This window comes from Mustela putorius, unplaced genomic scaffold, assembly GCF_011764305.1.
Source record: "Mustela putorius furo isolate JIRA1106 unplaced genomic scaffold, ASM1176430v1.1 tig00537227_pilon_pilon_pilon, whole genome shotgun sequence".
In the NCBI taxonomy this organism is placed as follows: domain Eukaryota; kingdom Metazoa; phylum Chordata; class Mammalia; order Carnivora; family Mustelidae; genus Mustela; species Mustela putorius.
In genome coordinates this window covers 37,708,252-37,852,430 of record NW_025422368.1, presented here as the reverse complement: position 1 = coordinate 37,852,430, position 144,179 = coordinate 37,708,252, and the positions used below count along the sequence as shown (strand labels likewise).

Genomic DNA, 144,179 nt, shown 5'->3' with positions numbered 1-144,179 from the left:
TTAATGAGTGTATTTGAGTTCAATAACAACAAACTCCCCAAAATAATTCCTGTATATGAAAAGGTCAATGGGAAAACTTCATGACATAATATGATTCTTTGCATGAATCACTTCCATAAGTGAAACCTCCATCAAGGTTTCAAAAGTAAATAAATAAAAGCTACAGGAAATCAGGAAGTAGCTTCTTAGCTGCATATTTTAGCTGTGAAATACAGTTATAAATTATTTAAGGAATTTTATGAATCAAAATGTTATTTTATTATAGATTCTTTTGAATATTTAGTAATAAAATAGTTCAATTTAAACTAGTTCAATATGCATTTGTATAGATGTTTTTAATTCAAGTATAATTAACATATAGTATATATTAGTTTGGGTATACAATATAATGATTCAGCAATTTTATACTCTTTTCTAGGCTCATCAAAATAAATGCACTCATATTCCCCCTATTGCCTCACCTACCTCACTTCATTTTTTCACATATGGATAACCAGATGTGCTAGCATCATTTGGTGAAAAGTCAGACCTTCCTCTCCTGATCTGCAAAGCCACTTTTGCTATAACTGTCTGTATATCTGTGCACCAGTTTCTGGGATCTATTTTCTCTTTTATTTGTCTATCATCCTTACACAGATACTGTGCTGCTTTAATATATATATATATTTATCACTTTATATATAAATGATATGTATATCATTTATATATAAAGTGATATATATATTTAATAAATGATATATATAAATGATATATATGATATATATCATGATATATATGATATATATGACATATGTGATAAATGATATATATTATATATATATTATATATATATATAAACTATCCAGTAAACTTTGATATCTGATATAAAAAATAGATTGTTAGAACTCTAACATATTTTATGTAAATCTTAATCTACAACAAAAAATACGTATAGAAGTTATATACGCACACAGAAGAGAAAGAAGTCAAAGCATACTGATGCAAAAGATCAGCAAAACACATAGGCAGATATCAAGAGATAAAGATACATATAAAAAAATAAGACTAAGGGAAAAGAACAAGATGGCAATAGTAAATTCTTCTCTATCAATGATTACTTAAAAAGTAAATAATTCAACTCCCCCATAAGAAAGACATTGAGTGCTTGAATGGGCAAGCAAATGGACAAAGCACAAGACCTAACTGCATGCTTTCTAGAATAAACTCACTTTAGCTACAAAGGATACACACGAGCTGAAACTGAAAAGTCAGAAAAAGATATTTCATGCAAATGATAAAGAGAGCAGAGGTGGCTATATTTATATGATAAAAAAACAGACTTTAAGTTAAAAACTGTCACAAGAGACAAGGAAGGACATTACATAGTGATAAAAGGATCAATTGAGAACATATAACAGTTACAAATATATATGCACTCAACATCAGAGCACCCAAATATATAAAACAAACATTGACAAACAGAAAGGAGAAATAGAAGAGCAACACAACAATAGTAGGAGACTTGACTACCCCACTCCCAACAACAGATGGAACATCCAGATAGATATCAATAAGGACAACAACAGACTTGAGCGTATTTTAGACCAAACGAACCTAACAGACATATAGAAAGTACTCTACTCAATAGCAGAACACACATCTTCTCCAACACACAGAAACATTCTCCAGCATAGATTACATGTTAGGTCCCAACACAAATCTTACAACATTGAAGACTGAAATCACACTAAGAGTCTTTTCTGACTATAGGGGCATGGAATTACAAGCCAGCAACAGAAGGGAAACAGGAAAATTCACAAATATATAGACATTAAACAAGCTCTGTACAAGAGATAAGACAAAATGGATCAGATATTTCTGGGGCTGAGAGCCTTGGGCAACAATTGGCAGTGCAAATTATTAAAAACATGGTTTGCTAAGTCTTAGTAAATAGTCATGGGTATAATATGAATAAGTAGACAAGTCATGCCAGAAAGACCTCATATTCTTGGTAGTTTTACACTAATGTGTCTGAAAAAGACTCATGATAAAGTGTGGTGGTGTTCATTGAGATATTTGATAAAATCTTCCATAATACCAGCCTCCATGGAAGAAGTTTTACTCAGATAAGGTGTCATTAGTTGGAGAGAGATCATTAGCTATATGCCAGATGTATTGTCTTTGCTGCCATCTTGTCCAACATTTTAAGGATGCTTCAATTAACATAATGAATATGCAGATGGCACACAACTTGGATAGCTAATGTACTGAGTGACAGAGTCATACATTCCAGACACTCTCAAATTCAGAGAAAATGAGGAATCTGACTAGATGAATCTTTTAAGTTTGTATTAAAACCTAAACTGAAAAGGTAATGGGGTGGGGAGAATTACCTTAATTTATAGAGGCTCAAAAAAGCACGAGGGGAAGTTCAGTGACCACGTTCTTTACTTCCACAATGATTTGCATATTTATTATAATTACTGGCTTCCCGTTCATGAGGAACTTGATCATGTTCCTTCTTAGAACAGTCTTCTTTTGGGCATTGGAAGCTCTAACCCTGACAAAGACAGATCTTGGGTGAAACAAGTGATGGGGATTAAGGCGTGCACTTGTGATGAGCACGGGGCGATGTTGGAAGTGCTGAGTCACTACATTGTATACTTGTATATTAACTAGCTGGAATTTAAGTAAAAACTTTAAACAATGTAAAACACCCCCACCATATCTTGGGTAAAGGAAGCAATTTTCTTCGTGTGGATTATTAGGTGTAATGATGGGAGGGGAGCACTTTGTAGTTGAATCCTAACTCCATGTGTGGATTCATAGACCTGTACATTCTGTCTATGGCACCAGCTGGGGTCACTAGTGTGCCTTCAGAAAGTCATTTCGGCATCCTGCCCAGCAGGTTGCTTATGGAGGAGTAAATTCTTCAGGTGGGCACTGACTCCCAAACTTTCTATTCCATAAAATGTCAAATGCAAGAGTGTGTGGAAAATCATGATGACAAAGAAGATGTTCTATGACGTTGTGAATGGTGGTGCCAGAAGAAGCATTGCAGGTAGAGAAGTGGAATCGACTCCTAAAATATGTGATTATTCCCATGAACACAGAGCACTATCCGGGGCATGATGGAAGATCCTTATATAATAGGTCGGCCATCGAGGTTGGCTGGCTTCCCTCGGAAATCTTTGGTCTTTGAGTCTAACAGGCTGGGCATTTGGCAAAGGTTTTAGCAAAATCAGCCGTGATGGCAGAGGGCCTTATTGTATGAGCATTTGTAACTTCCATCCTTACTGTCCTGGATCATTTTACAGGTGCTCATTTCATAAGTTCCAGGATATCTGAGGAAAGAGGCTGACTAATATCCACAGGAGAGGTCACTTTGTCCACCCAATTATTGGTAAAAAACAACAAAATTTGAAGACTCTTGGTGAAAAATGCACAGCAGGAATGTAACTGGAATTTTTAGCCAAAATTGTGCTACTATATCTGTGAAAATATCAAATGTAATTATCATTAAGTCACTCCTAAATTTAAAAGGCTGATTTTTGTCCCTCGAGCTCTGTTGTGCACCTTCTACAGTTCATTCTTTGCCCTGGAAGATGGACCCATGGAGACAAACTTGCCCTGGGCCTCCCGCTTACTGATTTAGGGACAGGAAAGCAGAGGAATGAGATGAGAGTTGGGCTAATGGGCCCAGGCCCCCTCTGTGAGAACAGGACTTGCTGTGCTCCAGGCAGGGGTGCCTGATTTACTCAGCAATCTTTCCTCAGTCTTCTGCCTCACCAGTCAAGTCTTTTGGTGCAAAGCTTTCACTTTCTGTTCTCGATTTGCTACAATGACCAAAGAGCTGGGATTTATGTGTCAAACTTTAAATTTCATCTCAACTTATAAAATTAATATTTCCAGAATTATATTACTCCTTTGAGATGGGCCTCGAGGGAATTTTTTAGTAATAAGAAAGTTCCCAAACTGGATTTGAGTGGTGGTTGCACAAATCTGTATGTTTGCTAAAAATCAGCTAATCATGTGCTTACAATGAGGGCATTTTATGGTATATAAAGTATACCTCACTACAGCTGAGGAAAAAAATCTGAAATTTCCGGCCTGTCTTGTGAATAGTGGGCTTTTTTTTTCAAATACCAGAAAAGGTAACTGAAAAATATGGTTTATTTCCCAAGTTCTCCCCACCCCTTAATTTTTTTTTTTTTTGTATTTAAGATGTCTTTAGAATGCTAAAAATTGCCAGTGTTTATTTTCTTCAAATTATATTATTAAATTATTAGCATGATTTGTAAGCAATGTTGTTTTTGGATCAGGAAATTTAACTTTTAGGTAATTGCAAGCTATTATATTGAATCAGATATCACTATATTAGGAAGTATAATTGAAAATTCACATATTTTGGCTCAACCAGGAGACACCTATGTATCCTATAACTCTAAAAGGTGTACAATTTCCATTTGCCTAACTTTATGTGTTAATCAGGGAACATTTTTTAAAGAACCACATACTGGGTTCCTGGGTGGCTCAGTCTTTAAGCAACTGCCTTCAGCTCAGGTCATGATCCCAGGGTCCTGGGATCCAGGCCATCAGATTCCCTACTCAGCGGGAAGTCTGCTTCTCTCTCTCCCACTTTCCCTGCTTGTGTTCCCTCTCTCTCTCTGTCTCTGTCAAATAAATAAATAAAATCTTTAAAAAATAAAGAACCACATATGATGTTAAATTCAATATGTGGTGGACAGTTGAAAAAATCACATGTTAAGTCAAGAGAAATAAACTGAAAAAAAAGAAAACACTTCCTTTGTGGTTTTCACCAATAGATGAAAAACTCTGCGCCCTTGTTTGTACTCTGAGTGGACAATTTGAGGACTAGCTCTGATTAACAGCAGATTTTATTTTTTTATTACATATCATACTTAAAAATAAAACGCACATATATATACACATATATTCACCCACATCGAAGATGGAAGACGAAGACAGATATATGACATTGAATTTACAATTGAAAAAAAGGAGTTCCAGCCAAACATCCCAAGTTAAATCTAAAGGTATGGAATTCATTTTTTTTAATTGGTGTGGGTTAATATGAGTATAGATTTAATATGGGTTAATATTAATATGAATATGAATGTGGACCATAATTTCCAATATTCTATTTTTTACTGTTCTTGGACTATTTTAATTTTTGGTGTTTTTCTCTTTCTGTCTCTGTCTTGACTTTCTGTCTCTCTGTCTCATTTATCAAGGCGAGGACTAACAATTATTTACTTATTTTATTTTATTATTCAATTTAAATTTTTAAAAAGTTTATTTACTTATTTGATGCAGAAAGAGCACAAGCAGGGGGAAAGGCAGAGGGAGAGGGAGAAGCAAGGTCTCCTCGAAGCAGGAAGCCCAAAGTGGGGCTTGATTCCAGGACCCTGATTGTGACCTGGGCCGAAGGCAGACGCTTAACCAACTGAGCCACCCAGGTGCTCCAAGTTATTTTCCTTTTAAAGTAGCACCTTGAAGGGTCCTGGGATCCAGACCCACATCACGTGCCCTGCTTAGTGGAAAACCTGCTTCTCCCTTTCCTGGTTCCCCTGCTTGTGTTCCCTCTCTCACTGTTTCTCTCTCTGTCAAATAAATAAAAAGCTTTAAAAAATAAAGTTAAAACCTTAAATCATATAATTTCCTAAGGATTCTCAGGAAAAATACAAATAAGTTAAAATTAATAAAATTAAAATGAATATTTAGTGCCACTTATCAACTGCTTTATCATTCATAAAAATGGCATCTTTAATACCAGTTTTTAATTCAATGTGTCAAAAACTTTAAAATATGTTTTTCACCATATGGAAAATTTTGTTTTGGAAAATAGAGATGTTAACGTGAAAGACCACAAAATGTAACGACTCTTCTGTGCAAACTTTTTTTTCACACTCAGTTTGTAGATGACACTTTGAAACCAGAATGTGTTTTGGTTGAGGAAAGGAGCTCAGGAGGCTGCCAATGATAAATGTGCAACTCCTAGCTATTTAAGTGGCATATACTGATACTTACCCTTTATCAATGTATCCTTCGCTAAGAGTAAAGTTTGCTAATATTTAGTAAAGCTTGTGGTATGACATACATTTAAATCTAGCTGACAATTTAAGCCTTGTCATTATACACAGAGATTTTATTTAACTTTGTGATATATTTGTATATGTTTTCTCATGTCTTGGTGCTAATGGAAATAAGAAATTACATTTTTTTTGCTACGATCTAAAGCTTCAGAATCACTATAGAAATAGAATTACTAATAATATAGTTACTTAAAGCAGATTGAAATGTTTTTGCAGGGCTTTTTGTCCTTAGAATATATTCTATTAGGCAAGTACAGTCAAATTATGTTAAATTGCTTGAGGGGAACCTGGGTGGTTCTCAGTTAAGGGTCTGCCTTCAGCTCAGTTCACTGTCTCAGGTTCCTGGGATCACGCCTTCCCATGCCCCACAGTCAGGGCTTCCTTCTCACTAGGGGATCTTCTCCATCTCCCTTTGCCTCTCCCCACTTGCTTGTGCATACGTGCGCACTCTCTCTCTCAAATAGCTAAATAAAATTTTTTAAAAAAATAAAAATAAGAAAAATGAAATTGCTTGAAATACTTCCTCTCTACGGGTTAGAGCCCTTTATTTCATATTCCATTTTATTTGGGGGGATCACTTTTTTCATTTTGATGTAATTATAATTCTGTATAAATATACATATTATGCAATCATAACAATATACATAATGCCTATTATATAATTAGAATCATTTTATAACTATTTAAAACATTTATCTATTTCTAAAGTCTGTATAGCAAGGTACTTCCAGAGATCTTCAGCTCCCAAAGATCCAGCTTCTTTCTTGTTGCCTTCACCCTGCTCTCTCCCTCCATACATTTCAATCCTATATACAGCCTAATATTTCTCTATTAAGTGGGTATACACCATACTTCATTCAACTAGTTCCATTACTGGGCACTTAAGATGTTTACATTCTTTTCCTATTCTACCCCTGTTATAAATAGCATTGCAATGCCTTGCACATATGTCTTTCCATATATTGCTGATGTGTAACTTGGATGTTTTCCTAGAAGACAGACTGCTGGATGTCAACATAAATGTTTATATAATTTTGCTAGTTTTCCCCCAAATATCCTCCACAGGATTGTACCATTCTATGCCACAATGATCATTGAATGCAAACATCTTTTTGAAATACTGATTTCAATTCTCTAGGATATACCCATGAATGCAATTACTGGATTATATAATAGCACTATTTTTAATTTTTTGAGGGATTGCCATTCTGGTTTCCTAGTGACTGCACCATATTACATTTTCACCAACAGTGTGCAAGGGCTCAAAGTTCTCCACACCCTCACCAACACTTGTTAACTCTTTTTGGTAGTAGCCATTCTGACAGACGTGAAGTGATATCTCATTATTGTTTTGTTTGCATTTCCCTGATGATTAGTGACATTGAACAACTTTTCACGTACTTGGCCATTTGTAGGCCTTCTTTGGAAAACTATCTATTCATATCCTCTGCCCATTTTTTTAATGATTTTTTTCCTGAGTTGTATAAGTTGTATGCATTCTTGTATATTTTGAATGTTGACCATTTATCAGATAGTTACATAATTTTCCAGTATTTTCTCCCTCTATTTTGTTTTCATTCCTAGTTCCTTAATGTTTAAAGTTAGATGGTTTATTTGAGGGGTGCCTGGATGGTTCAATGGGTTAAAGCCTCTGCCTTCAGCTCAGGTCATGAACCCAAGATCCTGGATTGAGCCCTGCGTAGGGAGCCTGCCCAGCCCCCCACCTGCCTCTCTGCCTACTTGTGATCTCTGTCTGTCAAATAAATAAATAAAATCTTAAAAAAAGAAGTTAGATGGTTTATTTGAGATTTTTCTTTTAATATAAAATGTAGTTGTTTCTCTCTTAGAAGTACTTTTGGAGCATTGGGTGTGGTGTATAAACAATGAATTTTGGAACACTGAACAAAAATTAAATTAAATTAAATTTAAAAAAAAGATTTGCCAGGGTCCTTGGAAAATCTAAAAAAAGGGGGGGGCTTTTGTTGCATCCTTTAAGTTCAATGTATTTTCACGTTTGTTTCAAGATTTTTTTTTTAATTTTCATTTTGATTTCTTCTTTGACTTGTTAGTGGTTCAGGAGTGTGTTGCTTTATTTGACGTATCTGTAAATTCTCCAGTTATCCTGCTGCCTTAAGGTGTAGTTTTATACTATTGTCATTGGAAAAAAATCCTTGATATAATTTCAGTCTTCCTAAATTTGCCATGACTTCTTTTGTAGCCTATCATATGATCTATCCTGGAGAATGTTTTGTGTGCATTTGAGAAGAATGTGTTTCCCACTGTTGTTGGATGGAATGTTCTGTGTATGTCTGTTAGGTCCATTTTGTCTAAAGTAATAGCTCACATCCCAGATTTTTGTAGTGATTTTTGGTTTGGATGATCTATCTGTTGTTGAATGTGAGGTATTGAAATCCCCTGTTATTAGGGCATTGTTATCTATTCCTCCCTTTCAAATCTGTTAATATTTGTTTGATGTATTTAGCTACTCTGATGTTGGCTGCATATATATTTATGATTGTTATATTCTCTTGATAAACTGAGCCCTTTATCATTACATAATTACCTTCTTTGTCTCTTGTTACAGTTTTTGACTTAACCGCTACATTGTCTTATATAAGTATAACTACCTCTGCTCTCTTTAGTTTCTATCTGCATGGCATATCTTTTTCTATCCCTTCTCTTTAAGTCTATGTGTATCCTTAAAGATGAAGTGAGTCTCTTGTATGCAGCATGTAGTTGTGTCCCGTTTTTGTTTTGTTTTGTTTTGTTTTAATCTATCTAGCCACTCCATATCTTTAGATTAGAGTATTGAATCTGTTAAGAATTAGAATAATTCTAATTATTCATATGAAAAGACATAAAACAGCCAAATATCAGGTAATAAGATGGCATTAGTAATTCCCTTATTCTTTTCTCCTTCTCTTGTGGCCTTCCTTTGTGAATTGACTTTTCATAGTGGTATGCTTTGATTTCCTTTTTTTTTTTTTTAAAGATTTTATTTATTTATTTGACAGAGAGAGAGCACAAGTAGGTAGAGAGGCAGGCAGAGAGAGAGAAGGAAGCAGGGTCCCCACTGAGCAGAGAGCCCAAATGTGGGGCTCGATCCCAGGACCCTGAGACGAAGGCAGAGGCCCAACCCGCTGAGCCACCCAGGACCCTGATTCCCTTTTCTTTTAATGTGTGCATCTGCTGTAGGTTTTGCTTTGTGATTACCATGAGGTTTATATAAAACATCTTATAACAGTCTATTCTACACTGATAACAACTAATTACAATTGCATGCAAATCTCTACCTTTTAATGCCTATCTTTTATGTTTTTGATATCACAATTTACCTCTTTTTATATTGTGTATTCATTAGCAAATTACTGTAGCTATAGTTACTTTCAAGAATATTTTCTTTTAAACTTTATACTAGAGTTAATTTTTTTCCAAACTTTTGTGGAAAACTTCTGACATTTCTCAATGAACTTAATTAGACAAAAAAAACTTTGCATATTGAACAAGTGTCCATCGATCCTTGCTTCATTTCTAGTTTAAAGTTGTTGGATTTTATCAATTGCACTTTTTACATCTATTAGGATGATGATACATTTCTCTCTAGCTCTATTAGTAAGATAAAATGAATTTCTTACTATTGGACAATACTTGTATTCCTAGAATAAACTCATTATGGTGAAGGTATAATATATATAATAATATATTTTATATATTATAATTATTATATTATCTATTATAATTATATAATAATTATAATATATAATAATATATTTAAGAATTTTGTTTGGACACTTAGGAGTGACTGATCATAGGGCTTTTTAATTTTTAAATTATTTTTATTTTCATTTTCTGTTATTAAAAGACTTATAAGTTAAAGTCTGTACAGGAGAATTCTCTACAGCTTCTCTAAAGGAGAAAATACAGCGTAATGAAAATGTTATTTCCTGCAAAACTGTAAGCCTTATATGCCTCAAATTCATACAGTGAAGCTCAACTCATGATACTTAGAAGAAATAATTGAGTTTGAATTGAATTTGAAAAGGCTTCCACACCCTTTCTCCTAATGTTTTCTGATAGTCATGTGTTTTATTTTTTTAAAATGAATAAATGACATTTTTCCCATGTGTTGAATACTTTGGATTTGTTGATTATAAATTTTATTATATTAAAATATTAAAAAATATCTGGGAACATAGCGTATTAATTAATTGAATTACAATAAATCTTATTTTATGATCTTTGGCATTATCATAAGATAAAAACTGTGTACTATTTCTCTGACATACTGTTTTATATGGTTTATTATGCTTTTTCTTGACAGATTTCAGCATCTTCAAATGTGCTTTTTTTTTTTTTTATTCCCACAGGTTTAAGGGATATTTGGAACATGAAGCTCAGTATTTAGTAACTCAATTTATTGACTGAACTCTAAGGATAATAATAGTTATGGGGAGTGGCTCCTTACTGTGATGCATTTATAAAAATTATCTTGGATGACAAAACTATTATGCAAAATATAGACATTCATTTATTCAGTATATACTAATTGCTAATCCAATTCCATATGCTAATGTCCACCAACCCATGTCCTATTTAATGAGGTTGAGAAAAATAACAACATATTGTGACTATTTCCTTTCTGTTTTATCATATCAATTTGTTCGTTAATAGCCATCACAGAATGCACATCTCATTTCTAATGTAGCAGCATAGGCATATGAAAAATAAAACAGTTATCACTCTTAAAATGTTTAACATTTAACAAGAAGCTGAAACATCATTATTACATTGGTTAAAAAAAATTTTAGGATTCTTTTTAGGTTAGTTCTGATTTGTATTACATCCTCTGTAAATTAAATAGGTTGAATACTTGGGAATATTATATTAAAGCAAATTATTAATTAGAAAGTATATATTTGTGTGACTATATATGTGTGTATCTGTAAGTGCCCATGAACTTGTGTATGTGCATACACATGCACACTTGGGGAATTATTAGGTGTATACGTTAAATTTCTTTATCCCACTAGTCAATTATGTCAAATATTAGCAATTTCTTAAGATGCAAAATAACATGCCTCATAGCTCTCCCCATGCAGTGTTACCATTACTAAATAAAGTAGGATTGCATTTTTCTATTTATTTAAGTTTTAAGTTTTTGATTGCTTAACATCCTTTAAAATTCAAAACCCATATTATATGCAATCCTATTACTACAATTGCTTTCACTACTTGGAAATGTACTTTTCTGAGCTAATTTATGTGATTAATCTCTCAGATGGTTCTGTGATGTCACACTGGTATAAAATCTTATTGGGAATATCAGGAACAGTAAACGGTATACTGGTTTTGACTTTGATCTCCCTATCTTTACTAGGTAAGTTAAAAGATCTTGAATAAAAATATGGAAAATGTTTACTCTTTTCTTATGACTTTTCATACTCATTCATCCATTTGTTCATTTTTTGTTAACAAACTCTTTTAAAAAGAAGCTACTATGTATAAAGCTGTATATTGTACTCCATTGTAATGTATTTAATATGTAATCAAATCAGGTAAGTATCTTGTTCTCAAATGGCATACAATCTAAAAGGAAGAAAATGTGTGTATGTGTGTGTGTGAGAGAGAGAGAGAGAGAGAGAGAGATGTATATTAGGAAGCCATGTTTTTTGATTTCTTAGAAACCTGTGAATAGATAGAATTCCATGATTTTTCTTAGAAATTTTTATATGTTGTATGTAAAATTGTATTTAATTTATACTATGTACTACTATATCCCAAGGTTTACTGCAAATTTCCAGAATTTTAAAAAAAAAACTTCTCAAAACAAAAAACAAAAAAAAAATGAATAAACATGGTGAGAAATCTCTAATGAAATAAACAGATTTTTAAAAAGTAATTATGGTAGAATGGGCTAAGCACAGTGTCATAGGTTTCAGAAAAACATGACATCAAGAAAGCATGGAAAGAGCATGTATACTCTTTAGAGAGGGAATTTTGCTTTATTTATTCCTGTATCACCAGTTCTTAGCATGATGCCTGGCACAGAATAGTTCCTCAACAAATATGTATTCTGTAAATGATTTAATTATGTAATATTTGAAATTATTTTTCATTAAATAAACATGAGAATAAGAAAGAAACTTTCTAGTTATCTCTTCAGTTATTTCTTGTTCTAATCATCAGAATCATTCCAAAGATATTTCTGTCTGGAGCACCGCACAGGGAAAAGATATTTACCCAGTGTTAAAATAATTCTGTTTTTAAGTTTCTCAGGGAATATTGCTAAAATGCCAAGAAGCAAAGAATTCAAATATCACCCAACATGATGATATTGGAAACCTGATAATGAACAGTGGCACAAGAGGAAATATAAGTAATAAGGATAGAAGTTACTGTGGTTCAAAAGCTACAGGTATATCTCAAGATTTTGGCCTGTATTTGTTTTAATTGTTTTGGCTTTCTAAGTTTAAAAAATCTTATTTAACAGTTATGCAGATTTAAATTAATAAAGATTTGATATCAATCTATTTTTCATTCAAAATTTCATATATCTATATCTACATATGCATATGTATATATATATAATTTATTACTTTTTTTGTAGTGGGACGGTAGTATCAGTGAAAAAATAACAAAGAGGCTCTTCCTTGCAGGAGTTTAAAATCAAATTGAAACCCATAAACATGGCAAGTTAATTGTGATTATAAGGCAGTATGTAAATAACTATATTTTGTCTCTTATTTATTCTGTTTTGAAATACAAAAGGAATAAAAGTAATTATATGTAATAAATGATTCATTATGATTTTGTGCTTAGAACTTCCAATTATACAAAATTTTGGAAAAACCATGCCTTCTACTTCCAATTTTGCTTTAGTTTAACTTTAAAGTGTTTAACTTTTGGGGCCTTCAATATCTTCAATATCTTCAATATCTTCAATTTACAGTAATGTGCAAAGTGTGTAGATTAATTTGTTTTATGATTATTTACCAAAGGATTTTCCCTAGGGGTGCCTGGGTGGCTCAGTCAGTTAGGCGTTGGACTCTTGCTTTCTGGTCAGGTCACGATCTTGGGATCCTGGGATCGAGCCCCAAGTAGGGCTTGACACTCAGTGGGGGGGTCTGCTGGAGTTTCTCTCTCCCTTTCTCTTTGCTCCTCCCTCCATTCTAAATAAATAAATAAATAAAATCTTTTAAAAAAAGGATTTTCTCTAATCCACTAGTTTATGTTGTTCTCTTGATCACGTATGAAAATGTCATATTTATTATTGTTTACTTATTGATACTGTTTTGTTTTGGATTATCTATCTATTTTACATGTACAAGTCCCAAACTAATTGAAATACTATAATTTTAACACGTATTTTTGACCATGACTATTTAATTTATCATTATGTTGGGTATTATAATGGAACATTTTCAGAGATAAGGAAACTTTGATAGGTAAATGTGGAATCATATAGATAACATTAAGCTTTCCTTAAAATTAGTCTAACTACTGTATATCGAGCTGTAAGGTATTAATTTCCATTAGGTTTTTCTCCTTTTTTAAATGAGGAAATATCCACAAACATGAAGTTAGCTATTTAAAATAAAATAATTCAGGGTGCCTGGGTGGCTCAGTTGGCTAAAGCCTCTGCCTTTGGCTCAGGTCATGATCCCAGGGTCCTGGGATTAAACCCCGCACTGGGCTCTCTGTTCAGCAGGGAACCTGCTTCCCCCTCTCTCTCTGCCTGCCTCTGCCGGTCCAGCAGGAGAAAGACACCTGAAAGTAGGGCTGGGAGATTTAAGGAAAAGAGAGAGAGAGACAGCGGGCTCAGGAGGACTACTCCATCTCAGGCGAGTAGCAACTTTATTTCTTCATGTAACCACTTTTATACAGCTTCAGCACAATGCTGGTATCAATACTCAATCATATCGGTCAGTGAAAAATGAGTCAGGCAGGATGTTAATAGGCTATTAGCCTCCAGACTTTTGTGATAATCTTAAGGTTCCAAGAATGTGTTTTTTCTCAAGATAAGTCATAAGTGAATCACATAAAACTACACAGATGTTATTTTCACCCTGAATAGCCTTTCAGAGTCAAGCCATGTGAGCATCCCCGCTGGACTTGCTCCAAGTTCCCTTGGCACACAAGGGCGTCCCCAGGGGTGTTCAAGTTCACTTCTTATCCAGGCTTCCAGAGCCATAACAACGCAGTTTCCAACATGCCTCTGCCTACTTGTGATCTCTGTAAGAGATCTTTATGAAAATAAAATAAAACAATTCAATAGCAGTAGGACATTTGAATGTGCAACAACTATATCTATCTAGTTCCAAAACATTTTCATCACCCAAAAAGAAATTCTATTCTCAGTAAGCAATTGCCCATTTCCTCTCACCCGGCCTTTAACAACCACTAATCTGCTTTCTGTCTCTGTGGATTTACCTATTTTAGACTTTCATATAATGGAATCACAGAATATTTCACTTTTTGTGTTTTGCTTCTTTCACTTAGCATAATGTTTTCAAGATTCACCCATGTTGTATCATATATCATCATTTTATTCCCTTTTATGACTGGAGAATATTCCTCTGAATATATATCACAATTTGCTTAAGATGGCAATACTGATCAAAGAGATCTGCATATTCAAAGAAATTCTTATCAAAATTCCAATGGCCTTTTTTCATGAAAATGGACAAGGTGATCCTAAAATTCATGTGAAATTGAAAGAAATCCTGGATAGCAAAAACAATCTTGAAAAGGAAGAATTAGCTTGGAAGATTCATATTTTCCAGTGTTAAAACTTAATAGGATGGGGAGAATGAATAGTGACTGCAATTTACAGGATTTTATTTTGGGATGATGAAAATAGTTTGAAATGAGATAGTAGTTATGCTTACACATTGTAGCTGTACTAAAATCCATGGCATTTCAAATTTAAGGTAATTAAAATGGTGATTTTATTTCAGATGAATTTAACTTCAACAAAGATAGGAGAATTTAATGGCTGGAAGTTTGAATAGTTACACTGACCTGAACTCATATTTATTCATTCAATTCACTTTCTCTCATTATTATGCCAAAGTCTCAGATATTCTCAATTGAAGACCTAGGTTTAATTTAATTTAAGAAAATCAAAGAACTTGAACTTATAATTATATAGAGGCCAAAAAACTATTATGCTCAACATTATTTAATATCAAAAGGGAGTTATTAAGTAAGATTTATGCATACAAAAAGAGAAATCTTAAAGCTTTCTATAATTAAATTCTAAGTGAATGGTATAAATAATATTTAATCTCACATATAGCATTAATGCAATTTACAACTTAAATGGCTGATGTTATTTTAGTAATTACATTAGATCCGGGAATGAAAAAGAAATCCCCTTTTGTCTAAGTTTTTCTTCATCTTACTAAATTAATTTTTTAATTCCCAAGAATTATCATTTGCAATTTGGACATCTTGTAAATCTGAACACTTTGTTGTGAGTGATTTTATCATACAGCTCCACTCTTATTTATACAACACAGAAGTATTCAATTTTCAGAGATACATATATAACTTTATTTTCTTTATTTCCTCCATTTCCCTGTAGGGTTGTGCCCATCGGAATGGCTCAAATATCAAAAAAAGTGTTATTGGTTCTCTAATGAAATGAAAAGTTGGAGTGACAGTTATGGGTATTGTTTGGGAAGGAAATCTCATCTACCAATCATTCAGGACCAACTTGAAATGGTAAGTGGTTTAGTGTCAGGGTTATGGCATTAGTCTCTGTACAGATAGAAGTGGTTTTCCTCAAGACAATTATCAGATGATTTCACTCATATGTGGAATTTAAGAAACAAAACAGAGGATCATAGGGGAAAAGAGGGGAAAAAAAAAAAGATGAAATCAGAGAAGGAGACACACCATAAGAGACTCTTAACTATAGGAAACAAACTGAGGGTTGCTGGAGGGGAAGTGGAAGGGAAGATGTGGTAACTGGGTGATGGGTATTAAGGAGGCCACAAGATGTAATGAGCACTGGGTGTTATATGCAACTGATGAATCACTAAACTCTACCTGTGAAACTAATAATACACTGTATGTTAATTACTTGAATTAAAAAAGAAAACATTATGCTAAATGAATGAAAAAAAAAAAAAGAAAGAAAGGTTTTCCTCAAGGGGTACCTTAGTGGTTCAATCAGTTAAGCATCTGACTTGATTTCAGCTCAGGTCATGATCTCAGGGTCCTGACATCAAGGCCCCCTTTAGCTCCCCACTCAGCACAGAGGGTGCATGGGATTCCTTCTTTCTTTTCCCCTCTGCCCATCCCCTCACTCACACACTCTCTCTCTCAGTCCTTCTAAAATAAATCTTTTTAAAAAATGGCTTTTCTCAAATCTCTTCCCATTCCTTCCGTTAAAGTATCATTTATCTTGATTACTGAGTTTTTGCATCCTCCTAAATTTTGTGCTCAATGCCAGTGCCTCACTTGGCTCATGCTAATCCTGGGCGGAATATTTATATCCGATTTACAAGTGATATACATGTATGTGTATGTATGTATGTAATATATATTGTATGTAAATAAGTTATGAATTCACTAGTATAAGAATGTTCATGTAGGATGCTAACTGTCCAATAAAATTCTATATCTTACTTAGTATGTCTACGTTGTTAAAATATTCTGTTCATTGAGTTACTCTTTACTCACTTCTTAGGCTTTTATACAGAAAAACCTAAAACAAGCAAATTACGTGTGGATTGGGCTTAACTTTACATCCCTAAAGAGGACATGGACCTGGGTGGATGGTTCTCCATTAGATTCAAAGACGTGAGTCTTTCCAAAAACACTGTCTGACTTTCTGTCTATTGTAGAACTTATCTTCATAAAGTACCTCTAAGTTCACCAAAATCTAATCTGAAATAATTCTTGATACTAATGAATTTGAAAGGATGAAAATCAATTTAATGTTCACTGGAGTAATGATGGATATTTTGGGTTGTTTTCAAAACAAAAAGATTCGAAAACAGTAATTATTTTGCATTTATTGTTTAAATATAGAACAATGGAAAAAAGACTAGAACAGGGATATGGACGCAGATTTACTCTTAGGTCTGTCATTTCTAACAGATTCTTTGCAAACTCCGTGCCAATCACAAAATGAGTCTAAGTCACAGAGATATTGTAACTTCTAGTAAATCAAGGGATTTGAAAATGCCCTGAAATCTGAATGGCCTTTTAACTAAAGGAGGGTATTAGCTGCAAACACAAATGGATGTCTTCAGCAACAGTGATTAACAATATATTTATCCCTTCCTCTACAGATTTTCCATAAAAGGGCCAACTAAAGAAAATAGCTGTGCTGCCACCAAGGAAAGCAAAATTTATTCTGAAACCTGCAGCAGTGTTTTCAGATGGATTTGTCAATCAATCAATAATCAATGATCAAAATTTTTTGCCAATTAAGTTTTAATATTAATATTAAGGAGTAAGAATTTAAAAGCACAATTAAAAAATAGAACTGTGATTAAACAACAAAATGTCTTCTCTATTTTCCCTCCATCATCTACATGGATCCCAACCTTAGAGTACACCATGTAAACAATCTAAAATATGCCCTTTCAATGTTTTATGTGGTAATATAATAAAGTATGAGTCCATGCATTCATACTCAGGATTTTTATTTGCTTTCATTTTACAACAAATGTGATCAAATTACATCTGCTTTTCTGTATTGTGCTTGTTTAATTTGTAACAATATCCTATGCAAATTACATACAATTCTGAGTTGCATTATAGTGTGGATTTATATATATATATTTACTGGTTTGTTGATAAGCATTAACTTTGTTTTCAAGTTTTTTCTGCTGTAAACTATGCTGCAATAAACACTCTGAACATCTTTTTAAAAAGTAGTACCTTTTTTTCTTTGATATAAACCTTAAAACTGGATTTGTAACTCAAAAGCATTAAATATTTTGTTTGCTTTAGATTTTATACAATTTTCATCTAAATTTAGAAACTCTCATAAAGGTATAACATTACAGGTACAGAGCAAAAGCACTTTCCTTCTTCCCGAACCTCTTGAGAATTACTTGCCAGATTGATACATTTTATTATGAAAATTTCAAGTATCATTGGATACTTTTGTGCATATTTTCTACAAAAATTCCTCCACTTAATCACAACTAAGTGATCAAAATTAATAAACTAGCATCAACACAGTGCTACCATCTAGTTCTCAGACTCTATTTAAGGTTTGCCAATTGTCTCTAAAGGATCCAGCTCAGAATCATCTTCTGCGTTTAGTTATTATGTCTCTTTAATCTCCTTCCCTTTGGAAGAGTTCTTTAGCCTTCCTTGTTATTCACAACTTGACACTTCGGAATACTACAACCCAGTTTTTCTGCAAAATGCTCTTTAATCTCAATCTGCCTGATTATTTCTCATTGTCATATTCAACTGCTCCTTGACAAAAACAGTGAGAAGTTCTTGCATCCCGTCAGGAGGCACACATATTTATTTGTTCCATTGTTGATGCCATTGACTTTGTTCACATGCTTAATGTGATATCTATCAGACTTCACATAAAGTTTCTCTTTCTCTTTGTAATTAATTAATATTTTGTGGACAATAACAAAGATGGCTTTAACATTCCCTTCAGCTTGGTTAAATTTTAGACAAGCTTTGTTCTTCCTATCTTATGAGGCCCTGACTCCTCATTTTTAGACCATTTAAGTTAGGAAATTTGTGATTGGAAATTCTGTGTCTGCTTCTTTGAGATGTAAATCTTTCAAAGAGCTTTTTAAAGGCTTTACAATCCAGAAGTGCCTATCTTAAGGACCAGAGAGTCATTCTTTTGATATGTAACTAACCATCAAGAAAAGTGGCACCTCTATTTCTTAGCTTCTGTGGGAAGGTAGGAGGCTAACTTCAGTGGGCACCTAGATCCAAGTTGTAAAGCAAACATTACAGGTACAGAGCCAAAGCTCTCTGTCAGGCTCCTTGCTTGGTTGGGAGCCTGCTGCTCCTCCCTCTCTCCTGCTGTGCTCTCTCTCAATAAATAAATGAAATCTCTCAAATAAAAGAAATCTTTAAAAAAGAGAAAGAACCAACTGTTAGAAGCATTTTCTTTAAAATGTGAAACTAATTAAAAAAAACAAGAGTTGTAAAACTCTCTCCTATCAGATATGAAGACCCGCAAAAGCTGGCCGACACATATGGTGTATGATCGCCGCCCCCGACCCTAGCTCTGCAAAACACTGCTGTCCTCTGTTTCAGCAGATTGTAGTTCTCTAGAATAATGTAAACAATTACATTTCCATATAAAAAAGTAACTAAAAAAAAAAGTAACTATTTTAAAAAATAATAAAATTACATAGTTGGAATAGCATAAATTTCAGATACATTTAATGGGGACACATATAATAAATAACATGACTTATTAGAAAAACTGTAAATCATACAAGATGATAAACACAATACAACATATATATTATAAATGAATAAAAAATAATATTTTAAATATAGCACTCTCCAAATGGATCTATAGATCCTATAAAATTAATTACAGGCATTTTCTAAAATTGATATAGAAAAAGAAAAAAGATCCAGGCAACTTGAAAAGAAGAAAAATAAGTCAAAGTAAGTTATTTTGACAATTATCAAGATGAATTATCAGGTTCAAACATTAAAGTAGTGAAGTGTTGAAAATTAAATTATACAGAGGGAAAGAAAAAAAGGGTGACAAAAATCAGGTATCCATGTCAGTTAATGCATTTTCCGCCTACAAATCCATTTTCTTTCTGTGTAGCATCTAGCCGTTGCTGCACCATTATCATCTAAGTAAGCACATTTTTCACTTCCTCTCACAGGAAACCTATGATAAAGGGATTAAACACCAAGAATGAAAAAATCCTGTGATTTCTCGCTTGCCCAATAACCCCATTAAAAAAAAATAATAATCTTTCCAGTGTCCTGAAAAGTGTGCTGTGGTACAGTGCTCTCTTGTTAAGGGGAAGATAACCTGTACCAAATTAGACCCTAAAAGTTTCTCTTCCAAGAATTTATACCCTAAAAGTTTCTGTTAAACTGACATTAAGAGAGTTATGTGTAATCAGCAGAATTACCAGTTTATATGAACCAATAGTTCTCAACACAAGGTGATTTTTGCTTTGTGTTCCCTACCCCACCCCCCAATACACACATACACAAGTGACACTTGGCAACATCTGGAGACATTCTGGATTTTCATAAGTGGAGGGGGAGACCTCTCTAATAGGCAGAAGCAAGAAGTTCTGCTAACATTCTAAAATGCACAAGACAGAACTCCCTCCCTATAGCAAAGAATTATTCAGCTTAAAATGTCAGTAGTGTTGCTGTTGAGAAATTCTAATATAAACTAAATGGCTAAATGGCTGGCGGTCACCATTTAGGGAGGTTATGTGGAGGTCATATGTGCAGTAAATTTTGCAAAATGGAAGATATGAAGATATAAATCAAGTTAAAATGAACAGGAAGTTTAACTTGAACTGTAAAAGGTGTCAGCAAACAGGTAGCATGAAGCTTGAAGAATAAATACAAATTGGAGAATATAGGTTAAAAGCAGGCATATGTTTCTTGGAATTTTTTTTTTTTTTGGTCTATGTTTATGAATCACTGGTCTATATTTTCAAAATAACCAGCAAAGATTTTCCTTCTTATATTTTGATTTCCAACCTCCCTGGTTGATTCTTAGAACTAATGCATCTTAGAACTAATTGATTTTCATCCTTTCAAATTCATTAGTATCAAGAATTATTTCAGATTAGATTTTGGTGAACTTAGAGGTAATACATGATACAATTTTCCCTATCTCATTTTTCCAACACACACCCAAACCTTGGGCTCTAGAGAAAGGCAGCTAATGTAGTTTCTGGAGAAGGCTGTGTTATCTAAATTTAAATAATCCCTCAAAGAAAGAAACTCACCGTTTGTTAAATATGGTTCCTTTTACCCATCGTCCTGTTTGATTTTCTGTCATCTCCAGCCCAATCCAGTGATCAGAAGTGCATTTGTATCGCTTAAGAAATCCCTTTAGAGACAAAATAAATTTCGTATGTTTTTTAGTTTTTGCTACAACCTATTGCATCCCCCCCTGCTTTGCAGGTTTTGAAGGGCAAGGCAACAAATGGTCAACTCCCACTTCACCAGAAAATAGCCTCCCACTTCACCAGAAAAAGTATTTCACCCTCTGACCCTTAGTTTTCTTACTTGTAAACAAAAATGTGAGGTAAGTTTTCTTTAAGATACTTTTTTTTTCTTTTCTTTTCTTTTTTTTTGATTCCAAATTGATAAATACTCAATATGGAAATCTATAACTCCAGGATTTTAATATTGTAAATGCCTGGAAAACTAAACGTTGCAACTGACTTCCTACATAGCTTTTCTAATCATCAGATATTTATTATAATGTTTTTCCACTTCACAGTAAATATTAGTATATTGATTTTAATATTATATTTTACTTCATATTCTCTCCCAAAAGTATTGCATGGACACATGCACATACACACATACACACACACACACACCTTTCATATATCCAATTCTTTTAGAATTTAATTCTCAAATTTTATTTTTCAGCCAAAAATTTCTATTTCTAAAGAGATCTTTCAGGAGAAAAATATAACTTTATCCTCATATTTCTCCTTTTCTCCTTATTCATTCAATGCTGAAATTTCTTGCTGCCTTGGAACCTTTTTAACCATACAGTTATATACAGAAAGTCATTGAGTCTATTATGCCACTTAATAGCTGGGAAACCACAAAATTAGTATTGTATCATTCCATGTTTCAATTTTATGATAAATATAAAGGATACAGTTTACAACACTATGGTCCATTCCTGTCTATAACAGTGACACTAACAATAACCTTTGGCATTTTAATATACCATTTTTTTGCATAATTTAATAAATTTATTTGAAAAAAATTAACTCATTGAGCTAAGCTTTGGGTTTGTAAAAGAACAGATTAGTCAAACACTGTGTCTGAATTCACAGAGTTTCATTTATAGTGAAGAAACTAATGTAAACATAGAGTTAGAAAATATCTTCCTGGATAAGGAGAAGAATGTCACTATAATAAATACAAAGTGAAATTTTAGTTAACAAGAAGTATCTGAATTTTTATAAGGCAATTGCATAGCAGGTGTTCTTTAAGAGGTGTATCTGGAAGGGAAGAATAGGATATTCCATAATGAAAACAGAGGATAAGGAAGAAGAGGGCAATTCATATTCTAGCCTTAGGAAGGAGCTTGCTTGAAGGCAAAAAAAAAAAAAAAGGTGAGAAAGGATAAATGTATTGACAATCACAGTATGTATGTTATTGGATAATTGGGAAAATTGGATGAGTTTCAGTAGTTGTGGTCTTAGTGACATGGAACAGGGATGGGCATTTCCTAAAGCCTCTCCTAGGAAACATGTTAATTATTATTTGCTCACTAAAAGAATACCCATGTGGTTTCTTGTTAAAGATGCAAGATAATTTTACATAGGTGGAAATAGGTATGAAAAATATTTCATGAAGCAAGCTGTCTTTCATTTTAACTAAGGAAAACATTTTGTAATTTAAGTAAACAAATACGATATTTTAATTAAACCATTTTAAATAAACAGTCCTTTATTTTTATCACTCCTTTACAGATAGCTTTACTTCATTTTGTTGCTTAAATTTTGCCCAGATTATATAGTAAATATAGGCATCTATTACCTTCAAAATATATCAAGAAATTGTAAGATCAATGTCTCTTTTCTTGATCCAAAGAGTACAATCATTTTTATCTGATATGTTTAATAATGTCTCTTAAGTTCAAAACTAATTATTTTGGTATGCTCTGATCTTTGTGTTCTATGATAATCACTATTTTTGTCAGCTTTTGCTGACAAGAGTCTTATAAGTGAAGATTTTAAAAACATGTTACCTTAATTCTTTAACCTCTCAAAAATTTTACTAGCACTCAATATTTTTCCATCTTGCTGCTAATTTAGACATTTTCCCCCAAAAGAAACTGTAAAGGACAATTTAAGAATTTCTCAGAATGTTCATTGCAAAAGTCTTGCAAAAGTTGACAATGAAACCACTGACTACATACAGAAGATCTTCTATGAACTCAAGTTTGCATCTTACTTGTTGATTTGCTGTGTCTTACTCTTAACATACCTAGTTTTTTAAAATTTATTTGGATTTCTATACATCTTGCTACAACCAAAATAGTTCTTTTCTTGCACTGGTCTATAAATTGCCCCCATCCTGTTCACATCCACTTAAATTTGAACCAACCTTCATGCAGATTGCCTAAATATATTTTATTGACCACGGAATTAAAAGAATTCTCTTTTAACCATTTTAAATGCTGTGTTGTGCTGCCTAACATTTTAATACTTCTTAACTGCAAATTATTCAAGTTATCTTACCTCTTATATTGACCCTTTACCTAATTTTTAAAATTTGAGTATAGTTGGTGTACAATATTACATTAGTTTCGGGTGTACAACATAGTGTTTCAACAAATTTATGCATTACGGCATACTCATCACAAGTGTAGACACTATCTATCACCATACAAGGCTATTACAATAACATTGTTCCCTAGGCTGTGCCTTTTTCCCCCCGTGGCTTATTCATTCTATAACTGGAAATCTGTACCTCTCATTCCCTTTCACCCATTTTGCCCATCCCACCATCCCCTTCCCTCTGGCAACCATGTTTGTTTTCTGTATTTCCAGGTCTGATTCTGCTTTTTTTTTGTTTATTCATTTTTTTTTGAGACCTACATGAGTAAACCATATCTTGACCCTTAACTTTTAAAGAGACTAGACAGAAGTAAAAACATATGCTTATCACATAAATAATTGAGGGAAAGAACAAATTTCACAAGTGCAGAAGTATGTAGTTGCACAATCCTCTGTTAAAGTTCTAGGAGATTTCCTTTATTCATAGGATTTTTGCCATGTAAATCAATACTTATTTTAAAATGGGCCATTAAGCTTTTAATTTGTACCTGCCTTTATGGTATAGCAAATGCAATAATTTCAAATAAGACATAGTATGTGTTCAGTGGAAGCTCATGATTCAGTCTAAGAAGACTTTCAGTTACATACCTATTCTTTACTGGTAGTGAGTGCTCTGATGGAAGCTGTGATGGGACCTCAGAGAGAGCAAAGCAAGACTGAGAAGTCAGAGGAAGTTTCCTCAAAGGGGGTAGATTGGAGAATCCCATCCTTCCTAAAACAGTTGTTTTCCTGCAGTACTGACTTTTAAAAGGATTCCAAATAATATCAAGTTCTTTGCTTTATACTTAAAATACAAAAATATCTGTCAAGTCTACTCCTTGATATAAGCCTTACACTATTCAAACCAAACATTACCAAGTTTTGCAACTGTATCTCACATGGCAAGCTCTAAAAATCTTTGGCATAGACAGGCATGTGTGAAAACAATTTTTTAAATCATAATATCATTTGAATATTTCCAACACCTCTACTGAAGAAATTGCATAAGAATTGTGTATCAAATTACCATTTCCTCATCAGTGTCAATCATAGTTAGGTCAGCATGTTGAGTGACACAGTTGTGTCTACTTGAATTCCAATCTTGTTCTTCTTTAGAGAAATAATAACATTTTTTTTGGAAACCAATCCAATCATCTGGGCAAGAATCCTGAGTATTCTTACATACTAAACCTGGAAATGAGACAAACACATTTATTAAAGGCCAGTAGAAATAATATGCCCCTGTATTTTGAGATCAATGGCGAAAGACAAGATTGTGATGTAAGATTTTGATTATGACCAGAATTGCATATCTGTCATGCAACAAATTGAAAGACAAATTTCATGTTGTGTTAAAAGACAGCAGTTCAGGATTTGATAGGACACTGATATTCCATTGAACCCAAACCCCAGTGGTCCATCATCCGTCATAGGCCTACCAGTATGATTTTTATTTGAGTTAAGTCACCTATACCACTTTTGCGTAAGTGAAATATAACAAAATCCTAGCATTATCTGGGGGTAAAAAAGTACTAATTTATGTTAGGCTGTTATAATCTAGAATGCATGTTTTAGTTTCTAAGGAAACAATGAAAAGAATTAAACAGAATATATAATTAACAATATGTGTGTTTGATTGCTTATTGTCAGCTAGGTACCACCATCATTGTATGACTCTGAGTTAGCCACTGAAAAGAAGCCACATGAGATTTTGAAGGTAGAAATAAAGCAGAAAATTTTATTCTTAGAGACCTAGGGCATAGGGAATTCACAGGCCTTTAATGAGTTTGCTCTTGGTAGACTTGGCAGCTTGAGGTCTTTTTTAGACTTTAATCTTTAGGTTCTCCAAACTCATTAGTGCTTTAAGCCAAAATCATTAGTGACTATTTCTCCTCCAGCTACACAGCTTTCAGACCATCACTCCTCAGCTCCTTCCACAGTCATGTCATTCCTAATTACCATATTAAAGTCCTATGCTTGTAACATTTTCAGTGTCTGTTTTCCTGAAGGCACCCAGAATGAATCAGTTCTGAGTACCAAAAGTGGGTCTAAAGGAGCAAAACCTTAAGGATGAGCTATGGTATTGATTGTCCACATGATTCACTTTAAAGGCATTGATTCAAACACCACTCATAAACGGGATGCTGGTGATATATGGTATATGACCATAAAACAAATTATCACCTATAGTAAATCTGATGCCAAGTACCTATAGAAGGTAAAGCTCTTAACACCCTTTTCTTTTTCTTTTTTTTCTTTCTGAAAAAAGATTTTATTTATTTATTTGACAGAGCAAGAGAGGCAACACAGCAAGGAGAGTGGGAGAGGGATAAGCAGGCTTCCCACTGAACAGGCAGCCAGAGTCAGGGGCTCAAACCGAGGACTCTGGGATCATGACCTGAACAGACGCTCAATGACTGAGCCACCCAGGAGCCCCACCTTTTTCTTTTCTTTTTCTTTCTTTCTTTCTTTTTTTATTTTTTTTTAATTTAATTCCAGTTAGTTATCATACATTGTTATACTAGTTTCAGGTGTAAATATTGTGATTCACCACTTCCATACACCCCTCTGTGCTTATCACAAGTACCCTCCTTCATCCTCATCACCTATTTAACCCATCTCCCACCTCCCTCCCCTCTGATAATCGTCAGTTTGTTAGTGAGGAGCCTGGGTGGCTCACTCTGTTAAGCATCTGCCTTCGGCTCAGGTCATGATCCCAGGGTCCTGGGATTGAGCTGCACATTGGGCTCCCTGCTCATGGGGAAGCCTGCTTCTCCCTCTCCCATTGCTTGTATTCTCTCTCTTGCTTGTTTCTCTGTCAAATAAATAAAATCTTTAAAAAAAAAATTATCAGTTTGTTCTCTATAATTATGTTTGTTTCCTGATTTGTCTCACCATTTTTCCCCTTTGCTTGTTTTGTTTCTTAAATTCCACATGTGAGTGAAATCATATGGTATTTGTCTATCTCTGTCTGACTTATTTCACTTAGCATTATACTTTCTAGCTCCATCCACCTCATTACAAACAGTGAGATTTCATTCTTTGTCATGCCAAATTATATTTCACTGTAAATATACATCACATCTCTTTTACCCAGTCATCTACTGATGGACTCGTGGGTGACTTCCATACCTTGGTTATTATAAATAACGCTGCTATAAACATAAGGGTGCATGTACCCCTTTGAATTAATGTTTTCATATTCCTTGGGTAAATACCCAGGAGTGTGACTGCTGAATCATAAGGTACTTTGATTTTTAAATTTTTAAGGAACCTCCATACTGTTTTCCAGGGTGGCTGCATTGTTTGCATTTCCAGCAAAAATGCATGAATATTCCTTTCTCTCCACATCCTCACCAATACCTGTTTTTTCTTGTGTTGTGGGTTTTAGCCATTCTGACAGGTGTGAGGGCATATCTCATTATAGTTTTTATTTACACTTCCCTTAATAGGTGATACTGAACCTATTTATGTGTGTGTTGGCTATATGTATGTCTTCTTTGGAGAAATGTCTGTTCATGTCTTCTGCCCATTTTTAAATTGGATTATTTGTCTTTTGGGTGTTTAGTTTTATAAGTTCTTTATGTATTTTGGATACTAACTCTTAATGGAATATGTCATTTGCAAAATATCTTGTCTCATTCCATAGTTTGCCTTTTAGTTTTGTTATTTACCTCACTGTGCAGATGCTTTTTATTTTGATGTAGTTTAACACCTTTTTCTTTTTTTTTTTAAGATTTTATTTATTCATTTGAGACAGAGAGATACAGAAAGTTCTTTATATATTTTGGAGACTAACTTAATGGAATATGTCATTTGCAAAATATCTTGTCTCATTCCATAGTTTGCCTTTTAGTTTTGTTATTTTCTTCACTGTGTAGATGCTTTTTATTTTGATGTAGTTTAACACCTTTTTCTTTTTTTTTTTTTTTAAGATTTTAGTTATTTATTTGAGACAGCGAGATACAGAGAAAGAGAGAGAGAGAGCATAAACAGGGGGAGAGGCGGAGGGAGAAAGAGAAGCAGACTCCTTGCTGAGTGTGGAGCCCCGATGTGGGGCTCAATCTCACGACTCAAGATCATGACCTGAGCTGAAACCAAGAGTTGGCTGCTCAACTGACTGAGCCAGCCAAGTGCCCCTAAAAGTACCATGCTTAATGGAGAAATATTTAAAAACTTTCTCATGGATTTAAGAATGAGGTAGTGATGCAACCCTAACTATTTTTCTTCAACCCTGTACTGGAAGTTCAAACCAGTAAAAGAAGGCAATACACTGAAAGGTATAAAGATTTCAAAAGAATAAATAAAAACATTTCTATTTGCTGATAATCTGAATGCTTACATAAACTTCCAGATGAAGACTGATAGTTATTTAAATTAATAACGTAAAACACACATTAACAAATTTAGAAGAAAGGAAATCTTTCTTTCAGATCACACAATGGAGTTAATCACATTAATCACAATGGAATTTCTGCTTTCAGATCACACTGCAATTAAATCAGAAGTCAATAACAGAAAGATGGCTGAAAGATTTCCCAAACCATGTCGATAAAACAGCACAGATCTAAATAGCACATGGAACAAAGAAGAAATCTCAAGAGAAATTTTAAAATGTTTTGATAAAGAAAAATAAGGACACAACTTATCAAAACTTGTGGGATGCAGCAATGCTTACAGGAAAATATAGGGTATTGAAAACATACTTTAGAAAAGAAAAAGATCTGGGGCACCCGGGTGGCTCAGTGGGTTAAGCCTCTGCCTTGGACTCAGATCATGTTCTCAGGGTCCTGGGATTGAGCCCCGCATCGGGCTCTCTGATCAGCAGGGAGCCTGCTTCCCCGCCCCACCCTCTGCCTCTCTGCCTACTTGTGATCTCTCTCTCCCTCTGTCAAATGATTAAATAAAATTAAAAAAATAAAGAGAAAAGGAAAAGATCTAAAATCAATCATCTAAGTTTTCATCTTAAAAAAACTAATAAAAGAAAACTAAACCCAAGTAAACAGAGGAGAAGAAATAATAAGAAATACAACAAAAATCAATGAAATAAAATTAGGAAATTAACAAAGAAAATTAAAAAAAAATTAAAAGTTTTTCTTTGAGGAAAAATAAAATCAGCTAACTTCTACCCAGGTTAACTATACCAAAAAAATTAAAAAGAGAGAGAGAGATAGAGAAAGGACGCAGATTAATAATATCAGAAATAAAAGAGAAGACATCATTACAGATCAATGGAAATCAAAATATAATAAAGAAATACTATGAATAGGGGCACCTGGGTGGCTCAGTAGGTTAAGAAATACTATGAATAACTTAATGACCCAATATTTGCTAACCTAAATGAAATGGACCAATTCCTTGAATAATACAATCTTGCAAAACTCAAATGAGAAGAAACAATATGCATAGGCCTATATCTATTAAAGAAATTGAATGAATAACTAGTAATATCTCAAAACTTCTGTTCACCAGACCCGGATGGATTCACTGATGAATTCTACCAAACATTTAAGGAAGAAATTATACCAGTCCTCTACAATCTTTTTCAGAGGATAGAAGTAGATGGAATACTTCCTAACTGAATCTATGAGGCAAGCATTACCCTAATGAGTCTATCTAATCTATACAAAGTTAAGAAAAGGAAACTTTTCTTACATATATCTCATGAACATAGACACAAAAATCCTCAACAAAATATTAACAAATTCAATCCAACAATATATAAAAAGAGGTATGTGCCTTGACAAAGTGGAATTTATCTCAGATCTGTAAAGCTGGTTCAGCATTTGAAAATCAATTAATGTCATATATCATATCAACAGGCTAAAAAAGGAAAGTGACATGATTCACGATCATATGAATGAAAGCATTTGACAAAAATCTAACACTTGCGACACAAACTCCCAATAATCTAGTAAGAGAAGGGGCACTTCCTCAACTTGATAAAGACTATTTACAGGGGTGCCTGGGTGGCTCAGTGGGTTAAAGCCTCTGCTTTGGGCTCAGGTCATGATCGCAGGGTCCTGGGATCAAACCCAACACCGGGTTCTCTGCTCAGCAGGGATCCTGCTTACCCCACCCTGCCTCTGCCTGCCTATGGACATTGGGGAGGGTATGTGCTTTGGTGAGTGGTGAGTGGTGTGAAGTGTGTAAACCTGGTGATTCACAGACCTGTACCCCTGGGGATAAAAATATATGTTTATAAAAAATAAAAAATTTTATTAAAAAAAAAAGAAAAAAATTTAAAAAATTCAAACTATCTAAAAATTAAGAACTTCCCTTCATTGAAAAACATTACAGAAAATAAATGTAAACTTCAGAAAGATTTTTAGTATACTTATATTTAAATAGCAGAAGATATTTAAAATAGAAATGCAAAACATTTTTATTGATTATATTAAAGAATACCTATGAATCTAACAAGAAACAAAGAGCTAACGCAAGTATTTGAATATACTCATCACAAAATACTGTGACTAAGTGAGCTAAGTTCAATACGACAAGGAGCTTAACAGTGTTGGTCATCAAGAAAACGTCAATTAAATTCCCCAAAAGGTAGTAGAACACACTCATCAGAATGGCAGAAATGGGTAAAACTGACAACAAAGTGTTGACCAGTATGTTAAACAATCAATATGTCATAAATTTTGGGCTGGGTTGTCCTCAATCTATGGAATTATTTACTAAAGTTGACATTTATATACTGCGTGGTTTAATAATTTTTCTTGTAAGTGTATCCCAAATGATACCCACTATTCACTAAAAGTCTAAAAGCATAAGGATGTTCAAAACAGCATAATTTGCAGTAGTAAAAATGTGGCACTATCCAAATGTCCATCATGAGTAGAATGATTAATAAAGTAATATATAGCATGAGATATTCTACAGCGAGGATCTGTAAACTACAGCCTGAGGCCCAAATCAGAGTAAAATGCAAAATGTTTTTACAATTTAAAATCATCAATAAAATAATAAGTAATAGAAACTCAAAACAATTAAAAAAGGAGTAACATTTTGTGACATATGAAAATATTCAAATTTTCATGTTTAACTACAGTGAAACACAGGAAGCACAATTGCTTACATATCATGTGTGGCTGCTTTTTCACTACAAATGCAGAATGGAGTACTTAAAACACAAATTGTATGGCTAACCAAGATAAATTTATTTAATATCTGGCTTTTTGCATAAAAATTTTTCCAACCCCTTTCAAAAATGGCTCAATGAAATTTTGCTACCTGTTATGACATGGAAGAATCACACAAACATGGTGTGGAACAAAAACAACAAGATGCAAAGAATAAGTAAGATCTTATTTAAGATCATAAGTATGATCTTATTTATGGAAAAATTTTTAAATGGGCAAAACTAAACTGTTCAACAGAAATCAAAATAGAGATTGCCATTGGTATGGGAATTATGGTGGAACATGACATTATCAAGGTGAATGATTTTGTCTTAATCATTTTTAATCTCCCCAATGTAGGTCATGAAATTCATATATAGGTCATGTAATTCATAATAATCCATTCATTGTCACCCATTAAATAGATCATGGGTAATGGGAAAAGAGTGAGAAAAATAAGAAAAGATCATTCAATAGAGGCCATAGAAAAGTAAAAAATAGTAAGTAAAGAATTAAAAAATGTAATTTACTCACCTATTCCAGTAATTACAATATTAATGACAGTGAAAGATATTGCAAGCAAAATACATATGAGAATCTTCTTATAGCTGTTCTTAAGACCTGAAAAAAATTAACTTTAGAAACATGTAAAAGAAATATTAAATTTTCATTCATAACCATAACTAACAAACTCCTTTTAGCAATTTATTCCACTATTTCATCAGATAACACAAACCTACCATTTCTGTTTGTTATATGGAAAAAAAAAACTTGCTTTTTTTGGGAAATGTCTCAGTTTATCCTTACATTCAATCTAATGTTATCAATTGACCTTACTGTCAAAGTCCAAGGAATCAAATATGTATAATTCTTTAGGGTAGAATTTCTTAAGATCTGGAGCCACTCCCAGGCCTTCAATATCCTTCTTCTATGGTACAATATCAGCATATCTTAACACTCCTTGAATAGTTCTAAGATCATCTATTTTTTAACTAATGAAAACTTTATTTTAAAGGATAGGTAGCATAACATATTTGAAAGTTCATAAATAATCAATCCGAAGATTTGGAATTGAAATTTTTGCTGCAAATGATCAAAGGAACTTGAACAAGACACTACTTTCTTTTTTTCCTGGCCTGGTATTTTGTCGTCTACAAAGTCAGCAGAACAGAAAAATTAGTGCCCATTTGGAGAAAAAATAGACATAAGTTTTTTTTGAAATAAAACAACTTTGTCATTTTATGTGATTATAAACATCCTTACTGTAAAATTTTATGATACTTTAAGATAGACAGTAAACTTATTGAGGGCATTTATCATTCCTATCTTTTTCCTGGTGAAGAGCTCTCCTTTTGTTGAACAAACATTTTTCCTTTGTGGATGTACAGAAGATATTAAATTTAAAAGACATCTAAATTTCTACTACTTCAACATTACCAGCATTATCACTTGGGTTTACATCCTTCCATCCATATATCTCTCTAATCCTTTTTTCACACATATAACCTTGCCTACAAATACACATGATTTTATATTAGTACATTCATTAAGTACCCACTATTTTCTATTCTAATGTTTTCAGTTAACAATTTGTTCTTCTCATATGTGGTTGACGGTTAAGAATGGCCCCCAGTGAATCATGGCACCCCCTGTGTCCACCACTCTTTTGACACATGATCCTGTTCCTCCTCCCATCAAGAGATATACTGTATTCCCAACACTTGAATATGAACTGCCTTATGCCTTGCTTTAGCCAGGAGACTGGGGCAGATGTGACACTGAAACTTTAGAGCCCAAGCCTTAAGAGACTTTGTAATTCCTACTTTCACTGTTTTTGAGCCCCACGTAACAGAAGAGACATAAGCCATTCCAACTGAATCTGTATTTATCCCTAAACCTTAGAACCATAAGCAATAGCCACTAAAATTTGGAGGTGGTTGTTCATTCAGAGAAACAGGTAAATTTACACATCATGTAGAAGAATAATTTGACATAAGAATTTGAATGATGGATTTAAAAAAAGTCCTCTTCTAATGGGTATTTAGGCTGTCCCACCTTTTTGAGTTAACCATAATTAGAATTATAGTTTAAATGTCTTGCATATTTGTCTAATTATCTTCTCAAGACAAAAATCTCAAAAATAAATAAATCGGCATATATCGAATAGATATTCTTCCAAAAGTATGGTAGCAATCTACACTATCATGCACAACATATGAAAACATTCGTACTTATAAAAATTCATAATAATTGTTTAAAAGTACCATAAAGAGGGAGAGGGAATGCAGCTAGAGAAAACTAGCATTGTTTTTGAGCCACCAGACGGTTATTTCAGTTATGTTATAAATATAATTAGAAGTCATGTCTAACCTGCGTATTTCTGCCAAATTTCTGAAAAGTCCTGTCATTAGTTGTACGTTTCTTCTAACCATCTGGGATTTCAAAGCTACATAATAAACATGAACTACAGTGCTTCACTTGTGAGCCAGCATCGTGTTTATTTGTTCATTCTTTGACAAATATTTACTAATCACCTACTATGTGCTAGTTTCCATAAATATAATAATAAACAAAAGCTCTCCTGGTATTTATATTTGGTGGAGAAGACACAGTCACTTGAAAAAAAAATTAAAAATTACAGATTACAACAAGAGTTGGAAGGCGATAAGCTGGGTGATTGATAAAGACAAATAACCAGAAAAGATGGTGGGCAGGAGGTGGAATTCTGTGGAACTGACATTAAAACCAAACCTAAAATATGACCAGTGGCCATTTATGTGAAATAAACCTGAGAAAGAATTTTAAGCAAAGAGAAGAGCAAGTTCAAGTGCCTTAAATCAGGAAAGAATGGAAAAGAACATGGCGAAGTAGGAGTTTGATTTGGTCAAAAGTAGCAGGGAATACTCACTAGTTAGGAACAAAATGATGCTAAACATTAAACTTTGGGAAAGAACTTGACTTTCTTCAAAGTATAATGGGAAGCCACTGAATTGTTTTAGGTGGGTGTTTGGCACTGCCAAATTTATGCTTTTAAAAGTTCCTTGTGACTAGTGAGTAAAGAGGTCATTTAGGGAGCTATAACTCTAATTATATCTAATTATGGGGATCTCATAAACAAGGGTGGTAGGGCTGGAGATATAAAAATCAAGTGGAGCACTTGGAGGGCACTGGTATCCTTGATAGAGTGCCTTCAGTCACACAGAATAAGGGTACACTGTTGGAATAAGGAACTAAAATCAGCATTTCAGAGAAACTTGTGCTGTATGTATTGAAGCAAGCAAAGAGGTAGTTAAAATGAGAGGAGTGGTTATCACGAGGTTCTTTTTTAAACATTAAACACATAATGTTTCTTTTCTTCATTTGGAGGTGATTTAATATGGAAGGTATAGACTGCCAATACAGGCAAAAGAGGGAGAGAAAAATTAAGAAGAATTCTTGCACTGGCTATGGGGGATGTGGTCTGAAGTACAAAAGGAAGGGGTATTCCCATGTAAGAGAAATGACACTTCCTCCAACGCAGCAAAAGTCAAAAAGAGGAGAAACAAAACATACACCTGTCTTTTCAGCCTTTTGATTTTGTTTATGCCTTGGTTCCAAGCTTCAGTTCATGCTCTTTCTAGTGTTGATGTTGTTGTTTTAAAGATTTTATTTATTTATTTGACAGACAGAGATCTCAAGTAGGCAGAGAGGCAGGCAGAGAGAGAGGAAGGGAAGCAGGCTCCCTGCTGAGCAGAGAGCCGGATGCGGGGCTCAATCCCAGGACGCTGGGATCATGACCTGAGCCGAAGGCAGAGGCTTTAATCCACTGAGCCACCAAGGCGCCCCTCTAGTGTGGTTTTAATCACTTTTCAAGTGTCACCATATTAATTTCTCTAATTCCCTACTAGTTTTCTTCAAATATCAGGTATCAAGAAAACAAGCACATTCCTCCTTTTTCTATAGCATCAAGCATTTAAGTCAATGTGTCATTATGACATTCTATTTGTCTGTGAATTGGCAGTGTGAACAAAAGAACGTTATTGTTACAAATATTACAGGTCAAAATCTTGATAGAAATTTTATAGTGTATAACTATTTTCTTACCTCTTTTGACCCTGTTAATCTCTTCATCCACTAAATAACATTCTCTCTCTCTTTTATATTTTTTTTAATTTAATTATTTTGAGAGAGAGGGAGCATGCAAGTGACAAGAGGGACAGGGAGAGAACCTCAGGTAGACTCATTGCTCAACACGGAGCCTGACTCAAGGCTCATCCCAGGACCTTGAGATCAGTACGGGAGGATGTCAGACACTTAAAGGGCTGAATCCCCAGGCCCCCTCCCCTATCTCTCTCTTTTTTTTTTTTAAATTAGAGAATATATGTGTGCTATGTTTTCAGAAGTTCTGGCATATAATAGTAATTAAATAAAAGAAAGCTTATCCTATTGTTTTTTCTTGTATTATAGCTCTCCCATCTTTCCATTTTTTAATTATTGTGTGTGTGGGGGAGGGAACATGAAGATCATTTACTGCAATATTAAGTGGAATTTTAAATGTAATATTTCTATTTATTATTTTAAGTAGGTAGTGAGCCTATTTGTAATTCTTTCCTCCAGGATGATTGTTGAAAGAAAACCCAAAACTGCTTAGAATCAATGACCCTTCTTTAAAAAAAAAAAAAAAAAAAGGGAAGATTCTAAGAATCGTGGAGGTGTTTTAAAAAGAGGAAATGCCTTCAAAATCAACAAGAAGAAAGACGCCTACCTCCTGACAATGTGAGAAATGCTCATTTGCATTACAGAAACAGAGAGTCCTTTCCATAACAAAGTGGACAAGGTATTAGATCATTTAATTCCATAGTGCAGTTGAGAATGCTAGATCCTGTACGTATACAACACCAGACTCAAAAAGATTCATCTACCATTGATGGGGTGAAGAAAACAGTGGGGCTGTTATAACTGTAGCACAGAAACAGTGGGACTAGACCCAAAAGGCTAACTGATGTTGGGATGTATGTTTTCACAAATAATCAGAGAAAAGAGATGACTAAGACTCTCTCAATGTTTCGATGGCACAATAAAGCTAGGAAATGTCGTACAACCCCGAAGAACCCCCTCCCCCACAATATCACCAAACAGCAAAGATTAAGTGTCCTGTCAGCTCAGTGAGATGCAGACTTGGAGTGACATTTAGTGTGATACAGGACACTAATGAATTGGACATTTGCTGCATTTCTCATATGCAGGTACACATTTAAGCATGCGACATGTTCATTCTCTAATCTAAATCTAAACCTAAAATCTAAATCTAATCTAAACCTAAAATCTACTTTTCTACATTCAATATAAATAGCTTCCACTTTATAAGTTCCTTCTCTCTACCCCTATACTCAATGGTCAACACTTGTACACTGCAAAATTATCCAAAAACCAAAAAAGAACAGAACCTGTTGTTTTCCCACTGTGAATTTAGTAGTGAGAGATGAATTTCAAAGAAGTTGCTCAACCCTCATAATGTGTTCAACAAAGGAATGTAAAAACAGATAACATCCCTGGGTAGCTCAATAAAAGTCTATTTAATTAATAATGTAACTAAAATGGTTCTAAATTCATCCCTGTGATAATCTAGACAGCTAAGGATTCCAATTACTTTCCCCGTAGAAAAGCTGACTCAAGTAATTTCTCTCTGTTTCTGGCTCTGATCTCCGTGCTCGATTCCGCAGCACATATACTAAAATTGACAATCATCTCCAAGGAGAGATAAGAGGAAAAATCCAGGGTGACTAATGAATTTAAAACTAAATAAAATACACTTTTCCCTACCTGACAGCTATGGGGAAAAATCACAAATTACGAATATGAAAAAAGAATATAAAATAAAATATTAAAAAATAAATAAAATATTAAAAAATAAATTTTATCATGCACTAAATTAACTATTGCAATGGTGTTTATAAGTTCAAATTATATATCTATATATGCAACATATAATATTTACATATACATAATATTACCTAGTAAATTAAAGACTACATTTATGTAATATATATCATTTATTTATACATAAAATACATAAATTCATATTGTTGATCAATCTTTAGTGTATAAATTAACATTGATTTTATGAGTGGCTAGAAAACATTCTTAAAACTTTGGTTCTGATATTTTCGTGTTATTATCTAATATTTGATCCCATTGTCCCAAAACCTTTTGATCTAACCTTAACAGAATTATTAAATTGTCAAAAAATGAGGAATAAGTATCTATGCATTCTAATATGAACTGTAGTAACAAAAACCTTTAACTGTTGCATGCGCTAATATATTGAAAAGAATTAAATGGCAAGTGTCTAGAATTCACCACAGTCCCGAAATCAATCATTGTATTTAATGCATTTTAACCTCTCTTCTTCACTATATTCTGTTTAAGAAGACCCTTGTTGAAATAACTTTGAAAGATTTTTCTCCTTGATTTAGAATTTGGATCTTACATATTCTGAACTTGCTAGTTGGTAGGCCTAAGGCTACTAAGCTGTTTTCTAGTTGTTTTTTTTTTAAGATTTTATTTATTTATTTGACAGACAGAGATCACAGGCAGAGAGGCAGGCAGAGAGAGAGGAAGGGAAGCAGGCTCCAGGCTGAGCAGAGAGCCTGATGCGGATCTCCATCCCAGAACCCTGCATAACTGGAGCTGAAGGCAGAGGATTTAACCCACTGAACCGCCCAGGCGCCTCGTCTAGTTTCTAGTTTTAATTTTAAAGTGAATTTTCTTTTCTTATCCTTCTTGAGGTTGACAGAAACATCTTTAAGACATCAGAGTACTAATGATTCTTTAGATAAGACGAAGATAGGGAGATAATCTTTCTGCTATTAAGTACCCCCAAACTCTGGCTTATTTTGATTCCACTCACTGTCCATAAACAACCTTTTAAGACATTAGAAATATTGGCCAAATTTTTCATACTTTGTCTTCATTCTGGGCCTTGAATGAGTATGTGGAGCAAATTTAACATCATCTCCAGTATTTGTTTTATTAAATACTTAGTAAAAATGAAATTAAATCTTGAACAGTTTTAAGCTGTGATTAACCCCCCTCCACTATCAGTTAAGATAATCTCCATTCATAAGACAAAATAGCCAATTCCAAATCTGAATTTTATTGCCACAATTTTCATTTTATGGAGATGTTAATTCAAAAAAGGATTTTTCTGTTTGATGAAACAAACAAGCAAACAACAAAACCTGTCCCATACCTTGGAAGGCTTTTAACATAATGTCATAATTTCCAACAATAACTTTCATTCTTAACAAATGTAAATGTCCTTACCTTGTTTTTTTTCATCGGTTCCTTGATTCCTGTGATCAGTCTGGGTAAGTATCAGGGGGCTTTGTGTCATCTTTTCCAAAACTTCTCTTCAAATTTGCAAATTAAATGTAAAAATGTTTTTAGTCTCTTTAGAAGCAGCTTAAAACTAGAGTTATTCTACCTTAGAAAAACAGAATAATTTTAAGCAGTCTTTCTCAAAATGAAAGTAACTGCATCTGATTGAGTGAAACTATTGCCTAAACACAATTTCCTCCTATAGAAAAAAAACAAAAAAATGTACAGAAAGAGGAAGTTCCTTAAAATATAAGAAATAACAAGCTTGCAGATTCTTATTTTCTCTATGGGGGATCCCCGTCAGAAAAAGATATATATATATATATTCAAGAGGCTGTTTTTTCGATTGTTTCAAGAGTAGTATCTAACTAGTGTCCTTCCAGGGCCATAGGAGATAAGAAAATTAATTAATTAAAAGTCATGATTTAAGACGTGAGTTTAGACATGTGCTCAGACACAACAATCATGTTTAGAAAGACAATCTTTTTTTTTTTTTAAAGATTTTATTTATTTATTTTGACAGATAGAGATCACAAGTAAGCAGAGAGGCAGGCAGAGAGAGAGAGAGAGAGAGAGAAGGAAGCAGGCTCCCTGCTGAGCAGAGAGCCCTATGCGGGGCTCGATCCCAGGCAGAGGCTTTAACCCACTGAGCCACCCAGGCACCCCTAGAAAGATAATCTTAAAGGTGATGAAATCAATAATGAGAAAGCTATGTTTCAAACTGGCTACTGAAACAAGAATATAAACAATTTTCTCTCTTTCTCAGATGTATCACAGCAATGTGCACACCCTCACACTCCTACACAAACAGAAAGCAGAAAGAGAAAAAGGAATGCTATCACAGGGGCACACACACCCACACAGTCCTACACAAAAAGAAAACAAAGAGAAAAAGGAAACTAAAGTTAAAAGATACTCAAAATATTATCAATATTCAAGATACTAGATTATCAGGAAAAACAAATTCCTTCTCAAATTTCTCCTCATCAGAATTTTCAAATGATTTCATATTCTCTTTCAGTAAATATATTCAAATTCCACAGAGATGCAGCTGATGTCCTACAAGTTCCTTCAGGATTAACACCATATCTGTTCTAACTGGGATTCTGTAAAGGGAAAAGGAAATGAGAATGGAGAGGAAAGTAGAAGGCAAAGAATTGAAAAGAAAAAAAATAGAGACTATAAAAATAAAAGAGAATAATCCCACTTAATACAGGATTAATCTCTTCCAGACGGCCTTGAATATACAGCTCTGGTCACTTCTATCATCACGCAAAACAAAATTACGTGAGATAAAATACCGATAACAAAATTGTTCCATTTTGGAATATAAAGAAGACTAAAAGTTTGGGCAGAAATGAACCTTTCCTTCTATGTCATCAGCAAAATATTCTAGGGATTCCACTATCATAGTTGAATGAAATTTAATTTTGTTTCTAAGGAGAAGCAATTAAGATATGAAATTTCATGCAAAATATAAAACATTTCTATCAACTCAAAGTGTTTTCTGATGAACTTTTGCAGTTCATTCCAGGAACCAGGCAGCCACTCATCTAATATCAATAGAGATGAGTTTTGCTGGGTTTATAATTTTATTTAAATGGAGTCATGCACCCTTGTGGATCTGGTATCTTTTGCACAGTAAAATGTTTTGGAGTTTCATCCAGATTGTGACATAGACCAGTAGTTCATTCCTTTTCATTGTTGAGTAGAATCTCTTTGTGTAACTATATAATAATTTGCTTATCCATTATGGCATTTGGTTGTTTCCACTTTTTGACTATCATAAAATCAGCATCAATATTTCTGTTAGTCTTTCTGTGGACATTTATTTTCTAATCTTTTGAGAAAATACATAGTAGGGGAATTTCTAGGTCAAATAGAAAATATGTTTGTATTTTTTGTGATAAGAAACTCAACATGTGATCTGGGAGATGATGACTATGTCTATTATCTCAATTGTGGTAATGGTATCGTAGGTGTTTGCATATGTCGAAACACATCAGATTGTACACATTAAGTATGTGCAGTTTTTTTGTATATCAATTATAACTCAATAAAGCTGTTTTTTAAAAAAATAGATGTTTAATTTTATAAACATAATATATCTTCCAAGGAGGTTGTTCTTCCAAGTAGAACAGTTGCATTTCCTTCATATCAATAACAGCATCTGATAGGGTCAATCTTTTTTATTTTCACCATTCTAGTAGGTATGTGGAGGTATCTAAATGTAATTTTAATCTCTGAGAATCTGTTGAGCCTTTTCTCATATGCTGATGGCAATTAATATATCTTTTTCTCTAAAGATTCTATTTATTTGTTAGGGGAGAGCACATTAGCAGTAGGAACAGCAGGCAGAGGGAGAAGCAGGCTCCCTGCTGAGCAGAGAGCCTAATGTGGGGTTAGATCCCAGGATCCTGGGATCATGACCTGAGGTGAAGGCATATGCTTAACAGACTGAGCCACCCAGGCATCCCAATATATCCTTCTTGGTGAACTCTCTATTCAGATATTTTGCCAATTTTTATAGGATGATTGGTTTTCTTTTTAATGGGTTGTAAGATATGTATCTTATATTTGTTATATGTGGTTATGTTTATGTATATGTCTTATAACTCATTGAAAAGAAGGAAAATCATCCTATAAAATATATATAATGAGCTGTAAACTAATATATAAACAATATGGAAACAATTCCTTTGTCAGATATATGTATTACAAATATTTTCCACCATTTGTAGAGTGTCCTTTCCTAAAAGCTTTCTCAAAACTCTCAGAAATCTAGAATCCTCTAAATGTCGAGCTCTCTAGACTTTTGAAAGTGGCATATTCTCCATTGTTAAAGTCTAACATTTACCCCTGCTTAAAGATGATGCTGAATCCTCTGCCATCAAAGAAACTACACACCCTCCTTATGATTATCCCTTCCTTCCCCTCCTGATCATAAAGCCAGTAACTAAGATTAGCTATTAATCTTAATACTCAGGAGCAATTCTGATCTGACCAACATGTAATGCCAACCTACAGAGTATACAGTGTGATCAGATTCCAGGGGCATTAGATCAAGAGAGAAACACAGAGCTGGATAAGAGAGATTTTATCAACATTGGAGTATTCTCTTAAGGCATAAGAATTGATAACTTGGGAAAATGTTGTGAGCGGTGCTGATAAACTGTTAAAATAACTCCCAGAAGATTGAAGAATGTAATAGCCTATGCTAAGCAGAGTAAAATACCAGAATTGCTGTGGAAGATAAAGAGAAGATAAAAATAGAAAAGTACTCACAGCACTTGGCATTCTGTAGTGGGTATACTCTTATGGACAGGAGCATGATATGGTAGTGGGATGGTATGATGGTCACCCTATGAAGAAAGAAATAAAGTATGCAGTGACAGGAGAACATAAGCATCACTGAGAAGCTTACAGCAGATTTACTCTCTAGACCAAGGTTTACAAAAGGAGATGCCTTCACAGAATTGGATTTACAGATAGCATTGAGGCTGATAGGATCTTGGATTAGCAGAGGTTAAACCGCAGCACCACTCAACTCCGAAACAGGTTAATAAATCCTGTAATGAGGGTTGAATTTGGAGTAGCATCTAGATTCCTGACCATTAGAAGGTTACAGAGATGTTAATGTCTCTGAGGTAAGACAGATAGATAGCTGAAAAGGATATTTTTACTTACGTGCTAGTCTTTAACCTCGTGCAACAGAGAGAAAGAGAACAACCACCAAAATCCTAGTTTATATAATTGCTGATTCCTGTGATGTAATCACTTTCACCATAGATGATTTCAAGTTACCAATGTGACATCACTAAATGCCAGAGTTGAAAAGAGATGAGCAATAGTGGATGATTATATAGTATTTCTATCATATGGATATAGTAGATATAAAAAAATTCACGTGTAGATAATGGTAAATTATAGTAAAAAATAACCACAAACTGAGTTATGCCAAGTATTTATTACCTTTGTTTTTAATATAATTTATTTAATTTTAGGTTTAGATAATGTAACTTTAAACAATAACTGTGTTCAATGATTGGCTCACAAAGTCCTGAAAATTTAATAGTCAAATCTTGCAAACATGCCACCGGGTTCTGCTCAACACCTACAATAAAAATAAACCAAAAATGGATGATCAGCAGACTATGGGAAACCACTCCCCCAAAGTTATAAATTATTACCTCATCCTACTTCTGCTTGAGCCTGTTTTTTGACCCAATTATTAAAGGAAAAGGCAAGTCTTCAGAAAGAAGATCACACGGCTAGCATAAGTCAAAATGATTCCCTCAATCCAATCCCAAAGAGACTTCCATTAGTTGTCTCAGGGTACTGTTTCAAAATACCACTGGCTGGGTGATTTAAATAAGAGAAATCAATTTTCTTACAGTTTTAGAGTCTGGAGGTCTAAGATCAAAGCACCAGAGAATTGATAATTTGATGAAATCACTCTTCCTTGCTTGCTGATGGCTATCTTTTCACTGTTTCCTCATATTATTTTTTTGTTGGCATGCATGGACTGACAGCACATTGCCGTCTCATCCTTTCGTATGAGGACACCAGTCGTATCAGATTCAGCTCAACCCTTATGTCCTTGTTATCTCCTTAAAGATCCTAACTCTAAATATAGTACAATGGGGGTTAGAGCTTCAATATATGAATCTAGAGAGACAAAATTTAGTTCATAATATGCCATCCTCTGGCCCTTCAAATAGCATATCCTTCTTGCATGTTAAATATATTCAACCCACCCCACCCAGTAGCCTAAGTCTTACCTAACCAGCATTAATTCCAAGTCCAAAGTCTTATTTAATTATGTCTGATGAACCAGACAAGTATGATTCAAGTATGATTCAAGCATGATTCACCTTGAGGCAAAATTCCTCTCTAGCTGTGAAACTGAATCAGACAAGTTATGTCTTTACAAGTTACAATGGTGAGATCAGCTCAGGTAGACATTCTTATTCCAAAAGGGAGAAATCAGAAAGAATAAAGGGATGGGTGACAGCCTCCAAGCCGGTCCAAAACTTAAGAAAATTTCACTACTCTTAGGGCTCAAGAGTAATCCCCTTTGGCAGAATGCTCTGCTCTGTGGGCCGACTGATGAATAATGTTACCACAGGACCCTAGGTTTCTCAGCTCTGAGTGGCAGCCTTGCCCTTGAGACCCTAAGTAAAGACTCTCTGAAACTGAGGAAGTTGTCCCACACTCTGAAATTGAGGAGAAAATAACTTCATCCCTCCCCATTCCCTACTTCCTCCTCTTGCCCTATGTTCTGGGCTTGTAGTGGGAGTGGCAGACCAGATGATCCCTAACAGTCTTTAGGGTTTTCTTTCCCTTTTCTTGAAGGATAACCCGGACAATCTGCAAACCTTTTATTTCATCCTGCCTCATCCATCTTTAGTTCAAATTTGCATCTTTTCTGGTTCATTCCTATCTCTACGGCTTCTGATGATATGGCTGATGAAAATTATGGGTAATTTCTCTATGGACTGATTGTCCAGTCACACATTTAGTGTTTTTTCCAGAAAACACATTCTCATTTTTCTTCTATATTTATAGACTGAGAACTACTCAAATCTTCAAGTTCTAGATCCTTTTTGCTTAATAATTTCTTCCTTAGTGACCAAACACTTCTCCTTCAAAGTACTTAATCATATTTTAGTTTTATATTTATGCGCTCACTGATTCTACTATTCTACTTTTACTCACTCTACACCAGTCACAGTGGCTTCATGGCCTCATGAACTTTGAGCTTCCTGCTCCTTCTGCCTAGAAATGTCTTTCCTCAAATACCCAAAAGATTTATTACATCATTTTTTTCAAGTGTTCTTACTGTCATCTTCTCAGTGAAGTTCATGATAGATCTATTTAAGTTGAAAACCACCCCCACCTGCTACTCACAAAACCTTAATTCCAAGAACATATACACATATATATGGTGTGAATATATATTTACTTATTTTGCTGATTGTGCATCTCCTACACTAAAATGGAAGTTCCATGAAACCATGAAATCAAAAGTTTGTATCTGTTTTATTTACTACTCTATCCTCAGTGCCTAACAATCTGTGTGTGTTTGCATGTATGTGTATTCAAAAAGTCTTATTGAGTGAATTAATATATGATGAACATATATAGCAAAATGATCATTAAGAAGTTAGTAAAAAATGAACAACAACAACAAAAATAGAGCAGCCTCTCAGGTCCCCTCCCTCTTTGGGGCTTTTACTATTGCTCAATAAACTTTACTATCACTCAATAAACTTTGGGAAAAAAAAATAAAGGAATCAATAGTTTACCCAAATAATGAAAGAAATATAGTCAATAAACATATCCAAAGATGTCAAAGGAAATCCAAGAAATGTAAAGTGTATAATAAAACAGCTTATCAATAAGACTGAAAATGGGCCTGTAAAATTAAAGTGATAATTTGGCATGGATGTGAGTAAAACTTCAATTTCAGTGGGAGTATATTTATAACATTTCTTGAGAGAATAAAGGCTTTCTTCTATTAATTTATTTATAGGTGATGATATGAATTTTGTAAAAGGTGTAAATTTTTAATAATTTATTTTTTATTCTCTTTTCTTTGTCATCACATTGATTTCACATAACATTTAGTAGAAAGTTACTGTCTTTTGTCTTGCATGGGTCAGCTAGAGGACAGGGCAAAAGTAGACCAAATGCCATGATGAAATAAATTATACATTGACCAAAATGGAGGTTGCACTAAAATGAGGGCTCTCAAGATGGGCAGTTGTGAATTGACTAGGGAAATGTGCAAGGGGCTAAATTGACAGGATGTTATGATTAATTGAGTAGAAAACACTGGATACAGCTTAAATTTGGGGTAAAAACTAAGGTATAAGTTGTAGACATGTTCAAGTTATCTCTCAACTGGATATCTCTGAGCTATCTCAACATTCAAATCCATCAACTCCTACTACAATCAGACTCATAGTTAGTGTCAAATAAATAAATAAAATCTTTAAAATAATAATTTTCAATGTTTAAGCATCATTAACTATATCCAGGTTTTTGGTAGCCAAGCTAGATAATCATTAACTCACCTCCTAGATGAAGAAGCAGACATTAGTTCTAATTCAATGTCAAAAAATTAATCTTTTTCAATTCACCTATTTTATCCCATTGCAATGGCATTCTTGGAACTCACCCTAATATATGGTCTATTGTTCTTACCAATACAGATTAGCTAATCATGTGATCCTATTTCTTAAACAAATAATTCTTTTATCCTCTCTATCCAGGCTATGTTGATATCTAATTCACTGGATATAGTTAATGATGCTTAAACATTGAAAATTCTTTTTTTTTTTTAAGATTTTATTTATTTGACAGACAGAGATCACAAGTAGGCAGAGAGACAGGCAGAGAGAGGAAGGGAAGCAGGCTCCCTGCTGAGCAAAAAGCCCGATGTGGGTCTCAATCCCAGGACCCTGGGATCATGACCTGAGCCAAAGGCAGAGGCTTTAACCCACTGAGCCACACAGATTCCCCTAAACATTGAAAATTCTATAGTACAAGGTATGGATAGACTCTTACGGCTCAGAGAAATGGTTATGCTGAAATGATCTAATCTGTGGGAACTACTCAACCACATTTGAACCATATTTCCCCAGAGAGCCCAGAGGGCATGCTTTACAATAAAACCTTAAGAATGCAACATCAAAATCAATTGGTGATGGCTTATTTTGACGACTGTTCTCTGTAGAGATGTAGTGGAAGTTGCTACAGTGGAATCAGATTTCTGATATCGCTGGTAATTATCTGGTTTTAAAGGTCAAGTGAATTCAATTTCTGTGATAAGTCAAAGGAACTTACTGGTAATCAGAGTTTTGATTCACAGCAATCTGTGACAATGGGTACTTGATTTTGGACTTGATTCCTAGAAATGGGGTGGAGAAGACTAAGTAGTTGCTTGATATGCTGGTTCTACTACCCAAGGATAAATGGAATTAATGAATGCCTAGCCTGCCAAATACAGAGGCTGAATATAAGTCTCAGAAAAAACAACAAATCAGGGAGGGACAGCTGACTAGCCTGGTGGGAGATTAATTACATTGACTCTTTATCATACTGAATGAGGCAATACTATGTTTTATAAGGTAGACTCATACTCCAATACAATGAATTTGCCTTGGTACCCACAGCTTCTGCAGTGCCATCATCTAGAGATGCAAAGAATTATAGTACATTCACTGTACCATTGTTTTGTTAATGATCATCTCTTGAGAACCACCTCAGACCACTGTGGCTATACCTCTTTAAAGGATTTTGGACAATTATTTAAGCTAATTGTTAAGACAACCAATTCAAAGGAAGGCTGATATAACCTTTTCTCATGACTTTATTATGTGCTTCTCACCTTACAGCCTATCACTTACCAGTTGCCACTGAAAGAGTCATTTTCATGTGTATACACTTGTGCACAATGCACAAATGTGAAAGTAGTGCCATGTAGAGTAAGCTTTTTACCAATGTAAGGACTAGAGCAATGGATAAGTTTTTCTCCCTTGTTCTGCTCTTTGCTCCTGAGACAAAGTAATCTAAATGACTTTTCTAAAGATGATTCTGTGAGATAAAAAATCATCCTTGATATTGAGTAATGCTCAACTTACATTTACTCTTTCTTTTTTCCTATCTCATTTCTCTTTCACTCATTCCTGTTTCCCTGTGTTGCACTTCTGCAAAAAGCACTCAACGCCTTTCACCCAGGCTTTATTTTCTAAGAACCACACTTCCTAGAAAAACTGGTAACTGAGTGGCTTCAAGAAGTAGATTTTCTGAATGGGATTTTGTCAGTTAAGCTGAGGACAGTGGGCACTCCATCACTAGAAGCAGATAAAACAGTAATGACCCTTGGTACATGGATTAACAAAATATTAGAATACTTACTTGTGATCAATATCTCTGAGTGTAGGGAAGGTAAAGAATATATGATGGTGTGGTCCTTTGTTGGTATGGAGGTAATCATAGGCATTGTGGTAAGGGCTGGCTAATAAAAAAAAACTTAGTTGGGATGCCTGGGTGGCTCAGTTGATTAAGCAGCTGCCTTCGGCTCAGGTCATGATCCCAGCGTCCTGGGATCGAGTCCCACATTGGGCTCCTTGCTCGGCAGGGAGCCTGCTTCTCCCTCTGCCTCTGCCTGACATTCTGTCTGCCTGTGCTTGCTCTCCCCACCCTCCCCCGATAAATAAATAAAATCATTAAAAAAAAAAAAACTTAGTAAAAAAATGAAAGTTTGCTCACTGGCTGAAAATTGAATGAATTACATGAAATTTGGAATGTTTCTAAGGCAGCTTGTGAAAATTTGCATATTCTGGATCTTCAGGGTAGAGTGTGATAAGAATCTGTCCCAAAATCCAATTATAAAAGTCATGTGCATCTGAAAGTAAAAATCAACCTTTACTAAAAACAAATAAATATGTTCCAGAGACCTGACATAGGAATATTTGGTCAGATGAGTCTGCAAATCTTAGATTCCAAAATTCCTCTCTGCCCTCAGAACGATAATGGTTCTTTATCCTTTGCCAGAGAATAATAATCTTCCTACAACTAAAAACCATTTAATGATCTTACCTTCAGCAGGTACCTCACAGAACGAATCTTCCCCTTACTGTCTTTGTGTCCAGATGATGACTTCCACATGACAAAAGCATAATGTAAATAGAGAAGAATAGCATTTGTTTTGAGAGGTAATAGCTTACGTGGTAAAACAAAACAAAACTATGGGGCTTAGCAGTAACTGGAATATCATCGATGGAGTTATGTGGTATAAGGATAGATGGAACATAAGACTGACAAGAGATATGTAATTTATAATGATATGGGGGCCTTACTCATAACTTAAAATTTATGTTCTCATAGGGATAATTTTACCAAGCATACAAGAATTTAATAAACTTCCTATCTATTTCATTTCTAGGAAAACCATAATGAACTAGTCATCACCATGGGTCTGTGAGGGTCAGACTATTCTGGTTGCTGTTTTGACTCCACTGTCTGTTACAGTAACCACACCCACCTTGCCTTTTGTGATTGCTGCTACTTGGCCCTTGACACCCAGGGATCAGAGTATTCTCTTTGCATTTAAGTTTCTCAATTCAGAGACATCAGTTGTCTTGCCTACAGAAAAGGTCAATTACAGATCTCTTTACAATTGATGAGGATTGTTCACCAATTTCATTTTGTGAACTTTTTCACAGTGTTGCTGAAAGATATTTCTTCTGGACCTTCCCAGAGAAGGTAGTAGATCTTAAAAGACAAAGCCAATGGCCAAAATTAACAAAACAGGAAACAACATGTGTTGGAGAGGATGTGGAGAAAGGGGAACCATCTTACACTGTTGGTGGGAATGCAAGTTGGTGCAGCTTCTTTGGAGAATAGTGTGGATATTCCTCAAGAAATTAAAAATAGAGCTTCCCTATGACCCTGCCATTGCACTCCTGGGTATTTACCCCAAAGATACAGATGTCGTGAAAAGAAGGGCCATCTGTACCCCAATGTTTATAGCAGCAATGGCCACGGTCACCAAACTATGGAAAGAACCAAGATGCCCTTCAATGGACTAATGGATAAGGAAGATGTGGTCCATATACACTATGGGGTATTATGCCTCCATCAGAAAGGATGAATACCCAACTTTTGTAGCAACATGGATGGTACTGGAAGAGATTATGCTGAGTGAAATAAGTCAAGCAGAGAGAGTCAATTATCATATGGTTTCACTTATTTGTGGAGCATAACAAATATGGAGGACAAGGGGTGTTAGAGAGGAGAAGGGAGTTGCGGTGAATTGGAAGGGGAGGTGAATCATGAGAGACTATGGACTCTGAAAAACAATCTGAGGGGTTTGAAGTGGCGAGGGGGGTGGGAGGTTGGGGTACCAGGTGGTGGGTATTATAGAGGGCATGGATTGCATGGGGCACTGGGTGTGGTGAAAATATAATGAATACTGTTTTTCTAAAAATAAATAAATTAATTTAATTTAAAAAAAAAGAAATAGAGACTCTGGAAAAAATGAGCAGCTAATAAAATATACATCTCCACTCAAAAAAAAAAAAAAAGACAAAGCCAAGTTGACATTCCAATCTCCCTAAGTCTTTGCATCCCTCTTTCTACATAATCCAAGGCAGGTTCATCATTTCCACTGAACACCAAGGCCCACCTTTTGGTCCATGTTTTAGTCAACCTACCAAATTGTTAAAGGGTCTTTTCTAACTACTCAAGCTGAAGCATTTAACGAATAACCTCTGCTTAATACCCCTTTGGCCTGATCTAATTTTGTGTTCCTTTTACCATTACCCTGTATCCTTATTTTCCCACACATGTTCCCAAGATTTCTGCTGTGTAAATTAGAAAACTCAAGTAATTCTTTTGGAGTGAAATGCATCTCCTCATGGGCTATCAGCTTTAGGACACTGCTGTGACTTGTGTCTAGTTAGAGGTCTAGAAACAAAAAAAGGTGATGGGGGTGGGTCTTCAGGATAATCATCATCATTGTTGTGCATGCTGGTTCCCCATAAAAGGATATTACCACTTCCTCAGGTAATGCAAGTTTAATCCCCTCAGACAGGGGTAGAAAGGCCTACATCTTTGTTAGTGGTAAGGCTCATACCCTGGTGAGTAAGGAAACTACTTCCTCTGTGCCATAGAGGCCACTTTAATGGGGGGTAGGGAAAACTCAACTGGCAAGGAAGACTCAACAGAATTTAGGGGCTCTATGTGCCTAGATTTGACAAGGTCTTCCCACATGTCCCCATTTCAGCTGATAGGATCTTATTTTTTCCCTGTCAATGCCCTTATTTTAGCAGTAGACACTGCAAGTCTGGAAGATCAGCTAATGCTGTAACTCAACCAGTCACAGCAGTAGATTTTGCATTTGATTTTCAGCAATTTCAGCTCTGGGGCTCCAGAAGATGTGGGTCATTCATGTGGAATTTGAGCTGAGAACTTGAATCCCTGAGCTCATCTTTTTCTTTCACCACTTTGTCTAGCAACATTAGTAGCAACCAGGAAATCTCATTATATGTGTGACTTTTCTGAAAATGTTTATATCATAGCATCAATGTTTGTATCATATATACAAACACTGAATTCCTTCTTTCTTGTGTACAGTTGAGTAGGAGTATCCATGGGGATATTTTGCATATGTCTATTGACAGATTACTCCCTAGATTATCAGTACTCTGCTCTGTTTACCACTACAGGAAATAGAGTCATCAGTGTCTCATTCTAATCATATAAAAGAACGGATTCCAGAAACTCCATTGGCTCACGAAATTATGGAAGCTGAGAAGTCCCACAATCTGCAGTTGGCAACCTGAAGACTCAAGGGAGGTGAGGGTGTGGCTCCAGCCCAAGAACCAGGAGAGCTGTTGATAAAAGTTCTGGCCCAAGAGAAGGAGAAAACTGATATCACAGTGATGTGGGACACAGAGGCAGAAGAAAATTAAATTTCCTTACCCACTGATAAGTCCTGAAAACAGGCAAAGTGACATTCCTCTAGGGACTCAACTACCCCCACCTTAAGCTTTACTAAGGGCAAAGGGCAATCCTAGTTTGACCACCCTACCTCTAACCAGGATCCTGTAAGTCTACTTTAACAATTCCTTCAGAAACTTTATCTGTAAACCCTCCAAGATAGTGTCAACAATCATTCCCTTGCATATGGCCCACTGATATACATTTAAAGGGTCTCAAGAAAAGGTTTTATTACTGGTAATGAATAACCTTTTCCCCAACAATAGCTAGCTCCTCAAGGTCCTGGAAACTTTGCTTCCAAAATTCTTTAGAGACTTATGCCATCCCTGACCCCCTCCCAACTTACAAGCATATAATGGACCACTTCTCACAACCCCAGGGCAGCAGCACGGGCCCTGTCCCTGTGCTTTAATAAACCACGATTTTCCACCAAAGACATCTTAAGAATTTCTTGTCCATCTGCTTGGAACTCTACATCATTAAACCTTATCCATATTCTAAGACTTCATCAACAGCTCGAAAACAAATGTGGAGAGAGTAAGTTCCAACATCCTCAGACTTTTTAAACTTTTTAATCCGTCAACAGATTTGATTAAGCTCATCTATTTTGGGGGTTCATTTCAATTCAAATGCTAATTTCTTACAGAAACACCCTCACAGATACACCCAGAAATAAAATTTAACCAAATATCTGGGCATCCCATGGTCCAGTAGTTATTGAGCCTGGGACTATGCATCTTTTCTTAACACGCCATATTTTCTCAAAGAAATAAGATCTACTTATTCTATAACTCACTAGCCAAACGTCCTCATATATATATATTTTTTAATTTTAAGCTAATTTTTCTGTTTTTGTGGGTGTGTTCATGGAGGATGAGCACAAAGGATCTGGGTAGACTTTGACTCCACCAAGTTACCACTAGAAAAGTCCAGGCCATAAATGATGCAGTCTTGAGATAGCTAACATCTGTTGTAACTCAGAGTGGCGTTAATGGAAACAAGAGAGGCTTGGGTCTGGATCTTGGTTCTGTTTTCTCAAGGGAGATTTGTATAACTTCTATAAGTGGCAACTTTTGATTTTGTTGCTAGTAATTAATAGCACTGTCAAAAATTACTGATTTGGAGAGATAAAGGAAAAAAGATACAGTAAGAAAAGACAGGTAATTGGGACTGACGGCAAACATTTCTAATTTAATAATATTTGGGAAAAATCATGGTTAAAAGTAATATAAAATAGGTGAAGTTTTCATTAGAGGAAAAAATTGGAAAAATTGCTAGTGAAGGTAAAACTATGTTATAGTTTAACAGCATTTTAAGAATATAGTAGTGTGGGTCAACCTGGGTGGTAGAGTTGGTTAAGCCTCTAACTCTTGGTTTCAGCTCCAGTTTGATCTCAGTGTTATGAGATCGAGCCCCACATCTGGTTCCATACTCAGTGCAGAGTTTGCTTAGGTTTCATTATCCCTCTCTCTCTGCCTCCCCCATGCCCGCCCCCCACCCCACACCCTGTGCTTCCTTGCTCTTGGTTTCTAAAATAAATAAATAAACCTTTTAAAAAATAATATTAAAATAAAAATATAGTAGTGAATAAATATTAAGTTTGTCTGCATTTTTCAGACCTTCATGAATTTAATGAAAAGTCTGGTGTCAAAAATCTGAAAACAATGGACATAATTACTTGCATGTTTAGTATTAAATGTCTTGAAATGGCTGTCCTTAGATCTGATCGGGGCAGCCAATCTTAGAAGGTGAATCACATGAATAGGATAGAGGATGGTCCTTATAAAGTGGAGGAGAGAGCAGGATCTTAACAAGAAAACACAGATGAAGACTAGTGCTTATAAGTCATGCTACGCAGTTTGTATTCATTAAAAGAACTGATAAAAGGCCATAAGAAGCTGAATAAGTTTACCAAAGATTTGTCTGGATGAAGAAAGGAAAATAGATAAGGGGGACCCCTGAAGACTCATATGGAGGTCATTGAAATATTAGAAGCTTGAGATGTGAGTACCTTGTTAATTGATAATTAATGGATAAGGCTACTGAGGTGGAGAGAAGTAAATGGATTGGACAGACATTTCAGGAGCAAAATCTATGGGACTTGGTGCTTACTTGAAGAAGGGGCAAAGGACAGGAACAAAACTGTTTTCACAATTGGTTGGATAGTGGAAATACAGTGCAGTAGGAAACACTGAATAGGAAGAAAATCATGCATTCAATTTTAGAATACTTTGTTTGAGCCATTGTGATACTATGAAATCAGTTGGGTGTATTGTTTGGAGCTCAAATGACATTTCAGTGACGAGCTTTAGAGGTAGTTGAAAAATAGATACTAATTTAGGTCGTGGTTATGAATAAGAGTTTTACTGAGAAGAAAGTGAAATGAAGAGAGGAAATTATTTAGGATTATAGGAAATCTAACATTAAATAGGTAGTGAAAGGAAGATAAATCTGCTTTAAAAAAGCTATCAGAGAAGATAAAGAAATATCAGAGGAATGTGGTATTACAAAATTGAGGTGAAGACTTTCAAAAAGAAGGGAAATTTTTTCTCAAAAGTTTAATAATTCTGAGTATCTTATAAGCTACAGGCTGAAATATATGTACTGTAACATCTGGGAAGTCAAGGATGATTTAAATGAGTTATTTTTCTTCAAAATGACCCTAGCAGATTAGTGCAGGCTAAGACTGGAGGAAGATGAAATTTGCTTTATTATAAGGCCCCTGAAACAAGGGTGACTACATGTCAAACTTGTACAGAGGAAAAATAGGAGAGTAAATCAGCAGATCAGATGATCTTAGGCAAGATTAGAGGAAGTCAAAATATAGGCTATTAATTTTGGCCACAACTCTATAAAAGATTTTAATTTAATGTGGGATTCATTGTTAAAACACATTAATTGAGCATACATCAAGTATATTTAAAACTATTCACTAAACTCTGTTTTTTAAGTGTATGGTGCAAGTATTTGTATATTTATCATTTGGTAATGATTCTTAAAGTGAAGATTACTGGACCATACTCCAAACCTGACTATGTAAGTCAGAGTTCTCTAGAAAAACAGAACTAGTAAGATGATGATAAATAGGTAGATAGATGATAGATTCATTATAAGGAATTGGCTTATGCGATTATAGAGTCTAGCAAATCAAAAATCTGCAGGATGGACTGGCACTTTTGATACCCTGGAAAGCTGATATTTCAGTTTGAGTTTATTTTATTTTAATTTTATTTATTTGAGGGAAAGAGTGAGCGAGAGAGAGAAAGCACAAGTGGGGTGGAGAGAGAGAGAGAAGCAGAGTCCCTGCTGAGCAGGACCCTGGGATCATGAACTGACCTGAAGGAAGACGCTTAACAGACTGAGCCACCCAGGTGCCCCCAACAGTTTTTTAAGCCATCTGCTGTAGAACCAGGAAAAGCCAATATTGCAGATGAAGCAGGGAAAACACAGTGGACTAATGGAGACTTTCTTGCTCAGAGGAGGCCAGTTTTTTTTTTTAATTTAAATTCAATTAATTAACATGTAATGTGTTATTCATTTCAGAGACAGAGTTCAGTGCTTCATCAGTTAGTTGCATACAACACCCAGTGCTCGTTATGTCATGTGCCTCGTTATGTCATGTGCCCTCCTTAATGTCCATCACCCAGTTACCCCATCCCCCATCCTCCTTCCTCTTCAGCAACCCTCAGTTTGTTTCCTAGAGTTAAGAGTCTCTTAGGAGGCCAGTCTTTGTTCTAGTCAGGGCTTCGACTGATTGCCTGAGTTCCACTAATATCGTGGAGTGATTTGTTTTCCTCAAAGTCTACTGGTTTAAATATGAACTTCATCCAAAACCATCATCACAAAAATGGTCAAAATATTTGACCAAATATTTGGGCACCCTGTAACTCAGGCAAGTCAATACATAAAAGTAACTACCACACTTACAGAAGGAAAAAAATCTCTCTGCCAGGAATTTTTCTGAAAAAAAATTATTGAAAAGTTACTATGTTCATAGTGACTCTAGTTCCCACCAATTTGAGACTTACTATTATTTTCTTGTTTTGCCTCATACAAACATTTTTCTCTAGACTCTATTAGTCATACATGCCCCCAAATAGCAAAATGGGTATTTAAATTTTTTAGTTTAAAATTTTTATTCTTAGCTAGCTAGACACTGTTCTCTCATTTGTTTGGCATGTATTTGGCTTATTTCATTTTCTTCTTTTAATAGAATATAAAGGACATGAGCGTAGAAAGTATTTTTATCTTTTTCACTATTATGTTCTTAAATACACTGCAGGTAGCTGACTGGTACATGATAAATGCACAATAAATATCTGTTGAAGAAATAGAATAATATGACCACCTTTACCTTGAGGATACAGAAGTTTAGCCAGAAATTAACATGGCTATATATTTGTATTTTACCAATGCATCCTGTGTGGTTTTAACTGCCCATATCTGAGTAAATTTTGAGTATTTTTGGACTTCCTTTCAGCTTTTGGTACATTATGCCTTGGAGAAATACCTAAGGCGAACACTATTCTCCATTTTCTTTATACTGTTTTCTGGGTAATATTACATAGATGGAAAATGAAGATGGCTATATGGTATTGGATTACAGGAATATTTTAAAATCCAGACAGAGGCCTAAAGGTAGGAATATTATCTTCCTTCATTCTGACTCCAGCTTGAAATTGCATTACTCTCTTAAGAAGATTATTATCTTTGAATATTTAAAAGAGTTAAAATTAACTACATTCTGGGACTTTAAAAAATTCATACATTGTCTAAGATAGGTTATTCAGACTCACAAAAACTTGAAAAATGCAGTATTTTTGCAGCCACGTGAAATGCTAATACAATGATGTGTAATCCGCTCAATATTATAGCATCAGAAAAAAAGTGTAACTTTCAAGTAAAAGGTCAAAAATAGTATTTTAAAAGAGATTATTCATCTTATAAAATACAAGATTTTTAGGAGCGATTATTTGGGAATGATATTGATATGAAGATACCTGCCACACAGGGAAGGTAAAAATATGCTAACGGTGGGAGTAGCAGTGGTTCTAGAGTATTCTACAGCATAAAAATCATTTTCATGTATACAGATTGTACTTTTTATTCTTCACAAAAGATCCATATGATTGGCAGAATAGTCTATTGGAAATGAGAGAAGGACAAACTAAAACTAATCTTCACTACTTAGAGCTGCTGCTATATTTGTGTTTATACACAAATATAGACACTGCTATATTTTATCTGTGTTTGTGTGTTTTCAGATCTGTCCCAGGTTCTGTAGAAATGTTTAATCAACAATAATATACTGATGTCTAAATTCACTCTGTCTGCAATAAATTTGTAAAGCAATCCTGCTGAAATAGCCATGATCTGAGCTGGGATGACATGGGCCAGGAATCTGAAATTGCTGATCACAGATTGCAGCTCTGCCATCTGGACTCTTGCTGAACCTCTTCATGTACTATTTGTTTCCAAATATCAAGAAACAAACACACCTTTTTTAATTAGTAACTTAGACTGATGTAGTAAAAAGCTGACCATTGGAGTCGAAGTGGCTAAATTGTATTCTAAGCCCTGCAGACGAAATGGGTGGCCTTGCGGAAATCTTTTTTTCTTCTTAAATCTCATAATTTTTACTTATAATAAAGCCAACCTCACTTGTGGTTGTTTATGTAGATGTTAAACTAAATTATTAATGACTTTTTCTGTGATTTCTAAACCACCTTATAATAAAGTGAATAAAAATATATAAAGTCTGAGTATATGTACATAAAATATGAACTAAACATCCATTTAAATTATGAGAGAAAGAAGGACAGGACTAGAAACATGAATTAGGCCTGCAACTAAGCAAAAGTATGTAATTCAGCATGTTCGTGCTTGTTATAAATTTGTTTCTAAGCTTCTCTGTTTTGATGAGTAAGGGAAACATTGCCAGTTTTTCAGCTGCGTCGAAGTTGCATCCATGCTGAAGACAAATATGAATTAATCTTGACACTGAATCCAAAAAGAAAATCTTCCCATTAGAAAGCAGATATAGATAACCCAATGGTGATCTTGCAGGAGTTATAACAGGTTTCACAGAGTGACTTCTTAATATTACTTCATTTAGGCCAATAGCAATTTCAGAATTGCCCAGGGCAATGCACTCCACGTACACAGCTCTCTGTTCACTTGACTTTATATATATATGCATATTTTGGTTTATATTAAAAATTACTGATTTTTAATTTATAGCTATAATATTATTTTGGAATGAGTTTAACATTTCCCTTTCGAGCAAATATGGAATCAGCAAACTGCAGATCTGTATGCCTAGGTTTGGTGTCCCTCATAAAACTGCAGAAATGTATTTTGAGGATTATCAGCTAAAGTGGAGTTCTTTTCACTTCTGCTTAAGCAGAAGGAATACCTATAGGCAAGGCAAAAAAAAAAAAAAAAAAAAGCAAAACTTATTTTGGATTTATTCTGTAATACAGACAATTGGTTGGTAAATTTCAAAGGCTTTACTACATACAGGACATTCTATGAGTGTATACTATACATAAAATCAGATGCATTAAGACCATAAAATGAGGGACGCCTGGGTGGCTCAGTTGGTTAAGCAGCTGCCTTCGGCTCAGGTCATGATCCCAGTGTCCTGGGATCGAGTCCCACATCGTGTTCCTTGCTCAGCTGGGAGCCTGCTTCTCCCTCTGCCTCTGCCTGCCACTCTGCCTGTGCTCACTTTCTCTGACAAAAACAAAACAAAACAAAACAAAAAACAAAACAAAAAAACAAACAAAAAAAACAAAAACAAAAATAAACTATAAAATGAAAGTAAAACATACACATGAAAACAGCACTTCTTATTATGACTTAGAAGATAAATTATTTGTGAAATGCATAACCAAGGTTTGATATTAAGAGCTTGTTTATTTATAAGCTAATAAAAACTAGGGAATAATTATCTGAATATCAGATTATTTGACTTTCTCTTTGGCCACCAGGATGACAAATTGGCTGGAATGGCTGGATTGTATCCAACTTATTAAAAAATGCTCAGATGTAGAAGCAAATACATACAATCGAAAGAGAAAAATAATATATTTATAGACCTGTTCAATGTCTTTGGATGCTTCCTGTTTCCTCCTCTGTGAGATCATTCCTGCCAACTCTGATCCAAGAAGAGTACTATGGCATAAATTCTATATAATTCTATATGAGCACCATTAATCAGAGATCTATGATACTTAGATTGACACTGATTCCTGTCCAAAAACTCAAGCCAGGAAAATACAATATATCATATATAAAAGTGAAATAACATGATGACTATTACCAGTTTAGTGATTGGTACATAATAGAACTTCGATAAATGTATTTTTCCTTCTTTAATTTCTAACAGTGGATCATTAAAATAAGTAACACATATAACATATATGCACTTGGCAATGAACAATTCAAAAATAATGTTAGGTAAAACAATTCCATTTATCTAGAATTATTGTATGTAGAATTATTCTATATATTATACATTTATATGTTTATATTATATAATATATAGTATTGTATAAAGACAATATAACATATATATTTCTATTATATTTTATATATTAATGTAAATACATATAATATATAACACTCTACATTATTCATAAAGTATTTACACTATATATAATACATATATAATTTAATATCATTTTTAAGTCATCAAAAACATCACCAAATAATTAACAAAGCAAGGCAATGACAATCCAACCCAACATATTAAATAACAGTAGCATCTCTTTGATTTTGGACTGTAACTGCATTGCATTTTCAAATTTTCAATTAGTCAAATTTTAGTGTCATATGAACATGATTATCTTTGTAATAAAAATAAACAGGGGAAATGTTTACGAAGTGAATACTCAAGTGAGCTCTAAAAGTCACCAAAAAATTCTCAATATTTCAGATTTCTCCCTGTATCCACGATATCATTGTCTTATGCTAGTATTTGGCTGTATTGGGTTCCTTATTTTCATGATCACACTGATTTGCCTGAACTTTTGGGGTAAGTATGGAGTTTTTATTTACTTTTGCGCTTTTAGGACATAAATATTGATTTTTACTTCTTCTTTTTAAAAAAAGATTTGTTTATTTCGGAGAGAGATAGAGAAAGAGAGCCGACGCACAAGTGGAGAGAGGGGCAAAGGGCTAGGAAGAAAGAGAATCTCAAGCAGACTGCCCACTTAGTGGGAGCTTAAAGGGGACTTGATCTTGCCATTCTGAGATCACAACCTGAGCCAAAAGCAAGAGTTGGACTCCTAACCAACTGACCACCCAGGCTCCCTGATTTTTAATTCTTCTTAATATTAAGATCAACTCCACATTGTGGTCCCAAATTGATAAATTAAACTGATCAGCTGTATATGTTATATTTAAAATTATTTGAAATTTAAGAAAAATTAAGAAACAATCAAATATAAAATTAACATTTATTCAACATCTTTTCGTAGGAAGAGGCTCCACTGAAAATTTGACTTATTTTATGAAACATTGGTGATACAGTTTTAGAAAAAGAGTATGTGTTCATTGGTACTATTTTCAGAGATAATGATTTAAATGTAACAATGTAGTGGTTAAAAAATACAAAGGACCTGTTGAAAACCATTTTAAATGTACTTCTGCACCTTTCCCCCTCCCCCTGAAGTGATATTTATTGTACATAATCTATAGTTGTTCTTTTGGAAACAACTAGACCATTTCATGGATTTCTGTAATTTTCTGCTTTTCTCTTGAAAGAGTCATTCTTTAAAATGTAGGGCTAACATGGGTTCTGTTTTATATATAATACTGTCATGGAAACATAAACTCTGGTGGTCTTTGATGAGATCTAAAATAAATGAGTCCCAAGGCACTCTCTCTGAGGGAGACAAAGACCTAAAGGGTTTATTTTTGTATTGGGCAAGAAAAGTTTGTTTTTGTCTTTTTCCAATACACCAGGGGAAAATATCAGGTATTTCTAAGACTAAATAAATACTCTATTCAATGTAATTTTTCTGTACTTGGCACAGCATTTTGGCTGGGAAGTTGTCAACCAATCATATCCTTCGAATATGTTCAGCTTTTACTTGAAATCAAACTCTAATAATATGAAATTCTCCACCTATTTAACAGTCAATATTAGGTGACTAATATTAGTTTTCATGAATCCATCTAAGTAAGCATTATTGTCTGTTAACCAGAGATTCTGGGAAGTTGAACATATCTAATAATTATTATGTATTTTTTAAAGCCCTTAAATTTCAGGACAAATGGCTTCTTGTTAGTCATTAAATATGGTATGTACAAGTTACCATTGACCTCTTGTGACTCAGTTCTCTTTTCTGTAATACATAAGTGATAAAATAAATAATTGGTGCAATAATCATTGCTTTAGAGAAAGATGCTATTGAGAAGAAATCAATAAAATTTGACACATTGATGAAATATTAATAGAGACAATATTTTTTCCTAGTGATATTATTTTAACAAATTAGTAACAATTTCAATATTTGTGTTTCTATTAAGTTTGTGCTTACACTTTGACCAGTTTGAAAATATTTTCCATGGCTTCCAGTTCCAAACAAAATATTGACTATAAATGTTTACATTTGTTCTCTCCTAAGATTCTGGATTAGACCAGTAAAAGGTATCAAAATTAGAATAAGTTAATAAGAGCACAGAACATGGAAAGGCTAGAAAATTGGAAAGGAAATGAGAAGCAGAGGGGATAATGCTCTCAATCAATGAAGAGAATGGCACTGTAGAGAAAGTACAGCAACAGCACAATGCGAATGAAACTACTTCTCATGACAAAACCAGGAAGGAGTCTTTTGTCAGGGAGGAGAGTATAGATTATAAGGAAAAATCTAAAGAAAAGTAATTAGCTGGAAGACCTTCTAAGGAATGCTCTTTTAGATTGTTGTCTTGACAACCGCTTACTCCACTCACATAGTAGCATTTGCCACTATATCGTGCCAAAATAAAAAACAAAAACAAAAACAAATTCTTGTAAAACAATGACATACACAACCTAGAACAAGCTAGGGCTCTTCACTTAGAGAGTGGTGGTTGGTGCAATAGGCATGTGCCCCCTTATTTTGGTTCTGGAGTGGGAGGGGGAAGTAATGTAGTGGTTTACTGCATAGCTTAGCTATTTCCTGTGGGTTTTTTTTTTTTTCTGTCTAAAAATTTACAGTAGCTAATAACATATCCTAGAGTGAGGAGAAAATTATCAAGAAAAAAAATCAATAAATATAAGAAATCTGAGACAAAACCACAAAATATTGTCCATCCCGAAAGATAATGTCTAATAAATTCCCAGAAGAATAGAATAGGAGGAAAAAGTAGATCTGAAATAATAATAATAATAATAATAATTTTCAAGGAGGAAAAAACAAACCCCAAACCATGAGTTTCCAGCTTAAATGAGCCTACCAAATTTAGAATAGGATATGTAAATAGATATAGATAGAAGACAGATAGATGGATAGCTATAAATAGTAGATGATAGATAGATAGATGATAGATAGATAATGAGGTTGAGAGAGAAATCCTTATCATATTTCAGGACACCAAGGGAAAAGATATGATCTTAAAAGTTTACATAAAGAATTAGTTTTCTCCCCAAAGAGAAACAAATTGGCATCTTTTTTTTTTTTTTGGCATCAGATTTTTAAATGTACATACAAGGACACAACTGTAGTAATGCCTTTAAACTTATAAGCAAATCTGAACTTAAGTTTAAGACAAGAGTAATCAAGTAATAAAAAATTTCCAAGCAATAAAACAGGCTTGTATGTGAGTGTGTGTGCTGATTTTAGATAGAATGAAGCTAGCACAAGAATGTAATAAAAAGACATTTCAGGTTATCAGCTCTTCTACGTTCCTGGAAAGCAATGATTTCAGTCTATATGAAAAACAATCTATAAGTAATGCTGTAAGATGCTAAAGGAATTTGATATAGTAAAAAGGAGTTTGGGGTGGCAGGTCTCGACCAAGAAGAAATAACAATAATTTAAAAGTTCAGCTGGAAAAAGAAAATAGTATATAAAAAAGTTATACACATGAAGTTTAAGAATGCACACAGTAGTTAGATTGTGATCAGTGACTAAAAGAGTAAAAGTAGATATGATAAAAGTGGCTAATTCTGGGGAAAGAGAAGAGTAGAAGCTGAGTATAAGAGAGAGACTTCAAATTTTTATTTGACTTTGTTTTGTGCTAGCATTTTTATCCTCGCATACCTAGATTGCTATACATTTTCAAATGTTTCTCATTATATTTTTTTCTTTACACTAGGTACAGATAAAAGAATGGATTTCTCCCAGAAAGTAAATATCAGCCGTCTAGCAGGTAAGGTTTGTTTTTGTTTGTAACATGCTGCCCTATGTTTGAGTGAAGAGATTCCAAGTCATTAAACATGACTTTTCTAAACTTTCAAATAGGGATATAATACCCCAACTACAGAATATTTAATATAGATTAAATCAATGGTGGTGGGGGCGCCTGGGTGGCTCAGTGGGTTAAAGCCTCTGCCTTCGGCTCTGGTCGTGATCCTGGGGTCGTGGGACCGAGCCCCGCATCAGGCTCTCTGTTCATCAGGGAGCCTGCTTCCTTTCCTCTCTCTCTGCCTGCCTCTCTGCCTGCCTGTGATTTCTGTCAAAATAAATAAAATCTTTAAAAAAAAATTGATGGTGGTGGTTAATTTTAATTTCAACTCAGCTAGGCCACACCCAGTACTCAGATATTTGAACAAATACTGGTCTAGATTTTGCTGTAAAATTAGGTTTTAGATGACATTTACATCAGTGGATTCTGAGTTGAGCAGACTACCTTCCATACTGTGGGTGGGCCTTGCCTGATCAACTGAAGGCCTTTAGAGAAAAATATACTAAGGTTCCCAAAGGAAGAGGGAATTGGGCCTTATACTGTATATAAGACTGCTCTTATACCCAAACTGCAATATCACCTCTTCCCTGGGTCTCCAGCTTACCAGCCTGAAATGCACATTAGATAATAAAATAAAGTAAGTAGAGACTTATGTAAGTCTCTACATAAGTAGAGACTTATGTAATAAATCTCCACGTACCTTTCAAATCTCATCAGAATTTGTCAGTATATAATCAGTATTAATTATATCTCCCCCACATTACTCTCCCAAACCAGATTACATTAGCAATGATCAGATATCATGCCATTTAACATCTAAATATATCTGCATGTAATTCTTAGAGTTAAGGGCTCCTTTTGCTTAACACAAACACAACACCATTATATATCCTGTACTGGTTTTCTCTGAATGTGTAACAAATTACCACACACTTAGCAGTTTAAGATAATTATTTATTACCTCAAGTTTTCCATGGGTTGGGAGTTTGGGCACAGCTGAACTCGGTCTTCTATTCAGGGTATCATAGGCTATAATTTAGATGTTGACAAGATCACACATGTTTCTGAACCTGACATTCCTCTTGCAAGCTCATGTGGTGGTTGGTACAATTCAGCTACTTATAGTTGTAGGACTGAAGTCATTGATTCTTGCCGCCTGTTATCCAGGGCGACTCTAGTCTTACATAGGACCCCTGCATTTCCTTGCCATGTGTCACTCTTGTATATCCTCTCAAGACATGAAAGCCCAATTCTTAAAAGAAAATGGGAACTTTCTTTCTCTTTAAAAATGGCCTAGGCCCATTCTTAACATCTTGTATCTCATTAAATCAGGCCCACCAGGGGAATCTCTTCATTTATTCAAAATTGACTGACTTCACACCCTTCCCTAGTCTTCAAAATCTTATCTTGCCATCATGTATAATTTAATCATGGGAGTGATAGTCCATCATATTCGCAGGTCTGACTCACACCAAAAGAAAGGGGATTTCACACACTTTCCGGATTTTTCTGCTCAGATGTCCATGGTGTCATTTAACATGTTCTTCTATCTTATAAAGTAGTTTTAAGGGGCGCCTGGGTGGCTCAGTTGGTTAAAGCCTCATAAAGTAGTTTTAAGGGGCGCCTGGGTGGCTCAGTTGGTTAAAGCCTCTGCTTTCGGCTTTGGTCATGATCCCAGTGTCCTGGGATCGAGTCCCACATCGGGCTCTCTGCTCAGCAGGGAGCTTGCTTCCCCCTCTCTCTCTCTGCCTCTCTGCCTACTTGTGATCTCTGTCAAATAAATAAATAAAATCTTAAAAAAAAAATAAAGTAGTTTTAAAAACTAAATATGTTAGGTGCTTAGAAAATCACCCACTGTAGTGGGTGTGTGTTTGTTGTTGTTATTATATAAAGTATCTAAGACAGGAATGGGTACAAAGTGTTGCTTAATATATGTGTGTGTGTGTGTGTGTTTTAAGATTTTATTTATTTATTTGTCACAGAGAGAGAGAGAGAGAGGGAAAGAGAACACAAGCAGGGGGAGCAGCAGGCAGAGGGAGAGCCAGGCTTTTTGCTTGGCAAGGAGCCCAATATGGGACTTGATTCTAGGACCTTGGGATCATGACCTGAGCCAAATGCAAATCCTTAACTGACTGAGCCATCCAGGCATCCCCCTTGATAAATGTTTTTCCATTTTCATCCCCCAGGATATTTCTTCTTATTTTTAAAAATGGCACTTGAACCTGAGTTCATAGTAGTAACTCCTTTGGGCAATTAGTATCCACAGTTTGCATCTTTTTTTTTTTTTTTTTGGTATTTTAATATATTACACTAATCATTTAGGGAATTTTTAGTGTGTTTTGCAACTTTACAACTATACTTCATTGACCACTCTTATCAATAGCCACATAAGGAGTCCGAATGACTCCTTCTCAAAAATAATACACAGCTTCTTTCAAATCATAAATTGAGAGATATTATTTGAGGTTATCTTATACTTTTTAACACACAACTATGTACTGGTAGAACTGAGATTAGGCTTATCCTGAGTCTACAAGTATTTTGCAAAATTACCATTATTCAGGATTGGCAATGTTTGCCCAGCACAGAATGTATTAATGAGTTAAGAATATATATGAAGTTTTATATATTGAAAATTATTCCTTGATAGTCTTCTTCAGGTCATATGTACTGATGTTACTTTTATTTTCCATCTTACCTGGACATATTAATTCAATTTCCTAAAATAGATTTTTACAAATATTTAGGCTCATAAATAACAGACTAAAATATTAGCAATAAAAATATGGCATGCTTTAACTTATGGATATTTAATTCAATCATTCAACAATTAAAAACCATAATCAAAGTGCTATATGATTGGAAACTCAAAGATGAATATGACAGTCTCCTAACAACCTTCCAGTCTGGTAAAACATAAGGAGATGTTCACATATGACCAGGACATGGGCAATATACACTTGTTGCTAAAGGACACTGAACTGTTATGAGTCTAGAGGCAACAGAAATTATGACCAGTTAAAGACTTTGTTTTTGAGATGGAAGTACAATTGAGCAGTAAAATTTAAGTTTAATTTAGATGAAGAAGAAGAAGGAAGGGAAGGCTATTCAAGTCTGAGACCATGTGAACGAAAAGCATAGGAGGATCAAAGTATCCAACGCAATAATGTAAGTAATGCTAATGGTAAGTAATCTCACAGAAATGAAATAGAGGTTGTAAGGACAACCCCAAGAAAAGGAATTAGGCCAGGCAGTAGAGAGATTTAAGCAGTAGGTTCTTACTTGTGTTAATTATAAATGATCAAAAATATTAAATATCTGTTTCCTTTAATTATGGGACTCAGAATTCACATGTTTTTTTCTCCCCAACTCCTCACCCAAAATCCTACCTCCATGCCAGAAATATACATATTAATGAGTTAATATCATTCCTGTTCTGCCAGTGGAGCAGCCTTTTCATCACATATGGTATTATTCACACTTTATTGATTGTAAAGTCTAATTTTTTTTCCTACATTTTCCTTCAGGAAATAATTATTTGTGCCCAAAAGACTGGCTACTGAACCAAGAAAAATGCTACAAGTTTTCAATTTCTTCTAAAACTTGGAATGAGAGTCAACACGATTGTGCAAATCTACAGGCACATTTACCAGTGATCCAAACTCTGAATGAGCTGGTGAGGAATCAAATACAGGATCTAAGTACCAAGGAAGAATTGCTGGGTGCAATTCTAAGAAGTGTGGGTGGCTTAAGTATTGTTTTTGAACATTCATTAATCATAATGTAATTACCATTTTTTTTTAAAACCTATTCATTATGAAAGAAATGGTTGTTTACCATTCTATCAATGCCTGTCATACTGTCTTATTCTATAGAGGGCATGGAATTTTTAAAAAATAAATTAATAAATGAATATACCAATTCCTTGATAGGAGTTCATACAGGAGACTTTAAAACCTGGAAATCCTGGTTGGATTGGACTACATAGTACATCCCCAGGAAAACAATGGATGTGGATAAACAAACAACTTTTTGTGGAACAAAATGAGTAAGTAGTTATTTGAGGGGGAAGAATGGCAGCTGTGATGTTGTTTTACTGAAAGAAAGATATTTTTAATAAGCTTCCTTGCTTTCTAGTCTTGTTATCTTTCTTCCTCCTTTCTTTTCTTTCTATCTGCTCCTCCTTTTCCTTCCCTATTTCTCTTTTTCAGAATTTTCTCTTTCTTTGTTTTCCTTCCTTATTCACTAATGATGAGAAGGAGGGCAAGAAAGTGCTCATATCTGGAGATTTTAATGGACAAGAAATGGTAACATCTTCATAATTTTTAAGTACACTCAGATCTCATTAAAATAATTTTCAGCAACTATATTCTATATAGGAAATGCAAAGATAAAATTCCCCTATAAATAAAAGCATCTGGAATGTGTAAAAACATATCTTGAGCTAAACTCAGAAAGCACGAGTTTGAAATTTTGCCCTTAGAATATTCTCCTAAACTTAGGGCCCTGGGTCGCTCAGTCAGTTAAGCAGCCAACTCTTGATTCACCTCAGGTCATGATCTTGAAGTTGTGAGATTGAGCCCGTGTTGGGCTTGGTGCTCAGTGGGAAGTCTGCTTGGGATTCTCTTCCACCCACTCCCTTTACCCCTCCCACCTCTCTCTTTCTCTGAAATTTATAAATATTTTTAAAAAAGAATATTCTCCTAAATTTGTTGATATCAATTTCTTTATCTATGTGATAATAATAATGAAGCTTTCCTCACAATGTTCTTATGTAAACAACATAAGGTAATACATGTAAGAGTGTTTTAAAATTCTTAGGGGTCACATACATTTACAGGTTCTCCTCTGTGTCCGTGTTTTCTTTAAACATCACTGGAGCACCTGACCTGTGGCAGGTTTAAAGCAAAGGCCATGGAATGATAGTTCATCTCAGTCTCGATATTTATCTGCTTCTAGATACTTCCATTCTCCAGATTTTATCATCTTTCATGCACATAAAACTAAAGTGTGAAGTGGTATTCATTCTTTGGCCCTACTTTGATAGCAATCTTGGGCAAAAATTAGTAAGGAACACCTAGGCTCCCCCCAACCTTTGGATATCCAACATATTGTTAAGGGAGATTATCTCTTTGAAAAAGCTTTCATTTAATTATTTTAGGAAAAAATGATATTGCAGCTGGTTGTAATAGTGTTTGGTTTTTATATTTAAATAGTAGTCAGGCTTCAGCTCAGGTCATGATCCCAGGGTCGTGGGATCAAGCCATGCATTGGGCTCCCTGCCTGCTTGGTGGGGATCCTGCTTCTCCCTCTCCTTCTACTGCTCCCCCTGCTGTGCTCTCTTGCTCTGTCAAATAAAGAAATAAAATACTAAAAAAAAAAAAAAAAATAGTAGTCAGCAACTGGAAAGAATAGTAAAGGATAGCTCTCTCCAAAAATATTCTCTTCACATATTTCCCTCATCATACAATTGAAGTTAATGAAGAATTTAAGTCATCTATATAGATTTTTACTTTAACTTAAAAAAAAAAAACTGTCTCCCTGGGTTATTGCTTTGCAACTCTCATTAGTATATCTATTACTATGCAGTATTTACCAAAAACTTATATTTTAGAGGTGCCTGGGTGGTTTAGGAGATTGAGTATCTGTCTCTTGGTTTCAGTTTAGGTCATAATCTCAGGGTCATGAGATGGATGTGTCCCCACCCTCCATCAGGCTCTGCGCTGGGTATGGAGTCTGCTTAAGATTGCCCCTCTCTCTCTCTGCTCTCCTCTCTCTCCCTCTCTAAAAAAATTTAAACAGAGAGAAAACTTTAATTTTAATATCTAATCAACTTTTATAGAAAATTATTTTGCTGTGTGAAGAATGAATAGATGGGAAAAATAAAAACTGATACTGAAGTTTAGTCAGAAGTATGTGACCAAAGATAAGGGAGAGGCAGTAGCAGCCTGGGCCAATAGTGAATGGATATAAGGACCAGTCTAGTATTCTAGGTAGAATACTAGAACTTGCTGATACATGCAATTCAAGGGTTGAGAGGGAAGGAAGAGACAGGGATGCTTCTAGTCTTCAGGCTGGAGCTTCTGTGGCAATCGATGTTCCTCAGATAAGAGAGACATTATGGGGGGAGGGTACGGAGGGCAAGCAAATCAAGTGTGCCCAAATGCAGTCATTTACAACAAAAGAAGAGTCTATTCTGGAACCTATGCAACATTTTGGTTGCTGAAGAATTACCTGCACAAGTTTGGCTGGAAACTTTAAGAAACATAAAATAAATGCTCTAATGTCTATACTTTATCTCCTAGTTTTCTCATGATTGGACCAACGGATCACGAGAGCTGTGCTGTCGTAACAGGAAAGCAGGTATATTCTGAAGACTGTAACTCCAAATTTAATGGCATTTGCCAAAGAGATGCTGTCTGAACAACGAAAACAAATCTGTGCATTTAAATAAAGATTTGGATTAAATTTATGTGGTTGTTAAAATTTTAACACAAAACATTTTAACCACGAAATATTGCCTTTATTTTTCTTTAAGTGGAATGTAAATTTATTTCTTTTCTTTATTATTAAAAACCAAAAATCGACCAAGTAAATCTGAAGATCTAGTTGGCTTTATTCAATGACTGATGAACTGGTAGCACCCCCATCTAGCAAGTAAAAAGGAGCTTCAGTGAGCTACAGGGAAAAAAAGAAAAAGGTTTTTAAAGGCAGACAGGCTAAAACAAGGAAGTCATAAACAACAACAAAGCAAACAAAACAAGACAAAGTAGCAACAAAAGATTATTTGGGGCTATCAGGTGGATTACCTCACTAGTGTTGACCAGAAAATTCTCAACCAGTTAAAATTATATTCCTGAGGAGTTTAAAACTGCAATTAGATTAGGTATTAAATTTTGGTTTGGTGATACAGGCTCACTCTTCTGGGCCTGTTGGCTCTTTTTTAACAATACAAATATAATGCTTTCAAATATTCCGTATAGAAATAATCTTTCAAAATGAGGAAATAAAACTAATTTTTAAACACCCCCCCATTTTCCCATTATTTTAATATCTAAAAAATAATTTTCAATATCTAAAAAATAATTAAATTTAATCTTCTTGTCCTGTTTCTTGGGTTCTAACTCCTGAGCATCTAGTGAAGTAAGAGACTACACACATAGATATAACATTTTTTTTTCTTCATGGTGGGCTTTTCCGCCAAAGTAACTGTCTTCAATTTTTATCAGAAAGAAATCAAACTTTCAGCTGGTACTAAGTACTCAGATGTTGTCAGCATGAGATGTCTATTTGAGGTAATATAGAATCTTCTTTTTAATGTGATTCCACAATTCATTTCCCTTTAATCAAATTTATATATCATTTATATTTAAAATTATATTACAAATGATTTCACCCCTTAGTTTATAACTGAAATTCTATACAATGTGAAGTTTCTTAATTTCCTTTCATGTATTCAAAGAAAAAGAAAAAGGGAGTGTATTACTCTAAATTACTAAACAAATTACAAAATTAGTTTGTAGCCATGGACCAACACTAAAAATAAAACCTGTATTATGAATCAAATAAAACTTGAACTGAACCAGAATTTAATACATACAACTGTAATATACAGTGGCATCCTAAAATACATTATTTTCATGTTTTCTTGATAACATCATGCACAGATATAATGGCCCATACGTGATTACATGCCAACATTTGCTAAGTTATTTTTGTTCCCATATAATACCAGGGTGAACATCAACTAGTCAGCTTGCAAGAGTCTCTTTTTATTTATCAGAAAGTTTCAACTGTATCTAATTAAGGAAGTAAGCCTCAGTTAAAAATATGCAAGGACATGTCCCCATGTGTTTGTAATATAGATACTCTTTTCCTCCAAGCTTCTCCACCCTACTTTTTCTCATCCACCTACACTCACATTCTCTCCTACATTCATAGATTATGAGTAATTTATAGTTACCTAGTTACTAATAATAATTCGTAGTTACCTAGGCAAGAATTTAAACTCAACTAATCTAATATAGGTGATTTTGGTGTTTTTTGAATGCCCTGCAGAATTTGAATTTTATAACCGCACCCAGATATATGTGATAAGCCTATCCTATTTTCTTGTCCTTACTTGGGAAATAGATTTTTTTTTCCCCAATAATCTATTGTTTGATCGCCTTTGATATTATTATTATAGTTTATATTCAACTGTCTAAGCTTTGTAATATTTTAAATTGAAGTATAATTGACATGTATCCCATTTATTTCAGGTGTATATCATAGTTATGTCATATTTTTGTTTTATTTTTTTCTTTGATTCACAGTTATTAGGGTATAAATTCCTGATGGTTTATAATTTACTATGGTCAACTTGGAGGAGTTAAATAATGACCTTACGTATATAGTGGACACAAACTGTTACATTTATTTTGAAATACAAATGTGCTTTAAATACATGAAATTAATTATTATTTGACCATAGAGTTGAGGGTCCATATCTGGGCTCTCTACTCTGTTCCACTGGTCTATGTGTCTGTTTTTATGTGAGTACCGTGCTGTCTTGGTGATCACAGCTTTGTAGTAAAGCTTGAAATCAGATAACATGATGCCCCCAGTTTTGTTTTTCTTTTTCAAAATTCCTTAGCAATTCGGGATCTCTTCTGATTCCATATGAATTTTAGGATTATTTGCTCCAGCTCTTTGAAAAATACTGGTTTTTGAGGAGTTCATTATAGATCCTGGATATCAACCTTTTCTCTGTACTATCATTTGCAAATATCTTCTCCCATTCCGTGGGTTGCCTCTTTGTTTTCTTGACTGTTTCCTTTGCTGTGCAGAAGCTTTTGATTTTGATGAAGTCCCAAAAGTTCATTTTCGCTTTTGTTCCCTTTGCCTTTGGAGACATATCTTGAAAGAAGTTGCTGTGGCTGATATCGAAGAGATTACTGCCTATGTTCTCCTCTAGGATTCTGATGGATTCCTGTCTCACATTGAGGTCTTTTATCCATTTTGAGTTTATCTTTGTGTACGGTGTAAAAGAATGGTCGAGTTTCATTCTTCTACATATAGCTGCCCAGTTTTCCCAGCACCATTTATTGAAGAGACTGTCTTTTTTCCAAACTCAACACACACAAAACAGACAATCATATCAAAAAATGGGCAGAAGATATGGACAGACACTTCTCCAATGAAGACATACAAATGGTTATCAGACACATGAAAAAAATGTTCATCATCACTAGCCATCAGGGAGATTCAAATTAAAACTACATTGAGATATCACCTTACACCAGTTAGAATGGCCAAATTTAGCAAGACAGGAAACAACATGTGGTGGAGGGGATGTGGAGAAAGGGGAACCCTCTTACACTGTTGGTGGGAATGCAAGTTGGCGCAGCCTCTTTGGAGAACAATGTGGAGATTCCTCAAGAAATTAAAAATAGAACTTCCCTATGACCCTGCCATTGCACTCCTGGGTATTTACCCCAAAGATACAGATGTCGTGAAAAGAAGGGCCATCTGTACCCCAATGTTTATAGCAGCAATGGCCACGGTCACCGAACTGTGGAAAGAACCAAGATGCCCTTCAACGGATGATTGGATAAGGAAGATGTGGTCCATATACACTATGGAGTAGTATGCCTCCATCAGAAAGGATGAATGCCCAACTTTTGTAGCAACATGGACAGTACTGGAAGAGATTATGCTGAGTGAAATAAGTCAAGCAGAGAGAGTCAATTATCATATGGTTTCACTTATTTTTGGAGTATAACAAATAGCATTGAGGAAATGGGGAGATAGAGAGGAGAAGGGAGTTGGGGTAAATTGGAAGGGGAGGTGAACCATGAGAGACTCTGAAAAACAATCTGAGGGTTTTGAAAGGGCAGGGGATGGGAGGTCGGGGTACCAGGTGGTGGGTATTATAGAGGGCACGGATAGCATGGAGCACTGGGTGTGGTGCAAAAATAATGAATACTGAAAATAAAAAATAAATTAAATAAAAGAGAAAAATACTGGTGTAATTTTGACCAGAATGGCAATAAAAGTATAGATTTTTTTTTTAATTTCAAGATATCTTCTCATTTTGTTAATGTTTTTCTTCACTGTGCAAAAGATCTCTAAGTTTGAGTAATCTCATTTGTTTATTTTAGCTCTTGTTGCTTTGTCTGAGGACACTGGTCCAAAAAAAAAAAAAAAATTCTGATTTCAAATGGCTTACCATCTCTGTTTTCTTCTAAGAGTTTTATGGTTTCAGGTCTTATAGTAAAGCCTTTCAGTCAATTTGAATTTATTTTTGTTTATGGTGTAAGATAGTGGTCAGTTTCATTCCTTGGCATTTAGTGTCCAGTTTTTTCAACACTATTTATTGAAATGACTGTCTTTTCCCCATTTTATATTTGTACCTCCTTTGTCAGAGGTTAATTGACATATAAGTGTGGGTTTTATTTCTGGGGTGTCTATTCTATTTCATTGATCCATGAATCTGTTTTTGTGCCAGTACCATACTATTTTGATTACTACAGCTCGGTAGCATAGTTTGAAATCAGGGAGTGGGATGCCTCCAGCTTTTTTTTTTTTTTCTTCTTCCTCAAGATTGCTTTGGAGTCTTTTGTGATCCCATACAAATTTTAAGATTCTTGGTTCTAATTCTGTGAAATATGCCATTGGTATTTTGATGAAGATTGCATTGAATCTGTAGATTGCTTTGAGTGAGCTTTATAATTTAATATATAATTCTGATCATTTATCAGTGATTTTTACTGATAGAGTTAGGATCCTTATGGGTGGGTTTTTCCTTATTTTTATGTCATTGAAGTGAATGTCTTTTCATAGGTTATTCTCTTGTAGCATTTCTTTTCGCCAAAGTTATTATTGTTAGTATTTTATAATATTTACACATTTGGAACACATATATTTCTCTAACTCTTAAGCTAAGTAAATGTTGGCTGGTCTATCAACATAGATCTCTTTAAATTTGCTTAAAATCATTATTGCAGTTGCAGGTCATCTAATTATTTGTCATTACTTTATTTGCTTCTCTTTAGTAGAAGTTTCCTGATTTGTGCTTATAATGGGCAGTTGTGTGTCTTGATTTGATGAGGTTCTTTCATTCAACAGTTTTTAATTCCTTTGTTTAAAATCTGCAAAATTCAGTATTCAACAGCATAACTAGTGAGAACTATTACCTACCTAGGCCTTTTCTTTATCTCTGAAGTGTGATAGTCATTTTCCAGTTTTTTTGCTCAATTAAAATTGAGGTTTGCTGCAAATCCACTTAATATCAATAAATCCCCTAGAACTATGGACTCCATCAGCATTCAGAAAAGCAAAGGATCCATTCCCACTAATTTCAAACCTGAAAAGAACCATTAAAATTAGTTTGAGAACCACTTACAGCTGTACTCAAGAATAAAATTGAGATTCAAGTACTCTGAAACATTTTACACAAAACATTGAGCTCCATGGTCACTCATCACCATATGCTACACAAAAAAACATCTGGTACATCAAAGAAATGGAAGACTAAATGTAGGTATTTAATTATAATTCTTAGTATAAACTGTAACATTATTTAGAACAATAAATAGAAAGTCAGCTATAGGTATAGATGGACATGGATAAACCATGAATATGGATATAAGTCAATGTCTATATTTATTTATCTATCTATATCTATTTTCATCCATCTATCAGGAGAGACTGTGTTTGCTAAATTGAAAGAGCTCTGGAGTTTCTTTAAAGCAGTTTTCTGGCATATTTTCAGCCAATGCTCCTTTCTGGAAGTAAGAAATAAGATTTATATTCATTTGATGCATTTGAAAAATGTACTGAGATAGAAATCGAAGAGACTAATCGCTATATTAATTTTATGGATTTGCTGTTTATGGAGTTTTTCCTTTTTTCATAGTAAGTGTAATTTATCTTATCTCACATATTTTAATATTTTTTAATTGGTTCCCACTGTTTATCTAGCAGTTGATGAAATATTAAGGCAGGAGTATGTGGATAGAAAAGAAAAGTCACACAGGTTTATTTTCAGTTATAATAGTATGCAAGTGAGAAAACAACATTACTCAGTAACAGTTAAATAAATAAATAATATGGTTTACAATGGACTTATGGAAAGTTAAAGACAACAATGTGGTCACTTTTTAAAACAGAGATCTTGTGGCATGGATTGCATGGAGCACTGGGTGTTATAGGCATACAATGAATCATGGAACACTAACTACATCAAAAACTAATGATACACTTATTTGTGGAGCATAACAAATAGCATGGAGGACATGGGGAGTTAGAGAGGAGAAGGGAGTTGGGGTAAATTGAAAGGGGAGGTAAATCATGAGAGACTATGGACCCTGAAAAACAATCTGAGGGGTTTGAAGTGGCGGGGGTGTGGGAGGTTGGGGTACCAGGTGGTGGGTATTATAGAAGGCACGGATTGCATGGAGCACTGGGTGTGGTGAAAAAATACTGAATACTGTTATGCTGAAAATAAATTAATTAAGTAAAAAAATCCTAATGATATAATGTATGGTGCCTAGCATAACACAATAAAAAAAGAAGAGATCCTGTATAAATAAACTCGTTTAATAAAGGTGCGTGTAGGGGCAACTGGGTAGCTCAGTTGCTTAAACATCTGCTTTCATCTCAGGTCATGATCCCAGGGTCCTGGGATCAAGCCCTACATTTCGCTCTCTGCTCCATGGGGAGCCTGCTTCTCCCTCTCCCTCTGCTACTTCCCTTGCTTTTACTTTTTCTCTGTCAAATAAACGAATAAATAAGATACTTGCACTTTCTCTAAAAAAAGAAAATGCAAGTAATACATGTGGTTTGGCTTGAAATTTGAAAAAAAAATTTGAATTTGAATTAGCGAAAGAAGTGTTTATTAGCAAGACTTTGGCAATAAAAATAAAATGAGATAGAGAGGAGAAGGGAGTTGGGGGAAATTGGAAGGGGAGGTGAACCATGCGAGACTATGGACTCTGAAAAAATGATCTGAGGGTTTTGAAGGGGTGGGGAGTGGGAGGTCGGGGTACCAGGTGGTGGGTACTATAGAGGGCACGGATTGCATGGAGCACTTGGTGTGGTGCAAAAAATAATGAATACTGTTATGCTGAAAATAAATAAAAAATAAATTTAAAAAAATGAAATAAGAAACAAAAATAAAACAGAAGAAAAATTTCACTGTGTATCACTTAAAGTAGAAGGAAGATAGGTTGCTCTAAGGTATGTTTCGATGTGAAAGGGCACATGTCTCAGGGTGAAGACTAAGAAAGGTAATTGCACATAGATAATAGAAAAATTTCTTTATAATAATGCACTTAAAATTATTTAAAATGTTTGCATACCAGAATAAAACCTTTCCTACTAAAATTGAAACTCACCAAGGGTTGAATATGGTACCATTTGTCCATTTCCAAGATTCTCCTTGTTTTCTGTTCAATCCAATCCAGTGCATAAAAGTTCCTGCATGTCTCCTCAAAAACTCCTTTCACAAAAATCAAGGTATTATCCATTACATAATATTTTAGATCACATTGCTGAACACACTTCTCATCCCAACCTTCCTATCCTTATGATTTACATCCTAATCTGCATGACCTAATGCTTCTTCAGCAACAGGTAGGGATATCAGGTTAGTTTATCAGAAAGATTTTCACTTTGCTCTTTCACTTCTTAAAAATCTGTAAGCAATAGAGTGACTTTCATCAAGTCATTGCAATTTTCTGAACTGCACTGTCTCAAATTATCTTTAGGGGTAATTTCTATCTCTCAAATGAGAAACTGATGAGGAAAACGTATTTGAATTAATTTCCTCCAAACTGGGCCAACAGTATGTTTTAGTCACAGAGTGAATGACGGAGACTATAAACTGATAAGATGTTTGTGTGTGTTTGGATGACAAAATCAGGAGCTGAGCATTTTCTCTAGGAACTGATACAGAACGTTTGTAAGAGTGACAGAGAACTAATGTTTCCATTTTGTTTTGTGAACAGGTCCTCTCTCAAAAGTCACAGAGGAGGTATTTCAGGGGGAAAGTGTTTAATAGAAAGTATAACGACTGCTAAAAATAGGAAAATTCAGTCATAAACTACATTTGATCCTTGAACAATGCTGCCATGCAGTTGAAAACCTAAGCATAACTCTTGATTCCCCCCCAATTCAACTACTAATAGCTTACTATTGACACAAAGCATTATTGCTAAGATAAGCAATTAACCCATATTTTGTATGCTATATATATTATATACTGCTTTCTTACAATAAAGTAGTAAACTAGAAAAAACAAAATGTTGTTCAGAAAATCACAAGGAAGAGAAAATACACTTACAGTGCTGTACTGTTTGCTGAAAATAATCTGCATTTAAGTGGACCTGTACAGTTCAAGCCTGTATTGTTCAAGGATCACCTAACTGTCCTTTGAGGAGATACCAAAATAAGAATGTTATTGCTTCTTTAGGTTTTCTCATATAATCAGAAAACAAACTAACTTCTGGATGATTATGATTTATTGCAATAAAAATATATTGAATGATAGATTTCATTTCTCTTCTCTTGGCTCCTTGCTATATAGAGTTTAGTCAGCTCTCTTTATAAAGAAACATATTCTCTCATCCAGTGTTCCTAGAGCCCAAGTCCCTCTTCTTCGTGTTTTTTCACTTCTGTCCATGGTCTTATGTTCTTCAAACTGCTATTTCCCTCAGATCCTCAGCCTAAATTCTAAGAGCCATATCTATTTTTTGGTTTTAATTTTTCCAGGCCATTCTTGGCAGAATAAAAATTTAAAGGTATTAAAAACTACCCATTTAATAATTTAAGAACATCAAATAAAGTCAGTTAGCTATATAAACAGCATGCATTATTATTAATGACATAACATCACCAGCTAATTTGACTAAGTTCAAATCCCAGTTCAACAAGTTCTGGCTGTGAGACAATGGCTATGTTACATTATATCTCTGTGCCTAACTGTCTTCAGCTATAAAATTCAGGTATTTTCATATGTACTTCATAGGCACTGGTTAGTTTACATGAGTTTTATAGTTACACTTAGAACACTGTCTGACATATATTTTCATATTCACTTTTACCATTTTTATTCTCTTTGTACAAACTTAAGCTCTGAAATGGTTAAGAACTTTCCCCTTTTCTTACCATATCCTCTTGTGTATCAATATGAGCAAGTTCTGATCCCTGTGAAAGGCAAAATTGTTCACTGGCTGTCCAATTTTTGGTATCACTGGAAAAATAGAAACACTTCCTTCTTACTCCAATCCATTCACCTGAACACTCCACAGTTTTGGGACATTTGAAAAATACTGGAAATATTGAAAAAAGAAAGAAATTATCAGATTAAAAAGTAAGTTAAAGAGTATAGCCAAACTATGGAAAGAACCTAGATGTCCATCAACAGATGAATGGATCAAGAAGATGTGGTATATATACACAATGGAATACTATGCAGCCATCAAAAGAAATGAAATCTTGCCATTTGCAACAACATGGATGGAACTAGAGCGTATCATGCTTAGCGAAATAAGTCAAACAGAGAAAGACAACTATCATATGATCTCCCTGATATGAGGAAGTGGTGATGCAACACGGAGGCTTAAGTGGGTAGAAGAAGAATAAATGAAACAAGATGGGATTGGGAGGGAGACAAACCATAAGTGACTCTTAATCTCACAAAACAAACTGAGGGTTGCCGGGGGGAGGGGGTTTGGGAGAAGGGGGTGGGATTATGGACATTGGGGAGGGTATGTGATTTGGTGAGTGCTGTGAAGTGTGTAAACCTGGTGATTCACAGACCTGTACCCCTGGGGATAAAAATATATGTTTATAAAAAATTAAAAAAAATAAAAATTAAAAAAAATTAAAAAAAAAAAAGAGTATTTCTTTCATTCTGATGAATCAGGTTTATTTTTACTCCTGTGGTTTGCAGTCTGTAAAATTAACTTCACTCATAGGATGATGGACAAATTCAGTTCAGCTGTCTGTAAGGAAAACCACTTAATGGTTGGGCAGTCCATAGTTTATCCAATTTCCCTGGCTTCTACTTTGAAGAATGGAACTACTGGCCTCTCATAGTCTATACTGACATCCTCCCAAAAACAATGTATAAAATTTAACAACTGACAAAAGTCCTAGAGACATAAATACAAATTAGGCCTCACAGACTAGGGTAAGAAAGCTCACCTTTACCTTGAGAAATAAAATGCTTATAGACAAGAAAGGTCATCCAAGATAGGGAAGTAAAACTCACTGTACATGACAACAAATCATTGTAATATGAGTTAGTAAAACATTTGTTCTACTTCACCAATATTCAGTGCCAAAGAAGCTGGAATCATGAGGAACTGATTTCTGCATAGAGTGTTTTGAAAATTTTCTTTTTCAAGGTTTTATTAGGTGTTGAGTAATCAGAATAAGATAAAGTCCTTACCCTCCAAGTGTTTGAACAAGGTAATGTAACTAGCAAAGAACCAAGTAAATGTTCAACTGTCAGGTCAACTCCAAAGCCTTTCTCCTCATTTGCCATGATGTAATATACATAACGTTTTATTTATTTAATTTAATATATATATATATATATATATATATATATTTATATATACTTAAATATATATAAATATTTGAAAGCAGATCCAGGCTACCATACCTAGGTAATGAAATATATTGTGTTTCAATTTTTTAAATTAATTAATGAATGAATCTAAAGGTTTCTTATAGAAACACTTCTTTATAAATATTTAAACTCTGGGGCACCTGCTGGCTCAGTTCAAAAGTGCTTGGGACTCTTGATCTCTGAGTCATGAGTTCCCACCCCACGTGGGGTATAGAGGTCACTAAAATAATAATAATACTAATAATATAATTATTTAACTACTAGATATTTAAATATCAATAACATTGAGCTCCAAGGATGCTATAATGACAGAAAAAGCTATATGCAAGAACAGTACTGGTACTCTGTGAATGACAAAGAAAATAAAAATCAAGAGTGCTAAATGTTATTTTAATGTAAGTGCCAACTTAAGTGTTATATTAAGTGAAACATGCATATGGAAAATAAAATTCTGAGACTATTACATGGATCAGGAATTTAAAAACCCATCTTTGAATTATTTTCACAAAATGAGCCATTAATGTCCAGAAGAAAATTAGTATCTTCATTTTTACATATCTACTCCAATAGACAAAATCACCACAAATCACTTGTGCCTTTATTTCATTTTTTTTCTTTTAAAATAATACATATATCATGGAACAACTATTAGTAATATAACTTAATCTTAATCCAAGAGAAATAAGAGCAAAGAGATACTGCAGCTATATAGGCTTTATTGCAAGGTGGTTAAAATACGAGGAATTAGATCCAGCCAAACAAGAAGAGTCTCAATTCTGGCTCTGGAATTTGTTATTTGTGAGAGGTAACTTACTCACTCTGGCTTCTATTTCTTTGCCTGTAAATGGATTTCATAATTATAGTTGTTCTTGTTTTTGTGAGAATTAAATATAATAAATATAGTATAATTAGCATTGGTTCTTCAACTGTTGCAAAGTATGCTCCATTAAAAAACATAACTAATGCTGTTGTTATCTGGTGGTCACTTTAGAATTTATTATTACTATACTTAAAGATTAAGAACGTCTATAAATTTGGGAACATAACTGTAATGTGAGATTTAGGATATTTAGTTTTTGTTTTTTGTTAAGCGATCTCTACACCCAATGTGAGGTTCAAACTCATGACTCAGAGATCAAGTTGCTTGCTCTACTGACTAAGCCACCAGTGCTAGTTTTTAATTTTCTTTTTAAATTGAAGCATAAATATATTAATTTCAGGTATGCAACATAGTGATTTGTCAATTTTATATATTACAAAATGCTCACCGTGATAAATATAGTTACCATATGTCACCTTACAAAGTTATTATATTCTTGACTATATTCCTGATGCTGAATTTTTAATCTCTGTAACTTATCTATTTTATAACTAGAAATTTGTACCTCTTAATGCCTTTCACCTATTTTGCTCATTCCCTAAACCCCCTCCCTCTGGAAACCACCAGTTTGTTCTCTGTATTTTTGAGTCTGAGTCTGTTTTTTGTTTATTTTATTTTACTTGTTAGATTCTACATATAATTGAAGTAATATGGCATATTTCTTTGTCTTGCTTCACCTCACACAATACCCTTAGCTCTATCCATGTTGTCACAATGGCAAGATTTCATTCTTTTAATGTCTGAATAATATTCCATTATGTTTATATATCATGTCTTCTTTATGTATTCATTTACAAATGATATATCCAATAAGGAGTTAATATCCAAAATATACAAATAACTCATAACACAAAACCCCAAATAATCCAATTAAAAAATGAAGAGAGGACCTGAATAGATATTTTTCCAAAGAAGACATGCAGATGGCTAACAGACAATAAAAGAATGCTCAACATCGCTAATCATTAGGGAAACTCAAATCAAAACCATAATGAAATATCACCTCATCCCAGTCAGAATGGCTGGTATCAAGAGAAGACCCAAGAGCATTTTTGAGAGGGGTGCCTGGGTGGCTTAGTCAGTAAAGCCTCTGCCTTCAGCTCAGGTCATGATCCTGGGGTCCTCATCCTCTCTCTCTGCCACGCCCTCTACTTGTGTTCTCTCTCTCTTTCTCTCTCTCTTTCTCTCTCTCTCCCTCTGTCAAACAAATAAATAAAATCTTTTAAAAAAGAGTATTTTTGAGAGAGACAAGGAGTATGGTAAAACCTGCCAAACTAGTAGGAACCTGAGAATTTGTCTCTATAAGAGCTTTTTGTTACTTCAGAATTGAGAGATCTAGGATTAGTTTTGAAGGATTGACCCTAATGGGCACAAAGAATCATAGAAAGTTTATGAGCTCAGCCACTCACCTGCTATCACAAGAATGACCACTATGAGAAGTATGATGCACATACAAAGGTATAACATCCAGCATTTTTCCAACTTGCAAACTGAAAAATAAATAAATATCTACTGTAAAATTTGCAGAGAAACCCTGCCTGAATATTTTCATTTATTCTCCTTCATAATAATCAATTTTAAATATCTCATTAAAAGCATCTATATTGGGTGCCTGGATGGCTCAGTGGGTTAAGCCTCTGCCTTTGGCTCAGGTCATGATCTCAGGGTCCTGGGATCAAGGCCTGCATCGGGCTCTCTGCTCATCGAGGAGCCTGCTTCCCCCTCTCTCTCTGTCTGCCTCTCTGCCTACTTGTGATCTCTCTCTCTCTGTAAAATAAATAAAATCTTAAAAAAAAAAAAAGAGTTTTAAAAAAAGCATCTATATCATAAAGTAATAAAGGATACAATGGCCTTATAAAATGCAAAGATGGAAAGTACCAATGACCACTGTAGCTGTTCAGAGGAGGAATGGTGGAAAAGATCACTTAGACTGGTTGAAAGGAGGGAGGAAAGGCAAGGTTATCTCAAAGGTAGAAATAGTGTGAATGGTGGATTGTAGTCAAGAAAGTATAACATTCAACAAAAGGGTTATGATCAGACAAATGGCTATGAAAGATACACAAATCAACAAAATCAAAGATGGGGAGAAAGTAAAGTCATAAGGTCATTTGACAGAAGAAACATGTAAGATAAATCATTTTCTTTATTCTTAAGCAATAGCGGGAAATTTAATGCATTTAAACAAGAAATGCCAAGATAAAAGCAGTAATTTGTGGTAAGCAGAATGAATTAGAGAGGGGATTTGGCACTCATGGAAATGTTATGAGGTGAAGAAAAAGAAAAACAGTAATAATTTTAGGGCTGCCTGGGTGGCTCAGTGGCTTAAGCCTCTGCTTTTGGCTCAGCTCATGATCTTAAGGTCCTGGGATCAAGCCTGGTGTCTGGCTCTCTGCTCAGCAGGGAGCCTGCCTCCTTCCCTCCCCTCTGCACCCCCTTCCCCGCTTGCCTCTCCACTTGTGATCTCTGTCTGTCAAATAAATAATAAAATCTTTAAAAATTAATAATTTTAGCAGTGATTAAGATCTTTTTGTTTGACAAATTATTGGCAGATGCAGAAGGAATGTTTTCCATCCACACATTTAAATGTCAGAAGAAAGGACTTGGGGAGGCAGAAAGATGGCAGAGTAGAAAGACCCAAGTGTCCTCTCATCCCATGAACACAATCAAAGAACTATCAAATTATCTTAAATACCCTATAAGTCTACCTGAAGACTGACAGAACAAACTTGTAGAGAGCAAAATGAAGTCTCTCATGTTAAGCAGATGATGACCTATGACAACCTGTGACACAAGTACTTAAAGGTACAGCATCTATGAGGGGCGCCTGGGTGGCTCAGTGGGTTAAAGCCTCTGCCTTCGGCTCAGGCCATGATCCCAGGGTCCTGGGATCGAGCCCTGCATCGGGCTCTCTACTCAGCAAGAAGTCTGCTTCCACCCTCTCTCTGCCTGCCTCTCTGCCTACTTGTGATCTCTGTCAAATAAATAAATAAAACCTTAAGAAAAAAAAAAAAGGTGCAACATCTATGAGATATCACTGGGACCAGCATCAATAGACAGTCCAGAATTGATAAGAAACAGGTCTGCGGAGGCCTAAGACCAATTAAATCCGCTTAAAAAGGAGAGAATTTTTGCAGCACACTGTCAGACTCAGCAGACATGACTTCTCCATGTGACCACTTAAAAAGGCAACTTCAGCTGCTGAAGGCTCCACCTGACTGATCTCAACGAAGTGAGATTCTTCCCTGCTTGAACATAAAAAGCAGTAAGTGCCAAGAGTTGACTCAAACCAGATAAGTCTCATCTCAACCTGTGCACCCATAGACGGACATTGTGTTCAGTTTATTAACTTCCTATACCCTTTCATTATATTGTTTTTTGTCTGGTTTATCCTATGTTCTGCTCTGTGTGCTGTATAAGGAGGCAAGTTTAATCACACAGTGAAATGTCATTGAATTTGAAATCCTGAACCTGCTTTATAATTGTGATTAGCTTTGCTTTATGATTGAATAAAGTCGACATTGTGGAAAGACACAACTCATGTGTGCACCTGCATGCCGTGCTCATGACAAAACTCCGTAACTAAAAGGACAGAGGATGTCACATCGAAGAAGGTCAGATATGTGTTTTAGAGGAGAAATAGATCATGGGTGCCATGAAGGGGAGAGAGATGTGGTTGTAGAGAAGGACAAGAGAGAGAGGAGCACACAGGGGATTGCATAAGAACATTTCCCCAAAGACACTGGCTTGCAAAATCAGAGAGGCTGAATTTTACGAATTCTTGCAATGAGCGGAGCTTAAAGCCTGGAGTTTTAAAGGTCCGCTGGCTTGGCTGGAATACAGCCCAGGGTACTGTGCTGCTCCTGAAGAGGAGGCAGGCAAACAATCTGGGGGCAGACAGCATGGAAACTATGATCTCAAGAATTCCAGGGGCACACAAAGGGAAGATTATTCACACTTCTTGGAACTCATCCCTGAGAGGCAACATTCATGAGAATGCATCTCCCGGAACAAAGGAGCTGGCTGTTGCCAGTTACCTACCCACACCTTAGTATAAACTCAGTGGTGTGTAAACAATGAATCTTGGAACACGAAAAAATAAAATTAAAAACAACAACAACAACAAAAAAAAACAAACCCCAAAACCCAGCACAGAGCCACCTATAAGAAGCAATGCAGTACCAACACTGGTTGCCTAACTTCCTTACACCAAGCTCCACACCCCTGCATTCTGATGGAACTGCCCTTTTCAGTCACACTTGCCTCAGTCCCAGTGCAGTGGGCGCTCCTCCAGAAGACCAGTGCAAAGCCCTGAGTACCCAGTATTTCCCAACAAGAGAGTTCTGCAGGGCTTTAGTTCCGGTGGAGTTGACAGCAGGTTTCATTTTACAAGCAAGCCAGAGCACATCTAGTTAAAACTCGCTGCATTTTGTATTTTTGTTTGATTCTACTTTCTGAGAAATTCATTTTGAGAGGGTCTATGAGTAGCAATTACGTTAAATTTTTACATCTGAAAAATTTCCCCCAACATCTGGTAAACTGAATTAAAAGCCTGAATTTAAGCATTTTCTCCTTTATCAATGTGAAGAATTTGTTCTATTCTCTTTATGCAGCTGCTGTTGCTGATGAGCGACCTGCCATTCGGAGAAGGATTTTCACTATCTCGAAGTTCATTTGGCTTGTGTGGTTTTGTGAGGCCTTTCAAGATTTTCTCTTTATTCTTGATGTTTTGAAATTTAGTATAAGTCATCAAATTATGAAAAATTTTTTTAACCTTTCTGCTCAGCATTGTGTATGCTTTTTCAAATTCTAGGCTCATATTTTTCTTCACTTATGATATTTTTTCTTCGGCTACTGCTAGTACATCCATCCCCTTACACTTCACTCTATCCAGGACTCCCTTATACACCACACCTCTAAACTTTTTAAAAACCTAATTTTTTTTATTTTTCAATGATATCAAAGAGACTTATTCAGTGGCATGAGGATACAAATTCTGATATGAAAAATCATTCTATTAATTCATCCTTGAACAAGTTCTTTAGTGTACAAAAAAATAACAGTCCACAGATATCTGCTTCCACCCTTAAAAAAAAAAAACAAAACCTAGAGAGGGTGCCTGGGTGGCTCAGTGGATTAAAGCCTCTGCCTTCAGCTCAGGTCATGATCCCACGGTCCTGGGATTGAGCCCCGCATCGGGCTCTCTGCTCACGCAGGGAGCCTGCTTCCTTCTCTCTCTCTGCCTGCCTCTCTGCCTACTTGTGGTCTCTGTCTGTCAAATAAATTAAAAAAAAAAAAAAAAACTAGGGAAAATGCAAAAGTGATGGAAAGACACACAGACTTGAGAAATTACAGGAAGCACTGCTAGAACCCCTTGTGGAGATCCAAGGCTACTCTATGTGCGTGTGCGTGTGTGTGTGTGCATGAATGGTGAGTGAGTGGTAAGGCTCCAGGCTTGCAGTTGGGAGATGCAGCAGTGTAAGCAGACAAAATACAAAATGCATTTGAGGAAACTGTTTGCTTTTTGCTTTTGCTTTCTTCCATCTGGCCTTTGGACAATTATTGCATGTTCTACAACCCAAAAGCCACCTAGGCCTCCTGAGTGTATGTGATGAGTACTCAAAATCCATGATGGAGAGAAAGACTGAATTTATTTTATTGTGGTAAAAAAAAACCAATAAAATATTTTATAAAAAATTAAATAAAAATAAACAAAATAAATTTAGCACTTGAACCACTCCTAAGTGAATAACCATGGCATTACATATATTTACTAAAGAAACAGTCTTCTAATTAAAATTTCTCAAAATTGAAACTGTCTTGTAAAACAGAGATATTATCATTAAAAATATTCTAGTATAGAAATTTCTGCTAGACTCAATCTTTACAGTTCTTCAAAAGCCCCTTTCAGCCTCTTTATCTTCAAGCCACTTCCAGATTTTCTCTATGTCTATTTCCTATAATATCAAGATGATGCTGGGGAAACAACAAAAGACACTGGACACCTAATGATTCTGAAAGTCAAGTTGACCCAAACACAAACATTTAGAAACATCTTCATTCACTTCAGCAGGATATTAGCTATTTCTATCCATCCTTGGTCTGTGCTGGTTGAGACAGAGAAAGCAATCTTGGTTACAGGATTGGGTAAAACTGTGGTAAATAAGTTCTCTTTGCTGTAAAAGTACATTTAAAAATTTATTGGGGTGTAATGCACACACCATAAAATTCACCCCGAATATCTTCATACATACAAGCTTATACTCTCACAGAAACAAAATCCCATACCTTCTCCTAAATTTTGCATTGTTTTACAGAAGTGCTTTCTCTGCCTCATAAACTTTAGTAGTTTTCCTCCTTATGAGGTCAGCATTATTAGGCTTTCCTGTATTTGGCTTGTTTTTTTCTCCCTCACCCAAAAGAACTTACTTGTCCTGGGTTTCCAGTTATCATGCCTGCCATCATGCTGCTCTGGGGTGACCATGGCAACTGTGGTGATTGATCCAAATCAAAGAAAATAACTAGAAGGACTTACAGACGTGGATCACAAAAAGCCGAGCAAGCTTTCTGTATAACAGGAGCAAAACAACTGACAATCAACACATTCATTTAATCCAAGGAGAAGCGGTGAGTAATCAGTCTTATCAGTTCAGATCGAGATAAAAGTGAACACATCATTAAAAATGGAAAATCATCCAAAAGCATGTTTGCATAAGAGTATCATAAAATTGGCAGAATATTTTTGTCCACAAATAATAAAAATGTCCTGTGTGCCATATTGTGTGGAACTCACAGAAAAAAATGTTCATCTTATTAAAACACTCCTTACTATTTCTTGGAATTATCTCACTTCTCATTTTTATAAAAAGTCAAATCATTAATAGTAATTACACACACACACACACACACACACATTATTCGTTCTGTATAGGTTCAAGTGCAGTTATTACATGATTTTGAGAAAGCTATTTAGCTCTGTTGCTCAGTTCTTCTGTAAAATTAAGAGTAAATTATACTTACCTATAGGAATGTTGCAATGGTCAAACGAGATACTACATGGAAAATACTTAGAATAATGATGCCTGGCATTTTTGTCAAGTGTATCTATTTCAATCATCTATCTATCATCCATCTATCATCTATTTATCTATCCACACACATATTATGGTACATCATCACTTTAAAATCTACTCATGAATTTTACAGCATACATATGAACAGAAATAGAGCTATATATTCCTTGAAGATCTCATGTATGAAGCTGTATTATGTTTTTAAAAATTTATATCTTTAAGTCATTCATTGGTTATATCAATGATTTACTTTAATGATGAGTCAACATTTCTCTCTGGATTTGCCACACAAATTTATGCAGTTATGACAACTTAATTCTATGTATACCTCAACTTTCTGTGCAGAGCTAGCCCTCTTTCATTTCTGTAAAATTGAGAAGTTTATATACAGAAGCTAGCAACCATTCCCTAAGTTTTATTTAATCATGCTAGGATGGTTGGTCCATGCTTTATGGACTTTGGGAAAGAGCCACTTTTGGAATCAGAAAGAACTGATTCTAATCTTGGGTCTAGAATTTCCTTTTTTATTTTTTTGGACTTCTGGAAAGTTACATTGAACTCACCTCATTGGATATTCTTTATTGGTGTTGTAGAAACACCTATATTCCCCATTCTGTTTGGAAGTCTGTTAAATGAGATGACAAAGTATACTGGACACAGAAAGGGCATAGAATGTATTCAGTGAACTTGAAGAACTTTTCTTCCCTTACATGCTCTTTTACAATCTTGCATACACATATATTAAAGCACTTCACATTTTGCATTGCAATTACTTTTTTTGCCCCAAGCCCAACAGGAGCAATCACGTAGTTTAGCAAAGCCTAAAATAATCTTCCATTTGCTCATTATTTAAGAAAAATTGAGATGAAATATTCTCAAAAGAGAATTATTGTGTTTGTAAATATAAAAAAATATAGACTGAAACATTAAGTACTAAAATGTGCACAGATTTTTAATGAGAACTAGATGTTGACCCTCACCCTTGGTCCCTTGGATTCCTATTCAAATGTGATCTGGGATCTAAATCCCACAGCTTTAGTGAAAGACCAGAGAAATCCCCATCATTTCTTCAAGTTACCAGGGCTTCTTTCCTCACATTCTGCTCCTTCTCTCAATACTTATGTTCTGCTCACCATGACTTACATCCCAAAGCCTGATTCTTTCAGTGGTTTCAGCAACAACAAATCCATGTAATGTAATTTTTCACCTTAGTAGCTTGAATAAAGATCTAGGAAACTGTGAAAGATTGTATAAATGTATTTTCAGGGTATTTGGTCTTTGACGGTGATAAAAGTAAAAGATCCTAATTAATCTCTGAGTACTTGTCCCATGGCCTTCCTTCCAAATTCTCAATGAGCTACATACCACTGAAGGCTGAGTGGAACACGCAGTACTCACCTCATGCTCCATCTCTCATCTCTTGCAGGCAGATTAAATTGAATTTCGGACAGAGCAATCTTTCACTCCTTCCTTTTTACCATCCAGTCTGTTCTACTGAGGCATGCTGTTCAATCAGTTGTGAACAAGACCACTGTTATACCCTCAGGCTTAGACACACCAATTTACGTGGCAAAGTGACATCATGTAAAAATTCAGTTTAGTTTCTTGACTTCTTAGATAAGTTAATTAAATGAAGATAGAAGTCATTTAAAATTTTATCAAGCAACTTAAAGAGTATGTTTGATGGGAAGGAAAATGTATCCGTATGAATTTATAACACATAAAAAGATAGTCTTTCTTTAATTATTTTATTTACTTTATTATGAAGGACCCTGTGTCTAAGGACAAAAGGATTCTCTGCTGCATATATATTTTATTGCATCATTGCAACTGGCACTGCTTATGCCATTCTTAAACATGAAGGCACATGTTCCACTTCCTTCAATATTAAACCTGGAACAAAATAAGGAGGTTAATTATTTACTGAGCCGCATGAAAAATAACTACGTACGGACAAAAATATGTAACTCTGGTGACCATGTTTCAAAATTTGCAACTAAAAAGGGGTAGAGGGAGTGAAATGAACTGTTTCTCTCCTCTTCAGCCTCCAAACTTCACTTTGGGATGGTGGTGTGGAAAGAAACTAACACCAAGGAACTTCACTGCAGTAACAACAAAAAATCCTGGAACTTGATGCCGTTTTACAGTGGAGTAGACATTGAAAATCACTTTGGGATGGATTAGATCCTTTCTTTTATACAAAAGAACAAAAATAAGTAAATATAGTGAACCATTTAAAGATCATATACAGGGCGCCTGGGTGGCTCAGTGGGTTAAGCCGCTGCCTTCAGCTCAGGTCATGATCTCAGGGTCCTGGGATCCAGTCCCGCATCGGGCTCTCTGCTCAGCGGGGAGCCTGCTTCCCTTCCTCTCTCTCTGCCTGTTTCTCTGCCTACTTGTGATCTCTCTCTGTCAAGTAAATAAATAAAATCTTAAAAAAATAAAATAAAATAAAGATCATATGCAGGTAGAGTGTAACTAAAATTTCATTGATTCCCACACCCCCTGTACACATTTACAAAACTGGTCAAAAGGCTGAAGTAGATGTTCCCTTGACTGTATTTTGAAACTATTAGCATAGTAATACTGAAATAGGTATTCACCTGATGAACTGTGAAACATGTAAATAATCACAAATAAAATATCTAGGAAGTGTTTTCTAAATTCTTACTTAAGGTCACATAATACATATACAATTGAAAGTTCAAAATGAGAAAAAGGGAATGTTGAGTTTTGGTGGATTTCTGGTTATATGGCAATTAAAATGTTTTAGCACCTCATTTTGGGGGAACTTTGTAGCACTGGTGTGCACTTTCCCAGCTTTTAGGATATCTTCAGAATTTATCCTATTTCCAAAATACATGTTCATTTCCATGCCTTCCCTAACGCTAACTGCGATGGGCTTACTTATGTCCCCCCAAAATTCAGATGTTTAAGATCTAACCTATAGTAGCTGAGAATATAACCATATTAAGAGATGAACTGTTTGAAGAGATGATTAAGTTAAAAAGAGATCTTTAGAGCCCTAATCCAATGATTAGGTGTCCTCATGAGAAAATATTTGAATAAGATAAGCATTTGCACAGAGGGAAGAACATGTGAAGACACAGAGGGAGAGGATGACCATTTACAAGCCAAAGAGAGGCCTCAGAGGAAATCAACCCTGCTGACATCTTGATCCGGGATTTCTAGTCTCTAGAACTGTTGTTCACACTGTCTAGTCTGTGATATTAGCAGCCTTAGCAAACTAATACACCATCTTTAACCAACTTCTAGTTTTTACTTCTTCATTTTTTAAGTAGGACTATATATAATATATAATATTATGTTAAACTGCCAATATTTTCTCTAAAGAAAATATCATTATATTAGGTTTGCTGGTCAGAAATTTTATGTCATAATTTTCTTACATTTTTCAAAGTTGGCTATATTATTATCCTCAAATCATTGTGTATTTTCACACAAAATTGGATATAAATACAATAATAGAAGTTTACTTTTAGAAAATCCTGCAATTTCTTTGTTGGGTCACCCCTCATATAATATCTAGCACAGAATTAGATGCTAAATAAATTGTAGCTGGGGGTCCCTTTACAGGGAACCTAATATTCTTTCTTTTCTTTTCTCCTCTCTGAAGTTGGAAAAAAAATCAAATGTTTCAAAAACGAAAACAGAGTTGAGAGGTATAATCAGCTCTTCAAGCTAGGAAACATTGAGAAGTTCAAAAAGTTCGAAAATTTTAAATAAAGATCATCTAGAGCATGCATTTTCTCTTTCTCACTCATTCCCTTCCATTTCAGTCCACCAGAGTGTGTGGTATGTAGACTTTAGTACATTCTCTCAGACTCCCTAGCAATGACAGTCCAAAGCAACAACAAACAAACAGATAGAGACAAACCCCAACTGGAAAGAAGCAAGGATCAAGCTAGTTAGATTTTTATATAGTCTTAGATAAAAAGAACACTTGTGGTACACATGTGGTATATACAGTCTAATTTACCATATAGAAGTAGATGTTGATATTTGATGCCAAACCCTCACTAAGGACTATATATTTGAAGATTCTCTTTGGCATCTATATACATTGATGGTCTTTTAGGGGAGATAATGTGGAGGAAACTATAAGGGTAGTTGATTATAGGCTTAGATTCCTTACCATGCTTAGCATATTTTATAATAAATGTTATTAAAGCTTACCAATTGTCGAATGCATCTCCATTTGCCCACACCCAGGGTGCGCTTGCATTTGGCTTCTTTAGTCCAATCCAATATGAAGACGGTTCCAGATAGGGCATCAAAGATTCCTTTAATGAAACACGGGGTGCTGTTTCATTAAACTTTTGAGAATGAGTTTTCTCATTCTCGCTACCTCCAGTGCTATGGTCCTTCCTTGGGCCCATTATATCTTGCAAGGGTTATTGCAATAACCTTGTAACATGGCACTCTACTTTTATATTTGCCACCCACTAGCTCATCACAGCAAAGATAATGATTTTTTTTTTAAACTTAAGTCAAATCATGTCTCACTTTAGTTCATAGTTCTGCAGTATTTCCCTATTTGACTTGGAGGAAAACCAAAGTATTTACTATAGCCTCCAAGTCCCTAATCACCCATATCTTTCACTCACTCCCTCATTCTAGGCACATAGGCTGATTTTTTTTTTTTCTGTTCCTTGAATATTCCAGGCATATACCTACCATGAGGTCCATGTTCCAGATGTTTCTTCTTCTTGGGAAGCTGATTCCCCAGATATTTCTCTAATTCTTTTCCACCTGATAGTTTTGCTCAGTGTCATCTCAATAAGACTATCTTATATGCAACTTATTCATATTTATTTCATATCATACACACATATGTTATATACATAAATCATATATATGTTCATCAAAATTTACTAACTTCTCATATGCCATACAATTTACACATTCGTTTTGATTATTTTTCATTCCCTGTCTCTTCCTCTGGGATGTAAGCTCCAGAAAGGCAAAGATCTTCGTTTTGTTGTCTGATATATCATACCCTAGAAGGATACCTGTCATATAATAGCTACTCAATAAATTAGATGTGATGTATATTGCAAAGGAGAAATCTAACCACTTCATTCTTGGAGTTGAATATGGCCAGAGATCCACGATAGGCTATGCAGTTTGCTTGGCCATCTATCCAAGTTTTTTCATGTTCAGATTGAAAGAAGCAATTATTATTGACTTGGTTCCAGCCTTGTGGACATATAGTTTCATCCTCTGAGCATGTATTGTCTTTAAATATCCTTGGATTTTTAACTGAAATTAACACAGTGGTAGAAAAAAAAAATAAAGAAAGTGTAAGAGAAAGGAAGAGTCTTATCTTCAGTATAAAATATATATTTCAGATTGAGAAAATGTATTTTACTTCCATATTCAATTCAAATGATTGAACTTCAAATGTCAACTCAGAAAAAAAAATTAAGAACACAGCATGAAAGAAATCAACACTGAAAAATGCAGGTGTATGCGTATTTAATATAGCAACAGTAGACCAATAAACAAAACAATCTTCTCTAGCCAGTTTCCTCCCATTTTTTTATATTATTGGCATTTTCTCTATTTACCCATTTCCTTTCCTATAATTTACTAAGGTACCTGGGACATGTCTCACTGTAAATAAACCAACTATCTGTATCCATAACCTCAGAGGGTTGGCTTCCTATTGCTGGCTTAATTGAGACTAGATTGTCTTTCAAGAATAGATTTTCCTCAGAAGTTGAAGTTGTTCATTTGTTTTTAAACACAAAATAATTCAAGGAAAAAAAGCTTTGGAATTTACTACCTTTCTGCTATCCACTTTTTACTTTCCAGCTTACTGAAACTAGACAGATGAAGTTACTTATTAAGGTGTAGCCCTGAGAAAAACAAGGCTCACCAAAAGGACATCTCTTCACAGTTGAAATAAATGACTAGTTCATAGTCAAGCCTATGAATGAGAAAATCTTCAAATGATACAAGACACCAGTAGTATAGTTAGTAAAGTTTATACAGTAACAGTTTGTACAAGTTAGTACAAAATCAAATATTTGGTTCAGAACTTGGGTTACCAGAAAACCAACTTTTATCATTCATTCATTAATTCATTTGACAACTACCACTTGAGCTTCTATCATGGGCCAGACATTTCTGTAGGTCTAGAAATACAACAGTGTACATAAGATACAAAAAAAATCTTTGCTTTTATGGGACTTGCTTGTCTACTAAATTTTATAGTTTGTCATTAAGGGAAATTAGGATTATTGGTAGAAAGTTTTACAATTTTAATGCAGTAGCCAGGATAGAATCAACCAGAGGGTGATTTTACCAAAACTTGAGGGTGGTGAACTAGTGAGGAATATGCATATATCTGGGAAGATCTCCCTTAACAAAGAGAAGAAACAGTACAAAAGACCAAGATGAAGGCCTGGCTTGTTCACAAAATAGTGAGGATGCCTGCATGACTAAAGAAGACTGAGTGAAGGGACAAATGGTAGGAAATGAGATCACAGAAGTAATTGATGACTGGATGACCAGATCCAATAGAGCCTTGTAGACCATTGGCAAGATTTTGGCATTACTCCAAGTGAATGAATAACCATAGCAGCATTTGTTTTTGAAAAAATTTTTAAATGTATTCTAGAAGTGTACTGACCATCATGGTAGCCACTAGCTACACATTGCTATCGATATTTGAAATATGGCTTAGTCAACTCCAAATATCCTATAAGATACACAGTGAATATCAAAAACTTAGTACAAAAGTTTTAAAAATATCATTAATAATAAATTGATAGATGGTGAAATGATAATATATTGACTATACTGACATTAACCTAAAATTTTCAGGAGGCAATAACTAAGCAAAAGCATTTTTTTAATCAAAGAATTGCAGTTCAGGGTTTATAGATTTGAGTGGCAATCCAAATAGCATCCCTCTAGGGAGCAAAAGTCAGGAGTTTTTAAAGAAAAATAAAGGGAAGGTTTGTATATATTATGTATTACAAAGAATTTTGATCGGTGCTGATAGCAGAAAACTAATCTTGGGTAAGCATAATTGGTGGCTAAGGCTTTCATTAGTGTAGCAAATTCCAAGAGGTCTTGCAGAACCCTTGGAATATTTGGGGTTTGGCCTGGTTCAAAAGTTTTGGAGGATACGCGTAAGGCTTACCTCCTTAATGGCCTCCTGGATACATTTTAAAACACTTTGACGTAAATGACTCTATTTTATTTTCTCTTTCACACTGGGTTAAACAAAAAATACTATGAGAACTATTTTTTTTTCCTTTTTTTTTTTTTTTTAGGTTTTCAGTGTACCATCTAAAATATAAATGATATTTGTGGCTCATTTTTTTCACTGGACAACCTGCCCTAAGAGGTAAAGGGTAGAAGAAGGAAGAACATTTAGAAAAGAGGATGTTGGCTAGGTAGAGGGTGGTAACAGTAGAAGTGGTGAAAAGTACACAGATTCTATTTATATTTTGAAAGACCAGGAAGAATTTGCTGATTATGTGGAAAATAGGGGTATGAGGCAGGAAAAAGTGTCAAATATGACTATAAGGTTGGTTTAAAAATTGGAAAGACAAAGTTGCTGTTTCCTGAAATAAGATAGACCACAGATAACAAGGGTTTATGAGAGAAAGCCAGAATAAGATTTCAGCTTGGACAATGTTATGCTTGAGAAGTTTATTAGACAGTCCACTAGATGGATTAAAAATTTGGAATTCAGTTAAGAGACACAGATTGGAGACATGTATTTGGAGTTCACTGTAAGTGTGACAAAGATATAAGTAAGGTTCAGATTGCCAAGGGGGCAAGGGTAGGTAAAGAAGGGACCTGCCCAGGGACTGAGCCCCAGGGCACCTGAAAGTTAGTACATCACGGAGAAAAGAAAGAATAAGCAAAGGAAACCTGGAAGAACCAACAAGTTAGGTAGAAAGCAAACCATGGGAGAATGGTATCTTGGAAGCCAAACGAAGAAATTATTTCCAGAAAGAGATTGCTGAATACCGCAAAGAGGTCAAGTAAGATGAAAACTGAGAAAGGACTAAATTTAGCAACACAGAAGTTGCCAATGAACTTGAAAGACAAATTCTGTAGAAGAAAAAGGAAGTGGCGCCTGATCAGAGTAGATTGACAGAAAATAGGAAGATAGAAATTAGAAAAACTGAGCAAAAAAAATTTTTTTTCAAGGAGGTTGCTGTAACAGAAGAAAAAAGAAAGAAATTGATAGTGAAGAAAGAGTGAGGACTAATCAAAAATTTTTTTAAGGTAAGAGAGATATTACCATAATGTACTGCTGATGGGGATGTTTCAGCTGACTATGGAAAAACTATAATGTAGGAGAGAGAGAAAAATATTATTATAGTCACATAATTGATCAGGTAAGAGGCTATAGAAACTAGAGTAGAACATGAAAACTCTGTCTACAGTACCAAAATTCTAGACAGTGTATTACAGGTAAAGATAGAGTTAAGCAAGTAGGGGTGGTCACGACAGTATTTGGGAGTTTTTTAGTAATTGTTATAGTTTATGAGATAAAGTCGAAAGCAAATATAGACTTGAGACTGAAGCATTCTGAAGAAAAGAGGAAAACTATAACGTAATCATCTATGGGAGTAAGAGAGTTAATGCACTAAGGAACGGTAATACAATTGCTAGTCCCCACCCTACTTCTTTTTAATTCTATCACATTTACACCTGACATAATTCTCTGACATTCTCGTTCTTTCTTTCATCTAAGGCACTCTCTCATAAATGCCTACTTGAACTTAAGGTTCAGCACAAACACCTTTCCCTTCACAAAGTTTTGCTTGACTACCAAAAGCAGACTTATAATCCTCTTCCTCTTCATATTGAACATACTTCTATTTAGCAATTATTTTATTGTTACTATTTGCTTATGTGCCTGTTTCTTATCAAAGACTAATTCCTTTCAGGCCAAAATATCCCTCCCCCCTCCCCCTCCCTTTTTTTTTTCATTTTGGTAGCTTCATGATCTAATAGTATGCCCAAAGTTCAATAGGTATTAAAAGAATAATCTTTCTATGGGGCACCTGGCCGGCTCAGTTGGTAAAGCATGTGACTCTTAATCTCAAGGTTGTGAGTCCGAGCCCCAGATTGGGTGTAGAAATTACTTTAATAAATAAGCTTTAAAAAAGGATTACTCTTTCTAGAAGGCAAATCAAGTGACAAGTTTTAAAAAGCAATTAGGTGCTCTGGTTGGGAGAGTGCTTTCTGATTCTAATTATTCAATGTTAGGGAGGAACAGGCTAGTCATTGGTACGGGACTGAAGTAATGATAATACAATTAACATATTTTTAGCAGAAATTGTTTACTCACATTTTCTAGGAAATCCTAACATTGCCCAAAGAAGAAAAGCGATGCCTCCACATAGCATACTTGACATGACTAGCATTTTCTTCGTTACTACACCTAGGAAAGATGCATGTCATTGTTTACATTCTAGAGAAAAAACCAAACAGCAAGCAAACAGAAAACTCAAGTAAGATTTACCTATTTCTCTATCTTCTATAGGTGCTACTCTTCACAACACAGCGATTAGTATTGGGAACATGAGAAAGGGTACTCAGAGCTAACTTCTCAGCAGCCAGAGTTCAAAAGTGCTTTGGCTCCACTTTTTAGTGCCATTTCTGACAACTGTTTTACTTACTCAGTTTTCTTGCCTTGGGTCCAGAATAGAAAACCAAACTTCATCCTGGGACTTTTTTATTGCTGCCTCTTCCGAGGGGGAAAAATCTGGTGGAGAGGAGTGGATCCACCATTTCTTTGTAGTCTTGGTTTTACTGAGGAATACCGCTTTTATTTAGGGCAGATTATGGACAATTAAAAACAAAAGTGCTGAGTACACAAATTGGGGTCAAGGAAGGATGCTATGATAATCACCGGAGGCTCAGTTTCTGTACCCAAGGACAATCTCTGTGGCCCCCCATTACCTGGTCTCTTGACCTTCTGCTCGACAACCTCCATCCCATCCCTATTCTCAATCCCTTCACTCTCCATCTCCAAAGCTCATAGACAAGGCTCTTCTGTTATGAGGCTGGAACCGTAATGGCTTCCAGGCAGCACCAACGGCTACCCTTGTTCCAGCAGGGTGGGCTCCGCAGCCTAGGATTAGCTGGACCACAGAAAGGACTCCGAGAATTCAGTCTCTGATTGGTTCCTTACCTCCCACTTGCCAACTCCTCAAAGGGGAGCACGAAGAGGCCCATACTCCTCATTGTGGACACCTTGCTGTGTAACTTGAAACATGGAGCTAGTATAAAGAGTAGTATAAAGAAAGAAGAAAGTATAAAGAAAGCATAAAAGCTTTCCTAAATTTTCATACTTCTAAGTTTGAATGGGCTTCCAACATTTTATTTATTTATTTACTTATTTATTTTGTATTTGGAATGTCATGAAATACCTCAGAATCCCTTTTATGTAAAGATTATTCGTGGATATAACTTCTCTGGGACATCTCCATCCTTTTCATCACAACCCTATCCCTTATTTTTGTTGATGGTTTCCTTCAAAATTCCTTTGGCTGCATATCTAGAGTTCCTCCAAAAGTGGAAATATCAATATATTCATGATCAGCTATTTCTTTCTACTTGTCTATTTTCTCTCTGTCCTTTAAAGATTTTGTTTATTCACTTGAGAGAGAGAGACACAATGACAGAGATAGCATGAGCAGGGGGAGAGGCCGAGAGAGGAGTAGAAGTAAGGGCAGAAGCAGACTCCCTGCTGAGGTAGGAGCCCAATGTGGGGCTCCATCACAGGTCCCTGAGATCATGACCTAAGCAGAAGGCAGATACTTAACCATCTGAGCCATCCAGGGGCTCCTCTATTTGCCCATTTTCTATTTGACTTTGACTTTCAGCATTACCACTTTTTGTTTCTTTGCTGCATTAATCATTATTGAACAGTTCCCTCTTTTGATTACTTATTTTTGTAAAATATCATGCAAATTTATCATTGTGAGGTGAAGAAGTAATGTAACTTTATGCTTAATTGTCTATGTGCTAACTAAAGACAGATGCACATGAATCAATGATTGACAGACTTACAAGTAGATGACATGACTGGTCATTGATCATAATACATATCTGTTTTATACATAGTGACTTATAGACTGAAAATCTAGCAGAGAAGTTTGTACTTTATATAATTAAATAATACTGTAAATATAAATATGCATAAGTATACTGTAAAACTAAAATTTGAGACATGTAGCTGGAGCATGATGTCATTTAATTAATTGAATCAGGCAAATGAAATTTGTGCCATCAGATCATAAGAAATAATGCACAATCACCCCAACAAATACATACATTCTCTTGCAAAAGTACATATGAAATTAAAAATACACACATATACGTAAACATACATCATGTACACATATGTTATGGGCTGTCTGTGTCCTTACAAAATTCATATGTTGAAATGCCCAATGTAATGGTATGAGAAGATGAGATTTTTTTTTAAGATTTTATTTATTTATTTGACAGACAGAGATCACAAGTAGGCAGAGAGGCAGGCAGAGAGAGAGGGAGAAGCAGGTTCCCCACCAAGCAGAGAGCCCCATGCAGGATTTGATCCCAGGACCCTGAGATCATGACCTGAGCCGAAGGCAGAGCTTTAACCCTTTAAGCCCCTCAGGCGCCCCGAGAAGATGAGATCTTTGAGAGGTAATTGGGTTTAGGTGATATAATGGAGGTAGAGTTCCCATGATGGAGTGTGTGTGTGTGTGTGTGTGTGTGTGTGTGTGTGTGTATTTCTTACCCATGCTTATTTGTGTCTGCTCAATCTGATGATTAAGGTACATTGAGGATTCACTGCTGCAATGTAGACATTATGCTAAGGATTGGTGGGAATGTAAAATGGTGCAGCTACTGTGGAAAACACAATGTGGCTCTTCAAAAAATTGAACATTGTTGTATGATCATAATTCTATTTCTGGGTGTATACTCTCATAGAACCCAATTCAGGATTTTGAAGAGATACTTATAAACCTCATGTTCATAACAACACTATTCACAATAGCCAAGAGGTGAAAGCTTCCCAAGGATCCATCCATTGATGGATGAATGAAGAAAATGTGACCTATACCTACAATCAAATATTTCTCAGTTTTAAAAAGGCAGAAAATTCTGAAGATATAGATAGATCTTGATGACATAATGCTAAGTGAAATAAGCCAGTCACAACAAAACAAAACAAAACAAAACAAAAAACACTGCATGACTCCACTTACATGAGGGTCCTGACTAGTCAAATTCATAGAGACAAAAGTAGAATGATATTTGCCAGGTGATATTTGCCAGACACTGGGGGTAAGAGGAGTTGTGGTTTAAAGAACATTAAGTTTCAGTTTTGCAACTTGAGAAGAGTTCCAGAAACTAGTTGCACAACAATGTGAATGTACTTAACACTACTAAACTGTACACTTCCAAAATAGTTATGACAAGAAATTTTATATTATGTATATTTAGCCACATTTTTTAAAGAACTCTAGGCAATGAAGCCCTAGTAAGAATCTATAAAGAATCTATAGAACCCACACAAATGAGGAGTAAAAGAAGTGTCTTCCAACTCAAGAGAAATATTTCTGATGGGAAGTAAGAAGCAGTTAAATAAGATGATTTCTAAAAACAACAACAACAAAAAGACCAAACCACAAAGTCACTCATTAAGGAAGCTAACAGCAGCACACAGCTGTGCTTCTTTTTCTTCAGTTTTCTTTCCCCCATATGAAGTCAGAAAAAAAAGCACATCCCATTTTCTGTAGCTACCAGATCTGGAATGGTCCAGGATGGAGGAGGGCGGTGGTTTCAAATTGAGTTTTAAGTTTTAATTGAAGAGTTTGAAGTTTTGAGATTATGCTGGACATAATAATTTCTGAAATGAGACTATTCCTATTACTGAAAAGAACCACAAAATCTATGAGACTGATCCCCAAGCTATCCAGGTGTGGAAAATTGAAAGTCTCAGAAAGTTTAATGGAATGAAATAAGAAAGTTAAGTTCTGGGCGCCTGGGTGGCTCAGTGGGTTAAGCCTCTGCCTTTGGCTCAGGTCATGATCCCAGGGTCCTGGGATCAAGCCCTGCATCGGGCTCTCTGCTCAGCAGGGAGTCTGCTTCCCCCTCTCTCTCTGTCTGCCTCTCTGCCTGCTTGTGATCTCTCTGTCAAATAAATAAAATCTTTAAAAAAAAAAAAAAAAGAAATAGTCAATGGATATAGTGAAAATACAATCCTTTTTGCGAGATCCTTTTTGCTGTTTTGTTAAACGGAAAAGAATTCAGATTGGACTGGGTTGACGAGACCCTAGCAGAAGTAGCTAATTTGCGTATTATACATGAGAGCTCATGTAATGAATTTTGCTGCTTGTTGGCTAAACTAAGTTGGTGTGTAGTGTTCAGTGATTCATTAGTTACATGTAACACCCAGCGCTCATCACCACACGTGTTGTTCTTAATACCCATCATCTGGTTACCCCATCCCCTCACCCCCTCCCTTCTGTAACCTTCAATTTGTTTCCCAGAGTCCAGAGTCTCTCACAGTTGGTCTCCCTCTCCAGTTTCATCCCATTCAGTTTTCACTCCCTTTGTCGCGGCCGGCGCGACAAACCGACCAGGGTCGAGAGCATAAGAGGATGGTGGAAAGAAATGAAGAGACAAAGAGATGGGGACAGGAGGAGCACCAAGGAGGATGTCCAATAGTGCCGAGTTTATTCAAGGTTGTGCGGCATTATATAGCTAACAGAAACAACCATAAGAAAAGTATCTATTTTTAGCTGATTACTAAAGAGTTTGCAACATGCACAGAAAATCCTTCAAGCTTTCCCATTATCTATTTCCCAAACACCAATAGCAGATCTTCTAGTGCCAGACGTACTGACTTCAAGGCCACTCAAGACATAATTGTGTAAGCACAGCACAGTCTTACAGTGGTGTGGTCTATAGCCCGTGCAAGGACAGCAAGGACCAGACAAGAATTTCTGACCCCGGCCAAATCGTCTCTATCTGACTAGCAAACGTGTGGGAAGTCACGTAGGCGAGTGCGCAACACAGAGCACAGACCCTTTCTCAGGGCTACTGGACTTTATCGACCTAAGCCTTTTGTTCGGCTATTCAGCCTTTAAAGGAGGCACAAGTCAGGACCTGGTTTGGTTCTCAGCTCAAGCCTTACTGTGGCCTCCCATATCCCTTCCCCTGTGGTCCTCCACGCTATTTCTTATGTTCCACATATGAGTGAAACCGTATGGTAATTATCTTTCTCTGCTTGACTTGTTTCACTCAACATAAGCCCCTCCCGTTTCAGTCATGTTGATGCCAATGGTGAGTATTCATCCTTTCTGATGGCTGAGAAATATTCTAGTGTAAATATGGACCACATCTTCTTTATCCATTCATGTGTTGAAAGTCATCTTGGCTCCTTCTACAGTTTGGCTATTGTGGACATTGCTGCTATGAACATTGGGGTGCATGTGCCCCTTCTTTTCACTACATCTGTATCTTTGAGCATATATATTCCTTTGAGCCTATCCACATTGTATAAATTGTCCCTTTATTTTATCCTTTTCAAACTCCTCTTTTAATGTATATACTTGTTTTTTCTCTTGATTCTGACTGTGGGTCTCTTTTTTGAACTTGAGTATGCCACTGTCACTGCAGTCTTTCAACTCTTCAATTATGTGACTGAATATATAAGATTTACTAATAAGAATTAGGAAGGAACTTACTCAAAAACAATGATTCCCAAGCACCCATCTTCACTTTTTACCCTTGATCAGTAAATGCATGTATCCTGGCCTCCTGAGAATGCTGAGTGGACTTTATAAGATCCTGGCTTGCATGACCTTTTTGGTAGACTTTAGCTGGGAGCTGGCTCAAAAAGATTGAGGCAGTCTAAAGAGAGACAGCAAGACTTATTTCAGCTTTCCTGGACTACAAAGCAATTTCTAGGGCCTTTGGTATACCTACCTCAGCCATCAGTATGCATACTTCCTGGTGTGGTTTCTGGGCCCCAGGTCCCTTACTATATTTCTTGCTGCTAAAGAAACTAGATGTTCCCTAATTCCTCTTAGGTTAACTTACCCCTAACTAACAGAGTTACAGAGTGGGCCTTATCCTCTGCCTCTCTCTAGGAGTGCTTTGCGGACATACAGTCTCCCGGCAAAGGCAAATCCTCTCTGTCAGGACCTTTGCCATGACACATACAGAACATCTATGCCAGACCGCTATTGTGGAAAAGTCAACGTGTGGGGATGGTGTCCGTCTCGTCTTTCTCTGCTTGAAGGTGATTCTCCAACAAATTCTATGTTATATCTGCACATGTGTTGCTAGGGATCTGTGTCCCCTTGCCTGGCAATAACCAAAACAATTTTTAAAACTTCCCCTCATTGTGAGTTATAGAGAAATAAGAAAAAAGGAAGAGAAGTAAGAGGAAGAAAGACTTTCAGTCTTGCAGCTATGTCTGTACTTATCTGAGGCCTCTGATAGGCTGCAGCTCCTCTGTATACAGACAGGATTGGGACACTGAAAAGAGAAGTTAAAGCTTACACATTTAAGCTTTGGTTTGTAAACAGATACGTAAAATTACAATTCCTGTTTAAAGTCAGCTCTATTAGTTCACCTTCATCTTATTTTTTTTTAATAGTTTGTTGGGCTTTCTTTTCATAGCCATCAATGTCTGAAGAAATTACTTACGCGGATCTAAAATTTCAGGACTCCAGTGAAAAGGAAAATATCTATGAGTTTGACGGAGTTGGGATAAAAGGTAAGATTTTGAACTTTGGATATGTTGCAGGTTGAGCCTCCCATTTTTACAAAAAAAAAAAAAAAAAAATTAAAGGTGTTGGTGGTGCATTAACACTTTGCCTTTTACAATGTTTCTGTTTTAATATCATAGACAAGATAATTAGGTTGGGATGATAGTTTGATTTTACTGGATTATGTAACATTTTCCCCCATAAAACAAGGAGTACATGTTGTCCAGGAAAATCATGATTTTGTAAGTTCTTTTTTTATAAGAAAATTCTAACCACTCCCAGCTAATGTATCTAATAGTAAAACAGGATATCTTTCCTGCTATGTGAAAAATACTATCCTTTCCTGCCTTATGAGGTAGAAATGGGCATCTTCATTTTGCAGGAGAGCAACAGTGACTTCAGTGAGTAAATGCTGTGCTTGAGTGTTATATACATGAGTGTGGATTGCTCTCTATTGACTTGCCAGCATTATGGAGGAGAGGGTTTGGAGTCCATTGGATGTGTACAGGACATTTAAATAGATCATTTGACCTTCTGAAGTCTCTGAGCTCTCACCTAGAAAGTGGAGATAGGACGGCCCATTTTATTATGAGATTACAGCCATAATTCAGTGTATGCCACCCGTGCCATTTTGGAAAAGACCAACATATTTAATGATTATTTTGTGAGGCTTAAATTAAAAATAGATGAAGATGAGAAATATACCAATAATTTTTTTTTTTTTTTCATATTTTTACATTTATTTTTTTTTTTTATAATTTTTTATTTTTATAAACATATATTTTTATCCCCAGGGGTACAGGTCTGTGAATCACCAGGTTTACACACTTCACAGCACTCACCAAATCACATACCCTCCCCAATGTCCATAATCCCACCCCCTTCTCCCAAACCCCCTCCCCCCGGCAACCCTCAGTTTGTTTTGTGAGATTAAGAGTCACTTATGGTTTGTCTCCCTCCCAATCCCATCTTGTTTCATTTATTCTTCTACCCACTTAAGCCTCCATGTTGCATCACCACTTCCTCATATCAGGGAGATCATATGATAGTTGTCTTTCTCTGCTTGACTTATTTCGCTAAGCATGATACGCTCTAGTTCCATCCATGTTGTTGCAAATGGCAAGATTTCATTTCTTTTGATGGCTGCATAGTATTCCATTGTGTATATATACCACATCTTCTTGATCCATTCATCTGTTGATGGACATCTAGGTTCTTTCCATAGTTTGGCTATTGTGGACATTGCTGCTATAAACATTCGGGTGCATGTGTCCCTTTGGATCACTACATTTGTATCTTTAGGGTAAATACCCAGTAGTGCAATTGCTGGGTCATAGGGCAGTTCTATTTTCAACATTTTGAGGAACCTCCATGCTGTTTTCCAGAGTGGCTGCACCAGCTTGCATTCCCACCAACAGTGTAGGAGGGTTCCCCTTTCTCCGCATCCTCGCCAGCATCTGTCATTTCCTGACTTGTTGATTTTAGCCATTCTGACTGGTGTGAGGTGATATCTCATTGTGGTTTTGATTTGTATTTCCCTGATGCCGAGTGATATGGAGCACTTTTTTTTCATGTGTCTGTTGGCCATCTGGATGTCTTCTTTGCAGAAATGTCTGTTCATGTCTTCTGCCCCATTTCTTGATTGGATTATTTGTTCTTTGGGTGTTGAGTTTGCTAAGTTCTTTATAGATTCTGGACACTAGTCCTTTATCTGATATGTCGTTTGCAAATATCTTCTCCCATTCTGTCAGTTGTCTTTTGATTTTGTTAACTGTTTCCTTTGCTGTGCAAAAGCTTTTGATCTTGATGAAATCCCAGTAGTTCATTTTTTTTTCCTTGCTTCCCTTTGCCTTTTGCGTTGTTTCCTAGGAAGATGTTGCTGCGGCAGAGGTCGAAGAGGTTGCTGCCCGTGTTCTCCTCAAGGATTTTGATGGATTCCTTTCGTACATTGAGGTCCTTCATCCATTTTGAGTCTATTTTTGTGTGTGGTGTAAGGAAATGGTCCAATTTCATTTTTCTGCATGTGGCTGTCCAATTTTCCCAGCACCATTTATTGAAAAGGCTGTCTTTTTTCCATTGGACATTCTTTCCTGCTTTGTCGAAGATTAGTTGACCATAGATTTGAGGGTCTATTTCTGGGCTCTCTATTCTGTTCCATTGATCTATGTGTCTGTTTTTGTGCCAGTACCATGCTGTCTTGATGATGACAGCTTTGTAATAGAGCTTGAAGTCCGGAATTGTGATGCCACCAACGTTGGCTTTCTTTTTCAATATCCCTTTGGCTATTCGAGGTCTTTTCTGGTTCCATATAAATTTTAGAATTATTTGTTCCATTTCTTTGAAAAAGATGGATGGTACTTTGATAGGAATTGCATTAAATGTGTAGATTGCTTTAGGTAGCATAGACATTTTCACAATATTTATTCTTCCAATCCAGGAGCATGGAACATTTTTCCATTTCTTTGTGTCTTCCTCAATTTCTTTCATGAGTACTTTATAGTTTTCTGAGTATAGATTCTGTGTCTCTTTGGTTAGGTTTATTCCTAGGTATCTTATGGTTTTGGATGCAATTGTAAATGGGATTGACTCCTTAATATCTCTTTCTTCTGTCTTGCTGTTGGTGTAGAGAAATGCAACTGATTTCTGTGCATTGATTTTATATCCTGACACTTTACTGAATTCCTGTATAAGTTCTAGCAGTTTTGGAGTGCATTCTTTTGGTTTTCCACATATAGTATCATATCATCTGCGAAGAGTGATAATTTGACTTCTTCTTTGCCGATTTGGATGCCTTTAATTTCCTTTTGTTGTCTGATTGCTGAGGCTAGGACCTCTAGTACGATGTTGAATAGCAGTGGTGATAATGGACATCCCTGCCGTGTTCCTGACCTTAGCGGAAAAAGCTTTCAGTTTTTCTCCATTGAGAATGATATTTGCGGTGGGTTTTTTCATAGATGGCTTTGATGATATTGAGGTATGTGCCCTCTATCCCTACACTTTGAAGAGTTTTGATCAGGAAGGGATGTTGTACTTTGTCAAATGCTTTTTCAGCATCTATTGAGAGTATCATATGGTTCTTGTTCTTACTTTTATTGATGTGTTGTATCACATTGACTGATTTGCGGATGTTGAACCAACCTTGCAGCCCTGGAATAAATCCCACTTGGTCGTGGTGAATAATCTTTTTAATGTACTGTTGAATCCTATTGGCTAGTATTTTGTTGAGTATTTTCGCATCTGTGTTCATCAAGGATATCGGTCTATAGCTCTCTTTTTTGGTGGGATCCTTGTCTGGTTTTGGGATCAAGGTGATGCTGGCCTCATAAAATGAGTTTGGAAGTTTTCCTTCCATTTCTATTTTTTGGAACAGTTTCAGGAGAATAGGAATTAGTTCTTCTTTAAATGTTTGGTAGAATTCCCCCGGGAAGCCGTCTGGCCCTGGGCTTTTGTTTGTTTGGAGATTTTTTTAATGACTGTTTTCAATCTCCTTACTGGTTATGGGTCTGTTCAGGCTTTCTATTTCTTCCTGGTTCAGTTGTGGTAGTTTATATGTTTCTAGGAATGCATCCATTTCTTCCAGATTGTCAAATTTATTGCCGTAGAGAGTTGCTCATAGTATGTTCTTATAATAGTTTGTATTTCTTTGGTGTTAGTTGTGATCTCTCCTCTTTCATTCATGATTTTATTTATTTGGGTCCTTTCTCTTTTTCTTTTTGATAAGTCGGGCCAGGGGTTTATCAATTTTATTAATTCTTTCAAAGAACCAGCTCCTAGTTTCGTTGATTTGTTCTATTGTTTTTTTGGTTTCTATTTCATTGATTTCTGCTCTGATCTTTATGATTTCTCTTCTCCTGCTGGGCTTAGCGTTTCTTTCTTGTTCTTTCTCCAGCTCCTTTAGGTGTAGGGTTAGGTTGTGTACCTGAGACCTTTCTTGTTTCTTGAGAAAGGCTTTGTACCGCTATATATTTTCCTCTCAGGACTGCCTTTGTTGTGTCCCACAGATTTTGAACCGTTGTATTTTCATTATCATTTGTTTCCATGATTTTTTTCAATTCTTCTTTAATTTCCCGGTTTGACCCATTCATTCTTTAGAAGGATACTGTTTAGTCTCCATGTATTTGGGTTCTTTCCAAACTTCCTTTTGTGGTTGAGTTCTAGCTTTAGAGCATTGTGGTCTGAAAATATGCAGGGAATGATCCCAATCTTTTGATACCGGTTGAGTCCTGATTTAGGACCGAGGATGTGATCTATTCTGGAGAATGTTCCATGTGCACTAGAGAAGAATGTGTATTCTGTTGCTTTGGGATGAAATATTCTGAATATATCTGTGATGTCCATCTGGTCCAGTGTGTCATTTAAGGCCTTTATTTCCTTGCTGATCTTTTGCTTGGATGACCTGTCCATTTCAGTGAGGGGAGTGTTAAAGTCCCCTACTATCATTGTATTATTGTTGATGTGTTTCTTTGATTTTGTTATTAATTGGTTTATATAGTTGGCTGCTCCCACATTGGGGGCATAGATATTTAAAATTGTTAAATCTTCTTGTTGGACAGACCCTTTGAGTATGATATAGTGTCCTTCCTCATCTCTTATTATAGTCTTTGGCTTAAAATCTAATTGATCTGATATAAGGATTGCCACTCCTGCTTTCTTCTGATGTCCATTAGCATGGTAAATTCTTTTCCACCCCCTCACTTTAAATCTGGAGGTGTCTTCGGGCTTAAAATGTGTTTCTTGGAGGCAACATATAGATGGGTTTTGTTTTTTTTTATCCATTCTGATACCCTGTGTCTTTTGACAGGGGCATTTAGCCCATTCACATTCAGGGTAACTATTGAGAGATATGAATTTAGTGCCATTGTATTGCCTGTAAGGTGACTGTTACTGTATATGGTCTCTGTTCCTTTCTGATCTACCACTTGTAGGCTCTCTCTTTGCTTAGAGGACCCCTTTCAAGATTTCCTGTAGAGCTGGTTTGGTATTTGCAAATTCTTTCAGTTGTTGTTTGTCCTGGAAGCTTTTAATCTCTCCTTCTATTTTCAATGATAGCCTAGCTGGATATAGTATTCTTGGCTGCATGTTTTTCTCGTTTAGTGCTCTGAAAATATCATGCCAGCTCTTTCTGGCCTGCCAGGTCTCTGTGGATAAGTCAGCTGCCAATCTAATATTTTTACCATTGTATGTTACAGACTTCTTTTCCCGGGCTGCTTTCAGGATTTTCTCTTTGTCATTGAGACTTGTAAATTTTACTATTAGGTGACGGGGTGTGGGCCTATTCTTATTGATTTTGAGGGGCATTCTCTGAACCTCCTGAATTTTGATGCTCGTTCCCTTTGCCATATTGGGGAAATTCTCCCCAATAATTCTCTCCAGTATACCTTCTGCTCCCCTCTCACTTTCTTCTTCTTCTGGAATCCCAATTATTCTAATGTTGTTTCGTCTTATGGTGTCACTTATCTCTCGAATTCTCCCCTCGTGGTCCAGTAGCTGTTTGTCCCTCTTTTGATCAGCTTCTTTATTCTCTGTCATTTGGTCTTCTATATCACTAATTCTTTCTTCTGCCTCATTTATCCTAGCAGCGAGAGCCTCCATTTTTGATTGCACCTCATTAATAGCTTTTTTGATTTCAACTTGGTTAGATTTTAGTTCTTTTATTTCTCCAGAGAGGGCTTTTATATCTCTCGAGAGGGTTTCTCTAATATCTTCCATGCCTTTTTCGAGCCCCGGCTAGAACCTTGAGAATTGTCATTCTGAACTCTAGATCTGACATATTACCGATGTCTGTATTGATTAGGTCCCTAGCCTTCGGTACTGCCTCTTGTTCTTTTTTTTGTGTTGAATTTTTACGTCTTGTCATTTTGTCCAGATAAGAGTAAATGAAGGGGCAAGTAAAATACTAAAAGGGTGGCAACAACCCCAGGAAAATATGCTTTAACCAAATTAGAAGAGATCCAAATCGTGAGTGGGGAGAAAGGGGATAAAAAGAGGTTCAAAAAGGAAGAGAGAAAAAAAAAAAAAAAAAAAAAAAAAAAAAGAAAAGAAAAGAAAAGAATTTTTAAAAAAGAAAACACCTAAGAAAAATGTAAAAAAATATATATATATATTAGATAAACTAGTAAAAAATCGTTAAAAAAGAAAAAGGTAACAGTTAAAAAAAAAAAAAAAATTTACCCGAAGGCGAGAAAAAAAAAAAAAAATGAAAAAGAAAAAATTAAATTAACTGCAAGACTAAAAAAAATCACAGGAAAAAAGCCATGAGTTCCGTGCTTGGCTTTCTCCTCCTCTGGAATTCTGCTGCTCTCCTTGGTATTGAAACCGCACTCCTTGGTAGGTGAACTTGGTCTCGGCTGGATTTCTTGTTGATCTTCTGGGGGAGGGGCCTGTTGTAGTGATTCCCAAATGTCTTTGCTCCAGGCGGAATTACACCGCCCTTACCCGGGGCCGGGGTGAGTAATCCGCTCGGGTTTGCTTTCAGGAGCTTTTGTTCCCTGAGCGCTTTCCGTAGAGTTCCAGAGGACGGGAATACAAATGGCGGCCTCCTGGTCTCCGGCCCGGAGGAGCCGAGAGCCCAGGGCCCCACTCCTCAGTGCGCCCTCAGAGAACAGCGCCCAGTTACTCCCGTCTGCCTGTCCTCCGGCCGCGCTCCGAGCTCACCGAGCCTGCGACCGGTTCAAGGTAACACCGAGCTGCGAGATTACTGTCGGCTCTGTCTCTGTAGCCGGCTTTCCCGTTCCAATACCCGCAAGCTCTGCGACACTCAGACACCCCCGATCCTTCTGTGACCCTGCGGGACCTGAGGCCACGCTGACCCCGCGTGGGCTTCGCCCCGGTTTAGCCTCTGGAGCGATGTCCCTCAGCGGAACAGACTTTTAAAAGTCCTGATTTTGTGCGCGGTTGCTCCGCCGCTTGCCGGGAGCCGGCCCCTCCCCCCGGGGTCTATCTTCCCGTCGCTTTGGATTCACTTCTCCGCCGGTCCTACCTTTCAGAAAGTGGCTGATTTTCTGTTTCCAGAATTGCTGTTCTTCTTCTCTTCGATCTGCCGATGGATTTTCAGGTGTTTGCAATCTTTAGATAAGCTATCTAGCTGATCTCCGGCTAGCTGAAGCAGTCTCAGCTTCACCAATAATTTTTTTAATTGGTCAGGATTTCAGTGATCATTTTTTGTTTATACATTTAGTCTAGTAGGTATGTCTTTAATATTTAAAATTGATCATATTTTCAGTTCTGTGTATCCACAAATAAAAATAAAAGGATATCAAAAAGAATGACAGTAATAAATAAGTTGGAGAATATTTTTCAGAAACAGATATTAGAAGGAATTAAAGCTCTTTTAAGCTGTTCAATTTGACCAATTTGACCATTACTATCAAACAAATCAAATTTTATTCAGAGAAGGTTTCTAAGCAGAGAGAAAGATACTAACCTCTATAGGCACATATGAGTAAGTGGAAGAATATGAACTTAAAACTAAATAGCAGGAATTTTATTTTCATATTAAACTATCACTAGAGATAAAGAGTGAGATAATATTCAGTCCTATAAATGGAAATTTTGTGAATGAAAATTTTACTATATTCTTAGACATATTATTCATTCGTAAACAAATTCATAAAATCACTTTATATCACTTCTCTTTAGCTTACTGTTAGGTCTATTCACTGTTTGAATGATTAGAAAATAATAGCTTAGAGAATATGGTTGAATGGCGATACAGCTTTTTTTAATAAATCTTTAACTAATTTAGTTTCCTTAGGTATGAGATATATTTTGAACGAAATTTACTCATCTTAAATATGGTATTTAAGAAGTGATTCACAGACCTGTACCCCTGGGGATAAAAATATATGTTTATAAAAAATAAAAAAAATTTAAAAAAAAAAAAAAAAGAAGAAGTGACTGCTTTGGTTGAACTGTCGAGAAGAACTTAATAGTGTGATACTTTATTTGAAAATGATTCTTGCAGTCATATGATGGCATTAATGTTTCTCATTATTTAGAAAAGGAAAAAAATAATGTTTATCGGAGGTTGCAAAATACTTAGATACATACACACACCATAATTCCCATATGCTGAGCCTACATATAGGAAAGAAAGAATAGGAGAGAGAGAGAAAGGGAGAGGGAGAGAGTGAGAGAGCAGGAGGGAGGAAGGAAGGAAGGAGAAAAGTAAAGAAAGAAAGAAATGAAGTGTGTGTGTGGATGTGGATGTGAAACAGAGACAGAGAGACAAAGAGAACTTTAAAAAATGTCATTTAGTATTCTACCAAGTCAAGCATATATTACTTCCAGATTTCTCTTTTTCTTTTCTTTTTCTTTTTCTTTCTTTCTTTCTTTCTTTCTCTTTCTTTCTTTCTTTCAGTTAAGTTAGATGAAAAGACCACCTAGGGGACTAAGGAAGAAAAGAGGTAAAGAAATATTGGAAGCTATAACATTCAAAACCACACTGTACCTGAAAGTTTTGTATTTTTTAAAAATTTTTCCTCTAAAACTGTTTCCTTTCCCCAATCATCTTCATCTCATTAAATATAAAAATATATACATATTTAATACAATCACCAGGAGTTTGCTATATGCCAGCACTGTTCTAATTGTATTACCAATATTAATTCACTTACTCTCTTATATTTTATGGCTTTCTTTTTTAACCAATGCAAAAAGTAAGACACAGAGAAGTCAAGTGACTTGTCCAAAGTCTCACGTGAGAAGCAGATCCAGCATTCAAGCCCAGGTATACTAGCCCTAGGCATGGCATGCCTCCTCCTCCTCCTCCTCCTCCTCCTCCTCCTCCTTCTTCTTCTTCTTTTTTTCAATCACTATGCTATACTGCCTACAAGTGTATATATTTAAATCCTCCACATTTATCAAGTAAAAGATCTCTCATAAATATTTCATAAATTTGTACTATAGATTCTAACTTCTTTGTATTCTCTAGTCCTAGTAAAGTGAACTGCTTTCTCTCTTGCATGGCATATTACAATAGTTTTCTTGCTATTCTTCCTACTTCCAACATGGTGGCCCTACAATTAATGCATTGTCCATATGCAGTAATAGTGATCTTTCCAAAACAAACCAAAAAAAACAAAAAACAAAACAGCTCAATTATTTTCCTGTCTTCATTAAACCCAGTGGTTTCTCAAAGAACTCCAATCCCCTCACTCTGGCTTAATAAAGCCTGTCAAATAATCTGTCTCCTGCCTTCTTTTTGACCTCCTCAAACATCATTTCTCACCTTGGCCACAGTTCTTAGCCACTGAATTTTTTTTTTCTGTTTTTCAAACAGATAAAGATCTTTCCCAAATGAAGTCTTTTGAACTAGACAATCTTGCTGCTTATAATGTTCTTCCCACTAGTTTTGCAGGCTCATTTGTATTGGCTATAAGATCAGAACTACCTGTTCTCTATAATATAACTGTTTTGAATCTGTGCACACCATAGCACAATTTAAGATCTCTGTCTATCTACTCATAGATAGATACTATTTATCTCTTTCTATCATCTATCCATTTTTTCTCTCACAATTAAAATGTATTTTCTATGAGAGCAGGAACTTGTATATCTTGCTCACTTGCGTATTGTATTGTGAGCACCCAAAATAATGCTTAGGATATAGAAGGTACTAAACAGATAACTTTTGTCTAATTGAATACATAAATAAATGAGAACATAATTATTAGGAAGATAGAACTTGAAGTTATACCTCTAACCTTAGATAAGATCTTGACTATATAGTTCTTTCACTATTAGCCATTGTTCAAAGTCTAAAAAGTTGTTTTACATTTTACTTTCAATTCTCTACACATTTCACAATATTACATCACCAGCTAAGAGATGTAGGACACAGATCAGAAGTATAATTGGTTATCACATTTTTCCTGAATTATGTTCTTTTAAATAGCTAGTATCCATATATACAGATGATGATAATTTAAATCAGGTACTGATTTAATAATGATTAATTTATAATATAAAGTTTATAATTCTTTTTTTTTTTTTAAATAGGGAAATGATCTGTTTTGGGGATTTAGTGTTTAGCAAAAAAAAAAAAAAAAAAAAAGTCTAACAGAAATTTGTTGCTAAAAATATGAAGAAATCCTGATGAGGAAATGATACTGATCTGGCCTATGTTTCTGGCTGCTGGGATGACACATGTAAACATTAAAAAAGACACCCTATCATTTATATTCCACAACCAAACTCTCAGGATTTGTGGGGAAGGACATAAGTAATGAAATTATTTTCTTTGGCACTCACAATTGTCCACTGAAAGAAGGGATTCTTTGATTGACCTCTTTATTAGCTGTCAGCTACTCATTTCCCCAATTTGTACAGAAAAGATATGTCATATCCAGATTGATAGGTTTTTCTCAATTCTTTTCAAAGCCCATTTTTGCCTCTTTGTGTCTTGACTCAGCATACCAGTTAACAACCTCTCCTGTGAGAACCAGTTTGCATGTAAAACAGCTAACAAAGTGTTTTTTACTTATTCTTTAAAAAGACATTTTTAAAATGCCCTTGAGTTTCTAGCAAAACACATTCCTTTACCAGAGACACGTTAGGAAAGAAATAAAGGCTGAACGAATGAATGAATGAATGAAATTAAGATGTATACCACTTCCAGGCCTGCCTGCTTATTTTGCTTTCCACAGCACCACCTGTTCCTTCCCATGGATGGCGTCGGAGAACCTTGGCTCTGACTTTTCTATGTCTTCTGCTGCTGGTTGGACTAGGAGTCTTAGGAAGCATATGTATGTATTACCCATGTTTGGCCTGAAAGGGAAAGCACCTAGAATTACATGAATTTTACAAGAAAGTTTATTTTTGAATTGAAGCCTTGGAATGATTATTGGTTATATAACCCAAAAGTTATTGATAACTGGATACTTAAACATGATAATTTGTTTTCCTCCCTTCTGTGAAGGGATTGCTTCCCAAAACCTTTAATGTTTGAAATACTAGTTCAGCAGAAAAGAGATAAGGGTTGGGTTGAGGAATTAAAATTTTTTATTTTTTTTTTATTTGGAGTTTACACAACTTTGAAGATAGAAACAGGAAAATTGAATAAAATGCAAATTTTCAAAGAAGAACTTCAGAAAAATGTTTCTCTACAACTGATACATAACAAGAATAGTTCCAAAATGATCAGGGACCTGTCGATCACACTGCAGGAAATAGCCACCAAATTATGTCATGAGCTGTATAAAAGAGAACCAGGTAATCTTATATTCCTCTTCAAGCTATTTATTAGACAATGAACAAAACCTAGGAGTTACTTGAGAATCATTCATCAATAACTGGCAGCCTTCCCCCAGGATGCCATTATTTGGAGAAAGGAATTAAATGTAGTTGACTGAGGACTCACTGATATTTCTGTGCAGTGAGAAGTTTCTCTAATCTGACATCTACTACTGTTATTTTGGGCACTGAGGTTAATAGAAGTTAGGGAGGAGAGGAGAAGGCACCTCTTTATACCCTTGTTAAAGGATAAGAAGAGAAGATGGGTCTCATCTTTACAGGTGATCTTAACATTTCAGTCAATGTTTGAGGAGAGTCCATAGAAAAGAAATAGTTAAGCCTTGCCTATGGAATGAGGAATAATGGGCTTTTGAATTATCTCTAACAGTTTCTATAGCTATTATAACTAAAATATATTCTTTGTGCTCTTGATAACTCTCCCAAATATTCAACATCAGGCAGCCAGAAACACTGTAGTTGGAGAAGGCAAGGTTGATGTAGGTTTGGGGGGTAGATTCTTACCAAACAATGTTTTTGTGATTAGCCTTTATTGCCATGTAGTAGTACAAAAAATTTAAAAAAAATAGAGAAAAATAAGTTAATTAATCATTATTCAGGACTCCTGAGGTAAGTAAACACACTGCAATACACCAGATGTTTAATTCAGAATGTGTTGTTCAGATTATGTTTTGGACATACTGTGGTGGTAGCTAGGGACCAAGAATACAGGATGCATTTTCTTCACCTTTCATGTAAGAAGAAGAAAGAGAAGTAAATTTGGTTAACTTATTATAGAGGACATTGGGAATAATAAGAATAATGAGGATTATCAACACAAACCAAATGAAAGTATGTTTTTCTTCCAGAGCACAAATGTAAACCTTGTCCAAAGGCATGGATGTGGCATGAGGACAGCTGTTACGTACTAAGTGACCATGATGAAACATGGCAAGAGAGTGTCATGTCCTGTTCTGCTCAAAATGCCAGTCTGCTGACAATTAAGAGCAAAAGTGTGTTGGTAAGATCCCATGGATCTTCTGCCTTCCTTCTGAAGAAGGAAGTCACTTTTCCCATCATAGAATAGAGAGGAATGAGGCATGTTAGGGAAGATTTGTACTAATCCAGACACGGGCTTGTTTAAGTTAGGGTATGAGGTGACTGAGGCTTAGTACATTTACCATACCGTGTAGATTAGCCAAGGTGTTATCTAAAATGTTAGCTTAGGGGCGCCTGGGTGGCTCAGTGGGTTAAAGCCTCTGCCTTTGGCTCAGGTCATGATCCCAGGGTCCTGGGATTGAGATCCACATCGGGCTCTTTGCTCAGCAGGGAGCCTGCTTCCCTTCCTCTCTTTCTGCCTGCCTCTCTGCCTACTTGTGATCTCTGCCTGTCAAATAAATAAATAGAATCTTTAAAATAAAATAAAATAAAATAAAATAGAATGTTAGCTTAGGTACTTAACGTCAGTGGAATCTCAGTGGCTGGGCAGGTATATAGACATGGGGTAACCAGAATCTTAAGGTCTGTGAGCATTTCCAGACTGGAACTTTAGGATCAACTCTCAGAACACAATTTCTGAGAATTTATCTAAAAGCGGGAGATCTGGAAATCATTCCTGAAGGTTACCAATTCTGTAAAATCCAGATAGGAGAAGATTCTTTGTTTCTATCATTTTGTCTTTTTTTAACTAACAGAAAAAACCAACATATACTAGAATAAAAACATAGGTTGGATAAAATATGTATAAAAAGGTAGAATTCAGATGGGATGTCAAAGGCAAGCATCAAGCAGACATATTATACTGATTCCCTGGATCCCAGGAAAATGAGTTCTCTGGAAGATTTATTTATGTTTATATGTATTTATTTATTTTCTTTTTTATAATATTTAAGTAGTATCTCTATATTTTACTTATTCCTCTGCATTTCTGGTCTCTCAAATAGTATCCCCATATTATTTAAGGAAAAAATACATTTTCACAAAAGTGTCAGCTTCTCTACTGTAAGAATCTGGTTCCTCCTTTATAGCTGCAGGGAAAATCAAACCATAGTTTCTTCCTCCTCGCATCATTGTCAACTGATCCATTCTTAGTTATTTACTCAAAAAAATGTCTGGATTATGAGAGAAAAATAACTTATGTTGCCTATAAAGTTTTGGACTGGATCTCTATTCTATAACCACTTCTCCTTTGACTTTGCTACATTTTTCTCCTACTTTTTCGGTTTCTATTAACTTGTGTATGTAGTGATTAACCACCTTTTTTGCTCCTAGACTGACTACTGCTGGAAACTTGAATCTTGAAGTTTGTGACCTTCGCTGCCCCTAAGTTAAAGAAATGCATGGTTTGATAGACAGCTTTACTTGTGAAACAGTATCTGATAAATAACTGTTGGAGGAAATCTTACAATAAGGAACACTTCATTTTGATTTTTTTCTAATGGCATCACAAATGGTGTAATGTCAGAAATGTTACCTTAAAACAGTAATATGTAAGAAATTATGTTGTGAAATAATGTACAGAAATGGGAGATAGTTATTATTTTGTGGGTAGACAATTTTTTTAAACATCTCTATTTCTTGTAGGAATTTATAAAATCCAAGAAATTACGTGGATACTGGCTGGGATTATCTAGTGAAGAATATCAAGGTTACCAAAAACTGGATGAGACAATTATCTCCTCCAACTGGTAAGTCTTTATTCTTACTGAATTTTTCTGGTTGGTTTGAGTAAAGGTGTTTTCCCTGGGAGCAGTACTGATTACAATTAAAACTAGCTTCAATTGAAATTGTGTCCTTAAATAACTCTTTTCTATCAGGCTTCTTTAATGTTTAATAATGCAAAAAACTACCACTAAATCTAAACCCTGGGATTCCTGCACACTCTCCACTGTGGGCGAGAAGCAAATACAAGTTTTGATTGTTTTGTTTTGTTTGCATTTTCCTTCAGACAGAAATAGTAAATGTAAGAATATGGGTTTAAAGGCAGCTTTGTATTTTCAGTAAACAATGATAGGACAGAACAGGGGATAATATGTATACAAATAGAGGACAAAAGGAGGTATATTTTAAAGATCTCATCTGGAGTGAAGGGACTAGAAGTAAGGGTGGTGTGGGCACATCACAGAGAGTACAGATGGAATCTTATTTTGAAAAAGTAGAATTTCTACATGTTTATTTGTAATTATGGCTAATGGGAAGGTAATCTATAGTGGAATAGAAAACACAGTATATATTTCAAATTATTAAAAATAATACAAAAATAAAAATATATAATAATATATGTATATATAATGCATTATAATGTGTATAATATATTATTATATATGTATTTCTTTTTGTTTTTTATTCTTAATGTTATTCTGGGATTTGTTTCTCAAAAGGTGTTGTGATCAATGACATCTGTATGATGCCACTTCAAATAGGAAATCTCACTTTTCAAAATTTAATTGATAAAGTTATTTATTTATTAATGATCATTATTTATGGACCCAAATATTTAATACTACATTTTTCCCAAAAGATAGTATTCTCAATTTATAAGTTTGTCTTTGATGCCTAGTCCCTGCTTAGTAATCTTGTTTTAGGGGCTAGTAATTATTCAGAATGTCGGAATAAAATCTTTGAAAAATGGTTAGAAGGAAATGTTACGTGGAGATCATGTTGAACTAAAAGTGTCATATATTAGATTAATTCAAAGCTTGGGTGATTACAAAAAATATTTGAGGAGATAGTGTCAAAGATTTGCTACAGGAGCCAGACTGGAGAATAATAGAACTGCAATATTCTGAATCATATTAACTATTGGGGAAGGGAAGTTACACATCTGGGAGTAAAGGAGAGCAATTAGTCCAGATGTAAAAAAGTGGGAAAGGTAGACTGAAGTAAGGCAGTGTTTACTACTGCATATTTGTTGATAAATATAAGTAACTTGGACACTCTTGATAGTCCCAATAATAATTAAAATTTATTTTAGACAATGCAGACCCAGAAGCAATGATATATTGGAAAAGCAATTTTTTCCTGTGGATGTGTTTGAAATGTTTGACTTGCTAATTGTAATTCTTTACTTTCTCTTTCAGGCTTACACAAAGGAGAAATGATGTAAATGATAGGATGTTTTGTGGGTATATAGATACAAGTTATATTTCCTATACAGACTGTACTTACAGTAAGATGTTTATATGCGAGAAGCTGGCTAATCCAGTGGAGGTTAAGAGCACACTACTGAGTGAAATACCAGATGGAAAATATAGTTAGTGCAGGTATTTCTCTACTATCCTGTGATTCAGGCAACTTTGGGGAGCATACATCTTGCGGGTCACACAAAAGCAATAAAGATGCTGTGAGAATAAATCTCTGTCTCCTAACTCTGTACATTTCTTTCTTTCTTTCTTCTCGTTTGCTGAGTGAAAGGAACCCCAAATCATACCTTGTTATCTGGATATAGTCCCGATACTGTTGACTATAAATACAGTGTGTTGGGTGAACGTATAGAAAAGTGAAGCTAACTTTTCCTGCTTTTCCAGGATGAACAAGGAGAATACCAACCTTATAGAACACCAGGGAAAATGAGATCTAGGAATATATAGAAAGGATGATGACATGACCAACTGGAATTTATCCTAGCCATACAAATTGATTTACATTTTAGAAAAAAAATAAGAGAGAGAGAAAAATCTATTATTTTAATAGATGTAGAAAAGCAGTTGATAAAATTTAACAGCTAATCTCTAAGAAAACTGGAAACACAAGGTGTCCCTCATCTGATAAACATTGATATTAAAAGAAGAGAAAAAAACAAACCAAACGAAAAACAAACAACAACAAACTCTAAACCTAATAAATTACCTTTGATAAAAAAAAAAAAAGATAATATTTCTTCTTTTGAACTCTGGAACAAGATCAGAATGGCCTTTATCAGTAATTTTTATTCAGTAACCTCTACTGTCTATTAGAGGTTCTAGAGGTTAAAATAAGGCAAGAAAAATAAATTTAAAAATATAAAAACTAAGAAAGGAAGATATAAGACTTTTTTTTAAGATTTTATTTATTTATTTGACAGAAATCACAAGCAGGCAGAGAGGCAGACAGAGAGGAGGAAGCAGGCTCCCTGCTGAGCAGAGAGCCCGATGCGGGACTCGATCCCAGGACTCTGAGATCATGACCTGAGCTGAAGGCAGCAGCTTAACCCACTGAGCCACCCAGGCGCCCCGATATAAGACATTTTTATCTGTAGCTAATGTAATTGTGTGTGTGTGTGTATACATATATATACTATATATACAAATGATAAAACATAAATTATTAAAATATATATTTTATCAAGGTTATTGGATAAAGTCTTAAAATATCTCAATGTTTAAACATCAATTATATTTCTGAAGGTTAGCAGTAAACAATGAAAATTTTTAAAAAAACAATACCATTTATAAGAGGATCCAAAAATAAAATAGTAATAAATGTAATAAAATTAGAAAAACTTTCTGCCCAGTCCTGCTTCCTTCAACACTCTTGCACAGGTGGTGATACCAAGAGTGCTCCCTAATAAACCTCCAACAGAATAATCTTGATTTCAGAATCTGATTGCTGGGAAACCATGCCTTCAAATGTTGCTGACAAAATAAAAGAAAACCTTAGTAACTGGAGAAATAACCATGTACTTGAATTGGAACTCTCTATTCTTGGAATATAAAGTCTCCCAAATATACCTACAGAGTGAACACAATCCCTGAATATAACAGATAATTTTTTTAAATGATATGCTAATTCTAAAATTAACATAGAAACGCATAGGATTTAGAATAGCCACAACAACATTGGAAAGAAGGATCTTTGGAGAAATTAAGGTTCTAAATATCAAGATTTACTTTAAAGCCATAATAATAAAAACAGTTTAATATCATACCAGAATATACATCCACAAGACCAGATATAGCCCCCCCTAAAAAAAGATATGCACACAATTACCTTATATATTAAAAAAGTTGTGTGTCTTTAGAGGTAGAAAGTGGTGGTCTTTTCAATAAATGGAGCTGAAGCAATTGGATATCTGCATGGAAATAAGTGAAACTTCATATTGACCCTGTACCATACATAAACATTTTTAAAAAATGGATCATAGAACTAAATATGAGAGTTCAAAATATAAAATTTCTAGTTAGAGGCTCCTGGATGACACAGTCATTTAAGCATCCAACTTGCGATTTCAGCTCAGATCATAATCTTAGGGTGGTGGGATCCAGCCCCCGGTTAAGCCCCATGAGGAGCCCCATGTTAGGGATCCATGTAGTTCCTCTGGGGCACTGGGCTCAGCAGGGAGTCTGCTTGGGATTCTCTCTCTTCCTCTACCTCTCCCCCGACTTGTTCTCTCTTTCAAATAAATAAATCTATATTTGAGAAAGAGAGAGAGGGGGAAAAGCAGACTCCCCACTGAGCAGGAGCCCAACCTTGAGTTGGACAGGCACACCTCAAATAAATAAGTCTTTAAACAAATGTAAAATGTTTCTAGTTAAAACCTAACAGAATACAGTTATGGCTTTATGGCAGAAAAAGATTTCGTAAACAAGATGAAATAAACACTAACAATAAAAAACATAGGAAAATCAGACTTCATTCAAAATAAGAATAATGTTAAGAAAGCAAAGATATGGGGTGCCTGGGTGGTTTAGTGGGTTAAAGCCTCTGCCTTCAGCTCGGGACATGATCCCAGGGTCCTGGGATCGAGCCCCGCATTGGGTTTTCTGCTCCACAGGGAGCCTGCCTCCCCCTCTCCCACCTCTCTGCCTACTTGTGATCTCTGTCTGTCAAATAGATAAATAAAATCTTTAAAAAAAAAAAAAGAAGAAGAAGAAGAAAGCAAAGATACAAGTTGTAGCCTTTGAAGGGCTCAGTTTGAATTTGAATTAGTATAACACACGCATATCCAAATTTATACAGGACTAGTAGTCAGGATAGAATTAACTCCTACAAATCAATAATAAAAAGCTCTAATTAAAAAATGGGCAGAAAGACTTGAAGGGGCAGTTCATGAAAGAAAATATTCAAATGACCATAAAAGCATATAAAAGGTCATGAACATCATTATTCACTAGAAAAAAAAATTATTGGAAATAAAAATACAGTGAGGTGCCAGTATGCCTCCAAAAACGGGTGAAATTAAAGGCTGGCAATACTAAATGTCAGCGGAAATGTGGAATATGCTGGATTTTTCTGTGGTCAAACTAGCGCCAAAAATCCTGTCTGGGAAATCCATTTCGCACAAATCCCTTTCCCTGTGTTTGTCAGAACTGGGCCATGAGGGGAACTCATGGAATAACTGAAAGATAAAACCAAACAGAGAGGAGGCGTAACTCTCAGAAGGATGCTGAGGTCAAATAGAACAGGTGGATGCTGAAGTGCCAGGTAGACTCCACGTCATCTCCTCCTTCTTCACATCCAGTTACTTCATCTTTCTGACTTCTTACTCTGCCAACCCACATCACCTCCAGCTCTACCCCAGAGTCATGACTGCAGTCCCACAAAGCAGCAGCTTCCACAGAAACGTGATTCCCAAGACAGTGGGCTTTGTGGAGAAACCACTTTCCACAGAGACAGCCACTTCCTCACAGACGGCAATTCCCCTCTAGGTAGCAGCTTCCACAAAGGGGTGGATTCCACAGACTTCTCCTTACAGCTCCCTTTTTATAGTTCTGTTGTGGAATCCAGATGACCATGACCGCTTGGAATTTTACCCCTTCCAGATTGTGGTCGAGTGAAAAACAACAAACCAAAGATTTTAGGTCCTAATCCCTAGAGCCCTCACCTGTAAGGAAAAAGGTGAGGAAGGAAAAAGGATTGATGCAGTTGTGATTCAGTTAAGGATCTGGGGTGGCGATTATCCTGGTTTATCTAAATTTAATCACACCATTTGAGAGCTTCAATCATTTGAGATTTTACTGTTCCCCAACTCTCTGCTCCTTCCTCTTAAGCTCTTTTTATTTTTTTATTTAAAGATTTTATTCATTCATTTGACAGAGATCACAAGTAGGCAGAGAGGCAGACAGAGCCTGATGTGGGGGTCGATCCCAGAACCCTGAGATTATGACCTGAGCCAAAAGCAGAGGCTTAACCCACTGAACCACCCAGGTGCCCCAAATTCTTCTAAGTTTTTAAAGCTTTTTTGTTTTCCTTCCTTGTATCCATCTGAATGATTTTCATTGGTTTATCAAAGTCAATAGAAACTAATTCTATGTATCTTTTGCATCTTTTGATTTTGTCTTTATACTTCTGAGTTTCAGAATTTCTATTTGATCCTTTGTAGAGATCCCATTTCTTTAGTAATGTTCCCCATGTTGAAACCAATATTGTTGCACATGTTAATAAGAAAAGAAATTTAAAGTCTATACCTAATAACACCAATATCTATTTCTCCTCTGAGTCTCGTTCTGTTGTCTTTTTTTCTTCTACCATTTGGACTTGAAGGCTGAATACTTTTCACTCAATAGTTGTCCTACACAATAAAAATCTGTAGAAGCTATGGGTGATGCTATCTTTCTTCAAAAAATGGATTTAATCCTGTTTTGGCAGAGATTTTCCATGGGGGAGGATCACTGCCCTCATCAGGAATTGAGATGTTTAAGGTTGTATTTCAGTCATTGCAAAGAGTAATATCTCTTGGATTTTTACTTCAAAAGGGCCTCTTCTAAGGTGTCAACTGTATGGGTCTCAGCTTTAGGACTCTGCTTTTATTGTTACTGCCACACTATGAGACTAATAATCTCTAGGCATTTTCTTAAAAAAAAAAAGATTTATTTATTTGTTTATTTATTTATTCTTTAGAGAGAGCATGAGTAGAGGGGGAGGCACAAAGGAAGTGGGAGAGAGAATCTCAGGCAGACTCCCTGTCAAGTGCAGAGCCCAATGTGGTTCATGATCCCATGACCCTGAGATCATGACCTGAGTTGAAATCAAGAACTGGTCACTCAACCCACTGAGCCACTCAGGCTTTATGTGTTTTCTAAGGCTTTTTGCTATTGTTTTCACTTGGCTTCTTGACCCTATGCCCTATACATGATGGCTTTGAAGAGAAACGCTTGGAGAAGAAAAGTGGCTCAGAATATCAGACTCACTACTCTGTAATTCCTTTTATTCTGTTACATTGTCTCCTTCAGTCCTCATCATCTTATTTTTTGCTGGACTCCAGTTTCATCACTCTACGCCCATTGAAACTATCTAAAACTTTGAGCTGTTTTTTTCTGCTTGGGATTTAGCCCTGAGAAAAATGGAATCAGTTATATGGAAATATGAACATCAGAGTTACTGTAAAATGTTCTCTTTAGATGCACTATCTTGATACCCATAAAGTCTGGCTGAATTAGTTGACATTCAATGTCTGCAATCAGCTACTTTGGTATTCGGTATTTGGTATTGATGCTTATTATATCACATTTTAAGTAAATTTCAGAATTGACCACTTTATAATTTTAGTATTCTAATCCAAGAATGTGGTATATCTTTCCTTTACTTTAAGACTCTTAAGAACTCTCAATAAACTAATTGAATATCCTGCAAGAATTTCTGGCAATAGTACTTTTACTGAGTTATAATTAATATAGAACAGATTGCACATATTTAAAGTTAACAATATATTAATATTTAACATATGTATAAACTCATGAAAGCATTATCACATTCAAAATAGTGAACAGATCCATATGCTCAAAAGCTTGCTTTTGATGGTGTGTATTCTCTCCTCCTCAATGTTCTTTGCCACTGTATCTCTTTGTAACCACTGACATCCTTTCTGTCACTATAGATCAGTTTGCATTTTCGAAAATTTTGAGTAATGGAATTATAGAGTATGTGTGCTTTTTAGTGACTTCTTTTCATCAGAATAAGTTCTTTGTGATTTTTTTAAGTTGCTGTTTATATCACCAGTTCACTCCCTTTACTGCTGAGCTGAGTACTGTCCCATTGTTTGGATATGTTTATCCATTCACTTGCTGATGGTCCTTTAGGTTACTCCTGATTGTAAGAATTAACACTACTATAGGCATTTGTACATAAGTCTTTCTATGGGCATGTTTTTATTTATCTTTGGTGAATATCTAGGAGTATAGAGACTGATCAGATGGTAGATATAGGCATAACAATTCAAGAAGTTACCAAACACTTTTCTGAAGTCATTGTATAATTTGACATCCTCATTATCAGTGTATAAGAGTTCCATTTGCACATCAATAATTATTAGGGAAATAGAAATCAAAACCACAATGAGATATCTCCTCATGCCTGTTAGAATGGCTATCATCAAAAAGATGAGAGGTAACAAATGCTGACAAGGATGTGGAGAAAAGGAAACACTTGTGCACTGTTCATAGGATTGAAAATTACTACAGCTACTGTTGAAAACAGTAGTTTGGAGTTTGGAGTTTCCTTAAAAAATTAAAAATAGAACTACCATATAATCCAGCAATTCCACTTCTAAGTATGTATTAGAAGGAAATGAAAACACTGTGTCAAAAAATTTTATGTACCCCCATGTTCATTGAAGCATTATTTGCAATAGCCCAAATATAGAAACAACCCCAGCTTCCACTGACAGTGGGATAAAGAAGTTTGATTCATGTTTGTGTGTGTGTGTGTGTGTATGTGTGTGTGTGTATGTATACAACGGAATGTTATTCAACCATAAAAAAATTAAGAATTCCTGCCAACTATGACAGCATGGATGGATCTTGAGAGCATTAGACTAAGTGAAATAAGTCAGACAGTGAAAGACAAGATAAATAATTTATGGTCTCACTTATATGTGGAACCTTAAAATAGATATATATACACAAAGAGATCAGATTAGTGGTTACCAGAGACAGAGGGTTGGGGAAGAAGATATTGGGTGAAGTGGCCAAAAGGCACAAGCTTTCAGCTATTAGATAAATAAATACTAGGGATCTAATGTACAGCATAATTACTGAAGTTAAAATGGCTATATGGTATATTTGAAAGTTTTTACAAGAGTAAATAATAAGAGTTCTCATCACAAGGAAAAAACCATTTTTTCATTCTATTTTTTGTATCTATATGAAGTGATGGATGTTAATTAAACTTACTGTGGCAATCATAATATATGTAAGTCAAATTATTATACTGTACACCTAAACTTACATTGCTATATGTCAGTTATATCTCAAAAAAAAACCTGGAAAAAAAAGAATTTCATTTATACATCACATTTTCTTTTTTAAAAATTTATTTATTTATTTAGAAAAGAGGGAACGAGAGGGGGAAGATCAGAGGGAGAAGCAGACTCTGTGCTGAGCAGGGAGCCTGAAGCAGGACTTGATCCCAAGACCCTAGGATCGTGATCTGAGCAGAAGGTAGTCACTTAACCAACTGAGCCACCCAGACACACTATTCATCCCAGTTTTATCAAGACTTGATACAGTTTGTTTTAAAACCGTTCTAATAGGACGGTCCTGATTCAAGACAGTGACATAGGAACCCTCTGATATCACCTTCTCCACAGAACACACAAAAATACACCCATTGGGGCACCTGGGTGGCTCAGTGGGTTAAAGCCTCTGCCTTCAGCTCAGGTCATGATCCCAGGGTCCTGGGAGAACAATTCCCCTCTCTCTTGACTTGTGATTTCTTCTCTGTGTGTCAAAAAAATAAAAAAAAAAAAAAAAAAAAAAAAAAAAAAAAAAAAAAAAAAAAAAAAAACTAAAGAACAACTACTGAACAACAACACTGAACAACCACAGATAGACAGAATGGCAATGGAACAGCAAGAGAGATGGAGACACTGTAACAGAGGGAAACTCCACGCCTGAGGCTGCAAACACTTATAGGGAGGGACAGCCTGGGAACAGATCCCTCTGTCTTTGGGTATGGAAAAAAAAAAAAAAAATCTCTGTTTAAAAGAACATATAAATAGAAAACACTAGAAGTCTGCCAGGTTGTGGAGTAACTGAGGGGATACTCTCCTAGTATGAGGGACTGGAAAATATACTGTTTATGTTCCCACCCCACCTTAAAAGCCTAGATCAGAGCAGGATCTGGACACCATAACGGGCAGGTCTGGTTGCATCAGTGAGCTCATGGCCCACATGCCCCAGCTGAGTTGATTCCACAAGCCCTAGTTGTGCTGCAGTACAAAAAAAGAACCTGGGGTTTAAAAGGGCTAAGGAGCTATGGGAAAGCTCTCTTCTTATCATCTATCTTAAAAGCCTAGACTGGAGCAGGGTCTGAATATCAGAAGGGATGGGTTGGAATGCCATAATTAGTGGCTCTTAACGCCATAACTGCTGGGTCAGGCTGGCACAGAAATGTATGATCTCAGCCAGCCTAGCGTCCCCAAGACCATACTAGTCCTAGGTGCACTGGGACACAGAAAAACCATGCTTAGAAGGGACCAGGAACTCAAGGAACTTTTTCTCCCCTTTCTCCTTAAAGCACAGACTGGAGCAGGGTCTGTCTCAGAGCGTTTGTGGTCTCAGAGGAAACAATTTCCACAAGCCCACACCAGCTATCCTGTGGTACTAGGGCATGGAAGACAAAGCGTGATATTAGTGTGGGTGTGAGTGTGTATTTTAATTTTAATTTTAATTTTTTTTAATTTTTGAAAAACGTGAATGACAATTTTTTTCCAGTGTTTGTCTTATCTTTGTCTTTTATGTCCTCACACATTCTTTTTTCAAAGACAGAAGCCCTTAATTTTCATCAGCTCAAATTTTTCATTTATTTTTTATTTCATGGAACACACTTTTGGTGTTGTAAATAGGAAATCTTTGCCTAAGCCAAAATCATAAAGATGTTCTCCTTTTATTCTTCATGAAGTTTTATAGTTTTAAGTTTTATATTTAGGTCTATGTTCCACATTTTTGTTGTTCATTATTTTCTGTGGTACGAAATTTGGATAAAAATCTTTTTTTTTTAATTTATTTTTTATTTATTTTCAGCATAACAGTATTCATTATTTTTACACCACACCCAGTGCTCCATGCAATCCATGCCCTCTATAATACCCACCACCTGGTAACCCGACCTCCCACCCCCCTGCCACTTCAAACCCCTCAGATTGTTTTTCAGAGTCCATAGTCTCTCATGGTTCACCTCCCCTTCCAATTTCCCCCAACTCCCTTCTCTTTTTTCATAATAATATCCAACTTTTGAAATGAGAATGCTTTCTTCACTGAACTGCCTTTGTATCTTGGTAAAAATAATCAACTGATCAAAAATATATGGGTCTATTATGGGCTTCAGTATTTTTCACTGACCTGTTTAATCTAGAGCAACAATAATATCACACTGTCTTACATATGGTTGCTTTATAAGAAGTCTTAGGTAGAGTAAGTTTTCCAAGTTGTCTTTCTTTTTCAGTGTGTTTTTCAATACATTTCACTGTGTTTTGACTTGTCATTTGTTCTGTAGATGCCCATCAGGTCAAGACTACTGTATACAGTAGTAGTGATTTTTTGTCAAATCATGTGGCTCATTTCAAAGGAAGCATAGCAACCTGTTAAATTTAATTGCCTCTGTCACAGATTATTTTGTTAAAATAGTTCTCAAATGTCAAATATTAGAATGAGAGCAGGATGCAGGGGATAGGTTGAATCAGAAAGTACACAGTAGCGTCACTTAAGGATATGTTTCCAATAAAATGTCCATGTTTAAAAGTTATTCATTATGTAATAACATTTGTATTTTTACAAACCTACATTAATTATTTAAATGTAATTTGACTATGTACAGCTTCCTATATACAGAAATAAGACATATATAAAAAATCTATGTCCATACTTCACTGCAGAAAGTAAAATATACTAATCAATGGGTTTTAAATTGAGAGAAGCGTCAATAGTAAAGAAATCAGTTGGGACAGGGCCTGAATGAAGGCAAATTATGAAATTGGAGAGAGAACCTTAATTAATAGCCATGAATACATACTACATGAACAACCACAAATAAGAAGTTATTATTATTTTCATTTTTTCAGAATAATATATGTACACATTTAAATGAAATAGTTCAGAAAAGCTTATTAGTCAATAAAAACATCTCTCCTCAAATGATTGTCTTGCTCCTTAGAGGCAATTTTTTTTCAATTCTTTGTTTTTATTTCTTATGATGATAATCTTTATATCATTAAATAGTTTGTGCTACTCCATATGGATTTATCAACTTCAGAAATTATCTGTTGCCTTTCTGTTTTGATAGATGATTTAAAGCCATTGTCTCTCTTTCTTTCCCTCACCTCCTAATGTAAACCTTTATTTCTAATCTAGAAAATACTAGATCTAGATCTCTAATCTAGATCTCTAATCTAGAGATACACAGAGTGTATCTCTAATTTCTCCAGCACATAGGAGGTGTAGATTGGTATTATCACCCTTCCTTCTATTTCTCCTGCCCTCCACTCTTCTCTTCTCATTTTGCTCTTTCTTAACCCCTTTCATTTGATCTTTTACTGTTATACTGCTAATACTGAAGTGTGCTTATGTTCCATAGTCATAAATATTGCATGATTTTATCATTGGTTGATTTTAAATTTTAAATTTTAAACCATTGGTTTAATTTTTTTTAAAAGATTTTATTTATTTATTTGACAGAGAGAAATCACAAGTAGATGGAGAGGCAGGCAGAGAGAGAGGGAAGCAGGCTCTCTGCTGAACAGGGAGCCCGATGTGGGACTCGATCCCAGGACTCTGAGATCATGACCTGAGCCGAAGGCAGCGGCTTAACCCACTGAGCCACCCAGGCGCCCCCATTGGTTTAATTTTTAAAATGCATTTATTTACCCTATTATGATTGGATGATGATGAATTCCATTGTAATAATTAGAAATCTCTCTACATCTCCAACATGCCACTCAAATCTCAGTATTCTCAGCATAAGGTTCAAATGGAATTTTCTAATTTTGCCTTATTAATTGTTCAAGTCATCCCAAACTTGCATTTGCTCCACATTTGGACATAGTTATCCTACCAAGTTATTTGTTTTTGTCTTTGGTTTTCTAATTCTTTCTTCTTTCCTTGAATTATGTATAAGATATCCTCCAGATTTTATATTCTTTGCCATATTGTACTTTCTGTGGTGTGTCCTTTCCTCTCAGAGTCATCATTTCCTGTGTCTCCAGTCCTTATAATCCATTCTGGACTAAAATTATACAAGGGCTGTTACAATGTTCATCCTGGACATTTTGTCACTGCTCTCCTGAGTATTGTTAGCCAGGTCCTACATCTGTCAGTTTTTGGCTTTCTGTCTTCATTTGCTGAATTGTTATTATTTTTTCAGCTGGTGCTGTGTGATTTGGTCAGTGTGGGTATAAGCATTGATGAAAGGCTCTGATTCATGGTTTCAGAATAAATTCTTACTGGTAGTGAAACAAATCCAAGAAGTTTATGTGAATCAAGTTACTGGGATTAGCCTGGTGGGTCCAGAGATAGAGAAATGAATTAATTTCTTTTCAAATAAGATGAGGACACAGTATTTAACATATTTCTTTCCTTGGTTAGATTTAGATTTGACAAGGGATCAAGTTTGGCCCAGAAGTTGAAAAGAAAGAACATATTACAAGGAAACTAGAAAAAAAGGGGAAATTCAAAAATCCTGAAAACCCTGAAATTGAAGGAGCAAATAATTCACTTCAAAAAATTATTCTGACTCATGATTTCAATAACTAAAACAGATGTAAATATTAAGGCATTAAATTAGCATATTTTTGTACAACAATTTTTTTAAATTTATTTTTTATTTATTTTCAGCATAACAGTATTCATTATTTTTGCACCACACCCAGTGCTCCATGCAATCCGTGCCCTCTATAATACCCACCACCTGGTACCCCAACCTCCCACCGACCCTACCACTTCAAACCCCTCAGATTGTTTTTCAGAGTCCATAGTCTTTCATGGTTCACCTTCCCTTCCAATTTCCCCCAACTCAACGATATTTTTGCTGTTACTATTCTCTGTGCCAAATGACACCTTCACAGAGGCCTTCCAGGATTAATCTGTTTAACATACAAGCCTCCTGTCCTTCCTCTGCCACCCTATTTTTCCCTGCCTTTTTTTTTTTTTAAGATTTTTATTTATTTATTTGACAGGCAGACATTACAAGTAGGCAGAGAGGCAGGCAGAGAGAGAGAGGGGGAAGCAGGCTCACTTCCAAGCAGAGAGCCCAATGTGGGGCTCGATCCCAGAATCCTGGGATCATAACCCAAGCCGAAGGCAGAGGCTTAACCCACTGAGCCACCCAGGCACCCCTGCTTTTCCCTGCTTTATTTCTATGCATAGGACCATTGCATTGTATGCATTACATTGTATTACTTATCCATGAATAAATAACATAAAACGTTAACATATATGTACAAACAAATATATGAATTGTAGAATGTAAACTACATAAAGGAAGAAAATGTGCCTGTCATATCCTTTGGAATAATGTATACTATATAGTTAATCCTTGATTAATTTGTTGAATAAAGAAATGAATACATAAATAAGTTAATGTTCCTGAACTTCTAAGCAAAAATATTCATTTTATTTTTCGAATAGGCAGAATCTACCTATGAAATGAATTGTACTGCACTTATATTTATGGGAACAAGGTATATTATGATCAGACTGGGGTGGGGTGAAAATAAGAACATGTGAGAAGAAATCTGAGCCTTGAAGATAAGGAGATATATTACTACTTAAAGTTTCAGAAGGAAGATTAGAAGAGTGAATGATTCTGGCCCCCAGCCCCGACCAGGGAGTTCCTTACTAATAAGAGCACGTTTATGAGGATAGAAGAAATATCTGCTACTCCAGAGCAATTAAAATCAGTGAAAATTCTGAGCTTCATGGTGGAAGTCTTTAGTCTTTCTCATCTCTTCAAGGTTTACGTATCAGAACGTGGTTTTCCTAAAAAAAATATGTATATTGTCTTTCTCAATACCACATTAAATATTCTTGATTTTTATCTTTGTAGTATTGTGATTTAACCCCATTTTTTTCTAGACTCTGTGCCTACTGCACAATGTCTCAGTTGTTCTTAAATGTCAATAAAGGTGTTCTTATTAATAAAGTATTTAACAGGTGCTTTTCACTGAGCAATACTATGATTATTTCTGCATGAGTTAGTAACTTATGCATTTAAAGATACTGACTAAATATGTGGTACGCATTTGCAACTATGCTAGATATTTAAGATGCAGAGTATGTTCTCTATGGACTAATCTTTGCTGGACTATGACCAAGGCACTTGAGCTCCCTGAACTTTATAACTCCTCAGTCTGTAGAACAGGTTAATGCACACATACACCCTACGTTCCTCCCAAATTCAAGTTCTTAGAATTCAGATCCTATCCTGACATATACACTCTAAATAAAGAACTTCCACTTCTAAAATATATCTCCCTTTTTTTCAGGGGCTGTTCTGTGTGGAAGGTAGGGGTGGGAAGGGGAAAAAATCTCTATTTAATGTAGCTCAAATGTAGCTTTTCCTGCTCTTTCTCTGAGTATCACTCTTCGATTTTGTAATGCTCTATTAGTATATTTCCTTTTTTAAAAAAATTATTTATCTATCTTAGAGAGAAAGAGAGTTGGGGGAGGGCCAGAGGGAGAGAATGCCAAGCAGACATCCCACCCCCAACACACAACAGCTGAGCAGGAAGCCTGACACTGGGCTTGATCTCATGAAACTGTCTGTGCCACCCAGGTGCCCCAGTATTCTTCTTTTAACTTCTAAAGACTTTTTTCAATCCACAAAAATAGGAAGGAAAAAGAAAGGGAACAATATTTTGGTGAGAACTAACTCAGTTGTGGTTTTCTGGGAGTTAGTAGTGAGTTAAGTGTTTTCGATTACAACACTGTTGTCACAGGCACATGCTGATTAACAACTTTATGTACGCAGAAATGGTGATATTTTCATTTGTATTTTTTTTCCACAGGGCCTTCTTAAGTCGGGAGGTCACTGCCATTTTCCACAAATTAAAAAAAAAAAATAAAAAAGAATCTTTATAGTTAAAATCCACATTTTTCTCTCAGGACCATTTCTTCAACTTGGTGTTTACTGGAGGAAGTTAAGAAAAGAAAGATAAGAGATGTGTGCGGAGGTGAGAATAAAGCAATTCTGAAATTCTCAGTGGCTCAGTTCTGTTTTCTGACACTATATTTTTGCTTGGTTTTTACAAAGGTAGATCATTGAACTTAGTTACCACATGCATAGATCATGCCACAGGAGCAGCTTCTGTGAAGTTCAGTGAGACATGCACCACCCCCAGTGACCAACAGTGCTGTATTTGTTCAGTATGCCTGAAGAAGTGACTTATGCTACTCTCAAATTTCCAAATGCTTCCCAGGTGAAGACATCCCAGGAGAGCTACAGTCTCAAGAGAGCAGGTAAGAGCCTCCATGTAGGATCAGACATACCAGAAAAGAGAGCTATTTAACTACACTGGTGAGTTCTCCTTGCCTTCAACTCAAGGCTGATGATTTTGATGACAGAGTGCCAGTCCATAGGGAAGTTGCTATGCCAGAGCTTAGTTTTGTCTGTCTTATTTAGCTTGTAAGATCATAGTTGGTGAAAAACAAAAATAAAACAAAACAAAACAAACATGGTGGTCTAAGCCGCTGGAAATCCAGATCTCTGGTGTCACGAAAATAACATTTCTTATGATTTTAGACAATTTTCAGATGATCTGACATACAAGCTATTATGGGAAGGAAAAACAGTAATAGTATGAACATAACTACCTAGGATTTTTATTTAACTGCTGAAAGATATAATATAGACATATGCTATGAGATTTAAAGGACCCTGGGATCCTAGTCAGTCATGGTGTGCTAAACATTTGCTTCTTTCTATGAAGGAGTAAGACTGAAGGTGTCTTATCTCTATATTATATCCTTCCAAGCCATATAATTCCAGTCTGTTTTTTCCAGGAATGCAATTCCTAGAAACTTAGAAGTAACAGTGAAACAGTAAGACGATGTTTTGGGGAAACATCAAAATTGTATTTATTGAAATGTTTGTATTGCTACAGGATACATGGTTTCTTGTGCCATCCCTGGGATTATGTTTTGTTATTTATATTTTATTATTTATATTATTTTTATTCCTTTGTATTTGTTTTCAGTCTTTTTGATCTTACTATAAAATTATATCATCTATCTATATATATATATGTATGTATGTGTATGTATGAAGTACATTTAATACACATGGAATGTACATTCCATATATATGTGTGTGTATATGTGTACATATATATAGTACACATACATATAGACACACACACATATATATGTGTACATCTATATATGTAGGCAGAGAGGCAGGCAGAGAGAGAGGGGGAAGCAGGTTCCCCATTGCGCAGAGATCCTGATGTGGGGCTCGACCCCAGGACCCTGAGATCATTACCTGAGCTGAAGGCAGAGGTTTACCCCACTGAGCCACCCAGGCATCTCAACATATGGAATTTTTACTTTATAAATTTACCCCAAAGTATTTTATATTCAAATGAGGAAGAAAAATCACTTCTAGTAACATGTCTCTGGTTATGTAATTTGAGGCATCAGGTTAGTGGATAATGTTTTAGGGACCAGTTCCCCTAAATAGGGTCCTCTTCTCTGTGTCTACAATATTGACAAAGGCATTGTATGTACTGGGGAGAAGTATTCCATACTTGCCGTCCATGGGCAACTGACTTAGAGTGCTTATAAACTGGGAGATCCAATTTACATTCTGTTGTATATTCTCCAATACATGTTTCCATATAAAACGATTTAATCTTTTTTTACACAGCAGGGTAGGTTGTCTGAATTTTATTTTAGTAAAAGATCACACAGTGTTTGTCAATTAATTAATTAATTAATTATGAGAGAGGGAGGGAGAGAGATAAAGCATGTGAGCATGGAGGTGGAAGGGAAAGGGAGAGAGAGAATCTTAAGTAGGCTCTGTGCCCAGCAAAGAGCCCCACAGGGGGACTGATCTCACCATCCTGAGATCATGACCTGAGTTGAAATCAAGAGTCCAACACTTATCCAACTGACCCACCCAGGTGCCCCAGGGTTTGTCTATTTAAAATATCTACCATCAGAATCAGCAACAGACCAGGAACACTGGTATTATCTAGATAGAGAGTAAAGAATAGAGAAGACTGACTTTTTTTAAAAAACACTTTTTTTTTTTTAAGACAATCATGAAGTTCCTGAAATGGAAATGGATGGTGAAACTGAAAATAGAGCAGGGGGAGTTGAGAGCATACCTGAGATGGCAGAGAGCAAAGCTGTGGCAGGTAAGCCCTACGTGAATAAATGTGGCCACTGGAGAAAGTTAAGAAGAGCATTTGGGAGACACCGGGACATAACAATTAGAGTTATTTTTAGAGATAAAGATGGAAAACTTTTGAGAAGGGAAATAAGGAGGATAAACAAAAGGTGATGAAAAGTCATATCCTTTACTTATGGGAAAACATCTTTTTATTTTCTTCCTCCATCCCCAGTGTTTCTGTCTTTTTCTAGATTTTTCCTATTTTACAATATTATTTCCTTCCACGTTCCTTTTCTTTATTAAAGATTTATCTCTTTTGGAAAGAGAGAGAGAGAGAGAGAGAAATGTGGGACAGAGGGAGAAGGAGAGAGAAATATCAGCAGACGCCGTGCTGAAAATGGAGCCCAGTACGGGCCTTGATCTCAGGCCCCTCTGATTACTACCTGAGGCAAAATGAAGAGTAGGTTGCTTAATTGTCTGTATCATGTTGGGGCTCTGTATTTCCTCCCATTTTTCATCATTTCATCACTCTGTTCAATTTCATGGATCGTTTTCTTTTCTTTTCTTCTTCTTTTTTTTAATATTCTTTTATTTATTTGTCAGAGAGAGAGATTATGAGCAGGGAGAAAGGGTAGAGGGAGAAACAGACTCCCCAGTAAACAGGGACCTTTCCTCTTCACAACCCTGCAACGTGGGACTTGATTCCAGGACGCTGGGATTATGACCTGAGCCAAAGGCAGATGCTTAACCAACTAAGCCACCCAGTTACCCTCATGGATGATTTTTTAAAATTATATTTTAATTTACGTAGTACAAACATGTTCCTCATATCATTTCATTTTCAATGAACTCTTTTTTTTTTCCCTCAAGTCTTCTAATATAACATTCCAGTTTCAGACATAGATACAAAATTGTATCTTACTTTTTTTTTTTTTAAAGATTTTATTTATTTATTTATTTGCCAGAAAGAGAGAGGGAGAAAGCACACAAGCAGGCAGAGAGGCAGGCAGAGGCAGAGAGAGAGGCAGGCTCCCTGCTGAGCAAGGAACCAGATGTGGCACTCGATTCCAGGATCCTTGGATCATGACCTGAGTCAAAGGCAGTGGTTTAAGCCACTGAGCCACCTACACAACCCTGTATCTTACTTTTTTTTTTTTAAGATTTTATTTATTTATCTGACAGACAGAGATCACAAGTAGGCAGAGAGGCAGGCAGAGAGAAGAGGAAGCAGGCTCCCTGCTGAGCAGAGAGCCCGATGTGGGACTCGATCCCAAGACCCTGAGATCATGACCTGAGCCGAAGGCAGAGGCTTAACCCTCTGAGCCACGCAGGCGCCCCACTGTATCTTACTTTTGAAAAATTTCATTTCAAGTCAACTTTATTGAAGTATAACTTAAATACAAAAGAATACACCCTAAACCTTAAGTGTATAGTTTATTGTACTTAATAAATATAAACCTCTGTAACCAAAATCAAGATACACAATATTTTTGTCACCCCAAAAAGTATTTTGTGTCTTTTAATCAAAAAGACAGTACCTGCTTTCTCTAACCACCTCTCTCTTTCAACCTTCACTCCCTGTTTTTACATCATGTTTTATCCTTTGGAAAGAATAAGGCTATGATGTAGCAAATATTATCATGTTTCCTGTGTGTCTGTTGTTACAAATGTATTTGGGGATATTGGATGCATTCATTTTCTATAATAAAATTTCTTAATCAGTGTTCCCAAAAAGTAAAAACAAAATACAAAAAAATTTCCCCTCTAAGTTATCCCCACCACCAATTTTAGACCGAGATAACCACTGATCTACTTTCTGTCACCCTACATTATTATGTCTGCTCTCAGATCTTATATAAATGGATTCACATGGCAGGCAGTCTTCTATGACTGGCTTCTTTCATTAAGCATAATGTTATTAAGATGAAAAAATGTTCATCATCTCTAGCCATCAGGGAGATTCAAATTAAAACTACATTGAGATATCACATTACGCCAGTTAGAATGGCCAAAATTAGCAAGACAGGAAACAACATGTGTTGGAGGGGATGTGGAGAAAGGGGAACCCTCTTCCACTGTTGGTGGGAATGCAAGTTGGTGCAGCCTCTTTGGAGAACAGTGTGGAGATTTCTCAAGAAATTAAAAAGAGAACTTCCTATGACCCTGCCATTGCACTACTGGGTATTTACCCCAAAGATACAGATGTAGTGAAAAGAAGGGCCATCTCTACCCCAATGTTTATAGCAGCAATGGCCACAGTCGCCAAACTGTGGAAAGAACCAAGATGCCCTTCAACAGACCAATGGATAAGGAAGATGTGGTCCATATATACTATGGAGTATTATGCTTCCATCAGAAAGGATGAATACCCAACTTTTGTAGCAACATGGACGGGACTGGAAGAGATTTTGCTGAGTGAAATAAGTCAAGCAGAGAGAGTCAATTATCATATGGTTTCACTTATTTGTGGAGCATAACAAATAGCATGGAGGACATGGGGAGTTAGAGAGGAGAAGGGAGTTGGTGGAAATTGGAAGGGGAGGTGAACCATGAGAGACTATGGACTCTGATAAACAATCTGAGGGGTTTGAAGTGGCGGGGGGTGGGGCGTGGGAGGTTGGGGGAACCAGGTGGTGGATATTAGAGAGGGCATGGATTACATGGAGCACTGGGTGTGGTGCAAAAATAATGAATACTGTTCTGCTGAAAATAAATAAAAAATAAATTAAAACAACAACAACAACAACAACAAAAGATTAATTCATATTGTATGTTTTCAATAGTTAATTCCTTTTCATTGCAGAGTAGTATTCCATAGTATGAATACACAAAATGTTTATCCATTCACTTGTAGATGGACATTTCAGTGGCTTCCTGATTGGGACTAGTGTAAATAAATCTGCTATGGTGTACATGTCTTTGTGTAGACATATTTTTTAAAAATCTTATTGGGTCGGGGTGCCTGGATGGCTCAGTCGGTTGAATGTCCAACTCCTTATCTGAGCTCAGGTCTTGGTCTCAGGCTTGTGTGGAACCTACTTTAAAATAAAAAAATATTTTTTTGTTTGTTTTAAAGATTTTATTTATTTATTTGACAGAAAGAGAGATTGCAAGGAGGTAGAGGCAGGCAGAGAGAGGGGGGAAGCAGGTTCCCTGCTAGGCAGAAAGCCCAATTTAGGGCTTGATTGTAGGACCCTGAGATCATGACCTGAGCCAAAGGCAGAGGCTTAACCCACTGAGCTACCCAGGCACCCCTAAAATAAAAAAAATCTTATCAGGTAAATACATAAGAGTAGAATTCTGGGTTAGATGGGTATGTTTACTTTATAAGAAACTGAAAATTATTTTCCATTTTTACATTTCCAGTAGAAATGTAAAAGATCTTAGTTTATTTACAGAACTTTTTAAGTGTTCTCACTGCTTTCATTTTGTCTTTTTTTTTTTTTTCTCAGTCTTTCATGTTGGCAGCTTTCTTCGAATATCTGGTGATATTTGGTTGCCTGTAATCATTTAAGAGTGAGATGCCAAAGGTACCTGGGTGGCTTAGTCGGTTAAACATCTGTCTTCCGCTCAGGTCATGATCTCAGGGACCAAGGATCAAGCCCCATATTGGGGTCCCTGTTCAGCAGGGAGCCTGTCTTTCCCTCTTCCACCTCCCCTACTTGTACTCTCTCTCTCTGTCAAATAAATAAATACTATATATATATATATATATATATATATATATATATATATATTTTTTTTTTTTTTTTAAAGAATATGATGCCAAATTACTTGAGAGGGGTCTCATTTTTATATGAGAGTGTATGTGTAGGCTTCATGTACTTGGGTGATTCTCTGAGAAACCCAATTGTCAATATTTGTATGTGTTTGTTTGTTTGAATTTCCCCTCTGGTTGCTCTGGAGAGGATTCCTCCAATACTCTGTCCCAGACAGTTTTCTCTCAGAATGACTATGAGAGGGTATTAAGGGAAACCTCAGTTTCCACTTGTTGTAGGAAAAAAGAAAAAAAAAAATTTCTTCTCTACCGTGAGTTTTTTCCCTACAATTTCTCCTTTACTATTCACACAGAACAGTTCATTTTTGATACTTCTGTCATCAAATGCATGGACATTTTTCCCACATCAAGCAATTCTCTGTGACAGCAGCTGCCATGTCCTACAATTCAGCTCGGTTTTATTACTATCTACCTGGAGATAATGTCAAGTTCTATAGGGTAAAATCTCAGTCTCAAAAAAGTGCTCCCACCCTACTTATTTCCTTAAAAGATTTTATTTTATTTTTTTGACAGACAGAGATCACAAGCAGGCAGAAAGGCAGGCATAGAGGGTGGGGGGGGGAAGCAGGCTCCCCACTGAGCAGAGAACCTGCTGGGGGCTCAATCCCAGGACCCTGGGATTATGAACCTGAGCCAAAAGCAGAGGACTCAACCCACTGAGCCACCCAGGCACCCCACCCCCTACTTAAAATGACAATTACAAGAAGTATGTCACCAGATTACCCACAACTTCATTCAGATTTGGCTATAAAACAGAGTTTCCCATAATCCCCTCTTGAGGTACACTTAATTTGCCCCAGCAGGTCATAAAACTCAGAGAACCATTTAACATTTACGACTTTATTAAAGAATATGATAAAGGATAGAGATAAGCAGCCAGATAAAGGATACATAAGGTGAGATTTGGGAGGGTCCTAAGCAGGGGTGGGTCACCCTCCTGATATTATGTTCACCAGCCTGGAAGCTCTCTGTACCTCATACTTTTGGGATTTTTATGGAGGTTTCCTTACATAGGCATGATTGATGGAGTTAATGACTCCATTTTCAGACTTTTTCCCTGCTCAAGAGAAGTAGGGGTTGGGGGACTGAAAATTCCAAGCTTCCTGTCATGGCTTGGTCTTTCCCATGACCACCTCTCCTCCAGGAGCCCATCCACATGCCCACTCAGACTCACTTCATTAGAACAAAAGATGCTCCTGGGGCCCTGGGTGGCTCAGTTGCTGCAGTGTCTGACTCTTGGTTTCAGCTCAGGTCATGATTTCAGGGTCCTAGAATGAAGCCCCTTCCCAGGATCTTCCCTCAGTGGGGAGTCTGCTTAAAGATTCTCTCTCTCTACCCCTCCCACCACTCGTGTGTGCATTCTCTTTCTCTCTCTCATAAATAAATAAATCTTAAAAAAATAATAATAAGAGCAAAGATTCTCCTTATCACTTAGGATTGTATAAGGGTTTAGGATCCTTGTGTGAGGAGCAGGGTCAAGGATCAAATATTAGAAGAAGAGATGCTCCTAGTGTTCTTACCACTTAAGAAAATATCAAGGTTTTAGAAGCTCTGTGACAGGAAGCAGAGCAGATAGATATTCATATAGATATAGATACAGTATAGATATATATCCTATTATCTCACAGAGGGTAACTCATTGTAACTCATTGTAGAGGGGGAGAAAATATGGGGTTAGGAGTCCATCTGAATCATATGTAAACTTTCAGATACTTTCTCAGTTTTCAGGCTTCCCTACACCTCCACTTGAGATGATAAAGTAGGAGGTTATCACCAACTTACAGAACTTCTGAGGTTTTTTTTTTTTGTTTTTTTTTGTTTTTTTTTTACTTATTTGAGAGACAGAATATTTTTGGTGGTTAACTGAGCATAATAAAAAACAAATGAAATGAGTGAAACATTAAAAAAAAAGATTTTATTTATTTATTCAAGAGACAGAGTGAGCAAGTGCAAGAGAGAGAGTGTGCAAGTAGAAGAAGAGGGAGAGGGAGAAAAGACTCCATCCACACTGAGCAAAAGCCCGATGCAGGACTTGATCCCAGGACCCTGAGATCATGACCTTAGCTGAAGGTAAATGCTTAACTAACTGAGCCACCCAAATGCAACTTTTGGGATTCTTAAATGAGAATTTTGACTTTGGTTCACTTTTCCAAGGTCCACGAGGTTACTAGCAACTTTTGTTCTCTACCTTCCAAATGCCATTATGTAGTTTTGTTTCTCATTATTTTGAATCTTGAATCTATGCATTTTTTATTCTCTATTTTATCAGAAATTTTAGGGAGAAAAAAGGTAATGGAATGAGCTCTATCTCTAAGATTAATTCCAGGCTGATTTTTAATCAACATTTCAGTCAGCCCAAATGCAATTTTATTCTGCCTTCCTTCCCATTTCCTACCAGTAAGTGCCTCTCCTAAAAGAAACTAGAAGAAATAGGAAAGACATAGGAAGTATGTCTATACCAAAACTCTTATGGGGTTCCAATGAAGGGAAGAGGTGATGCACTTGTTTGCCTCCATGTTACTTAAGAACATGGAAATTCACAGGGAAAAAAAGAATAAGAAGAGCTTAGGAGAAGATTTAAGCCTCTTTCATCCTTGGAAAGGTCCTAGCCTCTTGAGATTATTGAACTCCATAGCAGAAATATTATACCAACCTTCTTGTGTGGTCTTACAAGGACTTGCTTGCTTATCTTTCTGGTCTTAGACCATTCATTTGCAAACTGAACGAACAGGCAAAAAAGGTCTTCCGTAATTCTAAATCAAAGAAAGTACTAGACTTTATATCCAAGAAGACACTGGACCAAGTTTGTCCCTTTTTATGGAACATAGAATTAATTAACAGTTTGTCACCTGGCATGCCATTGACATATGATGGAAGAAACAACTATGCTTTCCATTAAACATAGGTGTGATGCTTCTCATAGTATTCCAAATCTTGATCTCAAACACCAGAGTAAATAAAACTAAGGGAAAACAAAAATAGCTGTTGATTTTAGGGGATCCGGAGGCCAAAGGAGAAAAAAAACCAAAAGTCCCAAATAGGTAACTGTCAGTAATATTGAATGCCTGAAAGGGACAGATAACCAAATTAAACAACCAGCATAATAAGATTTTTTTAAGACATTAAATTATGGAATCAAAAAATTTTTAATTGAAACATGACTTTGACAGCAATAACTTCAGCAGATGAGTTTAAAAAAAGAGCAAACATCATTAAGACCCAACAGGATATTCTGGAAGATCAGATAGAAGAAATTATTCAAAGTTATAAAGGTAATAAAAATCATAATAGGCTTGGATAACATATCCAAGTAATCTAATATGTAAAAAATATTTTATATTGGGGAGGGTATGTGCTTTAGTGAGTGCTGTGAAGTGTGTAAACCTGGTGATTCACAGACCTGTACCCCTGGGGATAAAAATATATGTTTATAAAAAATAAAAAAATAAAAAAAAGAAAGAATGTACCTCAACGTAATAAAAGTTATATATGACAAAAAAAAAAAAGAGGAAAAGGGACAGATATAAAAAAGGATATAAATTATGAATAATTATATATCCTCTAGAACTGGATATATATGGAGGGGAAAAAACTGCTATTCTCCCATCTTTAATTCAGAAAAGATATAAATCATCCATCCCAACAAAATAAAAATTTACCATGTACTCTTTCTAAGAAAAATACTCAAGAAAATTTCCAGACATACAAGGAATTAATCAGACCTCAGTGTAAGGGAAAATTTAGAGGTGAGTCAAAAAGTAATAGCTGATGATGGAATAAATATAATGGTAATTGTGATAATGAAAGTGCTAAATCATTTTTGCTATAAAATAGATACACTGCAAGAGAAAGTCATTAATAGTCTAGGACAAATTTTACTAAACTGTCACAGTAAAACCCAGCATTAAGAGAGAGGAGGAAAGGGAATAAAAGTACTATAAAAGTCTAGGTTGGAGAGTCTAAATTTAGCTATTCCAAAATTACAGATATTAAGAATATAATGCAAAGGAAAACATTTCCTTTTGGAAACAGCTAAAACTTTCATCCCAGGGGCACCTGGGTGGCTCAGTGGGTTAAAGCCTCTGCTTTCAGCTCAGGTCATGATCCCAGGGTTCTGGGATCAAGCCCTGCATTGGGCTCTCTGCTCAGCAGGGAGCCTACTTCCTCCTCTCTCTGTCTCTGCTTATCTCTGCCTACTTGTCTGTCAAATAAGTAAATAAAATCTTAAAAAAAAAAAATTCATCCCAATTTTTCATAGTCAAAGGAGAAAGAATGTAATAACCCATCTTAATATAAAAATAATAAAATCACAAAAGAATTTAAGAGAATTGATAAATTTAAAAGCTTAAATCAATAAATAGGAAGGTTTTGAAGAGAAAAGTTAATCTGAGACTGGTTTTATTTTTTAAAAAATCTAATAGTCAAATTAAGGAAAAATGGAAAAAGCAAAAGTATCAGATATCAAGTTAGGGCCACCTGGTTGGCTCAGTTGGTTAAGTGTCTGACTCTTGGTTTCAGCTCAGATTGTGATCTCAGGGTCCTAGGTTCAAGTCCCATGTTGGGCTCCCCACTCAGTGGGGAGTCTGCTTGTGATTCTTTCTCTCTCTGTCTCCCTCTGTCTCCCTTTCCCCATGTTCTCTCTCTGCTCTAAAATAATAAATAAATCTTTTTAAAAAAGGAATATGCTTAAATAAGTAACTAAAATGGGAGAGAATAGGGGAAGCTGGGTAGCTCAGTGGGTTAAGGCCTCTGTCTTTGGCTCAGGTCATGATCCCAGGACCCTGGAATCTAGCCCCACATCAGGCCCTTTGCTCAGCAGGGAGCCTGATCCCACCCCCCACACCTCCCCCACCACCCCCACCGCCTGCAACTCTCCTTACTTGTGATGTCTGTCAAATAAATAAATAAAATCTTTATTAAAAAAAAATGGAGCACACCCCAGAAATCCCGTATCCACTTCCACTCATTTAATAAATAAATAAATAAATAAATAAATAAATAAAATGGGAGAGAATAAATATGTGTAAAGCTCCAACCTCTGTAACTTCATGGCAATAAATTTGATAGTCTAAAGGAAGTAGATGATTTCCTAATAATATATTCAAGAGAAAACCTGAAAGGGCAATCATCAGAATGGATTGTAAATCATATTAAATAATAGATCTCAATATTAGCCTAGAAAAATTAGGAAAGAACATCTATCAGGTGGCCAACACTGATTTCCTGGAGATGGGAAGAATGAGGAAACAGCAAGATGGGGAAGGGAGGGAAAAAACAATGCTAAAAAATGAACAAGAGAGTGTCAATGAAAGTATCCAAAATATGTCCTATGATCACATTTACTTAGAATTATTTGCTTTCAGTGTTAATTGTGAATGTAAAGATGTAGTTAATGAGGACTTTGCTTGATTTTGCAAGCAATTATTTTCATTAAAAAAATTCCAATAGTCCTATACATAAGGGGCAGGTGTGTTGGACAAGGTTATGAAAAAGGAAACAACATAAAACGTATTGCTTCATGTCATTTTTCTAAATTGGTGCTTCTTCACAGGACATAGCACTCGGTCAAAAGTGTGGTGCACTGTTGCTTTCATTTCGTTGACTGTGAACCTGGTGGTGCTGGCTGGACTGGGGACACTGGGCCTGAGGTGTAAGTTTCCACTTTTCTCTGAGCCTGTGGATTGCAAATAAATCCAAGTCCCAAGACATATCCATACAATGTTTCCAGATTAATAGAGGAGAAAATGTGTCATTACTGTAGGACCATATCATATTCATCATTGTCTCGAGGATATTTTAATGACAAATTCCTTCAGTGACAACTAAGGCTAAGGATTGTAAAGTAAACCCATTTTTCTAGAAATTATGAAATCAATACAACAAAAATACAATTAATTATAGCCTGAGAGTTTTCATGATGATTTCATATGTTTAAAGCAAATTCTCCATTCTTCATGTATTTTCTTCTTGTCTAATTCATTCTAATTGCAAACATACTTCAAAATGGTATTATCATACTTGATGTTTTTCTCTAATTCCTCCATTAATAGCCAGTTATTTTGTCCTAGGAATCACACCAATTTCAGGTGAGTATGAGCTGGTTTCATGGTGCTGTCTTTTGAAAGATAATTTCTCCCAGATGATTATTTTTTTCCTAAAACTTCTATAACTGTTCTTGACAATAGCACAATAATTGGTGGGCAGGGTTTTTTCCTCCAATATAATGCAGGCTTCATAAGAGCACAGATTATGGCTTATTCATCCTTGGTATTCTTTGAATGAATGTATTAAATGAATAAATGAGTGAATTCAGGAACAAATAGGTGAATAAAAAGAAACGAGTAGGCTTTTGAATATCAAAGCTGAAGTATCTTTATAAGAAAAGGAAAACTCTCAATCTACCCTTATTAGCAATTTGTTCCACAAATAAGAAAAAAGAAAATTGCAAGTGCTTAAAAATATATTTTCTCAATAAAGATCTAATGCATATAAATTGCCAAAACCTCAAAATACAGAGAAAGAGAAGAAACTAAAAGCAATTGCTATCTGTCAACGGGAGTTAAAGGCTATTAAAATATAAAAT

General features: G+C 35.5%; 7 protein-coding genes across 15 annotated transcripts in view; 4 read left to right on the top strand and 3 right to left on the bottom strand.

Annotated features, from left to right (window-relative positions):
* Nucleotides 1-4,819: 4,819 nt before the first annotated feature.
* KLRF1 (killer cell lectin like receptor F1) lies at nucleotides 4,820-17,984 on the top strand. Its single transcript, XM_004779717.3, has 6 exons — nucleotides 4,820-5,036; nucleotides 11,374-11,472; nucleotides 12,364-12,510; nucleotides 15,682-15,821; nucleotides 16,792-16,904; nucleotides 17,399-17,984. Exons 1-6 carry the CDS (start codon nucleotides 4,952-4,954, stop codon nucleotides 17,517-17,519), a joined length of 705 nt encoding a protein of 234 aa, XP_004779774.1. The 5' UTR covers nucleotides 4,820-4,951; the 3' UTR covers nucleotides 17,520-17,984.
* On the bottom strand, nucleotides 13,914-41,514 carry LOC101682992 (C-type lectin domain family 2 member B). 3 transcript variants are annotated; one of them, XM_004779715.3, is made up of 6 exons: nucleotides 41,380-41,514; nucleotides 38,041-38,126; nucleotides 31,270-31,356; nucleotides 24,636-24,799; nucleotides 21,044-21,147; nucleotides 13,914-14,338 (listed from the first exon to the last, which is right to left on the bottom strand). In XM_004779715.3, exons 2-6 carry the CDS (start codon nucleotides 38,108-38,110, stop codon nucleotides 14,140-14,142), a joined length of 624 nt encoding a protein of 207 aa, XP_004779772.1. In that variant the 5' UTR covers nucleotides 38,111-38,126; nucleotides 41,380-41,514; the 3' UTR covers nucleotides 13,914-14,139. The 3 variants fall into 3 exon arrangements, with proteins under 3 accessions (XP_004779772.1, XP_044928999.1, XP_004779773.1); XM_004779716.3 differs by lacking the exons at nucleotides 13,914-14,338; nucleotides 41,380-41,514 and adding an exon at nucleotides 19,468-19,953 and having other exon boundaries at nucleotides 38,041-38,283; XM_045073064.1 differs by lacking the exons at nucleotides 31,270-31,356; nucleotides 41,380-41,514 and having other exon boundaries at nucleotides 38,041-38,285.
* A 13,574-nt stretch (nucleotides 41,515-55,088) lies between these two features.
* On the top strand, nucleotides 55,089-68,472 carry KLRF2 (killer cell lectin like receptor F2). Of its 2 annotated transcripts, XM_013049550.2 has the most exons (6): nucleotides 55,089-55,245; nucleotides 58,547-58,645; nucleotides 61,915-61,968; nucleotides 65,532-65,680; nucleotides 65,937-66,052; nucleotides 68,310-68,472. In XM_013049550.2, the coding sequence occupies exons 1-6, from the start codon at nucleotides 55,176-55,178 to the stop codon at nucleotides 68,425-68,427; spliced, it is 606 nt and encodes a 201-aa protein (XP_012905004.1). In that variant the 5' UTR covers nucleotides 55,089-55,175; the 3' UTR covers nucleotides 68,428-68,472. The 2 variants fall into 2 exon arrangements, with proteins under 2 accessions (XP_012905004.1, XP_004779775.1); XM_004779718.3 differs by lacking the exon at nucleotides 58,547-58,645.
* Nucleotides 68,473-72,644: 4,172 nt separating this feature from the next.
* Nucleotides 72,645-86,628, bottom strand: CLEC2A (C-type lectin domain family 2 member A). The gene is made up of 5 exons (XM_004779720.3): nucleotides 85,932-86,628; nucleotides 80,915-80,995; nucleotides 77,155-77,318; nucleotides 75,384-75,487; nucleotides 72,645-73,351 (listed from the first exon to the last, which is right to left on the bottom strand). Exons 1-5 carry the CDS (start codon nucleotides 85,984-85,986, stop codon nucleotides 73,243-73,245), a joined length of 513 nt encoding a protein of 170 aa, XP_004779777.1. The 5' UTR covers nucleotides 85,987-86,628; the 3' UTR covers nucleotides 72,645-73,242.
* Nucleotides 86,629-88,104: 1,476 nt separating this feature from the next.
* LOC101684915 (C-type lectin domain family 2 member F-like) lies at nucleotides 88,105-98,916 on the bottom strand. 4 transcript variants are annotated; one of them, XR_006604604.1, is made up of 7 exons: nucleotides 98,836-98,912; nucleotides 96,768-96,855; nucleotides 96,253-96,385; nucleotides 95,922-96,014; nucleotides 91,274-91,858; nucleotides 90,773-90,879; nucleotides 88,369-88,468 (listed from the first exon to the last, which is right to left on the bottom strand). XR_006604604.1 is itself a non-coding variant. In XM_004779722.3 (6 exons), the coding sequence occupies exons 2-6, from the start codon at nucleotides 96,600-96,602 to the stop codon at nucleotides 88,354-88,356; spliced, it is 570 nt and encodes a 189-aa protein (XP_004779779.1). In that variant the 5' UTR covers nucleotides 96,603-96,855; nucleotides 98,836-98,906; the 3' UTR covers nucleotides 88,105-88,353. The 4 variants fall into 4 exon arrangements, 3 of the variants coding, with proteins under 3 accessions (XP_004779779.1, XP_044928807.1, XP_044928806.1); XM_004779722.3 differs by lacking the exon at nucleotides 96,253-96,385 and having other exon boundaries at nucleotides 88,105-88,468; nucleotides 91,671-91,858; nucleotides 96,536-96,855; nucleotides 98,836-98,906; XM_045072872.1 differs by lacking the exons at nucleotides 96,253-96,385; nucleotides 96,768-96,855 and having other exon boundaries at nucleotides 88,106-88,468; nucleotides 91,671-91,858; nucleotides 98,836-98,916.
* A 2,858-nt stretch (nucleotides 98,917-101,774) lies between these two features.
* On the top strand, nucleotides 101,775-117,933 carry CLEC12A (C-type lectin domain family 12 member A). 2 transcript variants are annotated; one of them, XM_004779721.3, is made up of 8 exons: nucleotides 101,775-101,879; nucleotides 102,263-102,359; nucleotides 111,014-111,079; nucleotides 112,998-113,096; nucleotides 113,374-113,562; nucleotides 114,450-114,601; nucleotides 116,164-116,267; nucleotides 117,660-117,933. In XM_004779721.3, exons 1-8 carry the CDS (start codon nucleotides 101,790-101,792, stop codon nucleotides 117,835-117,837), a joined length of 975 nt encoding a protein of 324 aa, XP_004779778.1. In that variant the 5' UTR covers nucleotides 101,775-101,789; the 3' UTR covers nucleotides 117,838-117,933. The 2 variants fall into 2 exon arrangements, with proteins under 2 accessions (XP_004779778.1, XP_044928804.1); XM_045072869.1 differs by lacking the exons at nucleotides 101,775-101,879; nucleotides 111,014-111,079 and having other exon boundaries at nucleotides 102,257-102,359.
* Nucleotides 117,934-131,665: 13,732 nt separating this feature from the next.
* Nucleotides 131,666-144,179, top strand: part of LOC101685207 (C-type lectin domain family 12 member B) — a 23,137-nt gene continuing 10,623 nt past the window's right edge. For both annotated transcript variants that reach the window (XM_045072870.1, XM_004779723.3), the window contains exons 1-3: nucleotides 131,666-131,945; nucleotides 133,742-133,843; nucleotides 143,148-143,246. In XM_045072870.1, coding sequence (XP_044928805.1) covers nucleotides 131,855-131,945; nucleotides 133,742-133,843; nucleotides 143,148-143,246 — 292 coding nt within the window. In that variant the 5' untranslated portion in view covers nucleotides 131,666-131,854. The remainder of the gene's footprint in view (nucleotides 131,946-133,741; nucleotides 133,844-143,147; nucleotides 143,247-144,179) is intronic.

What these genes read in the sequence shown, in the direction of transcription:
- LOC101682992 (XM_004779715.3), bottom strand. Translation starts at nt 38,110, where the DNA reads ATGACACAAAGCCCCCTGATACTTACCCAGACTGATCACAGGAATCAA. An exon ending in TTGACACTGATGAGGAAATG is followed by an intron (nt 21,148 to 24,635) that starts GTAATTTGATAC and finishes TTGTCTCTAAAG; the next exon opens with GGATTTCTTAAGCGATACAA. An exon ending in GGAACCATATTTAACAAACG is followed by an intron (nt 14,339 to 21,043) that starts GTGAGTTTCTTT and finishes ATTTTCATAAAG; the next exon opens with ATCTCTTACAGAGATCACAA.
- KLRF1 (XM_004779717.3), top strand. Translation starts at nt 4,952, where the DNA reads ATGGAAGACGAAGACAGATATATGACATTGAATTTACAATTGAAAAAA. An exon ending in GATCTCCCTATCTTTACTAG is followed by an intron (nt 11,473 to 12,363) that starts GTAAGTTAAAAG and finishes TCTGTTTTTAAG; the next exon opens with TTTCTCAGGGAATATTGCTA. An exon ending in CTGTGGTTCAAAAGCTACAG is followed by an intron (nt 12,511 to 15,681) that starts GTATATCTCAAG and finishes ATTTCCCTGTAG; the next exon opens with GGTTGTGCCCATCGGAATGG.
- CLEC12A (XM_004779721.3), top strand. Translation starts at nt 101,790, where the DNA reads ATGACACATACAGAACATCTATGCCAGACCGCTATTGTGGAAAAGTCA. An exon ending in AGGAGTCTTAGGAAGCATAT is followed by an intron (nt 113,097 to 113,373) that starts GTATGTATTACC and finishes TTTTATTTGGAG; the next exon opens with TTTACACAACTTTGAAGATA. An exon ending in TTAAGAGCAAAAGTGTGTTG is followed by an intron (nt 114,602 to 116,163) that starts GTAAGATCCCAT and finishes TATTTCTTGTAG; the next exon opens with GAATTTATAAAATCCAAGAA.
- KLRF2 (XM_013049550.2), top strand. Translation starts at nt 55,176, where the DNA reads ATGGAAAATGAAGATGGCTATATGGTATTGGATTACAGGAATATTTTA. An exon ending in ATCCAGACAGAGGCCTAAAG is followed by an intron (nt 55,246 to 58,546) that starts GTAGGAATATTA and finishes TCAATATTTCAG; the next exon opens with ATTTCTCCCTGTATCCACGA. An exon ending in TCCAAACTCTGAATGAGCTG is followed by an intron (nt 65,681 to 65,936) that starts GTGAGGAATCAA and finishes ATTCCTTGATAG; the next exon opens with GAGTTCATACAGGAGACTTT.
- LOC101684915 (XM_004779722.3), bottom strand. Translation starts at nt 96,602, where the DNA reads ATGGAGAGTGAAGGGATTGAGAATAGGGATGGGATGGAGGTTGTCGAG. An exon ending in GCAGAAGGTCAAGAGACCAG is followed by an intron (nt 96,015 to 96,535) that starts GTAATGGGGGGC and finishes CATCTTTCCTAG; the next exon opens with GTGTAGTAACGAAGAAAATG. An exon ending in GTTAGGATTTCCTAGAAAAT is followed by an intron (nt 91,859 to 95,921) that starts GTGAGTAAACAA and finishes TGTTAATTTCAG; the next exon opens with TTAAAAATCCAAGGATATTT.
- CLEC2A (XM_004779720.3), bottom strand. Translation starts at nt 85,986, where the DNA reads ATGGTCACCCCAGAGCAGCATGATGGCAGGCATGATAACTGGAAACCC. An exon ending in GGTCATTCTTGTGATAGCAG is followed by an intron (nt 77,319 to 80,914) that starts GTGAGTGGCTGA and finishes CAATATTTCCAG; the next exon opens with TATTTTTCAAATGTCCCAAA. An exon ending in TTGATACACAAGAGGATATG is followed by an intron (nt 75,488 to 77,154) that starts GTAAGAAAAGGG and finishes TTTTTGTGAAAG; the next exon opens with GAGTTTTTGAGGAGACATGC.